Source organism: Lithobates pipiens, unplaced genomic scaffold (assembly GCF_037356315.1).
Source record: "Lithobates pipiens isolate NorthernLeopardFrog02 unplaced genomic scaffold, aLitPip1_a1.2 Scaffold_8, whole genome shotgun sequence".
NCBI classification, from domain to species: Eukaryota; Metazoa; Chordata; class Amphibia; order Anura; family Ranidae; genus Lithobates; species Lithobates pipiens.
The window spans coordinates 583,899,616-584,043,794 of NW_027507903.1; the positions used below are offsets into that span (position 1 = coordinate 583,899,616).

A 144,179-nucleotide genomic window follows, 5' to 3' on the forward strand; every position below is an offset into this window, starting at 1 on the left:
ATCCAAAAGGCCAGTCTACTGTCCTTCAGACTTTAGGGAGGTAGAGTGTGGCCAGTGGCAGGAGACAATGCACCATTGTTGGTGTCAGTGGGAGGAGTAGTGCTGCAAGGGATGGATAGAGGCAAGCATAGAGCTTCATCCAGCCCATGAACTGCAGTTTGGAGACCACTGCTCTAGAGCAGGGGTGACCAACCTTTTGAAGAGTGAGGGCCACTTAAGCAACTTGGTAACCGGTCACGGGCCACAATGAGTGGAGTGGGTGGATAGCATGTCCCTGTCCACTCTGCATTTGGAGAGGGAACACGGACGCAGCCCACTATACTTTTTAGCGGATCGTATTGGAGGTAGAACACAAGTCGGTTTATGTCTGCCACTACTTAGAGGTAAATGGAGGGTCCAATTGGTCGGACTGTCAGACTGACCGCGTGAAAGGGGTCCAAGGCTGCTTTTACACTCATGCGCTGCGGTTTACCTGCACCACCTCTTCAACACAGTGTACCTTTGGCTTTCCTGCAGTTTGCAGTAGACTTCTATTATTTGTATCTGGGCTACATTTAGGGTTGCCACCTCATCCCTTTAAACCCAAACACATATGAATTACACAGGTTCTGAGGAGAATTTAATGCACCAAGTGAGTTTAATTACCACCTTAATCAGTCACAGAACGCCCTTGTACACACGGTCGGACATTCCAAAGGACAATGTCCGATAGGACCGTGTTGTCGGATAATCCGACCGTGTGTGGGCTCCATTGGACTGTTTCCGTCGGAGTATCCGACGGACCAAGTTTTCCAGCTGGGCTATAAAATTTCCCGAAAACATGATCCGATCATGTGTAGAGAATTCCGATTGGACAGAGTGTCATGCATGCTCAGATCGTATTCCTAGACTAAAGCTATTGGCTACTAGCCTGAACGTAGTCCCGTCCTCACATTAAGTACGATCGGATTTTCTGACAACTTTGTCCGACTGTGTGTATGGAAAAGTTTCGGACACAATCCGTCGGACAAAATCTGACGGATTTGGTTGTCGGAATGTCCGACCGTGTGTACAAGGGCAACCTGTGTAATTAATAAGTGTTCGGGTTTAAAAGGGATGAGGCGGCAACCCTAGCTACATGGGGGATTTTATTCCCTTTCTTTCTGAAACCACCCGTCCATTGCAACACTGAAAATCAATGTGCTGCTTATGAGACGATTGTGTAAGCCCTTGTACACATGGTCGGAGATTTCGACAACCAAATCCGTCGGATTTTGTCCATCGGATCTTGTCTGAAACTGTTGCATACACACGGTCGGACTAAGTTGTCGAAAAATCCGATCATTCAGAACGTGATGACGTAATTTCGTTACGATGGGACTGCGTTCAGGCTAGTAGCCAATAGCTTTGATGTAGGAATTTGATCTGAGCATGCGTGGCACTTGGTCCGATCAAAATTCTCTACACATGATCGGAGTATGTCCGATCGAACCAGTTGGTCGGGAAATATTTCCAACATGTTGGAAAATTGGGTCCGACGGAATCAGTTCGATGCATACCACACACAGTCGGATTATCCGACGACACGGTCCGATAGGACACATTCCGACGGATTCTCTGACCGTGTGTACAAGGGCTAAGAGTGGTAAACCTTTCAGTAGATTAAAAAAGCCCATATAGTCATACCCTAAGGCCCATGACACACGAGAAATGATTACACAATAACCCAATCAATGGGAAATTACTCAATTGCTTCAATAGCACGGGACCCTCACTGGCAACAGAGATACTATAATTGTTCAGCCATCAAAGGCAGGTGTGTGTGTGTTCTAATTAGCAACCCTGTTGCTGGCAATTTGCCCCAAGTGACAGGATTGATAGTCTAACATGGGCCTTAGAGGCGGAGCTAGGAGACATCTCCATGCTGGAATTGGTAGACACAGCTGCAATGGGAAGCTCATTCTGTAGACATCCAGGGCTGTTCATCTCTTGTGCCCCATGTTCAGTATTTCCTTTTTGTACAATGTTTGCACAAATAAAGCACAGAGAGACAAATTAGAAATATATATATAGAAATATATTTGCAGTCAGTTCTGTAAAGTGAGGTGTTGCTCACATACACTATGCTGCGGTGAGGAGAGGGCATAGGAACATGCACAAAACAGAGCCAGGCAAGATCAAGATACAGTATGACATGTAGTCTGCAGAGCATTGCACCCATCCTGGTGGTTGTCATTGTCCTGATAGCCTCTCACCTGCCAGAGCATTATTGAACCAGCGCCCACCCTTCCCATTCCACACCTGCAACTTCCCTCCTGTGCCTTACTAGTAAGACTCCCGAATCTGCAGAGCATTCTTGCCCTGACAACTCTTCCATTCACTTATTCATTCCCCTTAATGGCCTGAAATGCTAAAACACAGAGGCAGCGACACTCTGCAGACCACTTGAAACAACGGCATTGCGATTCACTTTCCTGTAATAAAGCTGGCCAGTAGAATTTTGTATGAAAATTTGGAAATAATTGTTTGCCAGAGCATTTGGTCTTGCCATTACCGAGTCAACTAATTTAGTTCAAAAGACTTTACAAATGTCATCCGCCTACAGCTATGGAATTCCAGAGGTATTAAACAGGCTACTTTATAATAAGTAACATTTTTCCTAAGATAAACCACCTTCACAAAAGATAATTTGTTAAAGAAAAAATTGTCATCTCGATCCTTCAAACTTTCTCATCACCGCGGTCAAAAATAGTCATCCTTCTAACCATTAGAAAATCAAACATGCTTCGAAAACAAACATTTTTAATTTGAATTCTACTGGTGTATGGCCAGCTTTAAACACACATCAGTAAGGAAATAGTTTCAGTAAATCCAATAACCTGGTCATACTCATCAGTTTTGAATTTTTATTTTTGATTTAATCAATATTTTCAAACACATTTTAGATTTTTTCTTTCTATAATCTCAATTGCTTTGTGCTTCTGATTCCACCCAACTACAGATGGAATCATTTTGAAGACGTTTTTAGTGGGCCTCGTATTTTTTAATTCATACATCTTAAAAATGAAATTGCAAAAGAAGGGCTTTTACCATCCGACTTGCCCAATCATCTTCAATTAGAGCGAAGAAAAATCAATCGTGATTAATAACTTTCCATGCATGCATTGTGTTTTATAGGGTCGAACTGAACTGCGTATGGGACACATTAGGATGGTTCTTTGTGGTGCCAAGGAAGCTTATGATTGATGTGACCCATTAGGATCAGTTTCATTGTGGCAGCCAAAGTGGCCACATTAAATGTTTTTGTAACCAAGACTAAAGCTGGCCATACATGGATGGAATTTCGATCCAGGTATGGGCTCCCTGGTTGTACACAAGTTGATCCATCAATTGATTTGTGTACAACCAGCCCTTTGGGTTTTTTCCCCCAATGATTCGTCCCATCAGCTATAGCCGGCAACACTAATCATTGTGTTCTACTAGCAGGGAAGGCTCCTCGGTGGCAGAACACAATAGCACTGCGGAAGATGAATCCCCCATCAACACTGACTGTGTCGATGGGGGGAATTTAGCAATTTTTTTTCCTTCCATCCATGGTGAAAAAAATAAATAAGCGGAACAGGGAGTTTTTAGGCGACACTAGATAAACCACTAAAGTAAAAAAGCAAAAAACAAAACAAAAAAACCCCAAAACATAAAATTGTTATCATACATGAACATATTTAAAATTGACTATATATTAAACAATAATATAATAAAAGAAATATATATACATACATATGCAATCAAGTTTCATATCCTTAAATAGAATATTTATGGATATATGGCAATTGCTTTTTATCTGTTAACTTTCAGATGGATTATACATATAGCTGAACACTTTTATGTGATATTAAACACTTGCCCCGTCCTGACAAAGGGGGTCATACCATGAAATGTGTTGACAAGGGTTTTGATTACTAGTACCCTATGGTGGTAAACAATGTACAATGTCACTAGTATCTAATGATCTATCCAATTTAATGTTTATATATATATTTCTATTACAATTATATATAAACGCAACGGGAATTTCGGCAGCCGAAAATTATGTTTCTGCTGCTTCCGGCATTTTACCGATAAAGAAAAAGATGCCGATAAGTGCACCAAGAACGCACGCAATTTTGCCATGATTTTACTGTGCTTATGGTGTGTTTTTCATAGGTCAGGTGACTCGATGCAACATGGGTGCGTTATTGATGCATTTTCAATGCATTTCAACAGATGGATGTGTTTTTGCTGCGTTTTTCTTTTAACTGACCAAAAATTCAACAAGCAAGATTTTTAACACCACAATGGAAGCGCAATAGACCAGTGTAAAGACATACATAGAATTTAAAGGGATGCATTTTTCTTGAGCTTTACTTGCGCTAAAGGTGTCTATAATGGCCGCCAATAAATTCATATTCATTTAAATTCATAATATTAATTAAAAAGTTGAATACAATACAATTATATATAAAAATATATATTTTTCAAAAAAAAAAAAACTAATTTTCAGTTTCGGCCAAGTGCATCCTGAATTTTTGGTTTTGGCACTAAGATTTTTTTTTAGATTAATTAATACATTTTTTTAAATATGTATATGTCTGGTAAGATATTATTTTTTTCCTTTTGTAAACATTAAAAAATTATGTGATTTAGTGGATTCTTTAGTGTTCTCTAAAAACTCTCTATTCTTTTTTTGAACAGTATACAAGTATCTGGAAGGGCACCATGTAAGCGTCTACATTAAATTAGTCAATTTCCACTCCTGTGTAAATATTTGGATAAAGTCTGTATATCCATATGGTTTTATCGGCAAAAAAGTACCGTATTTTATTACCAATAAAAAAAAATTAAAAATATAAAGCTGTAGTAAAACATAGTAAGACAACTTAATGCATCCTTTTATTTTATTTTCCCATGTTCTACCCTGGCCAAAAATGAAAATCCCGTTGACTGTGGTCACTAAGATATATATATATATATATATATATATATATATATATATATAAAAAAATAGATTTGAATACGGTTCCCATCCCAGAGCATAACCCTCTCAGTTACGAAGCGGTTAAGACTCTACACTGCAGCACTGCCTACTGGGAAATGATACAGCTGAAAGGAGTGACCAAAGCGGCATGGTGTTTAGGGTGCAATGTTCTGTCTCACCTAACAGTGAGATGGAAAGAGCAATGCTCTGCAGATGTACACTTAAATGCTGAGCTGTGTTTTTTGGCAAAAAAAAAAAAAGAATGCAAGGCTCCGCAAATAGCTTATTCCCAGTCTCTTTTAATGTAGCGTCAGACATATGGGGAATGGGTTTTTATTTTGTTACTGCCAAAACAGCGGGCACAGTCTGGCACAGAATGGGCAGTTATACCCCCTTTTCTGCCAGGAAAGAAGAAAGGGGGTAGGAGGGAGATCATTCTCTGCCAGAACAGCAGGTTTGGGACATGCAGCATTCTAGGTGCCAGGAGGCATATTGGCACCTAGTGGTATCATTAATTTTTTCTTTTTTTTACTCTGCAAGAGCAAACATGGATAGTGGGTAGCATTAACCCCCCTTTGCCAGAGCAACTAGCACACGCTGGCATAAAGTGGACACCCTTCTCTGCCACGGGTAGCAGATAGACGGTGGCACAGGAGAGGGTGACATGGAGGTTATCTGGAAGACGGGCGGCTTTATTCGGAGTTGTAATACTGATGATCGTTGTCGTAGTGGCCATCCTCACCGAGCTGATAGATGTTGCTGTCCAGGCAGTACTTGGCATCATAGACTTGACGCGGGAGGCCGTACACTGTCATGCCTTGTTGAGATGCCCCCTTGTTTGTTCCCATTTGCAAGGGGATGGTTTGGGTGTCGCACTGGTCATTGCCAAGCTTCTGGTCGAAGATCTGACGTTTGGTGCCTGGAGCCGTCATGCCAGCCTACAGAGAAACAGCTCGGTTATTCTAGCCAGTCAGACATTTTGGTGGTATGAGACAATAATTGTCCAACCAAAAAACAACACCTTGCTGTGGTTCGAGGTACGAAGTTGCCAGCAGCCTGACAGGTTGTATTTTAATAACTAGTGGCTCATGCACAAAATGGCTGTTTACACTATAATTAGTTGACAAGTTTGAAGTAAAGGCAGAGGATAAACGATATCATCTACTTAAGCCAATCTTTCGTTAACCCACTCACCTGGGATGCCCCCTTGTTGGTGCCCATCTGTAGGCTGATAGTAGATGTGTCCACTGGCTGTTCATTGCCCAATTTGGGATCATACAGATGTCTACGGGTGCCATATGATGTCATCCCCTTTTGGCTGGCAAATTTGTTGGTTCCCATCTGTCAACAGACAAAAAAAGCATCAGCACACAGGAAATACATTTAAAGGGTAACTCCAATTTAGTGGAAAAAAAATATACTGAATAAAAAATACATACACACACACACACACACACACACACATATATATATATATATATATATATATATATATATTATGTATAATTTCTACAAAAGCCATGTTGTAGTTTATTGTTAATAAAAAATAAGTTTCCTTTTCAAACTGCAGCTGCTGTAATTTTCAGTAAAATTCAATGCAATATGGCAACCTGAAGGAAAAAAAAAAGAAAAAGGCAATTCGTAGGCTGTAGCTCCATGCATGTATAAAGAGAGCAAAGGACTAGGGCCAACAAAATGTGAAATAGCACAATAACAGCACCCAATGAAAAAAGGAAAGATGGGGGTGAATGACACATGGCAAACCAGGAGTTCAAAATCAGCAACCCTGCCTAAGCCTAGGTTCACACTGAAGGCCGGTTTGAAATCATGCAATTTCAGCTGAACTTGCGTGATTACAAACCTGGATTTCAGTCCGACTTCGGGAGAGATTTCAGAAACATCTGTGTGGGTTCCTGCACAGATGTCTATTGAAATTGCCGCCACCCACAGGCTCCGGGGAGGCCTGGGGGTCCCTAATATCTCTCAATACTACACAGCGGCCCAGATCGCTCCGTTGACCATGCTCCATGCAATCACGGATGTTCCTCTGTGGGTGCTCCTGGAGGTGCCTGGCTGTGACCCTTGTGCACTTCAGGCACTCCTTTGGCTCCCCAGAAATCTGCGCCCTCCCACCCTCAGCCCCATGCTTCTACATAGCCTGCAGGTGTGGGACTCAGTTCGCTTTTCCAGCAATCTGATGTCCCCCTTTCTACCCCTACTTCCCATCACTCATAACCCTCTTTCCCCCCCGGGTCTGGAGGAGCCCCAGGCATTTTCCTGGTGGTCCTCACATGGCTACCCACGAGTCCAAAATTTCCTTTCCTCGCGCCTATTCCCCTCCTGGGAGAGTATCCGGGAAACGAAAGGGGCGCCGGCTAGCGAACATTATCACTTTATCCAATTAAAGCACTGGATTGCAGTGTTGCGCCGCAGGTCCACCTACCCCTTCCAAAAAACTTTTTTTGAACACTCATGCCAACACGCCCCAGGGTCCCCAGGCCTTATTTCGGCCATTTATGCCTCCCTGAATAGCCGTTCGCCATCAGCACCCCTCTCTTATATGACTCAATGGGAAAAGGACCTTCAGACCCCAGTGGACCCAGAGGACTGGAGCAGGGCCTGGAAAACAATCACCAAATGCTCATTCAACACAAATACCCTGGAGGCTGCATATAAAGTAATGCTCCGATGGTATTGGGTACCTGCCCGCACAGCTCGGGCTTTCCCTGGGAGTACGGACAGGTGCTTCCGCAACTGTGGACAGCGAGGGGATGTTTTGCATACATGGTGGGCTTGCCCAAGGCTGGTGGGGTTCTGGTCGAGGATTTTTGGTTTGCTGCAGACACTTTTCCACCTAACCATCCGAAGGGACCCTAAGCTAGCCCTCCTACATTGCCCGGTACCTGGTTTGCGGGGCCCTCAACAGAAGTTGGCTACTTATCTATTTATAGCGGCCAAGCGGACCATTGCCCAAGCCTGGAAGTCCCGACGGGTAGATTTTCAAGGTGTTAAAACCCGCATGACTGCAATGTTACTGCAGGAACGTATGTCCAGTATTGTTCATGATTCTCATGCTAAATTTCAAAAAATCTGGGAGCCGTGGATCTCCTATGAGTTCCCCGCGCTCCAAGCTGCATGCCTGGGCTTGGTCTGACTCCTCTTGGCGAGGCATCCACACCCGAACGTTTCCCCCCCCCTTTTCTTCCCCTTCTTGTCTCTCTATCTTTTCTTCTTTTGTTCCCTATTTTTCTTCGCTTTTCTTTGTAATCTCTCCCATTGCTAACGAACTCTGCTGCCCCCTGTTGGAGGGGGTGGTGGAAGAAGGGCCTGCCCTCCGGACACGACGAGGGAACGAGTTGCCTGGTCTTGGAACCAGTCTCGATACCATCCCCTACGCATATTCCCTCCCTTATTTTTTTTCTGTTTATTATGCGTATAATGTGCTGGCTGGCCCTTTGGTTATACATTCATGCTTTGTAGCCCCTGCGAGGGCGCACAAGGAGCAGATTGTAGTCTCTTGTTTATTTCTGTTTGTTAAACTTTTCAATAAAAAAATATTGAAACAGAAATTGCCGCCAAAAGTAGTGCAGGATAGTGCAGTTGCCGACAATAACCGGTCATTTTGACATGTCGGGTAAGTTGCAGGCTGAAAAGAAAAACTACAAACATCTTACAACTGCAAAGTGTCAGGTAAGGGCGTCGATCTCAGTGGTGTGCCTGTAAAATCATTGAAAGTCTGGGTCAGCCAAGGCAAGCAATGCCATGTCTAGGCTAGAGGAGACCGGAAGTAACCCAGATACATGGCATCTCCAAGAAGCCCATGTGAAGTTGAAACTTTCCAGGATACGCTTGCTTGTAGCAATCTACTCCTCAGCTTCCATGATCTCAGTCACCTTTTTGGTCCAGTCCCCACAACTTGGGACCCTCAGGCTTTTCCAATGGATAGGTATGAGACTCTTGGCAGCATTTTGGGGTTGAGAGAGAGCACTGCGTTTTTAGTGGGAGAGTGGAATAGTGGGGACAAGGAGAAAGTGGGAGATCCACGCCAAGGATCTCCACTATACGGTCTCTGACTTCGGTCCAGAAAGGCTTTATGACAGGACATTCCCACCACATATGGAGGAACATACCTCTATGACTAAAACCTCTCCAACAAAGATTGCAAACCGACGGGTAAACCGGGGCTAATGTTGTGAGTACTCTATACACCATGTCGGTATATTATAATTATTCACTTGCATCCGTGAGTCTACTGAACTAGAGTGTGTTATTTGATACACATGTTGCAACTGCGCTTCAGAAAACTCCCGTTCCCATTCTATGATATAGATTGGTGTGGGGCTAGGGGCAGCCGAGTTAAGGAGCTTATACAGGGACGAGAGCATGTGTGAGACAGGGACCTTGGAGGCCCATAGTCATGAGGGTGGATCTAACACGAGCAGGGCTACCCTGCGTAGAAAAAAAATGACAGAGCTGATGGTACTTCCAAAAATCTAGAGGAAAGCCAACAAACCGAGACCTGATAGAATCTAGCAGGGCCAAAACATCATCCTCCGTAAAATTAACCAGGCTAAAATCACCAACTTTCACCCATGGCCAAGGTCTCTCCAGGGAGAAAGAACCGTTATCCTCCTATGGGTGCCAATGGTGAAACCAGGGAGGCCAGCATTAAGGACTTGTTCAATCTGGGACCTCTGCTACCCAAAGGTACCCAAGGCGCATAAGAAAGGTAAGGGCCCGCTATCGTTTTTTCAAGGGGGATCCAAAGTTTAGAGGAGGTGTGAAATCTCCAGTTAGACCCTGCCATTCTGAATCAGTATCCAAAGGATATGGTGAAACAAACAGCTATTTCTTCAGAGCAACAAAAGGTTGGAATCTGCTACACAGTCTGATAACCATATACGGTATGTGCAGCAGCAAAAGGGTGGGATTTAACGCCACATGCTACACATATACATCCATGGATGGCCAATGCTTCTGTGCTGAGAGTGCACTCCCAGCATAGAGACCAGGCTGTTAATCCTGTGATCCTTCAGAAATGTACATTGCTCATCCAGAGGAGATTAAAGAGTTACTCAACTTTTGTTGAGAAAAAACAAACTCTTTAAAGAGGAAGTAAACCCTTCCAAACAACTTGGACCTACAGGTAAGCCTAGATTAAGGCTTACCTGTAGGTCCAAGCAATATCTCCTAAACCTATATGGTTTAGGAGATATTTGCCCGAAAATGGGCACCGCTGTCTACGGCGCATGCGCCGTAGACAGCGGCGCGCAGGCGCACTAAATGCGGCAAATCCATGAATGGATTTGCCAAATTTGTCGACTCCCGTGCGCATGCGCGGGAGTGACGTCATCGCGGCTTCGCCGAGTGGCAGCGGCGGAGCTGCGAGACGCGACTCCCGTGCGCATGCGCGGGAGTGACGTCATCGCGGCTTTGCCGCTGTGATTCGTCGGAGCTGCGAGACGCCACCAGCAACATGGATGCGGCGGACTACAGGGATCAGCGGCGACTTCGCTGGCTCCTGTGTCAGGTAAGTGACACATAATGAGCTACTATGCGATGCATAGTAGTCCATTATGCTTTACCTTTGCAGGGAAAAAAAGAGGAAGTAAACCCATCAGGGTTTACTTCCTCTTTAAATGGTTTGTTACCATGTCTCAAAATCTTCCTTTCTCTTGCTGCTTTGTGATCTTATGTCATCTATTATATACTGTATATACAAAAACACAATATAATATTATGCTGTAAAGAATTCTTTATTATTGTGATGATAAAATCTTTTCTTCTAGATGTCTTCTTTTTTGCAGTCTAGACATATCACTTATATATGTCTAGACTGGAAAAAATAAATCAGACTTTGTAAGCATCACAACTTTATATACTATTAAAAATACAAATTTCTTTTTTTTTACATAAAAATTAAAACGCTGTATTGGGGTATACAAATAATATACATTTATATAGAAGTAACTGGTATAGTACCCAACCATACATAGAATCTGGGCCATCTGACTTTCTATTAGGATCTCACCCAACAATAAGCCCTAAGGCAGTCAATAGTCAATGATGGTCACAGCCTGGAAAGGGTAGGTCCAGAAAATGCAGCCCAACACCTTTCGCGCCAAATGCACTTCTTCAAGAGCTGTGCTTAAAATCATGAAAATGCAGAAAATGGGAATGACATGGGCAAGTAGAGGATGAAAGGGAGGAAAAACCATGGTCACACAATGTGCCCAGAGAGTGAGTGCGAGGACATATATGATTTCATAACAATTGATATATTAGTTCTGGTGGGACTATTTTGTCATTGACCAAGAATATTTAGACAGCAAAAAGTGGGTATATCTAAAAATGGTGATCTTTTCCAGTATGCCCAATTCTGTCAGTGACACAATGCCTAGGGGATCAGCAATCATGCAGGGTGTATCAAATGGTTGTAAACAAGTTGTGCATACAAGCTTCCCTTCCGGCTTGGTAAAGCATCAGGGGGAACATTTGTAAGCCCATGCTTCAAAAACCACCGACACGTTTCCCAGGGATTGCGTGGTGTCCACCACCTCTGTCTCTCCTGTTAGAGTCTCTACATCATGGGTCTCAAACTGGCGGCCCTCCAGCTGTTGCGGAACTACAAGTCCCATCATGCCTCTGTCTATGGGGAGTCATGCTTGTAACCCTCAGCCTTGCAATGCCTCATGGGAATTGTAGTTCTGTAACAGCTGGAGGGCCACAAGTTTGAGACCCCTGCTCTACATGATTCCCGGGACACATGGCAGCATTTTTTTGAAGTTTTTTTTTTCTACAGTTGCCCCAAAGAGCTATTTTGCCTTCCCCTGGGGTCTGTTGTCAGAGGAGGAACTTGATGAACATGCATCTTTTAAATTAAATTTTAACTTTATGTACTGTCCAACCGCTCATTTTTAATTCTTAAGCCTACGCTGGAAAATGAGCAAGAGCTCCACTTCTGTCAACACTTATAAATAATTTTCTTAGAATATAAAATGGAATATATGATTTGGTGGGTCAGTAGCATTCACATGAACAGTTTTTGTTTTCTTTAACATAGTTTTCTGATCCTGACAGTAGATCTGCCGTTTTTCCACTTTCCTTAACAACACTGTTCATTCTGGAGAAAAAAAGCAGCATGTGGACAGGGTGGTCTCACTTAGACTTGTACAGTAAATGGATTTTAGAACACAAATAAACGATAAACTCTTTAAGCAGAAGTGGAAAAGGGTACTTTAATCACCACAGTCCATTTCTTCCTTCTCCGATCGATTAGTATGGCCCCAATGAAGGAGGCATTTGGAAGCCTCAGAAAAGCTTTGGGTTGTGTCCCGCTTACATACAATATATTTTTATGTGTTGTATTGCACTGCACCGGGTTATTACTCTTCAGTATAATATTTAGTGAAGGTTTTTGGACCACTACAACTTGTTTACTTCTGTGATTGTGGTTTAGTGCTAGTTATCCCAGTCCTAGGTGGACCCTCCCTGCTTCCTCCATGTTCCCTCAGTCAGTGTTAGTACTTTGCAGAGACAGGGCTTAGGAACGTCATTGGCTCATACTTCAAAGGACTGCAAAAACATCTTCTACAGTGCCTTAAAAAAGTATTCATACCCCTTGAAATGTTCCACATTTTGTCATGTTACCACCAAATACATAAATGTATTTTATTGGAATTTTATTTAATAGACCAACACAAAGTGGCACATAATTGTGAGGTGGAAGGAAAATGATAAATGGTTTTCAAAAATTTTCACAAATAAATATGTGAAAAGTGTGGCGTACATTTATATTCAGCCCCTCTGAGTCAATACGTTGTAGGATCACCTTTCACTGCAATAACAGCTGCAAGTCTTTTTGGGGATGTCTCTACCAGCTTTGCACATCTAGAGAGGGACATGTTTGCCCATTCTTCTTTGCAATATAGCCCAAGCTCTGTCAGATTGGATGGAGAGCGTCTGTGAACAGCAATTTTCAAGTCTTGCCACAGATTCTTAATTGTATTTAGGTCTGGACTTTGGGCCTTTCTAACATATGAATATGCTTTGATCTAAACCATTCCATTGTAGCTCTGGTTCAGGGTCGTTGTCCTGCTGGAAGGTGGACCACCACCCCAGTCTCAAGTCTTTTTGCAGACTCTAAAGCCCCGTACACACGAGAGGACTTATGTCCGACAGACTTCCGAAGGAGTCCTGCCGGAGTTCTGCTGGAGTTCCGACAGAGTTCTGACGGACTTTTCGACTGAGCGGACTTGGCCACACACAATCACACCAAACTCAGACGGATTCGAACGTGATGACGTACGACTGGACTAGAATAAGGAAGTTCATAGCCAGTAGCCAAAAGCTGCCCTAGCGTCGGTTTTAGTCCGTCGGAATAGCATACACACGAGCGAATTTTTTTCGAAGGGACCGGGTCCGGCGGAGTTCCGGCGGAAAAATTTGAAGCATGTTCCATTTCTAAAGTCCGTCAGACTTTTGCGAATCAAAAGTCCGTTGCAGCCCAAACACGATCGAATAGTCTGACGGAATCAGTCCATCGGACTTTGGATGTTGAAAAGTCCGCTCGTGTGTACGCGGCATAACAGGTTTTCTTCTAAGATTGCCCTGTATTTGGCTCCATCCATCTTCGTATTAACTCTGACCTGCTTCCCTGTCCCTGCTGAAGATAATTGTCCCCACAACATGATAATGCCACCACCACCATGTGTTCAGGGTGATGTGCAGTGTTAGTTTTCTGCCACACATAGTGTTTTGCTTTTAGGCCAAAAAGTTCAATTTTGGTCTTATCTGACCAGAGCACCTTCTTCCACATTTTTGCTGTGTCCCCCACATGGCTTCTTGCAAACTTTAAACAAAACTTCTTATGGCTTTCTTTCAACAATGTCTTTCTTCTTGCCACTCTTCCATAAAGGTCAGATTTGTGGAGTGCACTACTAATATTTGTCCTGTGGACAGATTCTCCCACCTGAGATGTGGATCTCTGCAGCTCCTCCAGAGTTACCATGGGCCTCTCGGCTGCTTCTCTGATTAATGCTCTCCTTGCCCGGCCTGTCAGATTAGGTGGGCGGACATGTCTTGGTAGGTTTGCAGTTGTGCCATACTCTTTCCATTTTTGGATGATGGATTGAACAGTGCTCTGTGAGATGTTCAAAGCTTGGGATATTTGTTTATAACCTAACCCTGCTTTAATCTTCTCCACAACTTTATCCCTGACCTGTCTGGTGTATTCCTTGGCCTTCATGATCCTGTTTGTTTACTAAGGTTCTTTAACAACCCTCAGAGGGCTTCACAGAAGAGCTGTATTTATACTGAGATTAAATTACACACATGTGGACTCTACTAATTAGGTGACTTCTGGAGGCAATTAGTTCCACTAGATTTTAGTTGGGGGCATCAGAGTAAAGGGGGATGAATACAAATGCACGCCACACTTTTCAGATATTTATTTCTAAAAAAAATTTGAAAACCATTTATCATTTTCCTCCCACTTGACAATTTAAGTGGCACTTTGTGTTGGTCCATCACATAAAATCCCAATAAAATACATTTACACTTTTGGTTGTAACATGACAAAATGTGGAAAACGTTAAGGGTTGTGAATACTTTCTCAATGCACTGTATTCTGCATTTAGCTGAAGTAAAATTGCCATGTCTTATTGAAGAGTTAGGCTGCCTGTGGATGATGGCAAGTCACAAAGTGACCATACTGTCTGGATGGACTGGGTCTACGGAGGTATGTCATGAATAAAGCGGCATTTGTAACAGAACACATATATTATTATATGAGGAAATGAAGCTTTTGTTCAAACTCCCAACAATCCGTGGGACGTGCCATTCTTTTGTGACTTCTGCCCAAAGTAACTCCTTGTAGCCCCTTCATGCATATGGAGCTCCTGTCTAAGGGCCCTTTACACCAATACTTTTTTCCTGCGTTTTTACCTTGCAAGAAAAATGTTTCCATTTAACCACTTGAGCTCCAGAAGGTTTACCCCCCTTCATGACCAGGCCTTTTTTTGCGATACGGCACTGTGCTACTTTAACATTTGCGCAGTCATTTGACATTGTACCCAAATAAAATTGATGTCCCTTTTTCCCCACAAATAGAGCTTTCTTATAGTGGTATTTGCAGTTTTTACTTTTTGTGCTAGAAACAAAAAAAGTGCAACAATTTTGAAAAAATATATATATTTTTCACTTTCTGCTATAAAACATATCCAATAAAAAAAATTAAAAATCAGATTTCTTCATCAATTTAGGCCAATATGTATTCTGCTACATATTTTTGGTGAAAAAAAATAAAATAAAAATACCAATACGTGTATATTGATTGGTTTGCCCACAAATTATAGCATCTACAAACTATGGGATATTTTTATGGAATTGTTTATTTTATTTTTTAATAGTAATGGGAGCACTTATAGCGGGGCTGCAATATTGCGGCGGCCAACTAAGTGACACTTTTTGAGCACCAGAGACACCAATACAGTGATCAGTGCTAAAAAATTTGCACCTTCACTGTACTAATGACACTGGCAGGGAAGGGTTTAACATCAGAGGCGATCAAAGGTAATGTGTAAGATAAATGTGTCCCTAGGGGGTGCTTTCTAACCGCGTGGGAGGTGTTTGTACTGTGGGAAGACAAGAGATCTGTGTTACTGCTTAGCACGAAACACAGGATCTCTGTCTTCCCTTGTCACAGAACAGTGATCTGCCTCTGTTGGGAATGATCGGACAGGACCCGCTGATTAGCTCCCGCTGTGTCTGTACGCTGGTCAACAGCGGGATGCGTGTGCTCCCCAAACCCGGAAGAGGTGATCACATACAGGTACGTGATTTTGCCTGTAGGCACCACTGTCCCACAGTATATGTACGTGGGGTGGTCGGCAAGTGGTTACTATGGGGGACTCTTCACACCACTTTGCAACGGGGGATAGTGCATTTTGAAAAGTCCTGCATGCTACATCTTTGGTGCGGTTTTGAAAACCTCACAAAAAAACGCAGCTCCCCATTGAAATGAATGGAAAAAGTGGAAAAAATGCACCAAAAGCGTACCACGTTTTGCGGTTTTGGTGCGTTTTGGAGTCACATGTCCACTTTTCACCAGTGCAGACAACCAAAAAAATGCAAATACAGCAAAATTGTGGTTAAAAATGCATATGTGAAAGGGTAATCCCACTCTAAGCCCTTGTACACACGGTCGGACATTCCGACAACAAAATCCGAAACAAAGATTCCGAAACTTGTATTGCATACACACGGTCGGACAAAGTTGTCGGAAAATCCGATCGTTCGTAACATGATGACGTTATTTCGTTACGACGGGACTACGTTCAGGCTAGTAGCCAATAGCTTTGGTCTAGGAATTTGATCTTAGCATGCGTGGCACTTTGTCCAATCGGAAATTCTCTACAAACGATCGGACCGTGTTGGCAGAAAATGTTATAGCCCAGCTCTAAAACTTTGTCGGTCGGATATTCCGACGGAAACAGTCCGATGGAGCCCACACACGGTTGGATTATCCGACACCGTGGTCCGATCGGACATTTTCCATCGGAATATCCGACTGTGTGTACAAGGGCTAACATGTCGATACCTAAAATTCTAGAGATATCCTCATAACATGACAGGTCACCTTTAGTATGAAGGGATACCATCCTCACTTAACTTGCCTAAACTCAAAGCTAAATTTTTAGATTTCCAGTTGCTGATAAACCGTGGCATTGAAAGTGGACCATGAAATACTGTACAGCAGAAGTCTTCTATTTTCATGGGTCACCCCTTATTCTGTCGAGCACTGACTATGTGGACCTGCTTTTATTAATCACAAGCTTTAGGGAGGTGGGGAACCCTCTGTAATACTGCACTTATTATTTTATTTATATATATATATATATATATATATATATATATATATATATATATATATATATATATATATACATATTGTACATTTGCATCAGTCCCTGCCCTCAAGAAGCTTACTATCTAAGGTTTAATCTAAGGACATACTAGGGCCAATATAGACAGGAGCCAATTAAAGTAGAACTCTCGTCAGAAAATAATGTCGTGCTAGATGACTTCAGGTTGGACCCTTTTGCAGCTATAGCTATGGAAAACAAATAATAATAATAATAAGTGCCTTCACTGTTTAAAATCCAGTAATGCATGGAAATGGGAATACCAGACCACCCCATCCGTCTTCTGAAAAACTTGTATGCAAGTCAAGAAGCAACAGTTAGGGGGGCGTGGCTTGCTGTTACATGGAGTAGGACGCACTCTTCGTGAGCTCCGGCTACCCTACATCCGAACTACCATCCTACTGGACTAATTTTCCCCGCTATTGAGGCAAGTCTTTCCCCTCTTCTCGGGCGTTCCTCCTGTGCACATGTCGCCGCCGAAGAAATCTCAGAGCGCGGTCGCCAGGCTCGGAAAGTTCCGCGCGGATGCTCCGGACCATGCGGAGGAAGATGGCGCCGCTCCGAGCTCGGCCGTGGAGAGCTCCCCGCCTGATGACACGTCTCGCATCCTTGAGGCGGTTAACCTCTGCCGCACATCCCTTACCTCCAGGATAGAGGAGGTTAAAGTGGACATTTCCCTTATTCGCCAGGACTTACACAAATTGAGGGAGAGAGTGGGGGAGACGGAGCGCAGGATTGGGCTTGTGGAGGATGATATCCCCCCCTGCAAGTTTCTACTGAAAGGCTACAGCACCAACTAAATGCAGTTCTGTGTAAACAGGATGAACTTGAAAATAGAATGCGCCGCTGCAATCTCCGCTTCGTCGGGCTGCCTGAAAAGGTGGAGGGTTCTGACCCGTCTGCCTTCCTTGAACGCCTTTTGGTCACCAACTTTGGACGTGAGGCCTTCTCCACCACATTTGCGGTCGAGCGTGCCCACCGCCTGGCCTCGAGACCTCCACCTCCGGGCGCCCCGCCGCGCACTTTTATAGCAAAAATTTTGAATTACCGCGACCGGGACGCGGTTCTGCGCCTCACCCGTGAGAAAGGTAACATCCCCTACGAGGACAAGCGCATAGCGGTGTTCCCGGACTTCTCCGCTGAGGTTCAGAAGAAGAGGGCTAGGTTCACAGAGGCCAAGCGTCAGCTCCGCATCCATCACCTGGCTTACGCGATGATGTTCCCTGCTCGGCTCCGTGTTATCCGTGATGGCAAGACCCATTTCTTTGAGGACCCTGCTGCTGTGCTTTCCTGGCTTGAACATCCCCCGGATGATGTCCCTGCCTGACTTTGCTGGATCATTTGCTGGTTTGTGGCCATTCTGTTTCGTGTCTCTTTGCTGGGGGGACGATTGGGACGTGGACCGTGAGTAACTCTGACTTTCTGCAGCTTTCTATGAAGACTAATGCCTCCTGGTACATAGGGATACCTCATGCTGTTTTGTGGGCACCCCTGTTTTTTCCCACTTGCCGGGTGTTTTTTCTTTTTTGCCCCCTATTTTTTCTTTTTTCTTTGTGTTCTAATGTCCCACGGCCATGATTGTAGCCGGAGCTCTGGACACTGCTCTTGGTTGGGCTTTCCCTACGTTGAGGGCTCCTGCCCGCCGGTGCAGCATGACTGACTTTTGTTCGTCCCTGTTTCTGGTGGGGGATGCGCTTGGGCACATATGTTTTTGTGCTTGGCTGCTTTTCTTATTGTTTTTTGTGGCCGTGCGCACCCCCTACCAGGCTAAGTTGTGTTTCCCTGGCCGGCCTCAGCTTTCCAGCACTGTCTGGTCTGCTGTGCATCCTACCCACATTGCCGGACCAGCGAGGGTACTGTTTTGCTACATGTTAGCATGTTTAAATTGCATTTGTTGTTCTAACCTTACTGATTTTTCCATGTCTGTGCTTCTTTATTCATGTCTGCCGGTTGTTTTATTGTCTAATCATTTCTTCCAGGTAATGTCCATGCTGTTTATGGGATCCCTGCTCTTACGGGGGTGGGACTTCCCCTTTCCCCCCTCATTTTATATTTTATTATGTTTTATTTTCTTTTGTTTCGCTGGTGGTGGTGTATGCTATTGGCTCTCCCGCTTCCGCTATGTGACCCCTACTTGTCATGGCGACCCTTAAAGTTGTTACGTGGAATGTGCGGGGCCTGCGGGACAGACCCAAGAGGGTGGCGGTGTTGTCTCATCTCCGGCAAATGCACGCAGACATTATGGTGCTGGTTGAGACGCACATCACGGGTCATTTGCAGATGTCCCTTAAGAAACCGTGGATTGGGTGGATGTATCATGCCCCTTATACCAATAATTCCAGTGGGGTCGCTGTCCTGGTAGCTAAAACTGCCCAATTTCACTTGCATAGTTTGCGGTCGGACAGAAGGGGACGCTATATTTTCTTACATGTTACTGTGGGGGGCTTGGAGTTCCTGTTATTGGCATTTTACATACCCCCGCCCTTCCAGTTTGAGGCCCTCCAGGCAGGGATTGAATTTATGTTGCAACATCCCACCCTCCCGACTATGTGGTTGGGGGATTTTAACTCAGTGGTATCTCCCGCCATGGATAGGCTGCATGATCCCTCTATGCCTCCCCCCCCCTCCCTGACTAGATTTGGTAAGTTCCTTGCTGAGTTTGCCCTTACGGACACATGGAGGTTTAGGCACCCTTCCCTGCGTGCGTACTCCTGTTTCACGCCGGCTCGCGATGCTATGTCTCGGATTGACATGATCCTGGTTTCCTCTGCTTTGCTCCCATGTTTGCGGGATGCGGGGATTGGGACCAGGGTCCTGTCTGATCATTCTCCCTGTTGGGTTCAGCTCAGCCTGCCCTCCACCCCGGTATCTCGGCTGTGGAGGTTGAATCCCTTCTGGCTGACGGTCCTCCCTGACTTGGGGGCGATCCTGCGTGAATGGGACTACTTTTTTCGGACTAATGTGGGCACTGCTTCGTTTGGCCTGGTGTGGGAAGCTTTTAAACTGCACGCACGCGTGTTGATGTCAACTCATATTAATCGTTACAAACGCTCCTCGCGGCTCGCTCTACAACAGGCTGAGGGGGTGTTAGTTGAGTTGGAAAGGGAATTCCTAGCGCACCCCACTCCTTCTAACGCTGCTGGGTTGAAACTGCAGTCCAGACTCACTGATCACCTGCATATTGATAGGGCAGAGCGACAAGTGTTTTACTGCAAGCAAAGGGGCTATGAATATGGGGAGAGGGCTGGGAGGCTACTTGCCTATATGGCTCACATGGACCATAGCCCTCCGGTGGTGGTTCAGCTTCGGTCTGGGACTGGAGTCGCGCTGTCGGATCCAACGGAGGTGGCCCATGAATTCCGCCAGTTTTACGCGGATCTATACACCTCGGGGGCTACTGACTCCTTGGATGGACTGCGCGCTCTACTCCGGACTGTGGATTTCCCGGTCCTCACGGACTCCCAGGTGGAGCTCCTGGAGGCCCCAATAACTGAGGACTGTATTGCGGAGGCCATTGCCTGTTTACCACCGTCTAAGGCTCCCGGCTCCGATGGCCTTCCGCGGGAGTTTTACACTCAATTTCAGGAGGTCCTTCTTCCTAGGCTCCACTTGCTCTACACGCACATATTTGACTCCGGTGTACTTCCCAGGTCCATGAATGAAGCTTTGTTAGTGTTAATTCCTAAGCCAGGTAAAGACCCCCTTTGTCCTGAGTCCTATCGCCCCATATCACTTCTGCAGCTGGATATCAAAATCCTGGCTAAGATCCTTGCCCTTCGACTTAATAAGGTTATTCTACACCTCATACACACGGACCAGACAGGTTTCATGCCCGGACGGAACACAGCTTTTAACCTTAGGAGACTGTTCATGAACCTACAGGCCCCTCATGACAATGTCGGGTCCAGGGTGGTGGTTAGTTTGGATGCTGCTAAAGCATTTGATTCGGTGGAGTGGGGGTACCTGTGGGAGTGTCTCCATAGATTTGGATTTGGTCCTAGGTTCATACGGTGGGTTCAGCTTCTCTATCAGGCCCCCACTGCCCGTGTTCTGGTTAATGGCCGGATGTCCAGCCCTTTCTCCCTGTCGCGGGGTACGCGTCAGGGCTGCCCCATATCGCCCATGCTATATGCGTTGGCGGTGGAGCCCCTGGCTATTGCCCTTCGAGCGCACCCGGACGTCCGCGGCCTTCGTGCAGGCCAGTTGTCCGAGGTTGTAAGTCTCTATGCGGACGATATGCTGCTATACCTAGAGGACGCTGGCCCCTCGCTGACGGCGGCGCTAGAGGTGATTCGACGCTTTGGGGCGTTCTCTGGCTTACGCATAAATTGGTCCAAATCCCAAATTCTCCCCATAGATGTCTCCGTCCCCACGGAGATGCAGGCCCTACAGCCTCTTCTGTACATGGACCGGATCAAATATCTGGGGGTGTATTGCTCTCGCTCCCCGGCGGACTATGTTGGCCTTAATATCGCACCTATTTTTTCTCTATTGAAACAGAAGACCCAGGTGTGGTCCAGGCTCCCTCTTGGGGTTATGGGCCGCCTGGGTCTTATTAAAATGATTATCCTCCCTAAATTATTGTATCTGTTTTGGCATGCCCCGCTTCAGGTGCCATCTCACCTGTTCCGTGACATGGAATCGATCCTTAACTCGTTTGTTTGGGGCTCTTCCAGGCACAAATTGGCCTGGCAGACCCTCAAATGTCCGGTCCGCCTTGGGGGCGTTGCGCTGCCTGATTTGGAAACGTATTACCTGGCCTCCCAGCTTTCCCACTTTTATTATCTCAACACATACGATAAGATGCGGTACTTGTATCTGGTATGCACCACGGCGACGGACGTGATCGCGCATCCCTTCCAAATTGTTTTCTGTAAACACAAAAATGTCCGTCGCTCGGGGCCTGGCCGCGGCATGCTCACACACCACTGTCAGGTATGGCTGACGGCGATGTCCAGAACTGGGGCTCCCTCCTTACACGCGCATACGCCCCTTTGGGATAATCCTGAATTACCTGAGCTGTTGCAAGTCCCGGATTATAAGGTGTGGATATGCAGAGGTATAGTATTTCTATCCCAACTCCTTACTACTCGGGGCGTCAAGACGTTCCAGGCCCTTAAGGAGGAATTTGGCCTCCCTAATCACCTGTTTTTTCGATACCTGCAGGTACGTCACGCCCTGCAGACGCAATTTCGGACTGCTCCCCCTGCTCTTGCGGACCTCCCACTGGCAAAGTTGCTTTTTGGTGAGGATTCCCGAAAACTTATTTCTACCTTGTACATGTACTTACTCACTCCCCGGGCTACAACTCATGCGTATACTCTCAAAGCTAGGTGGGAGGCTGACATTGGGCGGGTGGAGGATGATCAGTGGGAGGAGATGCTGGCAGTGTCGACTGAGGTATCCCCTAAATTGTCTGACAGACTGACCCACCTTTATGTATTGCACCGTTCCTATTTGACTCCCAACCGCCTTGCCAAATATAAGCCTGACTTTGACCCTACATGCCCCAGGTGTGGCGACAGAAATAGCACGTTTTTCCACCTCATCTGGACCTGCCCCCCCGTTCACAGGTACTGGGCACAGATTGTACAATTTCTGCATGATCATATGGGTTCTCCTCTCACGCTCTGCCCACGCCAGTGTGTACTTGGACTCCTCCCCCTTCAGGAGGAAAGCAAATACTTACGTACCTTTTTACAGGAGACTCTTTTTGCTGCTAGGATGCAGATAGCGCAATTGTGGCTTAGGCCGGATCCTCCTACGTTCCAGCAGTGGAAGGTGGCTGTTAACCGCACTCTGCCCTTCAAAAAAATTATATACTCCAACAGAGGGTGCCCGCTAAAATTCAATAAAGTGTGGGATAGGTGGTTGGAGAGTGCAGACAGCTGCGAGGACTAGCCCTTTGGGATCATTCTGGTTGGTGTACTTGCTGCCTCTCCCCTGGGCATGCCTGGACGGTTTATTTGCAGTATCTCTATGTGTATTACTGATGGACATGGTAATGTGAATATTGTGCTCTTATTATGCTGTGTCAGATATGGAATGTATCCTTCTTTCTCTGTTGTTTGGTGCCTGTTGCACCGTTCTAGGTTTGACTACTCCTATGTAATCTTTTTTTGCATCTGCTCAATAAACCTTTTCTTGGTTAAAAAAAAAAGAAGCAACAGTTAGAACAGGACTGGGAACAACTGACTGGTTCAAAAATGAGAAAGGAGTGCAGCAAGGATGTATATGGTCACCCTACTTATATAACGTATATGCAGAGTACATCATGCGAAATGGCAGGATCAGCGAATCACAAGCCGGAATCAAAATCGCTGAGAGATATATCAACAACCTGAGATATGCAGACGATACCACACTAAGCCCTTGTACATGCGGCCGGAAATTCCGACGGAAAATGTCCGATCGGACCGTGTTGTCGGATAATCCGGCCGTGTGTGGGCTCTATCTGACTTTTTCCATCGGAATGTCCGACCAACAAAGTTTGAGAGCTGGATATAAAATTTTCAGACAACATGATCCGATTGGACTTTGTCCGATCGTTTTTGGAGAATTCCGATCGGACAAAGTGCCACGCATGCTCAGATCAAATTACGAGATCAAAGCTATTGGCTACTAGCCAGAACGTAGTCCCGCCGTAACAAACAAACGTCATCACGTTTTGAACGATCGGATTTTCCGACAACTTTGTCCAACTGTGTGTATGCAACACCAGTTTCGGACAAAGCCCGTCGTAAAAAATCAGACGGATTTTGTTGTCGGAATGTCCGACAGTGTGTACAAGGGCTAATGGCAAAAAGTGAAGAAGAACTAAAGAGTATCTTAATGAAGGTAAAAGATGAGAGTGCAAAAGCTTGCCTGAATTTGAACATTAATGCCGCGTACACACGACCGGACTTTCCGGCAGAAAAGGTCCAACAGAATCATTCCGTCGGATATTACGATCATGTGTGGGCTTCATCTGACTTTTTTCTTCAAAAATTCAGACGGATCTAGAAATAGAACATGTTTCAAATCTGTCCGACTGAATCAATTTCTATCGGGAAAACCATTCGTCTGTATGCTGGTCCGACGGACCAAATACGATGCAAGGGCAGCTATTGGCTACTGGCTCTTGAACTTCCTTTTCTAGTCCCGTCGTACGCCATCACATTCAAAATGAACGGACTTTGGTCCATTCATGTGTGGGCAAGTCCGTTCAGTCGGGATGACCGTCTGACCTTTTCTGCCGAAAAGTCCGGTCGTGTGTACGCGGCATTAGAGAAACTAATATCATGGCAACCAGTCCCATCATTCCTTGGCAAATAAAAGGAGAAAAAATGGAAACAGTGACAGATTTTATCTTCCTAGGCTCCAAGATCACGTCAAACAGAGACTGTAGCCATGAAATTAAGAGACACTTGCTTCTTGGGAGGAAAGCAATTGCAAACCTAGACAACATTAAAAAATCAGAAAAAAAGCTATGGTATTCCCAGTAGTAATCTATGGCTGAGAAAGTTGGACCATAAGGAAGGCTGAACACTGAAGAATTGATGCTTTTTGAACTATGGTGTTGGAGAAGACTCTTGAAAGTCACCTGGATGTCAAAAAGATCAAACCAGTCAATCTTGAAGGAAATCAACCCTGAATATTCACTGGAAGGACAGATCCTGAAGCTGAAACTCGCATACTTTGGCCACCTAATGTGAAGAGAGGATTCATTGGAAAAGACCCTGAAGCTGGGAAACATGGAAGGAAAAAGGAGAAGAGGACAGAAAACAAGATGGATAAATAGCATAATCGAAACAATGAACATGAAGTTAAGCAAGCTCCAGGAGGCAGGGGAGGACGGAAAAGCCTGGCACGCTATGGTCCATGAGGTCACGAAGAGTCGGACACAACTAAATGACTGAACAACAACAACAATGCACGGACTCATCCTGCTCTGAACATGCTCAGTTTCTCTCCATTCTCTGCACTGTACCGAAAATCAGAACCACTAGAGGCCGATCTGCTGACCACTTTAGAGATTTACTGTTGCTGTAGGTAGGGGGAAGAAAGCAACAGGAATGATACAGAAAGAGAGAAAAGAAAAGCAGTAGAGGGGTGACAGGGCAAATTCTGCTGCTAGGGAGATTATCTTTCTGTAGAGGAATATAATCCACAACTCCATACATGCTCTTAAATATCTTCGAATTTCAGCTACGACGGCCTTGCTCACAAGTGTTTTTTTTTTTTTTTAATTTTTTAATTTTTTATTTATATCAGGAAATGGGTCCACACAGACCAACAGATTACAAACTTTCCACATAGTTTACAGATAGCGAAACAATATCTGAAGTACAACATCAAAAATCCGTGGGCATTATCGCCAAGAAGATAAACAGCAGTATGTGGATTCGAGATTCCACTTCGTCCTGTGGTCCCACTTCCCAGTTTGCTCACAAGTGTTTATCTGTTTCATAGTTCATAGTTTCATAGTTTGTAAGGTTGAATAAAGACACCAGTCCATCCAGTTCAACCTGAGTGAGTGTCTACTATACACCTTATCCCTGTGCATTGCACACTCACATTGGTCCCTACCCTCAAGGTGCCCACAATCCAAGGTCCCCATTTATATACTAGGGCCAATTTTGGACAGAAGCCAATTAACCTACCCGCATGTCTTTGGATTGTGGGAGGAAACCGGAGTACCTGGAGGAAACCCACGCAGGCACAGGGAGAACATGCAAACTCCAGGCAGGTAGTGTCGTGGTTAGGATTTGAACCAGTGACCCTTCTTACTGCTAGGTGAGAGTGCTAACCACTACACCACTGTGCCGCCCAAGTGTTTATCTGTCTTCCTAAGATTCTCTCTCCTTACTCCCTAGTGTGCAGATCTGCGAACTTCAGCACTGTAAAGCTTCTGTCAGCCTTTCTCTCTAACTGAGCCAACTCATACAATCAAGGCTGGAAATGTACATATTTAAGAATGTGACATATAGTTTTTGAGACCAAGAAGATGGGGAGAAGTTCAAATAAGAAAGTGACTACACTGAGCTTCAATAAAATGGTGGCCTCCAGCAAGAAGAAACAGGAACAATGCTGGAGGCAATTTACAGCACAGACTCATCTTGGTAGCATAATTATTAATGTGGAATGCATGTTCTTTTGTTAAAGAATATTAAAGTATAACTAAAGGCAAAACTTTTTTGTTTTGTTTTGGATAGAGTGAGCAGGAATTAGAACCCCTGTCAATTTTTATTGCTGTCTGTGTCCCTGTAAAGGAGATTCACCCTCTCCATTTGTCCTGTTTACCATTATCATTGAAACATAAATGTAAAGAAAATCCTACATTTTGGGCTGTCCCCAGAAAGGTAATAGTGGGCAAATCTTCAATTGGGGACACTAGTTCTGGTGCCCTGGCAGTCCTCAAGAGATTTCCTTAATTTGTAGGGATTTCCTTCTACTTCCTGTTTGGCTATGGGATAGGAAAAGAGCCATCTTTAATTTTGATTTGGCACTGGGCAAACATTTTCTTGGCCCCCCCACCTCCATTCTGAGACATACAAAAAAAATATCAGACTGAAAATCAGTTTACTGCAGCAGATCACGCAGCGATTGCAATTGTTTGCCAGAGGTTACAGCCTATCCTTACCGCTCACTGGCTGGTTGCTAGAGGTTACAACACATTATTTCTGCTTGCCAATTGGTTGCTAGAGGTTACTGCACATTATTAGCGCTCACTAATTGGTTGCTATAGGTTAATTCACATCATTACCACTCACTGAGCAGTGGGGCAATCCCAAATAATTGAGCAAGTAAAGCGGCACATTAAATACACATATTACAGGAGAGGGTCAGAGAGTGCAGACATACTGCAGGAGATTACCAGAGACTGCAGACATACTGCACGAGATTACAAGACTGTGGACATACTGCATGAGATTACCAGACTGTGGACATACTGCATGAGATTACCCGGTGACAGCTTTGCAGAGTGCACAGAGGACACATGAGGCTGTATTCGCGCACTAGCTAGCAGAGAGGGGGCAGGGCTGGGAGCTCTACTGATGCTCTGACCCCACCCCATGTAGCCTGTATGCTTGGAACAGAGCGGCTGTAGTTAGAGCAGTGATCGAATGGGCATGTCAGTGGAGCTCCCGGCCCCCCCAGTATAGAGGGGGTGGGGCCGGGATGTCCACTGACGTGTCCACTCCGATCACTGCTCTAACTAACATGGGGCGGGGTCAGCGCGTCAGTGGAGCTCCCGGCCCCGCCCCCTCTCTGCTGGCTAGAACGGGAATACGTCTCTCGTGTCCTCTGTGTACTCTGCAAAGCCATCACCGGGGCCCCAATTCACGGGTAGCGTGGGCCCCCCTACAAAGATTGGGCCCAGGGCAGGTGCCCCATTTGTCCTGATTGTGCTGGATAGGAAGTGTCAGGAAATCACCAAAATTGGACACAGATAGCGAATATAAATCTGACACGGGTTATAGCCCTCTCTTGCTCTATCCAAAATGAAATCAAAATAAACATTTTGCCTATAGTTCTACTTTAATTGTTATTAATTTGTTATGGGTAGAGTTGCATTTTAACCTACCAGGATGTCTTTGGAGTTGTCCAAGACCATTAAAAGATGTTAATTTTCTTTGAAATCCTTTAAAAAAAAACAGCCAGTTCATTTCAGTCAGCACTCACCTGCAGTCCAATGATATTTCTTCCTTCCTTGAGTTTTTGAGGGTTGAATTTTCGCTCTTGTCGGTCGGCGTACTTCACCCCGAAGTCAACTTTGGATCCTCTTGACTTAGCCTGGAAAACAGGTATTACACGGCCATCAGGGTCTTGGTTTGGACAACAATCACTTATTGCAGTCAAGTTTTGTGCCTCTGATATACATATACATGTCTCCATTAACTGCCAACCTGCAGCAGTTGGAAAATGTGCATTAGTATAGAATGGGCTTGGTCAGGTGATCCCTGAAAGGCTGCTGCTTGAAATAAATGATGCGATCTCTTGCCAGTTGCCCGTTTATGTAAACCCAAATCTAATTTTCACTATGTTTGGCAACATACCTCACTGTGTACAGTTTTTTTGTGAATGTTTTTTTTTTTGTGTGTGTGTTTTTTGTGAGTCTGCAAAGGTTTCTTACCTGGAGATGCTGCCAGTAACAGCACTTCCTGCTGAAGGTTACCAACAGCTTTGTTAGCCTGCCATGCGTGCGCCCATATCGATCAGCAGCCCTAACAATGGAAACGCCTGTATATCCTGAAAATGCTAACTGCTTGGCTGCCATGATTTTAGTAATTTTCCAGCAGCAAACCTGCATAGCAGAACTTCTGACTTCACTTGCGATATTCTTTTCTCAGGTTATTGACTTAGAAAAGGTTGAAACCAGAGACATTTTTATGGCAGATCAACCATGGGAGTTTCCAAGGTTATCCTAATACAGACTTCATTTAAAGTGTATCCAAACCCAAGAACAAAAATACAATATAGCCCAGCCAGTAACACACCTTCTTCCCTAGGGTCTCTTACAGTACTGGATCTATGGAGGAGCAGTGTTGTCACCCTGAGACACTAATTCTGGGGGCAACCAGAGATTCCTTCATATTGGAGGGATTTCCTCTCACTTCATGTTTTGACTATGGGACAGGAAGTGGAGGGAAATCACCTCAATGGAACATAGATGGAAAAACCTGACAGGGGTTATAACCCTCCCTTATTCTATCCAAAATGAAAAAAAAAAAAAAGTTTATCCTTTACTTCTGCTTTAAAATAGTCATTGCAATAAGCTACCACTAGGTAGAGTATGAAGCCAACTTAACCACTTCCGTAATGCCAAACGCCGATATACATCCTTACTTTGAGGACGGTTATTGTAGTTATGACAGCAGCTAGCTGCCATAACCTCGGTATCCTCGTGTTCGGCTGGCGGTCCGCTACAAGATAAAAGTGGTCCCTTCGGCGGATTTACCGTGAGATCACTTTTATCGATGTAGGGAGAGGGCCCACCCACCTCCTGCCTTTACCCGAGCCGTCTGCCCTTACCAAAGCCGATATACGTCCTTACTTTGAGGACGGATATCGTAGTTATGGCAGCAGCTAGCTGTCATAACCCCAGTATCCTCGTGTTCGGCTGGCAGTCCGCTACAAGATAAAAGTGGTCTCGGCGGTGGATTTGCTGTGGGATCACTTTTATCGGCGTCGGGAGAGGGCCCCCCCCCCCACCTCCGGTCCTTTCTGTGACTGGGCATGGAGACGAGCGAGGGGAAGATGGTCCCCACCCTTCTCTATGACATTGCAGGATGGGCACGACCTCAAAACTTCACTTCCGCCCATAGCTCTTAAAAGGGCATTTTTTTTTATCATTTTTTTAAATTACACATTTATTTGTTTATTTATTTATTTTTATTGCATTTTAGTGTAAATATGAGGTCTGAGGTCTTTTTGACCCCAGATCTCATATTTAAGAGGTCCTGTCATGCTGTTTTTTCTATTACTTTTCTATTATTAAGGGATGTTTACATTCCTTGTAATAGGAATAAAAGTGGCACGATTTATTTCTTTATTTATTTTTAAAAACTGTGTAAAAATCAAAAATACAAGGTAAAATAAATAAGAAACATTTTTTTTTTTAAACACGTCCCGCCGAGCTCGTGTGCAGAAGCGAGCGCATACGTAAGTAGCGTCCGCATATGAAAACGTGTTCAAACCACACATGTGCATTATCGCCGCGATTGGTAGAGCGAGAGCAATAATTCTAGCCCTAGACCTCCTCTGTAACTTAAAAGATTCAACTTGTAGAATTTTTTAAACGTCGCCTATGGAGATTTTTAAGGGTAAAAATTTGTCGCCATTCCACGAGCGGACGCAATTTTGAAGTGTGACATGTTGGGTATTGATTTACTTGGTGTAACATTATCTTTCACAATATAAAAAAAATTGGGCTAACTTTAATGTTGTCTTATTTTTTAATTAAAAAAAGTGTATTTTTTCCAAAAAAAAGTTCGCTTGTAAGACCTCTGCGCAAATACGGTGCGACGGAAAGTGTTGCAACGACCGCCATTTTATTTCTAGGGTGTTAGAAAAAAAATGTATAATGTTTGGGAGTTCTAAGTAATTTTCTAGCAAAAAAATAATGTTTTTAACATTCTAAAAAAGAGGCTTGGTTAAAATAGTCATTGTGATAAGCTACCACTAGGTGGAGTATGAAGCCAATTTACAATAGTCATTGTGATTAGCCACCACTAGGTGGAGTATGAAGCCAACTGATTGTTAAATTTGTGGTCTACTAAACTAAACTGAGCTGTTGGTGACAATGACACTATTTTTATCTGTACCTTCACTGAAAGTTCTGTACCACTGTTTTCAAAGCTTATGACTGGTACACACAATCGGATGACAAAAATCGCTTTTGAAGCGATCGTCCAAATAATATGATCATTAGTACACAGCTTTCGAGAGTCATTCATGGCAGTTCATGCAAAAATATGCGAAGGGACAAGCACGAAAAATTCTCGGATAATAGCAGAGCGAACGATTTTTGTGTAATCAGTACAGTATTTGTTTGAAAAAAAATTTAAAATTGGAAGGCCAAGACCACGCATGCTCGTAAATGAAAGAATATGTTACATTACAATACAGTCCGAAGTTGTATTCTGTCGTACGAGATTATCAATATCTTCATTTTCGATAACCGACAATCATTTGTCCGATATTCTCATCGTGTGTATGAGGCTACATTTTTATGTTTTTTGCCATTTTGGATAGTGTAAGGGAGGGTTACAATCTGTCAGGTTTTTTTTTTTCCATCTGCGTCCCATTGGGGAGATTTCCCTTTACTACTTGAGAAGAAATCCCTCCAAAGCAAGGGGTATCCCTGGTTGCCACCAGAACTAATGTCCCCATTGAAAGATTTCTCCTCTATTCCTGTTCTGGTGACAACCCAAAATTTGGGATTTTCTTTTACTTAATAATAACAATCAACACAAAAAATAGAGGGGGCACAGACAGAAATAGCCCAACTAGTGTTCTAATCCCTCTCCACTCTATCCTCTAGTTATACTCTAAGTCGGTGGTCTCCAAACTATGGAGGTATGCGGTCCTCTGCTTGCCTTTATCCGGCACTTTAGGCCTATTCTTTCAATCAACATCAACAGTGAGGCACCATTCCTTGCACTGATACCAATGTTGGGCCTTTCATTCCTCCTACTGACACAGATGATGGGGCACTATTCCTCCCACTGACATCAAGGATGAGGCACTATTCCTCCCACTGACATCAAGGATGAGGCACTATTCCTCCCACTGACATCAAGGATGAGGCACTATTCCTCCCACTGACATCAAGGATGAGGCACTATTCCTCCCACTGACACCAATGATGGGGCACTGATCATTCCACCGATCACAATGATGGGGCACTATTCATTCCACTGGCACCAATAATGGGGCATTATTCCCACCATTGACATGATGGAATACTATTCCTACCACTGATACCATTAATGGAGCACACTTCATTTCACTGATCCCAATAATGGGGCACTATTAATTTCACTGATACCAATGATGGAGTACTATACCTTCCACTGATGCCAATTATGGGGCACTATTCCTCCCACTGGTACTAATGATGGGGCTCTATTTATTCCACTGATCAGAATGACAGGGCACTATTCATTCCACTGATTCCAATGACGGGGCCCTATTCCTTCCACTGGCACCAATGATGGGGCACTATTCATTCCACTGGAACCAATGATGGGGCACCATTCCTTCCACTGATACCAATGATGGGGCATTATTCATTCACTCGGATATTAATGATGGAGCACTATTCCTTCCACTGATACCAATGATAGGGCACTATCAATTTTACTGATACCAATGATGGGGTACTATTCCTCCGACTGGAACCAATGATTGGGCACTATTTATTCCACTGGCACCAATGATGGGGCACTATTCATTCCACTGACACCAATGATGTCCAGCTATAGTCCAACTGAACCTTCTGTATTTTTTAACTGTGGCATAGTCAGGCTGTATATACAGTGATAAATAGGCTTCTTTATTCATCTTTTTTTAACCCTTTAGTGCTGCAGCAAGGGTAACATACACCCTGTGCTGGCAGCACATTAGAGAGTTCAGCAGTCCAACATGCCCCCTTTACACTGACCAATCAAAAGCTCTGCTCAGGGAGTGTGAGAGTTTTTGATTGGAGCTGTGTGCAGGGAGCGAGTTGGAACACTGGAGAGCCAAACCTTTGTTTTGTGTGTGCGAACAGCAGCCTGACTGTCCTACGTGCTGCCAGAATGGGGTGTATATTAACCCATACTGCAGCACTAAACAGGTAAAAAGATTTATAGAACAGTGTCAAGCAGAACTGCACCACCTCTGGCTCTGGCCCTCTGCTGCCCACTCACCACTCTCACTTCTAAACACAGAAGCCTACCTTACCTCTCTCGGGGGCTCCCACAGATCTCTGTGAACAAGGGAGATGCAGAAGCCCCGGTTGCAGTGCGATCATGGGCAGGAGCTGGGGTGTCACATGGTAGGTAGCAACCCCTATGATCCCCATCTGTTGCCGTGTGGTCGGATGCTGACACCCCCACTGGATGAGAGGCAGAGCTACCTACAGTGTGTAGGGAGGTACAAGAGCCAAGCGGGTGGTTCACCCTTACACAGCAACAAAGGTGATACACTTGGAAGATGATGGAGATTTTAAGGGGAGGGAGATAAGGGCAGTAGTGGGAGATTATGTGCAGAGGTCAGAGCTGAGAGGGGTGGAAGTGAGATGTGGATAGGGGGATGCGAGGTAAAGAAGTATAGACAAGAGCTGAACTCTGCATTCTATGCATAGTGAACCCTCAATTCTGCATTCTATATTTAGCTCACTTCTTAACTCTGCACCATGTACAAAGCACACCCCTGAACTCTGTATGTAACATGCTCCTCAACTCTCCACTCTGTATGTAGCACACCCCTGAACTCTGCGTTCTCTGCATAGCACACCCCTGAACTCTGGACTCTGTGCGTAGCACACCCATGAGCACTGCACTCTTTATGTAGTGAACCCCTGAAATTTTCACTTTGTATGTAGAGCACCCCTGAACTCTGCATGTAGCACACCCCTGATCTCTGCTTACTTTATGTAGCACACCTCTAAACTCTGGATTCTATGTGCAGTTCACCCCTGAACTTTGCATGCTGTGTGTAGTGCACCCACTGAAATATGCACTCTGCACGTAGTGCTTCCCTGAACTTTGCATTCTGCGTGTAGCACACCCCTGAACTCTGCATTCTTTACATAGCACACCCTTAAACTCTGTAGTCTGAGTGTAGCACACCCCGGAACTCTGAAGTCTGTGTGTAGCGCACCCCTGAAATCTGCAGTCTGTGTGTAGCACACCCCTGAACTCTGCACTCTGTACATAGTGTACCCCTGAACGCTGGAGTCCCTTGAACTCTGCAGTCTGTGCGTAGCATGCCCCTGAACTCTGCATTGTATGTATAGCACACCCCTGAACTCTGTGCAAAGTGCACCTATGAACTTTGCATTCTGTCAATAGCATACTCCTAAACTATGCACTCCTGAAATTTGCACTTGTAGCGCACTTCTGAACCCTGCACTTTGTACATAGCACACTCCACTCTGCAGTCTGTGCATTTCTGAACCCTGCACACTGTACGTAGCGCACTCTTGAACCCTGCACTCTATACGTAACGCACTCCTAGTATTTAATCCTCACTAAATTTGGGGTTGTCAAACCTCATAGTCATCATAAACAACATATCACCATATTTGCAGCCATAACTGCATTGCAGTAATTACAGTCTCAGGAAGAGGCCTGGCAGCATCAAAGCCCATCAGAGACACTGCTGCACACATGCCAATAAATGCCTCACTAAGCACACTTGTGTGTGAAGCTGTAGGTTTTTCTACCCCCTAAGACAACTTTTCTTAACCTTTCTACATCCGAGTAGCCTTTAAAATATTTTCAGGGAACCCTGGATAAAATTAATTTATCAGTGGGAAGAATGGTATAATCAGATGGGAGGTCAATTAGCCACAGTTCAAGGAACCCCTAGCAATCTTTGGAGGAACCCTGGTTGAGGCTGGCTGCCCTAAAGGCTTGATACCCAAAAGTAATGAGCAGGAGTTAGAAACTTGTGCCCTTTTTCTGTATGGATTAAGCCAAAGATGCTTTTTGCATGTTTTTTTCTTTTTAAGTTAACCTGTACTGAGAAACAGAGACTTCACCATTGTTCTGATTTTATTTGCTTGTTTCAGGTTTAGGGACAGCCAGACAACTAGCATTTTCAGAGGGAGACGTCAGCAGTGGAAGCTTACATATTTCCCCCATTACAGCTCTCCTTTAATAGGTGTGGGCGTTATGTCATACAACACACTCCTGGTGAAGCATGTGGTAAAAGCTTGGCTGATCCTAGATGTCCCAAGGCCATTACTCAGAAGACACTTCTAAATGTCGGGCTCTTGTCTCAGCCTGTTCCTCTAGCCTGCCTTAAATAAGCATCTATTTAGGTATTGTGCTTAATTAAAAAATACTGTAATGTGATCTCACTGCTTTCCTGGAGGTCTGGAAATGACTAAATAGGAGCAAGTGAAAAAATGCAGGAGGACCCAAGGTGTCAGGGTTCCTCCACATGCAATGCCAGGGAATCATGTTTAGGAGACCATGGTGGTTTAGCAGTTCTATCTTCTGACAGCATGGACATTTTTTTATTTTTATTTTTTCGCCAGAGAAGATGCGGTGGCATCTATTACGTTGAAGCACTTACAAGGACTTACCACGCTAGCTAATGTCAATAATGTGGATTGGACTTGAGTGAGGTTCGTATTCTCGAACAGGTCATTTGCTTCAAATATATCGTGTTGTTTCACGCCATAATCTGTGATTGCCTTAATAAAGTTTCCAATGTTTTCCAGCTGCAAATAAAGCAAAGTTAGAATGATGCCAATATATGTCCCATAATCATAGATTATATAGCTAAAGAAATGCATTACCGGTGGACTTTTTATATATGCTAAAAGGAAGTGGTGTCTGTAAGCCAAAGTCTTTCAACTGAAACTTACCTAAAAGAAGAATTCCTTTTACATAATTACATTGGCCCAGCTTAGACCAGGGAAACTATGCTTATACCATACTTGTGGGATCCCTCTAGAAGCTGGAGATCACTGTTGTAGACACCACTACTACAGGGATTTCCATCATCTTCTGGAACCTGTGCCAGTCACCTGCCCTGCTGCATTGTGTGCACAGGCGGTCAGCCACTTGGCACAGGCACCATTCAGAGATCGCTTCGCATTTCAGGGGTAGATATGACATCACACTCTCCACCTAGTCCAATTATGGAGGAGATGAACATGGTAGAGAACAAGTAAGGGTGTACCAGTGTTTGTATTGTGCCAAACAGGGGTCTTTCTTTACAGAAAATGAGAAACAAAGAGTTATGGCAAAAAAAAGACCCAGTGGTCCATGCTTTTACCAAGATTTCCCAAACTCTTTAGCGGGGGGGCCTCTATTGCCACATATATGCATGCAGCCAGTAGCGTTGCTTTGTGCTGGGAGCATGCTCAGTTGCAGGCTACCAGCACTGTGACTACGCTGTCACTGACAGCTCCTGGTCAGTGTTTGCGATCCAAAGCTAGTAGGACAGGCTCCCAATCATGTGAGCACTGTGACAGCCAAAAACAGTGATCACATGATCAAGGTCAGGAAACACCTCCAGCATTAAGATCTCCTTACAATCCCTCACTGTTTTTGTCTATCATTGCTAGAGTCTGTTCCAAGCCTCCACTACTCTTTCGGTAAAATAGTAATTTGTTACGCTTGAGCTAATCTCCTGCTAGTTTGGGGTCATGTCTCTGTCTTCTTGAACTCAGCTTCATATTGAAAATACTGCCCTTCTGAACTTCATTCATACTATTAATATATGTAAAGGTTTCAGTCATGTACCCCCTGAGCTTATTACCTGATGCCAGTTCTGTGTAGACTCATTGATCTTCTTGACGGAGCCAGGCTGCAGCTTGTTAATTAATCTGTGGATAGAAGAGGGCTATTCTGGTTATACCGAACAAGTATTGTCAATAATCTATCCCATCCCCAACACTACCACCAAAGACCAAGGACTACTGTCCTCCTCAGCCACCACAAGCTGATCTCAAAGCAAGACAAAAGAACTAGAGAAGGGCTGCTCTTGTATTATTATCTAAAATCAAAAGCTATATGGCACGTTAGAGTAAAAATGTAGCAATGCCCATTTGACTTAATACCACCCTCTTCTGTCCACTCTGATAAGCGGTGATACCTGTGATGGCAAGTGTACAGATTTGAGGTGGCCTGACCAAGCAAAATTTTGACTAGCTTGATTGGCTTTTATTATGACCCAACCAAACTGTTGACCTGTTCAATGAATGGAAGAAGATGGCATTAATTCAGCTGGGCAATGCCACAATGGTTGTCTTGAATTTAGGTAAGCCTTACAGTAGACTAACTTTGTTAAACTAAATAAATTCCACAAAAGATGGACTTTGGCACCAGTCTAAAGTGGGCCTCTCTTGTGTCCCCGTCCAACCCTGTTAATCTAGATAAAGTCCATAGGAGATGGGCTTTGGTGCTAGCCTACAAGTGGCACATTAATGCTTAGGACCCCTAAAATGTATTGCCCTTCTCCTCAGGTCTTGGTAAACCTGAAGTTTGCTGTTTCGTAGATACTCACTCGCACAGTATGACTCCATCCTTCAGGGACTCCATGAATTTATTCCCAATATTCCTGCCGGTGGTCCTCTCTATCCATTCTTTCAGATCGGCCTCCCTCTGTGGGTCATATTTTGATGCCAACTGAAAGAAGACAAAAGAGCCTGTCAGTGTGATTCTGTAAACTTGTCCATTTATATAACATTATCCAGTTGTGAGTTCTCCAAGGGCGATGTTCTTTACAGCTGTCATACCAATCCTATTTAGGGGCATTATGGGGACAAATTACCCCATATCCTTTATAGGTGCTAGATCAGTGGTGATCAAATTATTAGATATACTGGGCCTAAATTGATCTCCCCAAAGGGATGCATTTTATCCAATCATTGGATATCAATCACAGCATATTCATTTTTCATGTTCTACATAATTGAGGGTGCGACAAAGCTGTATTCTTTGCTTACCTACCTTGTATCAAAAGATGCTCTTGTTTTCTATCCAAAACAGGGCCTAGATTTAGACCTTGGGGACTCGGAGCACTTCAGGTTGTGGTGACCCCTCATACACAGAAATGAAAGCCTAACTTCAGGGATTGGAGAAAACACCTGCCCAATGATCAGCCCTCTTCCTCAGGGTTCCAGGGGTACCTATTAAGTCTAGGGCTACATGCATAAAATGTAATACTTACCTTGTTCCTCACTCCAGCAGGGGCGCCAATGATGCAGCAATGCCTTAAAGGCACTCCTGGCAACACTCACCCAGAACCAGGAGCACAGGAGGGAGAAGAGAACAGCTGGAGTGAGGGGTAAGGTAAGCAATACTGTCCCTTCATCTCTCACTAGACTTAATAAGCATTTAACCCTTGCAGTTTGTCTAATTCCTGGAGTTGAGCTTTAAAATACGCATCAAAATTACTAAATTTACACATCAAAGTCAATTTATTGCATATCACTGGAACTTTCAAGTTATACATATAATGAAAGGTTACCTGAGCTATATACTATATCTGAAGTAAATATATGTATATATGTAAAAACATGCCAGAACAATGCCAAAAAGGTTTTTAGGTAAGACAAGTTACAAAGAACACGGCTATGCTGCTTTGTACTGAAGTTTGCATAGATAACAATGGCTGACTCCGAAATCTACACACCAGAATGCCACTCTTTTTAACAACCTCCACACAAAATGTTCTCGCTATATTATCAATGGCCAAAGAGTTGGTTTACTTCCTAAATTATAGTCACACATTTTAAAAATGTGTGACACAATGTCATTATGATGCGACAATGTGGTTCATTTGAGCCGTGTTAAAAATGATACAATATACCAGAGTAAAAGCTTTCATGGATGACTTCTGGAAAAATATTGTTCCCCAGGATACACTAACCATTTCCGGACCGCCTGCCGTTGTTATACGTCGGTGACACTAAATACAGTTGTTATGGCATAAGATAGCTGCCATAAACCCGGTATTTTAAAAATAATGGCGGGTGGTTTTCAGATAAAAGTGGTCTCTGCAGCAGATTCGCCGTCAAGGTCACTTTTATCGGGGGCAGGAGAGGGCCCCCTCTAGCCATCCCCCCCCCCCTCCTGCCGCGTCAGGTTTTTTTTTCCTGTGAGGCATGAAATCAAGTAAGCCCCCACTCGGCTCGATAGCATTGGATGATGCCCAGTGGTCTTAAAGGGGAAAAAATAATAATTGAAAGAAAAAAAATACCTTTTTTGCTTTTTTTGTTTATTGCATTTAAGTGTAAATGTGAGATCTGAGGGCTTTTGAACTCCAGATCTCATTAAAGAGGTCCTGCCATGCTTTTTTTTCTATTACAAGGGATGTTTACATTCCTTATAAAGGGAATAAAAGTGACCCAATTTTTTTTTAAAAGTGAACAGTGTAAAAATAAAAAATAAAAAGTAAAATAAAGAAAACAAATCAAATAATTTAAAGTGCCCCATCCCGCCGTGCTCGTGCACAGAAGCGAACGCATATGTAAGTCGTCCTCACATACGTAAATGGTGTTCAAACCACACATGTGAGGTATCACCGTGATATTAAAGCGAGAGCAATAATGCTAGCAAAAGACCTCCTCTGTAACTCACAACTGGTAACCTGTAGAAATGTGTCGCTATTCCACGCGCGGGTGGAATTTTGAAGCATGACATGTTGGGTATCCATTTACTCGGCGTAACATTATCTTAGACAATATAAAAAAATTGGGCTAACTTTACCATTTTCTTATTCTTTAATTCAAAAAATTTAATTTTTTCCCCAAAAATTGCATTTGTAAGACTGCTACCCACAGACGGTGTGACATAAAGTATTGGGGGTTCTAAGTCATTTTCTAGCAAAGTGCTGTATAACCAGCATGCACCACCCGTTCTCACGCATGCGCAGTAAGGACATCTAGAGGCGCAGGAAACTTCTCTGGTTGCCATCACAACGGGTGGCAGAAGTGCCCGCCCCATTATAATGGCAACCATGATAAGCCTTAAATCCACCTAAAACCGCATAACTTCCTGTCGGGTGATAACGATTTTTGCTCACAGTCCTGCCCACTGACTCCTGGGAAATGATAACTCCCATTTCCCAGGAGCACAGGGAAGGGAGGAAGTGATGCAGAGCACCGCAGAGCCGGAAGTGGCAGATTAGGAGCCACCACCTAGCAACAGGGCACTTCGGGTAAGTAAAAAAAAATTTTTCTCTCCAAATGTTTTTTAATATTAATAATGAATTAGGAAAATGTAAAAAAAAAAATTCAGGATGGAACTCCGCTTTAAGTGGTTTTAATGAAACTTCGTATTTTTTTTAGATTGTAAGCTCTAATGAGCAGGGCCCTCTGATTCCTCTTGTACCAAATTGTAATGTAACTGTAATGTCTGCCTTTATTTTGTTAAGCGCTGCGCAAACTGTTGACGCTATATAAAACCTGTATAATAATAATAATATTATTTTGGTTATTTAATAAATTTAAGCTATTTATTTGCATTTATTGATTGATTATTTATTATTTTAATTATTATATTTTTGTATAGAGGGGGCCATTTACCTTATTATAGATCTTATAAAATAGTATCCTTCTCATAGGTAAGAATGATTCCCCTTTGTTTGCATAATGGGTTTTTCCATAATATAATTCCAGGCTCAGTGCTGCCACACAGTGGTCATTTAGCTAACTGCAGACACATCATGTTCTCCCAGTCTGTCAGACAGCCCAGACACCTGCAGATATACACAGTGCTCAGGACTCAGTGTGAGAGTTTTGTAAAGTAACACTCATGTCAAGTGCTGTGAAAATAAACATAATGTCTGTTTTTTTAATAGCAAGTACATGAACTTTCACAGTTCACAATTTTTCCAAAAAAAATAAAAAATCTGAGCTGTCACACTATTTCAATAACATAAAAATCACATTCAGACTGAAAAGCATCTCATTGGCCGAAGCGGGGGCGGATGGGGGGGGTAGGAGGCTCAGGATGGAAGTGTTTTTGAGCCCCTGTAATACACACTGATTGAGCCAGTCCTCGGCTCTATCAGGGCCTCCCATGTTTATATAGCTGCTTCATTCTCAAGAGACTTCCATTTTCTAAAGCCTACAATTATTTTCCTATGGAGCCTTAAATGGAGAGTGTAGTAAGTCTATAGCAATAACAGAGTTTGAGTTATTCTCAATGCTTATCTGAATCAAGTTATAGTTGTAACATTCATTTTATACCGTTGATGTATCATATTTCTTATACCTCCCAACTTTTTGAGATGGGAATGAGGGACACCTATCAACAAAAGTATGCAGGCATAAGACACACCCCTTGTCACGCCCCCTTAAAGGAGAATTGTACAAAAAAAGTGTTTTTTTTTTTACCACTACTATTCCTTTATATTGGCTTTTGGATTTTACAAATGCAATTTAGAAATCAGATGAAAGGTTTAGCGCTTAGAAACACTTTTTGATAGAAAAGAATTGTATTTTGTACACAGCTATAGATATCAGATCAAAATGAGGGACAAATGAGAAGGAATGAGGGACAGAGGGACTTTGCTCCAAATCAGGGACAGTTGGGAGCTATGGATTTCTTATACACACAGAGATGCAGATTCTGGTCACTGTGTGTGTATTTGGTCATCCTTCCTGCTTAACAACTGCCGAGATCAAATTCCACCAACTGCATTGTTTTTAGTTAGTCACACTAGACTGGTTGACTTGCATTGAGATGGGTGAATTCTAAGGCTAGGTTTAGATGAGTGGCTACATGGCCCTGCCTCTGAAAAGCATTCTGGGTCTGGATTGCTTTTCAGAGGTGCTTGACAGGCAGTGAAAGGGCAATAAGATGCCTCCTCATTGCCTGCTTCAACACCATAAGGGCCCCTTTTAGATTTGTGGTTGAGGGGGGTGGCGTTAACAACATGCAGTTGAGCCACATTTTTAGCACCCTCCCTGAGCTGCAATAGACAGGGGTGTACAGGAGGCAGTAGACAGGGGTGTACAGGGGGCAGTAGACAGGGGTATACAGGGGGCAGTAGACAGGGGTGTACAGGGGGTGCAACAAATATCCCCACCCCCCCCCCCCTTCTCGTTTCATTAATGGATAGAACCAATACCAAACACGACCCATTCTTGTGAATGGGGACGTACTACAAACGCTAAGGAGCTGCTTATAATACTATAATACCCGTTCACACTATGGCATTATGGCAACATGACCCTTTGAGTTTTACCGCAACCCCTGGCATTGACAAGGTGGCACTGATGAGAAGGCACTGATGAGGTGGCACAGATAGGTGGCACTGATGGGCACTGATAGGTGGCACTGATGGGCACTGATAGGTGGCAGTGATGGGGACTGATAGGCAGCACTGATAGGTGGCACTGATGAGCACTGATAGGCAGCAATGATAGGTGGCACTGATGGACACTGATAGGCTGCACTGATAGGTGACACTGATGAGGAGGCACTGATTGGCAGCACTGGTGGGCACAGATTAGCAGCACTGGTGGGCACTGTTGGGACTGCACTGATAATCAGTGTAGAGTTCCCCTTCTCCTTTCCTCACGCTGTCAGCATGAGGAAAGGAATGCCAATAACCGGCTTCTGTTTACATCCGTGATCAGCTGTAATTGGACACAGCTGATCATGTGGTAAAGAGCCGCTGATTGGCTCTTAACCTCAATCTGATACCGGACACTGATTACAGAGCGCGCCACCCGGTTCCCTCAGCAGACACCAGGTGAGTGCGATCGCAGCACGCTGTCATATGACGCCATCCCAGAACTAGGAGACCCTAATGTAGCTATAGCGCAGTCGGCAAGTGGTTAATAAACATGCGTTGCGGTGCAAGCCATGCCCTTTGATGCCTCTGAATGGGAAGGTGTGTTGAGATGCCATTTAGAATAAATTGCCCACAGTGCACACAAGGCCTTTAATGCACATTGCAGCAATTCTTAGTGCAAGGGGCCCTAACATGCGTTGATAATATTGTTTACATTAAAGTGCACCTGATACCGCGTACACATGACCGGACTTTCCGGCAGACTAGGTCCGATGGAATCATTCCATCGGGTAGTCTGATCGTGTGTGGGATAGTCCGATCGTTTTTCTTTAAAAAATTCAGACGGACCTAGAAATAGAACATGTTTCAAATCTGTCCAACGGACTCAATTCCTATTGGGAAAACCGTTCGTCTGTATGCTGGTCTGACCAACCAAATAGGACGCAAGGGAAGCTATTGGCTACTGGCTATTGAACTTCCTTTTCTAGTCCCGTTGTATGTCATCACGTTCAAAACTAACAGATTTTCAAACGGACTTTAGTCCGTTCGTGTGTGGGCAAGTCTGTTCCTTTGGATGTCCATTGTAACTCCGTCAAAAGTCCGTCGGGAAGACCCCCCCCCGAGATCACTTAGACTATACAACGTAACTTTGGAGTAAGTCATAAAAGGAGAAAAAAAAAGACAACTATGCACACAACCATGAGCCATTTAGGGGCAAGCAGCCTAGTCCAGGAAGTAGATGATAGCGACCATGGATGATGCCTGAACAAAGATGGTGCTGGCTTTCTGGAGAGAAAAGAAAATGAAGGCATTGTTGGGGTAACACTGTGGCCTCAACATAAAAGAAAAACTAATACTCCTGTGCTTGAGACGTTGCTGTGCGGCTGGTTGAAAACATATGTTTCCACTGGTTCAGCAACCACGTTGGCTGTGCTACCACTCCCAACAGGTCAGGGAAACACCAATAGAACTGTAAAAAGAAAAGGAGCAGAGGGCGCACCAGCCTAGCACATTACCCTTGCAACAATTTATTATGAAAATATGTATAACATATACTCACAAACAAATACATTAGTCACACAAAATATATATATAGTGCACCAGATGCTCAACCCGGCATGATCTGCTTTCAAGTACCAATTGGGGAATGAAGGGTCCAAAAAAAACGAATGCATTTCGAGGGATTTCCCCTCTTCCTCAGCTCTGGGGAAGCGGGGACATCCCTCTTCCTCAGAGCTGACTCTGACCCCTTTAAGTGTATGGGGCTCTGCTGAAACCGGCCTGCGACTGCGTTGTGGTGGGTCAGCCTCCTCACTCCTGATTGCTTTTCAACAAGGGCTGCGCACCGCATGACAAGCCTAGAGAGATTTCCCCCCAACATCACACTGACAACCGCTTCACCAGACAGGAAGTAAGGGAAAATCGGCAATGGGGACCTCAACTCTTCCTCTTGACTCATTCCTGATCTCTTTGCATTGCCTGAACAGCAACGTCCTAGCAACAAGGCAGGGGAAGATGATGTCATCTCTGGGAGTTTTTCAACCAAGCTTCATGAGGTACGTACATGACCTAAACCTATAGCAAAGGCATCCTCCAACTTTGGTCAGAGCTGCACAGTTTGTCTTTACCTACAGACTGCCTTTACCTGCACAGGCAGTTTTTTGGTAAAGGTGAACTAACCCTTTAAAGTGGTTGTAAACCTCAGACATGAAATATGAACAAAGCATATCCATCTAAAGTGCGTGCTTGTCTCAGTCCAGAGCACTACATGTCATTTCTGTCCCCTGCCTCGTTTCTGTGCTATCAGCATGATTCTGATGCACCCTCTAGTGTGTGCTAGAAGTTAGTGCAGGGTATTTTAGGATTTAGATTAGGAAAAATATAGTTTGGCTCAGAGCTAAGTCTGGGCCATGAAATCTGGGACAGGGTTCAGTAAAGTTCAGGGGTGGATGACTCATCCTGGTAGCCCTCTGGTGCCTCCCTGTGGTCCAGAAGATTGGAGAATCTTCTAGAATTAGTGGGTGGAGGTTAGGAGGAGCTTGAATATTCATGGAGCCTCAGCCAATCCCCAGAGGTACGCTGGCAGAAGGCTGAGACCACTCCATAAATAGATATGAGCCATGCAAGCAGGGGCAGTCCGGTGGAAGATGGAGATACAGTGTTAACAGTGTTAATTTAGGATGTTGGTGGCCCTCGGGGTGCCCCCTAGTCTGTGGGGGGGGGGGGGGGGCTGTCTTGCCTTGGGCCGGGGCTTGGGTGCTGGAAGGATCCTGCCATAACACAAGGGAGGAAGACAGAGGACAGTGTGAGTAGATCAGTACAGCTTGGGACTAACAAGGGGGGGGGGGGCACTGCTATATATAGCCACTCTCCCTGAAGACAGTGGTGTGCTTAAAGTGGTTGTAAAGCCTCAAGGTTTTTCACCTTAATGCATTCTATGCATTAAGGTGAAAAAACCTTCTTTGCTGCAGCTCCCCCCAGAGCCCCCCTTTTCTTACTTGAGCTCATCCGATCCAGCGATGTGCACAAGCGCAATTGCTCCAGCCGCTGTCACTTTTCTCATTGGACAGATTGATAGCAGCTGTCAATCAAATCCTGTGACATGGGAGCATTGGGTGGGGTTGAGTCCTGCTGTCTGTATCAAAGGACAGGTGCCCCCAAGGCAAACAGCTTAACATGAGGACACTCGATGAAGGGGAGGAGCCAGGAGTGCCGACGGGGCACCCCAGAAGAGGAGGATTGGGGCTGGTGTGTGCAAAACCCCTGCACAGAGCAGGTACGTATATCATGTTTGTTATCTTTATTTAAAAATAAAGTGTACCTTTACAATCACTTTAAGTTTTCATCTTTACTTGAGAGATCTCCAGAGAGAGTAAGCCGGGTGGGCTGGTGAAGAGTCCGGGTTTGGGAAGATACAGCCGGGAGGGCTGGTGAAGAGTCCGGGTTGGTGAAGAGTCAGCCGGGTGGGCTAGTGGGTCAGGCAGGTGGGCTGGTGAAGGGTCAGGCAGGTGGGCTGGTGAAGAGTCAGCTGGGTGGGCTGGCGAAGAGTCCTGGCTGGTGAACATTCAGCTGGGTGAGCTGGTGAAGGGTCCTGGCTGGTGAAGAGTCAGGTGGACTGGTGAAGAGTCAGCGAGGTGGGCTGGTGAAAAGCCCTGGCTGGTGAAGAGTCAGCCGGGTGGGCTGGTGAGGGGTCAGCCAGGTGGACTGGGGAAGAGTCAGCCGGGTGGACTAGTGAATCAGCCGGGGTGGGCTGGTGAAGAGTCCGGGCTGGTGAAGAGTCAACCGATTGGGCTTGATAAGAGTCAGCTAGGTGGGCTGGTGAAGGGTCAGCCGGGTGGGCTGGTGAAGAGTCCGGGCTGGTGAAGGGTCAGCCAGGTGGGCTGGTGAATAGTCAGACCGTGGGCTGGTGAAGAGTCAGCCGGGAGGGCCGGTGAAGGGTCCTGGCTGGGGAAGAGTCAGCCGGGTGAGCTGGTGAGGGGTCAGCCAAGTGGACTAGTGAAGATTCAGCCGGGTGGGCTGGTGAAGGGTCAGCCGGGTGGGCTGGTGAAGAGTCCGGGCTGGTGAAGAGTCAACCGATTGGGCTTGTGAAGAATCAGCTAGGTGGGCTGGTGAAGGGTCAGCCGGGTGTGCTGGTGAAGGGTCGGCCAGGTGGGCTGGTGAAGGGACAGACCGGTGGGCTGGTGAAGAGTCAGCCGGGTGGGCTGGTGAAGAGTCGGCTGAGTGGGCTGGTGAAGAGTCAGCCGGGTGGAATGGTGAAGAGTTAATCTGGAGGGTTAGTGAAAGGGACAGCTGCACCTAGGTGAGTTGGCAGTGCCTGAAGTGGTGGTGCTGGGATCAGTGGCCATAGAGGAGAAGTTACCAGCTGTCTCGCTAGATTTTTGCTATACAACAAAGGACTACGAGTTGCTACCTGTAAAGGGCTATTGCTAAAATCTGATTGGCAGCCTGTCAGATTATTCTGCAGTGATTCAGCTGGAGCCAGCAAGTGTGTGTGCAGGTGGAAAGTAAAGGAGACTGTATATAGCTGAATATAGGAAGTTATGCTGAAAGTTTTGCTGAAGTCAAATGGGCATCCCATAACATCCTGTCCCTATCCTATAACACCTAATAAATAACAAAAACGAAGTCACGGACTGTTCTCTGACTCTGGGTGTTTATGAAGATTCGTTGTGCCTGGCTGTGCAGGAGTGGGGGATCCAAGTTCATCAGCAGTCGCTGCGGGGGTGTGCCACAAGTTACTCCTGACAAGTTTTCCTGCCATCAAGAGAAAAAAGGTGACAGGGGAGGGAGCTCTGGCACACAGCCTGTGATTGACAGCATCAGCTCTGTTCCTCTGTTTTGTGTGAAGGGGGTGTGTCCCTTCCCCTCCAATCAGTTCTCACTGATCTCTGCAGAGTGCAACTCCAGCTCCCTGCCCCCTGCTTTCTAAAAACTCAAACAAGCTGTATAAATTCTGGACTTGGAATGGCTGTAGCGGAGACGGCTGTAGATAAACAGGTACAACTTATGTAGGAGGATCTATTTCATCTCTGTGTATCACCTGAGACCAGTCACTTCACTGGGTATATGAAGAGGGTTTACAACCACTTTAATGTATATGTAAGCGGTAGGGCGTTTAATGCACCAAAACTTGCGTTGTCATGTGATTGGCAGATCATGTAACTCTCTCTCCCAGAACACCAATGTCACATGACATCCCTCTGACCACAGATTAGGTGCCATGCCAGGCGGATGTGGAAGGGGAGGAATGTATGGAGCACTAATGAGGAACGTGTGGGTGGGCGAATTCCAACCCTCAGGGGTATAATTCTGGCGTCTGGGAGGTTTATATAAAGAACAATGACCCCGTAAATCTTAGCGTGAACCAAGTATGCAGCTATGCGAGAGACGAACGTGCCAACATTCACCGCATGCCAGGCTGGTCGGGGGGGGGGCGGTCTCGGGGTTGGCAAATACTGTGTAGCCCTTCCATGACTGAGTCTTACAATGGGCATTCATGTCAGGCCTCATGCAGGCCTGGGTGTTTAGAGAGGGTGCCCTACCACCGGCAGCCCGTAAAAGTTTATGAGAGGCTGACAGCTGCTGCGGCTGGACGGTGCAATGGAGGCACTTACCTTTACGGCAGTCTGCGCCCAGGGACAAATGCGTGAAATATAGACTGATTGCGTGCCAAGCATTCACCCCTGGCCGCATACTGCCCTAAACATAAGTACTGCTCAGGCCACTGTGCGGCTCAGGTAGCTGCCAGCCCCCACTTTAATTCCTTGCATGTTCTCGCATGCGGTGTGTATGGCAAGCAATTCATTTCAGTGAGTTGCCCTATGCAAAAGAAACGTACAAAAGAAGTCCCTGGTCCTTTTTCAAAAGGGTGCGCCACACCGGACTGCATGGAATTAATGGCGCCGCCACGGATCTACGCGCACGCACAATTTTGTGCATGTGAACATAGCCTAAATAAATTGTGGTGGTGAAAAAAATTACTTTCTAACTAATGTATTTGGCCACTTTAAAGCTGGATACACATTATACTTTTGTTGTTCAATTTCTTTTAAATGTACCTTTCAGCTATGTAGTGGAAGGGTCTGCCTGATTGCATACAATTTGATAGTGTTTAGGTTTGACCTCATATTAAATGGTTTTGTTAAATCTAAAGGAAAGTTGTACAAGAAAACTGTATAAAAGTTGTATAGTGTATAGCCGGCTTAACGGTTTGTGCGCATCAAGATTGCATGCTTTTCTGACACACACAGAAACACACTGGCCTTTAGCAGATGTGTGGCACTCCCATACATCTGCTAACGTGCACATTTTTTGAACGCGCCAAAATGCATGGTTGAGGTTTGGTGCGGCTCGATTTTGCAAAACGGTCAGGGGCTTCTTTCGTGCGTTTCCCATGCGTTGGCCAGTCTATTGAAATGAATAGACTGCTCTACAGACCGTGCATAGAAATGGGCGTGTGTGCTCTGTCCCACCTGCAGGGTATGGACGGAGCCTTAGGTCCCATTTGCATTTGTGTGGCACGTTAATGCGTTTACGACACATTAAGGCCATTCCATTGAAATCAATGGCCTTCCAATGTACAAAAACAATTATTACACAGGATTTATATGGCGGCAACAGTTTGCACAGCGCTTATCAGGTGAATCATTAAATTTTTGCCGCATCCTGCTATGGTGCATTGCCACTCATCTGTGTTGAAGAGTCAGTTGGGTGGGCTGGTGAAGAGTCAGCCAGGTGGGCTGGTGAAGAGTCTGGGCTGGTAAAGTGTCAGCTGGGTGGGCTGGTTAAGGGTCAGTCGGGTGGGCTGGTGAAGATTCAGCCGGGTGGGCTGGTGAAGGGTCAGCTGGGTGGGCTGGTGAAGAGTCTGGGCTGGTGAAGAGTCAGCCGGGTGGGCTGGTGAAGAGTCTGGGCTGGTGAAGAGTCAGCCGGGTGGGCTGGTTAAGGGTCAGCCGGGTGGGCTGCTGAAGAGTCTGGGCTGGTTAAGGGTCAGCTGGGTGGGCTGGTGAAGATTCAGCCAGGTGGGCTGGTGAAGATTCAGTCGAGTGGGCTGGTGAAGAGTCAGCCAGTTGGGCTGGTGAAGAGTCAGCCGATTGGGCTGGTGAAGGGTCAGCCGGGTGGGCTGGTGCAGAGTCAGCCGGGTGAGCTGGTGAAGAGTCCTGGCTGGTGAAGAGTCAGCTGGGGTGTCTGGTGCAAGCATCATATCCTGTGTGCAGCGTGGAGCAACAGGAAGGTGAGCAGAGCAACTAGCAGAGGGTACACGTGGTATGCAATATGGGAACGCTATAGGGGAAGGTAGGCAGGAACTGGAGAGAGAGGACTGAGCGGCGGAGGATCAGCAGAGCTGGAGGACTGGAGCAGGAGAAAGTAGCAATGTCACAAGTGGTGTGCAGAGAGAGGAGGATCAGCAAACCAGAGGATCCGCAGAGCTGGGGGTTACTACTGAGTGGGGATCAGCAGCTCTGGTGATTACTACTTAATGGTGGATCAGCAGTGGTTGTGGTTACTACTGAGTGGTGGATCAGCAGAACTGGTGCTTCCTACTGAGTGGGGGATCTGCAGAGCTGGTGGTTACTACTGAGTTGGGGGATCACCAGCCCTGGTGGTTACTATGGAATGGTGGATCAGCAGCACTCGTGGTTACTACTGAGTGGTGGATTAGCAGAACTGGTGGTTACTATTGAGTGGGGGAACAGCAGGACTGGGGGTTACTACTGAGTGGGGGATTAGCAGCACTGGTGGTTACTACTGAGTGGTGGATCAGCAGAACTGGGAATTAGTATTGAAATATGGGACTGCCTTTCTCTTTTCGGCTGAGATAAGGAGGCTGATTTACTAAAGGAGTTGAGAATCTTCAGGGTACTTTAAGATACTACGCATTTCTTATCAACTCCTAGGTGGATCAGCAGTGCTCGTGGTTACTATTGAGTGGTGGATCAGCAGAACTGGGGGTTACTACTGAGTGGGGTATCAGCAGAACTGAGGTCTACTACTGAGCAGGGTATCAGCAGAACTGGGGTTTACTACTGAGTGGGGGATCAGGAGAACTGGGGGTTACTACTGAGTGGGGGATCAGCAGAACTGGGGGTTACTACTGAGTGGGGGATCAGCAGAACTGGGGGTTACTACTGAGTGGGGGATCAGCAGAACTAGGGGTTACTACTGAGTGGGGGATTAGCAGAACTGGGGGTTACTACTGAGTGGGCGATCAGCAGAACTGGGGGTTAGTATTGAAATATGGGACTGCCTTTTTCTTTTTGGCTGAGATAAGGAGGCTGATTTACTAAAGGAGTTGAGAATCTTCGGGGTACTTCAAGATACTATGCATTTCTTATCACCTCCTAGTTGGATCAGCAGTGCTCATGGTTACTATTGAGTGGTGGATCAGCAGAACTTGGGGTTACTATTGAGTGGGGGAACAGCAGGACTGGGGGTTACTACTGAGTGGGGTATCAGCAGAACTCGGGTTTACTACTGAGTGGGGGATCAGCAGAACTGGGAGTTACTACTGAGAGGGGGATCAGCAGAACTGGGGGTTACTACTGAGTGGGGGATCAGCAGAACTGGAGGTTACTACTGAATGGGGTATCAGCAGAACTGGGGTTTACTACTGAGTGGGGCAATCAACAGAACTGGGGGTTACTACTGAGTGGGGGATCAGCAGAGGTGGGGGTACTACTGAGCAGGGGTTCTGCTGAATGAGGGTATTACTAAGCTGAGGATCTGCTGAATGTGAATATCAATGTGCTGGGGATCTGCCGAACGAGGATACTAATAAGCTAGGGATCTGTTGAACAGGGTTACTAATGAGATGGGAATCTGCTGAGTGGGGGGTACTACTGAGCTAGGGTTCTAATGGGCCCCTTTAAAACTTGAAAAATTGGAAATCAGCACACATACACCAGGGCATTAGCCAACCTAAAGTTTCACTGAAGCATCATTGAAACACCACCGAAGAGTCACTTGAGCACCACAGAAGTATCCAAAACACAACAAAAAATAATGTTGAAGCGGTAGGTGCTTTAATGTGTGTTAAAGTTGATGCAAGTATAAATGAACCATAATGTGTAACTTATCATTTCTGTGTATGAATTCTTTCTAGTCCATATATTTGGTGGTGCTGTACGGTGCACTGTTGCCTACATACTTTGAGCTCAGGGGTGTCCATCTTTCTTGGAAAGTCTGGAGGTATGTGACATAGAATGGGAAGTCTTATGCCCCATACACACAGTCGGATTTTACGATGGAAAAAATGCGCTCGGATCATGTTGTCGGAAAATCCGATTGTGTTTGGGCTCCATCTGACTTTTTCCGTTGCATTTTCTGACTCACAAAGTTTGAGAGCTGGATCTAAAATCTGATCATTTAAATTCCGATCGTGTGTAGACAATTCCGACGGACAAAGTGCCACGCATGCTCAGAATAAATTGCGAGGCTAAAGCTATTGGCTACTGGTCTCTTTATAGTCCCGTCGTACGTGTTGTACGTCACCGCGTTCTGAGCGATTGGATTTTCTGACAACTTTGTGTGACCATGTGTATGCAAGACAAGTTTGGGCCAAAATCCATCGGAAAAAATCTGACCGATTTTGTTGTCGGAATGTCCGACCGTGTGTATGGGGCATTAGAAGAGTTTACAAAGTGGAAGCAGAGAGCATCAGGAATAAAAGAAGAGATTAGAGGAGCATATACCTGAAATGAATAAGAAAAACAGTAACACATAACATTATATAAGTAATAGAGAGACCCAGCAGAGCAGACATGGTGTAGGGGAAGCTCAGGAACAGACAGGAATGGATGACCACGCAGTGACACCAGACGCATTCCCCTCTCCTCTGCCAACCCAAACAATGAAAGATCTGGAATTGACCAAACTAGGACGAGAAAAGGGACAAGTGGTCACACCGATCCAAAACCAACACAGCGCCCCTCCCCCCGCACTCTGACCGTCGAGGATCATTATGATATGATGAGAACAGGTGTCTGTCATTGTCATGGGAATCAACACATAGCAAAGTCCCCAAATTTCAGCATGTACGCTCCCGCCCCGGGGAAAGCAAAGCTCACATTGTGCCCATGCCAAAAGCTTTTCTTAAAGAGACCATGCCAGTTCCCCATTCGTAAAGCTCATTTACAAAGTTAATATAGTGACAGCCCCTCCTGATCAATGGTGGGGCGAGGTTTCTCGTGCATAAGAAGAAAAGGCTGATATGTGATCCATAAGCCCTCCATGAGCTGTGAAGTACCTTTCAGGTGCTGCCTACTTTGGGCTTTCCTCCGGCTCATGCACCCCAGACAGCAGCCTTTTCTGCCTGCCCCTTGACCCCGGCTCTGCTCTCCTGATAGCCCACCAAGGTATTCTCATCCATATGCACTCCTTCATCCCCAACCTGAGCTATTATGGAGTGTTGGTTCCGAGTACACAGAAGCATGTGACCACCTCCATGTGACAGTTTTTGGGGCAGAGCACCCATTTGCTAGTAAGGATGGGTTTGGGTTCAGTCAAACTTGGAAGAAGGATGTTAGTGCTGGCCCAATCACAAGGCTGCAGCCGACTGGGCCAGTACTGAGAGCATTCTTCTGGGTATGGACCAAAACCAAGCTCATCCCCAGCTGCTAGGCCCTAACAGGGTCTAGGCGGCGGATGGTCCTCTACCTGTGTAAGCTCCAATGCCATCCAACACCAAAGCTTATTCAAGGTGGATCAGTACGTATACCTTGTTGGCGGGTCTAACAGGAGACATTCGCCATCTGCTCACAGTGGGCAGGTGAGAAGGTCACTTTAATTGCTTATACTCATCTTCCCTTCGCTCACCTACAGCATCATATGCCTGCTGGTACTTCCAGGTATTGGGAAATATGGGGACCGCCTTTCTCTTTTCGGCTGAGATAAGGAGGCTAATTTACTAAAGGAGTTGAGAATTTTCGGGGTACTTCAAGATACTATGCATTTCTTATCACCTCCCAGGAGACACCTTTGCCTGAGGGTTGTACCAAACCCATGTACTGGATCAGGATCACCTACTATCTTATTGTACAATCACCTTTAGGTCTACCAGCAACTATGCAGTGCAAGGGCCTGCCTAATTGGACACCAACTAGATGGAATATTTAGGTAGGTTCATATTAGTTTAGAGAATCTAAATGTGATTTAACACATATTTTCACAATCCAACTGTAATGTGTTTTAATCCAATCATCTTTACACTTAAAGCGGTTGTAAACCTCAGACATGAAATATGAACAAAGCACTTCCTTCTATAGAGTATACTTGTCTCAATCCAAAGCACTATATGTCATTTCTGTCCGCTGCCCAATACCTCTATCTGCATGAATTACTTCTGACAAGTTTTCCTGGCACTGAGAGATAAAAAGGTGACAGGGGAGGGAGCTACAGTACACAGCATATGATTGACAGCCTCAGCTCTGTACCTGTGTGCTGTGTGAAGGGGGGGGGGGGGGGGGTTTATATTGCCTATAGATTTCATAGAAAGCAAATTCATTTTTTGCAAGATCATATTGTCAAAAATAAATAAATAAATAAAAAGCTTAGTTTGACCCAGAAAATAATTGCTTTGTTAACCTAAATAATGACAACTTATTGTCAAATAAAAAGGCTCATAGTGGAAATGTACAAGAAGAGCAAAAGTGGTAAAAAGTCTGCAGTAAAGAAAAGTCTGCAGAAGTGGTAAAAAGTCTGCAGTAAATTTCACTTTGAGTCCACTATACTTCTACTTTGGCTACATTAAAGTAGAATTTATTACAGCGCTCCTTAAAGTAAGATCTTAAATATGGAAGTTGCCATTGCTGGACTGTCATCCTCATCCTTGCCTCTTTGTTCTTTGTCACACTTATATGAATGTTTTGTGTTTTGGATTTAAATTGTATGAATAATTAAACTGCAATACAGAATTATTATTATTATTATTATTATAATATTATTATATTAATTGTTCTGTAGTAGCCTGCCATACAAAACAATAATTCTGTATTGCAGTTTAATTATTATTCATACCATTTCAATACAAAATAGAAAACAATCAATGGCGGCTGGTGTTCTATTTTTTTGGGGGTCGGGTGGTTTGTATAAAATAAATATGGGTTGCCATTTCTTGGTTGGGATTCTCATTCTTGCTTCGTAGTGTTCCTCCTTTGACTAGCATGCAGTCGTTTCCTATTGCATTGGCAGCATGCATTGAACCATTAGGTTGTGATTTGATGCATGTGGTCCTAACATGTGCTGTACTGTGGGAGGCAGGTGCAGCGTCATGTTTATCCTCAGGGCTTCGGTGGTAGGTAGTATTACAAAGGTGATGACTGCTTGCTGTGCCGGCTATAACGCAAACCCGTCACCTTGTCTAATAAATTTTATAACAATGGCAGCTCTGCACAGCAACTCCAGGTAGGTTTCTTGGCTCCTGTCAATCCTGGACCTCCGTCTTGCCTTGCAGCTCTTATTACACACGACAGCCTGAGAACAATGCAAATTAGCAGTTCTGTGATTATCATTTGGGTTACCCTTTTCAGCCCATAATTTCCAAAAATGGATGAGATTTGCTTGTTTCATCACGGAAAAAAAACAGCTTCCAGTGGCGGTGTTGATGCCAAGGGACAAAACAGGGCTTATAAGGTTCTACAAAGTACAGCCAGGATGTTTAAAGTATGCACAGTGATTTCTATGGAATTACATTGTTAAGTTTCTCTGATTAGCGGTGTACAAAGCCCCCCAGGACTAGTCTACCCACAGGGGAAGCTAATGAAAAGCTATTTCTAACATTTAAATTGGTTAGGGTATGGTAGGAGAGAAGGAACCAAACAGACCTCCTAATATAGAAGGCCTTTACATGTCATAATTCCCGAAACAGCATGAAAAAAACAAAAGAAATGTATTTCCTAAGTCAGGATAATGGTCAAAGGCACGCACACCCTTTTTAGACCAGCATCGCTAAAACTATGGGCCATTTAATTTTCCTTGGGCTACCAGTGTGGTCTGTAGAGCCACAAATTGAAAGCATATCTAAAGCCCAAGCTATTTTCTTTGGTTGTGGATTGCATAGGCAAGGGTCAGCACCATTCTTTTACTTTCAATCCTGGTCACAATGGCTACCAGGAGAAAAGATGAGAGTAAATCAGCCTATCGGTAATGCTTTAATTATACCAGTAGAATTTTTTACTCAATTTTTTTCCCCTTAGTGGCCATTTTGACAAAGATTGAAAGTAAGGGGAATCCTAAATTTATAGTTGTCATCAGAACAGAAATACAGAGGAAATCTTTGTCCTGAGACATGTCTTTTGGTGGCAACTGTCCAAGAAGGCATTTCTCTCACTTTGAAGGGACTTCCTATTATTTAATTTTGTTTCTACAGGACAGTAAACTAGCTATAAATCAGTAGAATTTTGTTCAGGCAGGGGAACCCTCTCCAGAGGGTCATCACTACAGATTTTCTGCCAGGAACAAGGGAACCCTGTTCAGATGGTCATCACTGAGGATATTCCGCAAGGAACAGGGGAACCTTCTTCAGAGGGTCATTACTGAGGATAATTCACTAGGAACAGGGGGCACTCTCTTTAGAGGGTCATCACTGGGGACATACCATTGGGAGCAAGGAAGCCTCACCAGAGGGTCATCATTGAGGATATTCTACTAGCAAAGGGGAAACTTTCTTCAGAGGGACATCAATGAGGCTATGCTGCTAGAAACTTGGAAACTATCTTCAGAGAGTCATCGCTAATGATATACCACTAGGAACAGGTGAACCCTCTCCAGAAGGTCATCACTAAGGATATACTGCTAGGAATGAGGGAAGCCTCTCCAGAGAGTCATCACTGAGGATACACCACTAGGAATGGGGCAACCAATTTTAAAGAAGGCATCCCTGAGGATATACTACTAGGAACAGGGGAACCCTATTCAGAGGATCATCATGAGTATAATCACTAGGAACAGGGCGAACTATCTTCTGAGGGTTGTCACTGAGGATATTCTACTAGGAACATGGGAAGCCTCTTCAATGGGTCATCACTGATGATATTCTGCTAGGAACACGGGAACCCCCTTCAGAGGGTCATTACTGAGGGTATTCTACTACAAACAAGGAAACACTCTTCAGAGGGTCATAACTAAGGTTATACCACTAGGAATGGGGGAACCCTTTCCAGAGGGTCATCACTGAGGATATACCACTAGGTTGGGGGGGGGGGGGGCCCTTTAGAGGGTTATCACTGAGGATTTTTCACTAGGAACAGTTGAACCATCTTCAGAGGGTCATCACTGAGGACATACAATAAGGAACAGGGAAACCCTCTCTAGATATTCATCACTGAGGATACTTCACTAGGAACAGGGCAACCTTCTCCACAGCATCATCACTAATGACAAGCCACTGGGAACAGGGAAAGCCTCTCCAGAGGGTCATCACTGAGGATATACTGTTAGAAAGAAGGTAACCCTCCCAGAGGGTCATCACAAAGTATATACAGCTAGGAATTAGGGAACGCTCTTCAGAGGGTCATCACTGAGCATATATCACTGTGAACATGGGGACCCTCTTCAGAGGGTCATCACTGAGGACATACCATTAGGAACAGGAGAACCCCCTTCAGACAGTAATCACTGAGAATAATTCACTAGAAACAGGGGGAACCCTCTCCAGAGGGTCAGCATTGAAGACATACTACACCACTGGTAACAGGGGAAGCCTCTCCAGAGGATCATTACTGAAGATCCTGCTTGGAACAGAGGAGCTCTCCTTGGAGGGTCATCTCTGAGGATATTATACTAGCAAAAGGGAAAACTCTTCAGAGGGTCATCAACAAGGATATACTGCTAGAAACTTGGGAACCATATTCAGAGAGTCATCACTAAGCATATAACACTAGGAACAGGTGAAATCTCTCCAGAAGGTCATCACCAAGGGTATACTGCTAGTAACATGGGAAGCCTTTCCAGAAGGTTATCACTGAGCTTTTACCACTAGGAACAGGGAAACCTTCTTCAGAAGGCCACCACTGAGCATACACCACTAAGAACTCCCCTGTTCAGAGGGTTATCACTGAGTATAATCTCTAGGAAAAGGGGGGACTATCCCCTGAGGGTCATCACTGAGGACAGACCACTGGGAGCAGGGAAAGCCTCTTCAGAAGATCATCACTGAGGATATTCTGCTAGGAACATGAAACCCCCTTCAGAGGGTCATCACTGAAGGTATTCTGCTACGAACAGGGGAAATCTCTTCAGGGGTCATCACTAAGGTTATACTGCTAGGAATGGGGGAACTCTTTCTAGAGGGTCATCACTGAGAATATACCACTAGGAATGTGGGAATCCCCTTCAGAGGGACATCACTGAGGATATTTTGCTAGGAACGGGTGAACCATCTTCAGAGGGTGATCACTGAGGATATACCATTAGGAGCTGGCAAAATGGAAATCTCTTCAAAGGGTCATCAATGAGGATATACTGCTAGAAACTTGGAAACAATTTTCAGAGGGTTATCACTAAGGATATAACACTGGGAAGAGGCGAACCCTCTCCAGAAGGTCAATCCTAAGGATATACCACTAGGAATCAGGGAAGCCTAACCAGAGGGTCATCACTGAGAATATATAGGAATGGGGGAACCTTCTTCAGAAGGCCACCACTGAGGATATACCACTAGGAACAGGGGAACCTCGTTTAGAGGGGCATCACTGAGTATAATCTCTAGGAACAGGGGAAACGATCCCCTGAGGATATACAACTAGAATGGGGGGGCCCCAGTCAGAGGGTCATCACTGAGGATATACTGGTAGGAACAGATGAACCATCTTCACAGGATCATCACTGAGGACATACCACTAAGAACAGGGAAAGCCTCTGCAGAGGGTCATCACTGAGGATATACTGCTAGAAAGAGGGTAACCCTCTCCAGAGGGCCATCACTAAGGCTATACTGCTAGGAACAGGGGAACTTTTTTCAGAAGGTCATCACTGAGGATATACTACTAGAAACAGGGGAAACTTTTTCAGAAGGTCATCACTGAGGATATACTACTAGAAACAGGGGAACCCTCTCAAGAGGGTTATCCCAGAGGATATACCACTAAGAACTGGAGAACCCTCCCCAGGGGGTTATCATTGAGGGTATACTGCTAGGAACAGGGTAACTCTCTAACTCTCTCCTGAGGATTATCACTCAGGATATTCTGCTAGGTATGGGGGGGAACCCTCTTCAGAAGGTCGTCACTAAGTATATGCCATTAGGAACTGAGGAAGCCTCTTCAGAAAGTCATCACTGATGACATACCACTAGGAACAGATGAGCCCTCCATAGAGAGTCATCACTGAGGATCTACCATTAGGTATAAACTTGTGTTAACAGGAACATTTCTCTCTGGTAAAAGTATTGTTGACCCCCCTCCTCAGCCCTGCCCCTAAATCATTTGATCAATTATTATTTTTTTTATATAAGGAACAGGTACCTTTTTTGACAGGTACCCTCTCCCACTTCCTTAATGCTTTCCTAGGTGAAAATGGCATCTGCTTAGTCCCATCTGTAGCTATCTGGGACACATCACAGGACCATTACACCGCATATTCTCAGACATGCGCAGCGGGGAGCTGACTCCAAAATCCAAGATGGTGGCCTGGGGGACCTACAGAGATGAGAAGAACTGGTTGCAAGAAGACAGTACTGGATTCCTTGTACTGGTAAGTACATTTTTAAAAGGCAGCAACTACAGTACTTCTGAAGTCCCTCTTTAAAGAGGAACTCTGCCCTTACTATCAAGAATAAAAAAATGTAATCCTAAAACTTTTCCCTGTTCAAAAGAAATAACAAAAACATACTAACTCGTCCATGGGGTCCAGGGTTGGTTGCTTGCAGGGAAAATTTAATTTTTACTGCTCCTTTCTGGTGCCATCATCTTGATTTGAGATCTAGTGCATGCGCAGACATGCTGCAGAGATCTTTGCTAGATTTATGAGACATGGTAGCCTGTCTGCACATGTGTAGGACCCCCATGCTGTGGGCCCTGACAGTAAACTTGCAGAAACCATGCACCATTTATGTGCATGCAAGAGATCCTGCAAGTTGCCTCCTGGGATGCGTGATGTAGAAATCCCAGGAGGCAGTTTGTGGGGGCCACACATAGACAGGGGGGAGGAGGCAGGAGAGAGGAACCTTAGAAAAAGTATGAAGATGCACTTTAAGGGCTTGTTTAGACATACTTTGACATTTGTGATACCACGGACGGATGCCCATTACGTGCCTATTGCAGCCGTTTTTGATGCTTTTGCATCACGTTAAATAACATTTTCCAGACATTTCCTCTGCATAGGTTTTCTATTGTATGAATTCTTATACCATCATCTTGGGTAGAAAGGCTTTCTAAACGCATCTATAAATGCCATAAGGTCATTTGTTTTATGATTGCAGCACATTTTTGTCTGGCTTTTTTTGTTTATAGAGCAAAAAACAAAACCGCAAAGGTTATCAAATACCACCGAAAGAAAGCTCTATTTGTGGGAGGAAAAGGACGTCAATTTTACTTGGATACAGCGTCGCATGACCGAGCAATTGTCAGTTAAAGTAACGCAGTGCTGTATCACAAAAAATGGCCTGGTCATGAAGGGGGGTACATTTTCCGGAGTTGAAGTGGTTAAACATGTTTCAGCCTGTTCATGTAAGGAAGCCCCTTCAATGAGATGACCTATGCATATCTGTCATGCAAAAGAAGCTCAGGCACCTTTCTGGGCGACCAGCTTCACGTGATTTTCTCATGTACGTTTTGCCACGATTGATGTGCATTTTTGACCCGCAACAATCGCAGCAAATTCACGCTTTGTTTGGTGGTGCCCTTAAGAATGAATTGCACCCAAGTTTCCCTGTTGCGTGTTTTGCAGAAATTTCAGTGCAATTTGGAATTGCGGGCAGACTCGTGCTCATTCTGCTCTTGATTCCAAATTGTTAGCTGGGAATGGGGCCTAAGTGTGCAGCGACTAGAGTGAGACTCCCCTACTGCACCAGGAGAAAGAAAATTTAAATGCAAAGCACCAAACAAATAAAAATAAATACGCTGTGTGAAAGCATTGTTGTCCTCCCTGAAAACCACAATGTCAGTTTTGGGTGGATCGGCATACGGACATCTCCATGATCTATACACTGAAACAGACAAGGGTTAAGCTTGTGGCTATTGCTGCATCACTTCTAACGTAAGTGACATTTATTATATCATGGCGCTTTCAATGCAAATCATCAAGAAAAATTTATTTTAAAAATCCAGTGGGTTAAAGTGTTGTTATCTGCCATAAACCCCAATGTCAGTTTTGGGTGAAGCGGCGTGCGGATGCCTCTATGATTTATACACTGAAACAGACAACGGTTAAGCTTGCGGCCATTGCAGCGTTACTTCTAATGTACGCAACATTTATTATCATGCCGCTTTCAATGCAAATCACCAAGAAAGATTTTTTTTTTTAATCCAATTGGTAAAAGCATTGTTATCTGCCATAAATCACAATGTCAGTTTTGGGTGGAGCGGCGTGAGGATGCCTCTATGATTTATACATTGAAACAGACAAGGGTTAAGCTTGCGGCTATTGCTGCGTCACTTCTAACGTACGCAACATTTATTATCATGCCGCTTTTTTTAATCCAATGGGTAAAAGAGTTTTTATCTGCCATAAACCACAATGTCAGTTTTGGGTGGAACGCCGGGCGGACGCCTCTAAGATTTATACACTGAAACAGACAACGGTTAAGCTTGCGGCCATTGCGGCGTTACTTGTAACGTACGCAACATTTATTATCATGCCGCTTTCAATGCAAATCACTAAGGAAGATTTTAATTTTTTTTTAAATCCAATGGGTAAAAGCGCTGTTATCCATCATAAACCGCAATGTCAGTTTTGGGTGGAGCGGCGTGCGGACACCTCTATGATTTATACACTGTAACAGACAAGGGTTAAGTTTGCGGCCATTGCTGCGTCAGTTCTAACGTACGCAACATTTATCATGCCGCTTTCAATTTTCCCAAAAATAGCTAAAAGGTCAAATATTTCCTCATCCAAGTTGTTATTTCTCTCCGCTGCGCATCCAGAAAGCTCCGCCATCCAGCCAGTAAATTACATAAAAAAAAATAAAAATCAGCTTCCCTGCGAGCGCAGACTGAGAATTTCTGATTCAGGAATGTTCTGCTGCAGGATTGCCATTAATTGCCAAGGTTCTAATTAGTGATGCGGGCAGGCTGTATGAATGGGGAGGAGGAGGGGGTGCTGGATGTGAGTGAAGAACGATGGGGAAGGAGGGGGGGACCCTTCACACCTGGGTCTGTCCCCCCTGTATACAGCCAACTTCACCAATAGCCTTATATAGTAGAGGCATTCCATGGGAGAGCGCAGGCAGCCTTATATGGTGCTCGCTCGCTTCCAGGGACGATTATGTTCTTTGTAAAGAAGCCCCGCAGCTCCCGGCTGGCTGGGACACGCGAGGGGTTAACCGAAGTCAGCCCGCCGCTTGTGCTCCCAGACTGCTAAATATGTCATTTATACCGAGGGCTGCTCTCCATCAGGATGTCGTACGAGGTGATTGGCGTAGGGGACGGCAGTGGGGGCTGTGCATCTGCGGAGGGAGGGAGACCCCCCCATGTGCTTGGTCTGATCCCCCGATCCCGCCATCCATACAAGGCCAACATACTTGATACGTATGTAACAGTTCAGGCGTATACGACTTTCTGCGATTCTATAGATGCCACGACTTGAAAGCCCTTTTCCGTAAAAAAAAAAGTTGGCAATTTTAATTTTTTCATAGACGGTAGCCAGGTCTTTCCTGAACCCTCCCGGGTTCGGGACCGGCATGCAGAACACGTGTCTAGCCAATCTCTACACACTAACAAGATCTTTTTTTATTTGAACAAAAAGAACAAGATCAATTTAGGCAGGAGCCAATTACAGGAGAGCTAATGGTGGTCATACACGCTTTGATAAATGATCGATTTATTTTCCAATCGATCTTCTCGGATAGGAATATTCAATCTATATTCGACAACCCATCCGATCGATATGTCACACACAGAGAAGTGGATCTCAATCAATAGTTAGGATACGATCAATACTTACTATTTCAAATTGTCAATCACATCTCTGTTTCCACCATGTAATCTCATAGTGTGATTGATCAAAATACAATCGTATTCCTGACTAAAGTAACTCAGTGCTGCCAATTGTTGGAAAACAATCAATAATAATCTGCCCTGGACAATCTAATCATCTTTCTGAGTGTAGTTAATCTAAATCTAGTCTAATGGTAGCCATGGGAAGATTTCCTTTTTATTCCTATTCCAATGACAACTCAAAATGTGGGATTTTCTTTTACTTTTCCCTCCTATGGGGGGCGCTAGTTCTGGTGCAGCCAGGGACTCCATACACTGTGTGATTCAATTAAAATGATCAAATCCACAAACAATCGACCCCTTTTGATTGATTTAGCCCCCGTTCACACCGAATCCGACTTTGAAATTGCGCGACTTTACTTGAAATTGCACGACTTCAAAGCCGCATGTCAGTGCGACCTCAGGGGCAACTTGGCTGACATCTGTGTGACTTCATGAACAGATGTCAATGCAAGTCGTACCTGAAATCGCCAAAATACAGTGCAGGAACATCTTTTTTCAAATCGGTGCTGCACCACAAAGTCGGCGTCGCACCGACAATAGGGAGCGACTTCTCATGCGATTTGGACCTGTCGCTTGACAAGCCAAACCGATGTGAACGGGGCCTTAGACTCAGTTTCGATTAGATTTGATCAAACTGAGATGATTTGCCAGGGTAAAAATATATCAGTTATATTTCGATGGATCAGATTATGAGACAAGAGGATGGAAACAGAAATGCGATTGATAATTTAAGATTTTAAATTACAATCATATTTTAACTAGCAATCCAATGGGTTGTCAACAATATTCCTATAAAAAGAGATTGTTCGGAAAATAAATTGATCATTTATCAAAGCATATATGGTCATCATAAATCGATTGGAAGAGGAGTTATAACTAATGGCTGTTGGATTGTTTGCAGATTTGATCATCTTGATTGAATTGCACATTGATTGACTGATAAAACTGAAGCATGTGGCCACTATTAAGGCAAACGTTTTATTTCATTTTGGATAGGGTAAGAGAGGTTTATAAATCTTGTCAGTATTTATTTTGCCATCTGTGTCCCATTGAGGAGATTCCCCTTCACTTCCTGTCCCATAGCCAAACCAGGATGTGAGGGGAAATCCCTCCATAGTGAGGGAGTCCCTGGTTGTCTCCAGAACTAGTGTCCCCCATTGGAAGATGTACCAGTAAAAACTCAAAATGTGTGATTTTCTTTTACTTTTCCGTCCTATTTGGAACACTAGTTCTGGTGTAACCAGGGACTCCATCCACTTTGGAGGGATTTTCCCTCAGTTCCTGTTTGGCTATGGGTCAGAAAATGAAGGGGAATCTCACCAATGGGACATAGATGGCAAAAAAGTAGGAGAGGATGAAAGTCTGGCTCCTCCAGAACTACTCAACCTCCCACCTTCTGCCGCAATGATGGCGCTATAAGGTGGAGCTCTGGTGTAAAGAGGGGACTATGTGATTGGAGGCCTATGTGATGAGAAGACTAGGTGATTGTAAAGGGAGGACTTTGACCTATATAGGGATTCTGACATGATGGGGAACCTCTGACCTGGTGGAGGACCTCTGATGTGATAGGAAGACTTATGTGATGGGGGGAACCTCTGACGTCATAGGGTGATCTCTAATGTGATGATGGAACCTCTGATGTGATGGGGGAACTTGTGACATGATGGGGGAATCTCCGACATGATGCAGGGCCTCTGATGTGATGGCGGAACCTCTGACATGATGGGGAGACCACTGATGTGATAAGAAGAGCTCTGATGTGATGGGGAAACCTCTGACATGAGGGGGAGACCACTGATGTGATAAGAAGAGCTCTGATGTGATGGGGGAATCTCTGACATGATGGGGAGACCACTGATGTGATAAGAAGAGCTCTGATGTGATGGCGGAACCTCTGACATGATGGGGAGACCACTGATGTGATAAGAAGAGCTGTGATGTGATGGGGGAACCTCTGACATGAGGGGGAGACCACTGATGTGATAAGAAGAGCTCTGATGTGATGGGGGAATCTCTGACATGACCTGGGGCCTCTGTTCTGCTGAGGGAACCTCTGACATGATGGGGAGACCACTGATGTGATAGGAAGAATGTGGTGGTGGGCCTCTGATGTGGTGGGGGAAACTCTGACATGATGGTGAAACCACTGATGTGATAGGAAGAGCTTTGATGTGGTGGTGGGCCTCTGATATGATGGAGAAACCTCTGACATGATGGGGAGACCACTGATATGATAGGAAGTGCTCTGATGTGGTGGTGGGCCTCTGATGTAATGGGGGAACCTCTGACATGATGGGGAGACCACTAATGGGATAGTAAGAGCTCTGATGTGATAGGCGAACTTCTAAAAGGAAAGTGTCTGATGTGATGGGTGGGCTCTAATCTTCTGTGGTGGTGGTGGGCTTCTGATGTGAAGTTAATTTAACTAAAGTAGTTGTAAACCCTTACATAAACCTAGTGAAGGGGTATACACAGATATTAAACAAATCCTCCTACATAAGTTGTACCTGTTTATCTGGTGTCTTCTCTCCTCTACATCCGTTCAAAGTACAGTCTGTGTCACCTTATCATGGGTGCGACAGACTCACATATGTCCTATATCTCTATTTCGCTATGTGACTTCATGTCACATAGCCCCCCCTGTTTGTGTCTCCCTGTAGTGGAAGGGACAGACCCCATGTCACATAGCTCCCCCTGGGTGGGGTCACCCCTTGGTAGGAGGAAAAGACTCCATATTACTTATCTTGCTGTTTGAGCCACCGTTCTGTAGAGGAGTCTAATGTGTCCCTTCTGCCTAGTGGCTTACTCTATGAGGCCAGCATCAGTAAACATTTGCCAAGCAGATTGTGGGTCATTTTTTTATATGGGGTATTTTTGTACACTGGTGCTGGGAATTATGTGTTGGACGGTCTCCAGCTCAGATCCTGCTTTCACTTGAAAGTTTGCCTTTTATTTTTTATAGCAGTACACAATAAGGGCTGATTTACATCTATGTTTTCTGTGAGCACACACATTACTGTGCACAGCAACCACAATACATGCTTTGACGCGTTGCGGTGGCATTCATTTTGAATAGCATCCCAACACATTAAGGTAATGCACATGCGCTGCAACAGCAATGCCCCATAGTGCATTGTGGCAAAAAAAATTGTGACATATCTGATTTTTTGGGGCATTTTGGTGAATCGGTTTCAATGGACTGTCTGAATCTCTTTAGTCCACCTAAATAAAAAGGTAAGACCCCTACTCTCATGCATTACCTGTACTCCGTTTAGCCATAACATTATGACGCTGACAGGTAAATTGAATTGATTACCTCTTTACAATGACATCCAAAAGTGGGTGGGTTATTTTAGGCAGCAAGTGAACATGTTGTCCCTGAAATTGATGCTTTGAAAGCAGAAAAAATGGGCAAAAATAAGGCTTTGAGCAACTCAAGCTCTTGTGGGAAGTTCCTGGTGTGCAGTAATCAGGACCTACCAAAAGTGGTTCAAGGAAGGAACACTGGGCAAATTAGAGATAGAGTCATGGACGGCCAAGGCTCAATAATGCACAAGGGAAGCAAAGACTGACCTTTGTACGCCAATCCAATATAAGAGCTACTATAGCTCAAATTTCTGAAACAATTAATGCTGGTTCTGATAGAAATGTGTCAGAACACACAGTGGTTGAATGACGCTCATTGTTTGTTGCATATGGGTCTGTGTAGCCGAAGACCGGTCAGGGTGCCTATGTTGACTATTGTTGATATGATATTCACGGCCAAAAGCACCTACAATGGGCACGTGAGCATCAGAACTGGACCACGGAGCAATGGAAGAAGGTGGCCTGGTCTAATGAATTCAAGAATGGTTTGAAGAACACAAAAATTAGTTTAAAGCTTTGACTTAGCCTTCAAGTTCCTAATTTTCTCAAGCCAATCCAGCAACTGTGGGATGTGCTGGAAAAACAAGTCCAATCCATGGAGGCCCCACTTTGCAGCTTACAGGACCTAAAGAATCTGACACTGATGGTTTGGTGCCAAATACCACAGCATACCTTCCGAGGTCTAGTGAAATCCATACCTCGATGGGTCATGTGGAGTGGTGATAAAGTTATGGCTTACGGTGTATAACGAGTGGAACCCACGTGAGCAAAAATAAGGGAACCCCATTGGCAACTTGCTTTTCAGGAACAATTTCTGGGCTTGTTGCATCTGCGAAGGTTCTTGTTGATCCAGATCATGATATAGGTACCTTCTAATTGTTACATCCAATGGCTTGCAAAGGCAGCTTCCTGATTTCTCACCTGCCATGTTTCTTTTATCTCCACCTGTAAGCTAGAAACTCAAGCAAAGCTCAGATCATATCTTCTTTCGCCATTCCATTCTAAAGTTGTCCAAGTCCTAAATTCTCAAGTAGGGTACTTGAAAACCAATGTGCTCATTTAATATATTCAGACAAAGCAAGTAAGTTTGTACCATTGCCTTGTTCCTGTTGTCCCCAAGGTATTCTGTAGAGGTTAACCATATCCCCAAAATTCTTGTAGAGCTACCGACCCACGATCCCCCCATCTTCTGAAGGAATGAGCAAGGAGCAAACTCACCCAGAAGGATTCCAGCCATGTATTTTTTTTCATAGCCATATAAATACAATCTGTCTGTCTCTCCTCGCTCTTCTTTGTTTTCTTCTGCTTTAAATGTTCATCTGCCAGACATTGAAGTTTATAAGGAATTTCTGGAAATAGTGATACTGAAATCTCTGAACATATAAATGGTGTAAGAAGAGGAATTTACGAGATATTTTTGCTTTGTTTTTTACAATGGTGCACTTATTTCCATAGCCCAATCATTAAAACAGATTGGCGTATTTTATTCCTGCTGACAGTTAGATCTGAGACACTGATAAAAGTGCAGTCCCAGGTTTGCAGTAATAGGATTACAATAAGAATTATGGGAAAGCCTGCAGAGGCAGCAACAATGAGACTTGCTACACATACCACCCAATGAGCATAGATGGAAATTTTCCCTACAACCTGCCTAAAAGATTTGAAATAATTATGACATGAATTTAACCCCTAGATAACACGTGCGTCACTTCCAGAGTATTGAAATCAATGTAGCACAAATGAGGTGCTTGTAATAAAAGGGTCAAGCTCATGATAGCATGCAATAAAAATATATATATTTTTTTTTTTAGGATCACTTGTATATGAAGTTGAAAAACCTCTAAGCCCTTGTACACAGGGTCGGAGATTCCGACGGAATGTGTCCTATCGGACCGTTTTGTCGGATATTCCGACTGTGTGTGGTCTGCATCGGACTGTTTCCATCGGAATATACGACGGACCAACTTTTCCAACTTGCCGGTAAGATTTTCCGACAAAATGCTCCGATCGGACATACTCCGATCATGTGTAGCCTACTCCGACCGACAAAGTGCCACGCATGCTCAGATCAAATTCCTAGACCAAAGCTATTGGCTACTAGCCTGAACGTAGTCCCGTCGTAATGAAATAACGTCATCACGTTATGTACAATCGGATTTTCCGACAACTTTGTCCGACCGTGTGTATGCAACATCACTTCCGGACCTCTTCCGGAATTAATCTGTCGGAATTACTCAGACAGATTTGGTTGTCGGAATCTCCGACCGTGTGTACGAGGGCTAAGGGTAGACCAGCATTAACAATTTTAGAAAAAGTAAGAATACGTTGATGTAGATTAAGGCATGTTGCCTATATAAACTATATATATATATATATATATATATATATATATATATATATATATATATATATATATATATATATATATATATAATTATTTTATTATTATTTATATTATTGTCATAAATATTATAATATATATTTTTTAAATGATTTTGTATATATATATACATATATATATATATACATATATACATATACATATACATATATATATATATATATATATATATATATATATATATATATATATATATATATATATATATATATATACATACACACACAGGGCCTTGAAAGAGCAATTATACCCCTTCCAATTTTGTACATTTTGTCATGTTACAACCAACAATGTAAATGTATTTTATTGGGGTTTTATGTGATAGACCAACACGTAATTGGCATAAGTGCCACATAATTGTGAATTGAAAGCAAAATGGTTTTCATTTTTTTTTTTTTTTTTTTTACAAATAAATATCTAAAAAGTGTGGTATGCATTTGTATTAAGCACCCTTTACTCTGATACCCCTAACTAAAATCTATTGCCTTCAGAAGTCACCTAATTAGTAAACAGTCCACCTGTGTGTAGTTTTACCTCAGTATAAATACAGCTGTTCTGTGAAGCCCTGATAGGTTTGTTAGAGAACATTAGTGAACAAACAGCATCATGAAGGCCAAGAAACATACAAGACAGGTCAAGGATAAAGTTGTAGAGAAGTTGAAAGCAGGGTTAGGTTATAAAAAAAAAATCCCAATCTTTGAACATCTCACAGAGCACTGTTCAATCCATTATCCAAAAATGGAAAGAGTAGGGCACAATTACAAACCTACCAAGACATGGCCGTCCACCTAAACTGACAGGCCAGGCAAAGAGAACATTAATTAGAGGAGCAGCCAATATGTCCATGGTAATTCTGGAGGAGCTGTAGAGATCCACAGCTCAGGTGGGAGAATCTGTCCACAGGACAATTATTAGTCGTGGTCGGATGAGACCAAAATTAAACTTTTTGGCCTAAAAGCAAAATGCTATGTGTGGCGGAAAACTAACACTGCGCATCACCCTGAACACACCATCCCCACCGTGAAACATGGTGGTGGCAGCATCATGTTGTGGGGATGCTTTTCCTCAGCTAGGCAGAGACAGGGAAGCTGGTCAGAGTTGATGGAAAGATTGATGGAGCCAAATGCTGGGCAATCTTAGAAGAAAACCTGTTAGAGTCTGCAAAAGACTTGGGGCGGAGGTTCACCTTCCAGCAGGACAATGACCTTAAACACGCAGCCAGAGCTACAATAGAATGGTTTAGATCAAAGCATATTTATGTGTAAGCCCACGTACACACGGTCGGAGATTTTGGCAACCAAATCCGATGGATTGTGTCTGAAACTGTTGCATACACACGGTCAGACTAAGTTGTCGAAAAATCCGATCTTTCAGAACGTGATGACGTAATTTCGTTACGATGGGACTACATTCAGGCTAGTAGCCAAAAGCTTTGATGTAGGAATTTGATCTGAGCATGCGTGGCACTTGGTCCGATCAAAATTCTCTACAAATGATTGGATTACGTCCGACCGACCCAGTTGGTCGGGAAATATTTCCAACATGTTGGAAAATTGGGTCCGACGGAGATTCGGATGGAATCAGTCCGATGCATACGACACACACAGTCGGATTATCTGACGACACGGTCCGATAAGATGCATTCCGACAGATTCTCAGACCGTGTGTACGTGGCATTAGAATGGCCCAGTCAAAGTCCAGACCTAAATCCAATTGAGAATCTGTGTCAAGACTTGAAAATTGCTGTTCACAGATGCTCTCCATCCAATCTGACAGAGCTTGAACTATTTTGCAAAGAAGAATGGGCACAAATGTCACTCTCGAGATGTGCAAAGCTGGTAGAGACATCCCCAAAAAGACTTGCAGCTGTAATTACAGCAAAAGGCGGTTCTACAAAGTATTGTCTCAGGGGGGGCTGAATACAAATGCACCACACACTTTTAAGATATTTATTTGTAAAAAAAAAAAGTGAAAACCATTTATCATTTTCCTTCCACTTCACAATTATGTGCCACTTTGTGTTGGTCTATCACATAAAATCCCAATAAAATACATTTACGTTTTTGATTGTAACATGACAAACTGGAAAATGTGAAGGGGTATGAATACTTTTTCAAGGCACTGTATATATATATATATATATATATATATATATATATATATATACACACACTAGTATTATAATATATATATTTATATTCTTTTTGTATTCTTTTTTAAGGGTCCTTAAGGGTATACAGTATAGTTTTGCCATGGGATTTTGGTATATTGAGCATTATAATTGTATATACTTGGGTGTACTTTTTTATTCATATAAACAGTGAGATGTAGATAATTATTCAACAACAATTATTCAACAACAGACTACTAAAACTGAAAATTTGGGGGCCCAAAAAATGATCCTGGGACAGACATAAAAAAAGAACGATGTCAGAAAATGATTTATAAAATGGAAAAAAAATTTCATGGAGTAAACCTGATTAAAAAGCTCAAACATAATACAATGTTTTGCTCCTTCACACCTGTGCCTAGCATTATGAATCAATGTGTATGCAGTACTGTATATGAATACTGCGCAGTGTAAGGCGTTACTGGCATGAAGGGTCCTGATGGTTACCAGGTTCTCCTTCAGACTTTCCCTATTATCTTCATATGGGCACAAACTGGAAATCAGGACAACATGTACATTTGTCAAGAGGATATCCATCTTGCCTGTGTCCATAACAGTGAAAGTAGGGAATGGTGGGGAGAGGGAACCGCTATGAGAAAGCTTCTAATGATGACTCCAATAGAAATACATTATAACTTTCACTTTGTTTGTTTTTGCTACCCTTTATGAAATAACTACCCATTTGTCTTATTATCACTGTACAAACATAAATGCCCTATTGCTATTTAAGTTGGTTTGATTTTTTCCTAAAGTTATTGGATTTACAGTGTTTTTTTCAGTGTAGTCAGTATAACTTGTAGCTCATTTGTCTCATTTTTTTTCCATTTTTTGTATTACAAAGCATGTATTTAAACTGCCTGTGTCTGCACACACAAGCTATATATTATGCAGTTTAAAAGAAGTCCCCAAGCTTTCCTCAGCTGGTAATGTGGCCTTGGGTCCTTAAATCCCAACTCTGAGCAAAATAAAAAGCTTTTCCATGCAGTATGAGTTAACTGCTGGGTTTTGTCTAGGGGATTGGAGAATAGATATATTGTATACTTACCTAGCCCTCCGATCCTCCCTGCATAAGAAACCCCCCCCCCCCCGGTCTAGCGGCCTTGTGTGGTGGACTGGTCCTGATGTCATCACGCCCATAGACCTGCTCTGGACATCAGGACACCAGGAACAGTCCACCAATGGATCATGGGGGAGCGCCGTTTGTAGGTGGGCCAGAGGATCGGGTGAGAATAAGCTTTCTCCAATACCCTAGACAAAAAACGAGCCATAGAGTGGGGTTGGCCATACTCCAATACAATTATATTAGAATATGTAAATTTTTTTGATTTTCTAATGGTAAGTGGGATCAAATCAGTAATCATTTTTGACAACAGTGACAAAAAAATTCCCAGGAGGAGTGAAAATGTTGCACAATTCTTACCCGAATAAACAATATTCTAACTAAATGTGACTTTTGTTAGGGGAATGCACATGTGCTAGGAAAATAAATAAAATTAAACCTGTATAATATTTATGGGATTCCCTTTAAGCGGCAGATGAGGATAACATTTTAAGGACTTTCAAACAAAATTTGTTGAGTGTATGGCAAGTTAAATGCTCTGACAAAAGATTTTACAGAATTTTGAACAAAAGTTCAATGAACTTCTACTGGCATATCGCCATCTTTAGCCCTTGTACACACGGTCGGAGAATCCGTCGGAATGTGTCCTGTCGGACCGTTTTGTCGGATAATCCGACTGTGTGTGGTATGCATCGGACTGATTCTGTCAGAATATCCGTCTAACCCAATTTTCCAACTTGTTGGAAATATTTTCCGACAAACTGGTCCGATCGGACATACTCCAATCATGTGTAGAGAATTCCGATCGGACAAAGTGCCACGCATGCTCAGATCAAATTCCTACACCAAAGCTATTGGCTACTAGCCTGAACGTAGTCCCGTCGTAACGAAATAACGTCATCACGTTCTGAATGATCGGATTTTCCGACAACTTGGTCCGACCGTGTGTATGCAACAGTTTCGGACACAATCCGTCGGACAAAATCCGTCGGACAAAATCCAACGGATTTGGTTGGCAGAATGTCCGACCGTGTGTACAAGGGCTCAGAATGGAGGACTCCTTGTGCCTACATGTATCCAAAAATGACCTCCGATAGTGAGCAGAGCTGGCATTGATACACTCAGCTTAGCCCCTCCCATTTACATTTTCCTACTGGTTAATAAATACAATGGGTCAATAGGGAAGTATTGGGGTGAAGGCAACAGGCCAGCAAAAAAAACAATTCTCCATGATCTCAGGTATTTATTGCCAGATGCATCCTGAAGATAGAGCAAATCTTTAAAAATGGTTAATAGACGTCCTGGGTACAGGTGTCCCCATTCGAAGATTTACCCTTTCCTTGTTCTAGGGATAACTCTAAAAAATTGGATTTCCCTTTCTTTATCTCTGACAATGGTCACCACTAGATATTGTTGGATGAATCTCCCCAATGGGGACTCCAAGAAAAACGCGAGAGAGGGCTTACCCTTCTGCTCTCTATCCAAAACTAAAAAGCATGTTTTACCTGGAGATACAGGAAATATTTTACTTTTTAGGCCGCGTACACACGCGCGGACTGTTCGCTCAACTTTGTCCGTCAAACAGTTTCAGCAAACAGTCCGCTCAAAATTAGCATGGACGGACTTGCCCACACACGACGAACGAACAGTTTGCTGAAACCGTGCGCGATGACGTGAACGGCACGTACGACGGGACGGAAAATACAACGTCCTATACACTGCATTACAACTTTCGGCATGTAAATCCTTTCTGAGCATGCGCGGAACTTAGTTTGACGAACAAGCTTACACACGAGGGGACTGTTCGCTGAAACCAAGTTTCAGCGGACAGTTTTTCGGAAATTCCGAAAAACCTTGTTCAGCAAACTGTTCGCTGAAACTGTCCGCTGAAAGCCCACACACGAGCGGACTGTCCGCCGAAACACTGTTCAGCGGACAAAGTTGGGCGAACAGTCCCCGCGTGTGTACGCGGCCTTAATCTTTTTATCCTTGTACAATTCAGGGTTTATTGGAAATGAATTGTTATAAAAAACACCCCAAATGTATCAGGTGGTTATCTTCAAATAACATGATCACTAGCTGTATGTGTTCATCACATACACACTTGCATACTTGTTTATGAGCAGCCTTCAGCACATGACAGCACGCATGAGCAGGTACATGTGCAAGCCTGCTGACACCTTTATCTTTCAAAATTACTATACCTGTAGCTTAAAATAAAACATTGATGTAACCCTGTAGTCTGTTCCTCCAGGGGTGAAAGCTCATCCTACTATTCTGGTACAGGGTACCTAGATTCCTTCATATACGCAATCAATTTATAGTTGCCAATTGACGCCAAAATAGTTCATCCTCAAAATTACATAAAATTGCTTCTCCGCTGTCTCAAACCACATGAAGGTTACAACAATACCAGTTCTTTCCACAGCAGATGAGCTCTATATGCACGGTTTCATCACATTTCTGTTATAAGGACATAATAGTTCAGGATTTAAGCGGCTCTAGTTCGGTTGTTTCTAAATACGGCAAATGTGCAGAAGTTATGACTGATTTATTGCTGTTGGAAAGTCTTCTGTGACGTAAACTGAAATTTCTCAGCTTCTTCATGTAGTAACTACCCACCAGTCTCACAATCACAAGTGCTAAATTGCTGATTTTAATGTAATGTATTTAAAAGGGTCACTCCTAACTCTTCCTTAGCCCCGTCTGCTAGAAGAGGCATGGTAAAAAGAAAACAGCAAAAGAACATAGGACTACAGAAGACCAAGCCAATGCATGACACATGAAAGGACATAGGGCTAAAGTAGACCAAGACACACAAGACAAGTGAAGGAACGTAGGACTAAGGTACACCAAGACAATACAAGACATGTGGAAGAACAGAGGACTAAAGTAGACCAAGACAATACAAGACACGTGAAAGAACATAGGACTAAAGTACACCAAGACAATAAAAGACATGTGGAAGAACATAGGACTAAAGTACCACAAGACAATACAAGACACGTGAAAGAAAATAGGACTAAAGTACATCAAGACAATACAAAACACATGGAAACGCATAGGACTAATGTACACCAAGACAATATAACACATGTGGAAGAATACAGGACTAAAGTATGCCAAGACAATACCAGAGGCTTTGAATGTCATAGGGCTAAAGTATGCCAAGGCAATGCAAGACCTGCAGAAGCACACAAGACTAAAAGTATGGAAAAACAATACAAAACACTTAGAAGGACACAGAACTAAAGTATAACTAAAGACAATATAAGACACATACAAGAATATAGAACTAAAGCAGGCCAAGACAATACAAGACAAGAGGGAGAACATAGGACTAAAGTAGATCAAGACAATACAAGACACTTAAAAGGACATAGCACTAAAGTAGACCAAGACAATACAAGACCCTTCGAAGGACATAGGACTAAAGTAGGCCAAGACAATGCAAGACATGAAGAAGAACATAGGACTAAAATAGGCCAAGGCAATACAAGAATGTGGAAGGACATAGGACTAAAATAGGCCAAGACAATACAGGACATGTGGAAGGACATAGGACTAAAGTAGGCCAAGACATTACAATAAACATGGAAGAACATAGTGCTATAGTACATCAAAACCATACAGGACACCTGGAAAGATGTCAATACCAACAAAAAGTCTGAAAAAGTCTGTAAAGTTAAGACTGGCTCCAACATCATTTCAGTTCAGGAATCTCCCTATTGGTCAGTAAAATACCCATTACATTAAAGGACGAATAAGTAGGCAGGAAATGAGGGGACGGACCAGGCTTATCTTTTACTGGAAAAGTTGACATTTGCATGTCAAGCTAAAAGTAGACCCCAGGAGAAGACTTATACTAATTGGAATAAATCCCAGTTAGCTCAGGAGCTCAGAATTTCCAAGAAAAAGCCAACCAGGAAATGTCTAGGCTTGCCTACTAGACCTACAATATTTAATAACTCCCATTAGGAGCAGGAACTACAATGTACATGTGTTGATTTTGTACATTAAGCCAAATATAAGACTTTCTTCAGTTCCAATTATATGCGTAAAGCAATTCAGTTACTGAAATAAAAAAAACAACATGTTCATAGAATCTTCACTCTTTTGAAGAGCAAAGTCGCCCAAAAATCTTCACATCTGACTTTTCTGAGTGTGTTGGATGCATGTGTACTCCTTGCATGCTCTGTAGTTCCTCCAGCCAGACCCATTTTCACGACTGGCAGGTGGAAGGAACCACAGAGCACAGAGGGGGGCAAAGGCATGTGGCCACCCAGAAGCGTCATATGTGAAGATTCTTTGGGTGACTTTACTCTGCAACAAGGCAAAGAATCCACTAAAGGGATTTTCTTTTACAGGGGCTTTTGGTTTTTCATTTTTACTTTAGTAACAGAGTTACTTTAAAGCTGATTTTTGAAGGCAGGCACCAAGCAAAAACACTTCAGTTATGTATTTATTTTTAAGAAAGCTTAACTCCAGTCAAAACCATTTTAGTTTTATATAGTGGAACATCTGTCACTTTCCCCATCAGTGAGATCGCCCTGCAGTTTCTGTATCCAACAGGTAAGAGTAATTCCCACCTTTGACAGTTGTCATTGGAACTTGTGTCCCCATTGGAAGACTTTCCCTTTACTCCTGTTGTGGTGACAATTGTAACATTTAGAAACTTCCCTCACAACAAAAAAATCAATGTCTGTGTTCCTAGAGGGGCAATGGCACCAATAAAAACCTAACAGGCATCAAAACTAGAAGAAAAGCTGTGACAGTGACAGTTAATGGAGCCTAAGGGCCATGTCACTCTAAGGCCCCCTTCACCGCTTTCAGCATGTTTAACGTATGATTTTTTTCTTGCATTGAGTTGTGTTAAACAAGCCCATTCCTTTTAGATGGTCTTTCAACACCCAAAGGACAATCAATTGCTCCATCCACGCTAAACAGGATGGATAGAGGAATCTCTACCAACTATTGTATTCAGGCTACCAAGGCAGCCTAAATACTGAACAGTGACTGAATCTGAGAGGATGGAGTCAATGTTCAGCTCTGTGAATTTTTTAACTGACTTTTGTTGAGCTGAGTGCTGCTTGCAGGGCCACGTGAGGCTCGCATTTTGGCCATTTCAGTAAGAATCAGATAACATTTACACTAGCTTTAAGCGTCTATCAATATGGTCTTATCATGTCTAGCTATTCAAGAAGCCCACCCTACAATACTTTACAAAATTTATAGTGCACATTGCTGACATCAGTGCCTTTAATATAGACTGACCAATTCTCAACAAAGTCTACAAAATATCAGGTGTCTGCTTCAGTGAGCACTTCACAATAATATTAATATGAAGATATAGAAGCATCAGAATAATGACACCTGCAATACCTGCAGACAGACCAATGTAGCTGCAAGGAAGGGTCTGACAAAATGCCATCAAATGATACAACATTTAAAGTTGTCAATTGCCCGACTGTTAGCCCTTGTACACACAGTCGGACATTCCGATGAAAAATGTCCCATCGGACCGTGTTGTCAGATAATCTGACAGTGTGTGGGCTCCATCAGACTGTTTCCGTCGCAATATCCGACGGACCAAGTTTGAGAGCTTGGCTATAAAACTTTCTGACAACATGATCCGATCGAACTTTGTCCGATCATGTGTAGAGAATTCCGATCGGACAAAGTGCCACACATGCTCAGATCAAATTCCTAGACCAAAGCTATTGGCTACTAGCCTGAACGTAGTCCCGTCGTAACGAAATAACGTCATCACGCTCTGAACGATCGGATTTTCCGACAACTCTGTCCGACCATGTGTATGCAACACAAGTTTCGGACAAAATCCGTCAGACAAAATCCGACGGATTTTGTTGTCGGAATGTCCGACCGTGTGTACAAGGGCTTACAGCTGGTTCCCGATATGCCCAATCCAAAGAATTGCCATTAGTCCTCATATGTACTAAATTTGCAGGTGGTGAAGTCTTTTCATCTTTTTATGTTGAGTGATACAGCTGCCAAATGAGATTCAAAATGTACCGATACCCAAATATGTGTTTCATTTTGGATAGAGAAGGGAATGGTTAAAATCTCTTATTTTTCTCACTTTTTGCATCCCATATTACTGAGATTTTCCTTCACTACCTTTCTCAAAGATGAAACAAGAAGTGGGTGGAAATGTCTACAACCTGTCAAGAGGTTCTAACTCTTCCCCACTCTAAAACAAAAAGGTGGACTTTGGAAAAAGTGGACTCTCCACGAGTAGTGACGTTTTTTAATTTGTTTTAGATAAGTAGCAAAGGGTTAAAACATGTGTCAGCTAGTGTCCCATTGGAGGGGTTTCTCTTTACTTCTCCTGAAATATCACAGGAAAGGGTGTGCCCATTGTAAGGTTTCCCTTGCTACCTATTTTATTTTATTGTATGGATGTTATAATGTTTTGTGTTTAAGGCATTGTTTTCTGTGTGGGAGTGGCATCAGAATTTTGATGCATGCTTTTACAATAAAGGCTTTCTATCCATCATATTGTGCCTCAGGGACAATGGTCACTGTGCCTCAGGGACAAATGGTGTGGGTGAATTCCCAAAGCAGGGACACAGACCATTATAAAAACCTTACAGAGGGTCTACCTCTTCCCTCTTCTATCCAAAACTAAAAAAAATCTAAAAAAAAAGTCAGTTATGGCTTTAAATGTACTTTAAAGATGAATTCTAGATCTAGTTATATTTAGATAGATACATTGATTCAGTTTGGACTCTATAAGACCTAGCTGGACCAATGTAACTGTGTTGGACCTAATCAACTCAATTGGACTAAGCTGGATCAATGTAACTATGTTGGACCTGTTGGACTCTATTGGAACAAGCTGGACCAAGGTAACTATGTTGGACCTGTTGGACATTATTTGACAAAGCTTGACCCATGTAACTATGTTGGACCTGTTGGACTTTATTAAATCAAGCTGGAACAATGTAAATATGTTGGACTATGTTCTACCAAGAGGTACCAATGTAACTATGTTGGACCTGTTGTACTATATTGGACCAAAACTGGACCAATGTAACTATGTTGAACCTTTTGGACTATATTGGACCAAGCTAGGCTATTGTAACTATATTGGACCTGTTGAACTCTATTGGACGAAGCTGGACCAATGTAACTATGCTAAACCTGATGGACTATGTTCAACCAAGATGGACCAATGTAACTATGTTGGACTATATTGGACCAATCTGGACCTATGTAACAATTTTGGACCTGTTGCCCTTTATTGGACCATGCTTGACCAATGTAACAATGTTAAATCTGTTGGATTCTATTGGATCAAGCTGGGCCAATGTACCTATATTGGACCTGTTGGCCTCCGTTGGACCAAGCTGGACCAATGTACCTATGTTGGACTATATGGGACCAAGCTGGATCAATGTAACTATGTTGGACCTGTTGGCCTCTATTGGACCAAGCTCGACCAATGTAACTTTATTAGATCTGTTGGACTCAATTGGACCAAGCTGGACCAATGTATGTATGTTGGACCTGTTGGATTCTATTGGGCCAAGCTGGACCAAAGTTACTATGTTGAACCTGTTAGATTATATTGGACCAAGCTGGACCAATGTAACTATGTTGGACCTGTTGGACCGAGCTGGACCAATGTAATAGTAAAAATATCCATACCTGGAAATCTTTTGTAAATAATCATTACTATTAGTCATCAATATTGCTCATGGGCTCATTTCACATTTCCTTGTTTTATAATATCATATGTAAAAAAATGTGGAGAAAGGTTTAACTAAGGACTGCTGTCTTCTCTCTCCAACATTGGCAGACCAATCGCACAGTAGTCAATCCATCTGTGGCCAAATGTGAACAAATCTGCTGCTCCTCACTAACAGCTGCTTTATTTATAGCCACGTATTCTGTCAACAAAAGGTTCATAGCGTGGTCGTAGAATTACCCAGTGCTGCCAATTCATGTTTTAGAAGCACGGAACACTGGGAGGCCACCTGCCATGTGTTGGCTGCATGCGAGCGTCTATTCCATACACACAATAATGACAACCTTGAGTAGGCTCAGATTATAGCGGCCATCAGATGAGGAAGATTTCTTAGTGTGATAAGCCAGCCATAGATGTCTGCCAGTGCTCACCAGATCCGAGAAAGATCTTTTTTACGGATGTCCTTTCAAATTAAAGCTCTATCAATTAACAGAGGCAAACGCTTCTTTTGAAAAACCAAACATTCTCAAAATACACAAGACGGGGACAATAATACTGCTATGCTTCAAACATCCAACAAAAAACGATGCCGCAAATTGGTCGCTACTTCTGCCTGCTATACATCGCTCCAATTTTGGCCAATTCTTGTTGAATAGAAATTCGATCCATGGGTGGCCCTATTGGACCTATTTAGAAACTTCGACTGAAAAAAAAAAGGAAGGAGCCGGATATCACCGGGTTTGACACAAGTCAATTTAGAAATCCACTGAGCATTATCGGCCGAACAGTGACAGCATCCTATCAGATGCAGAAGTCATGAGCAGGGGAGATTCCTTTGTCCACACTGTTTATCATGGTGAGTGCAATCTATGTATGTGTGGTCATCATTAGAGTGCATCAGATCAGTTGAAGGCAGATTGTCATCACATCTAATCAGATAAGGGCTCCTAGTTATTACATCAAGCCGGCCATAGACGGATCGAAATTCCTGCTGAACCGATACACCAATTGGCAAACTGGCCATACTGAAGTCGACCTATCGATCAACTTCAGGACAACCAGCATGTCATTTTTTTTTACATGATCACTGCCACCAGCTATGGTCTCCATCAGTGGTTATTATATATGTATTAGAGTGTCAGCTCCTCAGATCAGTTAAGGGCTCCTACTTATTGTATTAGAGTCTTGGCTCCTCTGATTAGAAAAGGGAACCCAGTTATTGTATAACTGACAGAAATTTGTCTATTTCATCAGAGACCAGCTGACTTTTGATCAGTGTGTGTGTCCATTCACACTGGGCAGAAGTCAATCATTTGAATGAGTTCTGTCGCAGGGACATCTTGGAAATATTTCCTCAACCAGTGACTGCAGCCAATCAGCCTCTTGCATATGGGTACCCATCAGAATCCCCCTTACATCAGGATCCCATTTAGAGCACCCCCTTACATCAGCATCCCCATCAGAGCACCCCCTTACATGGGAATTCCCATCAGAATCCCCCTTACATCAGAGTCCCCATCAGAGCCCCCCTAGATCAGGGTTCCCATCAGAACCCCCCCTTAAATCAGGGTTCCTATCAGAGCCCCCCTACATAAGCATCCCTATAAAAGCCCCCATTACACCAGAGTCCCCATCAGAGCACCTCTTACGTCAGGGTTGTCCTCAGAGCCCCTCTTACATCAGGATCCCCATCAGACCGCTCCTTCAGGGTTCCCCTCAGAGACCCCCTTACATCAGAATCCCCATCAGAGCCCCCTTTACATCAAGGCTCTCATCAGAGCCCCCTTACATCAGAGTCCCCATCAGAGCTCCTCTTATATTGGGGTGTCCCTCAGAGCCCCCCTTACATCAAGATCTCCATCAGAGCCCTCTTTACATTAAGTTTCCCCTCATAGCCCCCTTTACATCGGGATGCCCATCAGAGCCCCCCTTACATCCGGATCCCTATCAGACCGCCCCCCTTCAGGGTTCCCCTCAGAGCCCCCCTTACACCAGGATCTCCATCAGAGCCCCCTTTAAATTAAGTTTCCCCTTATAGCCCCCCCTTATATCAGGATTCCTATCAGAGCCCCCATAACATCAGGGTTCCCATCAGAGCCCCCCTTGCGTCAAAGTCCCCCCATTACATGGGGAAGAGAATTGAAGCAGAGGCCATTGGCAGGTTCTGCTGACCTTAATCCTCAATCAATCTGTGAACTTTATGTCGCTGACCCTAGCTGTGGGCGGATAAAATCATGTAGCAGGCCTGATGTGGCCCATGGGCCAAAGTTTGGACACCCCTGTTCTATGGTTTCAGTTGGTGTTTTCTTAAAAAAAAAAAAAACAATAGGACATACATGCATTTCCTACGCTAGATAATACATCACAACATGCTGCAGTGCAATGCTAGGCCAACGCCTGTCAAATGTTCTCTGAAGAGTAATCCCAACGTGGATCATTCTTCAGTGACCAAAGTGAGAGAAGTGAGAACAAACCCTTAGTGGACTGAAAACATTATTCTGGGCTATCTATGGCTCCAGTATGTTAAGCTGACCACACACCAGTAGATTTTTGAATGAACGCTAGAACAAACATCCTCAGTACTTTCGACGACTTGACGAATGTCATTGAAACTGTGCTTTTAGCATTTGATTTTGGAGAACATGGACCTCTAGCGTTCCCTGCATTCATCAATTATCAGTTGTATGTAGATTATTATTTTTATACCGTATTTCGTCGCTGGATCAGACAGACCAAAAAGCCCCTTGTCACTCTATAGACCAATAAGAAACAAGCAAGAATATTTACACTGTCAACCATTCTGACTATAGATCCACAAACTCTTCAGGATGGAATATTAAAGACCATCTCCGGGAAAACTAACAGTCCTCCTGAGCCCACGTTGCAAGGGTTAAATGCTTGTTTTTTTTTTTGTCCAGAGGACAGGAAATGCCCTTTTACCTACCTGGCCCCCCCTCTCCCCGGAGATGGCACACCCTGCTCTCCGACAGTGGATTGTTCCTTGGCATCCTCAAGCCCGGTGCAGAGCTGTGGTCCCTGCATTGGTCTTGATGATGTAAGAAGACCTTTAGACCACCAGAATATGGAGGAGAAGAGACTGCAGGGACAACTATAGATCCTGGTCCCCCTAGAGCTGAAAGAGCCATTAATCTTGTAGTGTGGCTACAGGACTTTTTACTTTTCCTAAGTTCAGCTTTAAGCGTAAGCTCTTTGGACAATGCATAGACATAAAACTATATGTGTCAGTGTCCTCAGACCAGACATACATAAAGCAGCAGTTCAGAGAGTCATAGCAGAGTATTAATAAAGTGCTGGCTCTTCAGAGTGGAGATATATAGAATACTGTACTAATAAAGCGTTAGCTCTTTGGGCTGGACTGATAAAGAGCAAGTATATCATGAAATCCTTTTTTTATTTTTTTTATTTTTTAGAATAGATACACATAGATAAGGTATTTATGAAATATAAGGTCTATGGGCTAGAGGAAAATCCAAATATATACTAACAAATTGTCACAAGTTCATACCAGGGGATACAGACCGGTGTAGCTCGTCGGCTCTTCATACCGGGGAATATGGACCAGTGTAGTAATAGAGTGTCAGCTCTTCATAACGGGGAATTTGGACCAGTATAGTAATAGAGTGTCAGCTGTTCATACCGGGGAATATGGACCAGTGTAGTAATAGAGTGTCAGCTCTTCATAACGGGGAATATGGACCAGTATAGTAATAGAGTGTCAGCTGTTCATACCGGGGAATATGGACCAGTGTAGTAATAGAGTATCAGCTCTTCATACCGGGGAATATGGACCAGTGCAGTAATAGAGTGTCAGCTCTTCATACTAGGGAATATGGACCAGTGTGAAAACAGTGTCGGGGAAAAAAGAACAGTGTAGTTACAAAATGTCAGCTCTTACCAGAGGATATAGAACAGTCTAGTAATAATGAGTGTCAGCTCTTCATACCGGGGGGTATATAGAGCAGTCTAGGAATAGAGTGCCAGCTCTTTATACTGTGGGGGGGGGGGGGGGGTGTAGAGCAGTGTAGTAATAGAGTGTCAGCTCTTCGTACCAGGGAGTATGGAGCCGTGTAGTAAGAGAGTGTCAGCTCTATATACTGGGGTATATAGAGCAGTCTAATATTAGTGTCAGCTCTTCATACCAGGGAGTATGGAGCCGTGCAGTAACAGAGTATCAGCTCTTCATACTGAGGTATATAAAACAGAACAGTAATAGAGTGTCAACTCTTCATACCAGGAAATATAAAGCAACGTGGTAAAAAAAGTATCATCTTTTCATACCAAGGGATAGAGACTAGCATAATAATAGAGTGTGAGCTCTTCATACTAAGGGGATAAAGAACAGTGTAGTAATGGAATCTCAGCTCTTAATACCAGGGAGAGAGGCAAGTGTTTTAACAGAGTGTCAGCTCTTTATAACACACTGGGGTATATAGACTATTATAGTATCAAAGTGTCAAACATTCCAGGGAATATAAAGCGGTATTGTAACAAAGTGTCAGCTCTTCACACCAGGGATTATAAGCCAGTATCAGCTTTCTATAGCATACTGCTGCGATATGGACGAGTACCACAGCAGTACCGAAAGGTCAGACACTCCAGGGGATAGAGTGTCAGCTCTTCACACAAGGGAATAGATCATTATAATACCAAAGCAGGTGCTCTCAATACCAGGGTAAATAGACTAATGTAGTACCAGAATTTCAGCACTTTAGACTACTCAGATAATGATTCATGTATAAAGTGTCAGATTTTTGGTCTTTTAATAACAGACAAGTATACTATTAAACTCTTTGGTCAAAGAAAAAAATATACTATACTCACTACTCTATACTTTTACTAAAAATAAACTACTTAAGTGTGACTTTAGATTACATAGATACTAATCACTATAAAAACAAAAGCTCAGCTGTCAGAACTAACAGACAAGTAAAGTATCAGCTCTTTGGTCAAGTGTTAAAACTGCTAAAGTAATGAAATGTCAGCTCTTTGGGCTAGACAGGCATGGATACATAAATAGTCGGTTCTTCAGCCCATGCAGAAATTGACCGGTGACCTTTTTAAAGTGTCAGCTCCTTGGGCCAGTCATAGAACACCCCCTCCTCTGAGCGCAGCTCACCTTGCTCTTGACCTCGGCGCTGAGTCCATAGGCTGGGCCCCTGTTGAAGTGAGCTGACATGGCTGACAGTTCAATCTCTTCACCTCTCTCCGTCAGAAGATGCTCTCAAAACTTTTCCTGCAAGTTTTTAAATGTCTGATATTTTGGGTGATGTGTGTCTGCAAGGAGCGCCGAGGATTGGTCCAAGACCCGGCCAATGGTGGAGAAGCATTCCCTGTGATGTCAACATGTTGGTATTAAAAAAAAAATGAAATATATATATATTTATATAGTCAGAGATATCAGGAGTGTGTCAGACTTTCCAACTTTGGATTTTTTTGGAGTGATGATGGCAGAGGGAGGAGGAGAATGAGGAGGAGGAGGAGGAGGAGGGGAGAAACGAGGAGAATAGTCAGGAGATCAAGAATGATAGAGGCTGAAAAATTAATCTGAGCAAGAGTGGGCCACAAAGGGTTAATATTAGGGAGGGGACTCAGATAGTGCGTGAAATACGGAGCAGCAAAGCCAACAATCAGGAAATGAAAGAGTAACAATCATTAGATGACACAAGAAGCATAGGAATCCAGGATAGGGCAGAGCTGGATATATAGAGGAAAGGGGGTAGAGTACAGACGGGCAATAAAATATGATATAGGCTCAAAGTAAACCAGTCAGACGATAGAGTGTAAGCTTCTTGAAGCATTTAAATTCATATCTACAAACAGATACAAGAGATCAATTATCACTTTTCATCCTCTGCCCTCTGTGTGTATATAGGCCTGGACTTATAAGGAGAGTATATGTCTGGAATTCCCTCCGTGTCTATATTATATACATCGTGATTTATTTAACTTCACTGGAGTGGGAGAGATCTTTGAAGAAATTTGAAATGCTTAATAGCTTATTATAGTAACTCAGCTTCAAAATTCCATTTTAGTGCAATGTACCAAGTCTTCAGTGTTCTAATATCTTATTACAGTGACCCAGCTCCTGAGTGTCTTATCACCCCAATAATATCTTATTACAGTAACCCAGCTCCTGAGTGTCTTATCACCCCAATAATATCTTATTACAGTCACCCAGCTCCTGAGTGTCTTATTACCCCTGTAATATCTTATTACAGTAACCCAGCTCCTGAGTGTCTTATCACCCCAATAATATCTTATTACAGTCACCCAGCTCCTGAGTGTCTTATTACCCCTGTAATATCTTATTACAGTAACCCAGCTCCTGAGTGTCTTATCACCCCAATAATATCTTATGACAGTACCCCAGCTCCTGAGTGTCTTATTACCCCTGTAATATCTTATTACAGTAACCCAGCTCCTGAGAGTCTTATTACCCCTGTAATATCTTATTACAGTAACCCAGCTCCTGAGTGTCTTATTACCCCAAAATTATCTTATTACAGTAAACCAGCTCCTGGGTGTCTTATTACCCCTGTAATATCTTATTACAGTAAACCAGCTCCTGAGTGTCTTATTACCCCAAAAATATCTTATTACAATAAACCAGCTCCTGAGTGTCTTTTTACCCCTGTAATATCTTATTACAGTAACCCAGCTCCCAAGTGTCTTATTACCCCTATAGTATCTTATTACAGTAAACCAGTTCCTGAGTGTCCTATGACCCCTGTAATATCTTATTACAGTAACCCAGCTCCTGAGTGTCTTATTACCCCTGTAATATCTTATTACAGTAACCCAGCTCCCAAGTGTCTTATTACAGTAACCCAACACCCGAGTGTCTTATTACCCTATAATATCTTATTACAGTAAACCAGTTCCTGAGTGTTCTATGACCCATGTAATATCTTATTACAGTAACCCAGCTCCTGGGTGTCTTTTTACCCCTGTAATATCTGTGTATGCAACGAGTCGAACGCATATTCGACTCGAACACCGGCTGTTCGCCCGTTCGGCTAAGCCAGAACTTTGTGGGCCGTTCGAGTCATATTCGTGTGGCGCTCACGGCCCACAATGCACTGCGCCATCGCAGTGCATTGCTGGCTGATGATTGGCCAAGCATGCACTGTGACCCACATGCTTGGCTAATCACAGCACCAGCAGCGAGGAGAGTCATAATTGGCCACAGGCAGGATGCCAGTGGCCAATTATAGCTCAGGGGGTTTAGTACACGCCCCACACTATATAAGGCCGCCTGCGCGGCAGCCTTGTGTAGTGTGTTGCAGTGTTCAGAGAGATAGGATAGGCAGGGACAGTGTCCTCTTTTCTTGTGATTGAACTTAGCGCAGTTAGAGTTGATGTATTGTGCCTCCTGCACAGTATACACCCGAAGCTACCCCAATTGCTGGTGTTGTTCTGTTCCTATACCACAGGCATCTGCAGCAGTTACAGTGGGTGTATTGTGCCTCCTGCACCGTATACACCTGAAGCTACCCCAATTGCTGGCTTTGTTCTGTTTCGATACCACAAGCATCTGCAGCAGTTGCAGTGGGTGTATTGGGCCTCCTGCACCATATACACCTGAAGCTACCCCCAATTGCTGGTGTTCCATTTCTATACCACAGTCAGCTGAAGCAGTTACAGTCGGTGTATTGTGCCACCTGCACAGTATACACCTGAAGCTACCCCCAATTGCTGGTGGTGTTCCATTTTTATACCACAGGCATGTGGAGCAGTTGTAGTCGGTGTATTGGGCCTCCTGCACAGTATACACCTGAAGCTACCCCAATTGCTAGTGTTCTTCCATTTCTATACCACAGGCATCTGGAGCAGTTACAGTCTGTGTATTGTGCCACCTGCACAGTATACACCTGAATCTACCCTCAGTTGCTGGTGTTGTTCCGTTTCTATCCCACAGGCATCTGAAGCAGTTACAGTCGGTGTATTGTGCCTCCTGCACAGTATACACCTGAATCTACCCCCAATTGCTGGTGTTGTTCCGTTTCTATACCACAGGCATCTGGAGCAGTTACAGTCGGTGTATTGGGCCTCCTGCACAGTATACACCTGAAGCTACCCCCAATTGCTGGTGTCCTTATCTCCCTACAGGCCATTAGTATGTCTGGAAGTCCAACAAGGAGAGGCAGACATTCACGAGCCAATAAAAAAGGGCAAGCAGGCTCTGTGTCTATATGCAACAGTGCTGGTCGTGGATGCGGTGCATCGTCATCAGCACATGGCCATGGGACACGCTTGTCCTTATTTTCGGCAGCTGGACGCGTTGAGCCGCAACATGCTGAAGACTTGATAGAGTGGATGACCTAGCCCTCCTCATCCTCCTCATCCTCCTCATCCTCTCTCACCCAGGCTCAGGGTACTGGCAAAGCAGCTGCCAACGCGTCCTTTTCTCTCGTCTCAGTGTCATCAGTCACTCCTTCCCTAGACCCACCATGTCCTCCTGAGGAGTCCCCCGAACTGTTTGAGCACAGTGTTGGGTACATGCTCCAGGAAGGCTCTGATGATCATACCCAGCTAGAGGAAGGCAGTAGTGTGAACCCAGAGAGAGGTGATACTCAAGAAGGACAGCAATCTGGCAGTCATGTTCCACCAGCTGCAGCATACTGCCAGGTTTGCTCCAGTGATGAAGAGGGAGGAGATGATGAGGTCACTGACTCCACGTGGGTGCCTGATAGGAGAGAGGAGGAGGATGAGGCACATCTCCAACGAGGCAGGATGCTCTCCGGGGGCCAGCTTAAGGGCAGCACACCGACTGAATCACACAGCAGAGCTCCGCCTGTGCAGGGCGCTGCCCTTGAGCGTTATTCCAAAAGTTCTTTGGTGTGGGCCTTTTTTGAGACGGGTGCATCAGATCGCACCACTGCTATTTGCAACATATGTCTCAAGCATATCTCGCTTGGCCAAAACATCAGCCGCTTGGGCACCACATGCTTGGCCAGACATATAGTGACCTGCCATGCAGCTTGTTAGCAACCGTACCTTAAAGACCCACACCAAAGAACAAAGCGGACCTTCCCTTGCTCCTCATCAGCTGGGATCTCCAACCCAACTATACCTTCAGTCCTCTCTGAAACCTGCACTGAGAGCAATGAAGGTGTAAAATTAGGTGTGTCCCAGCCAAGTACTTGCGGGCACTCTGCTAGCGGTACACCGATGTCTGATTGTACCAGGCAATATTCCCTGCCCCAGCTGCTGGACCGTCGAAAGAAGTTCACTCCCAGCCATCCACATGTCAAGCGGTTGAATGCTAGCTTGGATAATTTGCTAGCGCTTCAACTGCTGCCTTTTCAATTGGTAGACTCGGCCCCCTTCCATGAGTTTGTGCAATGTGCGGTTCCTCAGTGGCAGGTTTCCAAACGCCACTTTTTCTCACTGAAGGCGATTTCGGCTCTCTACCGGCATGTGGAAGGCAATGTCCATGCCTCGTGGGACATGGCGGTAAGGTGCATATTAACGCTGACTCATGGTCCTGCAGGCATGGACAGGGACGTTACCTATCTTTCATGGCGCATTGGGTCACTCTTCTTTCAGCTGGGAAGGATGCAGGACAAGGTGCAGTAGTGTTGGAGGTTGTTCCGCCAGCACGCCTCCAAAATGCTACTACTGGTTGTTACACACCTCTCTCCTCCACCCCCTCCTCTTCTTTTTCCTCCGTGGCCTCTTCCTGTGCTTTGTCCTCGGAACCAGCGGTGCTCCGTAGGCGTTCAAAGGGCTAAGCAAGTACGCAGGCAAGAAGATGCCATGCCGTGCTTGTGCTGGTGTACTTGGGGGACAGGAGCCACACTGGGGCAGATATTTTGTCAGCTCCGCAGGGGCCGGCTGAGAGGTGGTTGACGCCACGCCAGCTTAAGCCAGGAATGGTGGTTTGCAACAATGGCACCAACCTCATCTTCGCCCTCCGACAGGGACAACTGACCCATGTGCCCTGTGTGGCTCATGTCCTTAACTTGGTGGTGCAGTTCTTGGGCAGGTACCCGGGCTTATAGGATGTCCTGAGGCAGGCCAGGAAAGTCTGTGATCATTTCCACCGGTCATATAATGCCAGTGCTCGGCTGGCTGAGCTCCAAAAGGAATTGAACCTGCCCAAGTACTGCCTTATCTGTGACATGCCCACCAGGTGGAACTCTACGTCGGCCATACTGCAGCGGCTGCACATGCAGCAGAGGGCCATCAAAGAGTACCTGTGCGACTACTGCACCAGGACAGGGTCAGGGGAGCTCGTTTTTTTTTCACCACGCCAGTGGAGCATGATCAGGGATGCATGCACTGTCCTGTCATCATTTGAGGAGGCCACAAAGATGGTGAGCAGTGACAGTGCATGCATCAGTGACACTGTACCTCTTGTCCACCTGTTGGAGCATACGCTGCATGGAATAATGAACAGGGCACTTGAGGCAGAACAGAGGCAGGAAGAGGAAGACTTCCTTGCCTCTCAAGGCCCCCTTTATCCAGACAGTGTTCCTGCTGTCCTGCCGATCACACAGGAAGAGGAGGAGGATTGTGTCAGCATAGAGGTGAAGCCTTGCACTCAGCATCAGCAGCAGCAGTCTTTTAGGGATGATTTACAGTCCAAAGAAACCCGTGGACTTGAACGTGGCTGGGAGGAGGTGGCTGTGGATCATGTCGTCCTTAGTGACCCAGAGGACTTTGGACTGAATACTTCAGCTAACCTACGCTGCATGGCCTCCCTGATCCTGCAAAGCATGCGGAAGGATCCTCGTATTCTTCGGATCAAGGAGAGGGATCATTACTCACTGGCAACTCTCCTTGATCCACGGTACAAAGGTAATGTTGCTGACCTTATCTTGCTGTCGCAGAGGGAGCAGAGGATGAGACATCTCCGGGAGGCCTTGCAGAAAGGTCTGTTCAACGCGTTCCCAGAGATTGGGAGGTTACAAACTCCTGGTCCTGGACAACGTGTTGCTGAGGCTTCGGTCAGTCACAGAAGGAGTGGTGGAGAAGGTGGCCGTCTGACCAATGCATTCAGACAATTTTTTAGTCCGCATCCCCAAGGTATGATCGGTTCCAGCAACCATCACCAGCGTCTGATTTACATGGTGCAGTAATACCTAGGGGCAAGGTTAGACTTGGACACCTTTCCCACTGAAAATTCCCTGGGTTACTGGGTCTTGTAGATGGATCACTGGCCAGAGCTTGCACAGTATGCAATTGAGCTACTGGCCTGTCCTGCATCCAGGGTTCTTTCAGAATGCACATTCAGTGCTGCTGGAGGCTTTGTAACCGATCACAGGGTGCGCCGGTCGGTTGATCAACTGACCTTCATAAAGATGAATCAGTCTTGGATCACCACCAGCTACCAAGCACCTGAAGCTGATGTAACCGAATATTTTTTTTTTGAAATGCCACATCCCTTCAAGACTGCCTATGCTGATGCTGAGTGACTATCCTGTTATGTTGACTGACTATCCTCTTCCTCCTCAATGATCCTGCTGATAGCTTGGATGAACATTTTTGGTTCTGTGCGCCTCCACCAGTGGCTAAGGCCCAATTTTTCAGCCGCATGTAATTACAATTTTTGATGCAATGCTTTGCAGCAGGGCTCATTCCTGCACTCCAACTAGAGTATCTGGGAGAGTTTGAAGTGTCGTGGCACCAGTGCCTTTGGCCCAATTTTTCAGCCCCTGTTTAACAGGGGCATGTAATTACAATTTTTGATGCAATGCTTTGCAGCAGGGCTCATTCCTGCACTCCAACTAGAGTATCTGGGAGAGGCTAGCAAGCAGTTTTAAATGACTTTTTTTCCGTTAAATGTCATTTTGTGCAGGGACTGTTGTAAACATGGGAAACGCGTGCCACTTCACAGGCATATTATAGACACCCCCAGGCACAATATTTAAAGGAATATTTCACCTTTTTTTTTCACTTTAAGCGTCATTAAAATGAGTGCTCCCGAAAAAAGGACGTTTTTAAAAAAAAAATTTTGCATTGATCCATGTCCCCTGGGGCAGGAGCCGGGTCCCCAAACCCTTTTTAGGACAATAACTTTAAAATTAGCAGATTTTGATTTCGAACGTTCGAGCCCCATAGACTTTAATGGGGTTCTAAAGTTCGTACAAATTTTTGGTCCGTTCGAAGGTTCTGGTGCGAGCTAAACCAGGGGGTGTTCGGCTCGTCCCTACTCCTGAGTGTCTTATTGCCGTTGCAATTTCCTATTACAGTAACCCAGTTCCCAAGTGTCTTATTACAGTAACCCAACTCCTGAGTATTTTATTACTTCTGTAATATCTTATTACAGTAACCAAGCCCCTGGGTGTCTTATTACCCATGTAATATCTTATTACAGTAATCCAGTTCCTGAGTGTTTTATGACCCATGTAATATCTCATCACAGTAACCCAGCTCCTGAGTGTCTTATTACAGTAACCCAAGTCCCGGGTGTCTTATTACCCCTGTAATATCCCATTACAGTAACCCAGCTCCTAAGTGTTTTATTACCCCGTAATATCTTATTACAGTAACCCAGCTGCTGAGTGTCTTATTACCCTTTTAATATCTTATTACAGTAACCCAGCTCCTGAGTGTCTTATTAGCTCTGTAATATCGTATTACAGTAACCAAGCCCCAGAGTGTCTTATTACACCTGTAATATCTTATTACAGTAACCCAGTTCCTGAGTGTCTTATGACCCCTGTAATATCTTCTTACTGTAACAAGGCTCCTGAGTGTCTTATAACCCCTGTAATATTGTATTACAGTAAGCCAGGTCCCCAGTGTCTTATTACAGTAACCCAAATCCCAGGTGTCTTATTACCCCTGTAATATCTCAGTAGCCCAGCTCCTGAGTGTTTTATTACCCCCATAATATCTTATTACAGTAACCCAGCTCCTGAGTGTCTTATTACCCCTGTAATATCTTATTACAGTAACCCAGCTCCGGAGTGTCTTATTACCCTTGTAATATCTTATTACAGTAACCCAGCTCCGGAGTGTCTTATTACCCTTGTAATATCTTATTATAATAACCCAGTTCCCGATTCTTATTACAGTAACTCAACACCTGGGTGCCTTATAACCCCTGTAATATCTTATTACAGTAACCCAGATCCTGAGTGTCTTATTACCGCTGTAATATCTTATTACAGTAACCCAACTCCCAAGTGTCTTATTTCAGTAACCCAACTCCCGGGTGTCTTATTACCCCTGTAATATCTCATTACAGTAACCCAGCTCCTGAGTGTCTTATTACCCTTGTAATATCTTATTACAGTAACCAAGCCCCTGAGTGTCTTATTACCCCTGTAATATCATAGTAACCCAGCTCCTGAGGGTTTTATTACCCAGTAACCCAGCTGCTTAGTGTTTATTAGGGATGGACCCCTGTTCGGTTCGGACCAGAACTTTTGAACACCGCAAAAGTTTGGACCCGAATAATGAACCCCATTAAAGTCAATGTAACCCGAACGTCAAATATCAAAAGTGCCCATTTTGAAGGCTTAAATGCAAATAATTTGGCATACAATGGCTGCACTGGGGGACATGTGTCAATAAAACAAAAGTTTGTGAAAAACGTAATTTATACATTAGTAGTGTTTTTTTGATTTTAAAGTGAAAGCCTAAAAAACTAAAAATTCCTTACAACATAGTGCGGGGGGGGGGGGGGGGGGTTAGGGCGCTGGGGTGTCCCCTTAGTCTAACTGTAAAGTGGCAGATCTGTACCATGTCTAGAATCTGCTGCAGCAATAATTGAAATTATAAAGCCCAAAAAAATGAAATTTTTCCTTCAAGCTGCCTTAATTTTGCTTAGCAACAGCTGAGTGTGATGGGGCCACAATGTGGTGCCCTGGGAACAAGATTAGAGATTTGTTGGATACATTCTGGTGTCACTTTGACTTTGGATAGAGGCAAACAGGTGCATAAAAATTGGTCTTTGGGTGTCGGTGGTGCCTTCCCACTGTAACCTTATAGAGGTACCCTTGATGTAAGCAAGAATTTGCCTTGCTGTAAAAAAACTGCAATGATATGCACCTGTCAGACAGGTTCAGAAAAATTGGTCTTTGGGTGTTAATTGTGCCCATGAAACCTATACCAAAAACATTCTTCCAGATGAAATGATTGAACATCCTCAAAGCTAGGCAGCCTTGAAGTCCTGCAGAGATTCCTCATTCCAAAAAGACTTAATCAGTGACATCAGCATCAGGGGCTTCATAGCTGGTAAATAATCCAGGACTGATTCATTTTTCTAAAAGTCAAATGGTCCACAGAGTCTGTGGGCAGACACGTTCTATGATCAGTAACAAAACCTCCTGCAGCACTGAATGCCCGTTCTGAAAGCGCACTGGATGCAGGGCAGCCCAACAACTCAATAGCATACTGGGCAAGTTCTGGCCAGTGCTCTATTCTCACGACTCAATAAGCCAATGGATCATCAGCTGGAAAGCTCTCCATCTCTGTTTTGGCCTCAAGGTAATCGTCCACCATGTGATGCAGACGATGACGATGGGATGTGGAAGCTGACAGCCCTGGGTGGTGAGGACTAAAAAAATTCCGAAATGCCTCACTTAGGTGGATGCCTTCTCCAACGCTCCTCTCTCGACCAACGGAAGACCCAAAACGACATTTTCCACCACACTGTAGTCAGGAAAGATGTTCAATAAAATCCTCTTTGATGTATCCTCAAGAGATTTTATCCTCTGCACTCTCTGTGGGGACGGGATGAGTTCAGAGACCTTGCCCTTACAACGATGGTCAAGGAGGGTTGCCAACCAGTAATCATCCCTCTCCTTTATGCCACATATTCTTGGGTCCTTTCGTAGGCTTTGAAGCATGAGGTTGCCCATGTGCCTCAAATTTGCAGAGGCTTGAGAAGCAGACTCCTCGGGGTCACTGAGGATGACAGCATCAGGAACTTCCTCCTCCCAGCCACGTACTACTCCCAAGGGTCCTGGGGTTGGAAAGCCATCAAACGCAGCCACTGTGCCCATCAAACGCAACCACTGTACCATAAACCACAGCTACGGTGCCCATCAAACACAGCCGCTGTGCCCATCAAATGCACGGGGGGCTGTTTGTAGGGGGGGGGGCATACAACATTTTGCTATGGGGCCCTGTGATTTCTAGTTAAGCCCCTGAACCCAGCTCCTGAGTGTCTTATTACCCCTGTAATAGCGCCGCTTTACTGTCATTTTAGCGGCGGTATTCAGTCACTAGCTGGATGGTTTTAACCCCCGCTAGCAGGGTTAAAAGGGCCGCTGTAGTGGCGCTTTGCAGACGGTATAGCTGTGCTGCCCCATTGAACACACCGCTCCTTCACCACTCCAAAGATGCTGCTAGCAGGACTTTTTTTACCGTCCTGCCAGCACACCGCGCCAGTGTGAAAGCCCTCCGGCTTTCACATTGGAGTGAAAGGAGCTGCTTATTTTAGGCGCTATACAGGCGCTATTTTTAGCGCTGTAGCGCCTGAAAAACTCCTCAGTGTGAAAGGGACCTTAGAGATTGGGGATATGCTACAAGAGTCTGCCAACGATCACTGCCATTACAGCCTCTTTACAAATGGATGTCACCCCACTGACTGCTAGGGTCTGCAAAGGCCGCAGGTTGAACAACAAGGCTATAGTCAGTTGGTTGATTTATTGTGTCCAGACTATAGGCATTAAAGTATAAACATATTTTAAACAAGTGGTAAAAGAACTTTAAAATAACCATCACTGACATCTGTAGCTGCAGGCATTGAGAAGTAATTCCTTAGAAGGCTTGCAGGCTGCCAAGTCCATTCTGCTACGGGAAAGGAAGGGAGTGGAGCTGTAATGAAGAAAATTTGTGGAATTCAGTAGTTTAACAAGCAACTGGGCAGGACTGACACCAAATCTAGAATTTTTTGTCATAAAAAGGTGTGGTGTCATTTCACAACAGAACTTAAAGCGGGAGTAAACCCGCTGATGTGTTTTTTTTTATTTAAATTTTTTTTATTTCTGACCTGCAAGGGAAAAGTCATAATGAGCTAGTATGTACCGCATACTAGCTCATTATGAAATACTTACCTTAGAACGAGGCCCCGACATCTGGCCCGATCCATGCCGAGGGAGCTGACATGTTCCCTCGGCGTGTCTTCTGGGTATCACGGCTCCGGCGCTGTGAGTGGCTGGAGCCGCGATATCGTCACGCTGAGTGTGCATGAGTGCATGCTGAGTGTGTTATTACCCCTGTACCCCAGTCAAGTTCCTCTACCCCAAACTCATCCATCCATCCATGTCTTAATGGACCATGCTTTGTGCACTGGTGCTCAGCCATGTTGGAACAGGAAGGGGTCTTTCCCAAACTGTTCCCACAAAGTTGGGAGCATGAAATTGTCCAAAATATCTTGGTATGCTGATGCCTTAAAGGGGTTGTAAACTCTCATGTTTTTTCACCTTAATGCATCCTATGCATTAAGCTGAAAAAAAGTCTGACACTGATCAGCCCCCCGTTTTTACTCACCCGAGCCCTTCGTTCCCTCGGCGGAGATGCGCTCTTCCTCTCTGCCCGGGGTTCTTGGCTCTTGATTGGATAGATTGATAGCAGCGCAGCCATTGGCTCCCGCTGCCGTCAATCAAATCCAATGATGCAGGCACAGGGGGGCGGGGCCAAGTCCAGCATTCTGTGTCTATGCACGCAAATGCTAGACTCGGGACCGTGACCGCAAGGTAACCCCCAGGGAGAGCACTTCTGCCAGGGGGTTTACGGATGCAAGGAGGAGCTACCAGCGTCGCCGGGGGGCCCCAGAAGATGAGGTTCGGGGCCACTCTGTGCAAAACAAACTGCACAGTGGAGGTAAGTATGATATGCTTGTTGTTTTAAAAAAAATAATTTTTGTAAAATTATTGTAAACCTATGTTGTGTTTTGTTTTGTTTTTTTAGTTATTTTTTCGTTATTTTTTAACTGCTTCCCGACCAGCACACACAGATATACATCAGCAGAAGGGCACGTACAGGCAGATTAACTCTAAGCCCCTGTACACACGGTCGGAGATTTCCACAACCAAATCCGTCGGATTTTGTCCGTCAGATTTAGTCTGACGGATTGTGTCCGAAACTGTTGCATACACACGGTCGGACTAAGTTGTCGAAAAATCCGATCATTCAGAACGTGATGACGTAATTTCGTTATGATGGGACTAGATTCAGGCTAGTAGCCAATAGCTTTGATGTAGGAATTTGATCTGAGCATGCGTGGCACTTGGTCCGATCAAAATTCTCTACACATGATCGGATTACGTCCGACCGGCCCAGTTGGTCGGGAAATATTTCCAACATGTTGGAAAATTGGGTCCGACGGAGATTCAGACGGAATCAGTCCGATGCATACCACACACAGTCGGATTATCTGACGACACTGTCCGATAAGACGCATTCCGACGGATTCTCCGACCATGTGTACGCGGCATAAGAGGCGGCTTGCGGGCAGCAAAAAATGCTCTGGTCAGCAAGGGGGTAAATTCTTTCAGGGCTGAAGTGGTTAAATTACAAACACTTTAGGAGTTTCCTTCACTGGAACTAAGGGGCCAAGTCCAAACACTGAAATCCCTCATCCACCAAATGATTTGGACCAGTGCACAAATCAAGGTCCATAAAGACATAGATTAGTGAGTTTGGGGTGGAGGAACATGACTGGCCTGCACAGAGTTCTGATTTCAACCACAATGGAATACCTTTGGAATGAATTAGAGCGAAGACTGCGAGCCGGGCTTTCTGGTCCAACATCAGTGCCTGACCTCACAAATGCGCTTCTGGAAGAAGAGACACACTCCTAAACCTTGTGGACAGTCTTCCCAGAAGAGTTGAAGCTGTTATAGCTGCAAAGGGTGGGCCAGCTCAATATTGAATCCTACAGACTAATGCCCTGTACACACAATAGGATTTTCCGATGGAAAATTTGCGATAGGACCTTGTTGTCACACAAAATTTGAGATCCGGGTCTAAAATTTCCCGACAACGAAATCCGTTGTCGGAAATTCCGATCGTGTATACACAATTCCGACGCACAAAGTGCCACGCATGCTTGGAATCAAGCAGAAGAGCAGCACTGGCTATTGAACTTCATTCTTCTCAGCTCGTTGTACGTGTTGTACGTCACCGCGTTCTTGAGGTTCGGAATTTCCGGCCAACTTTGTGTGACCGTGTGTATGGAAGACCAGTTTAGGCCAACATCCTTTGGAAAAAATCCCATGGATTTTGTTGTCAGAAAATCCTATCATGTGTACATGGCATTAGACTGGGATGCCAATAAAGTTAATTTGAATGTAAAGGCGGGTGTCCCAATACTTTTGGTAATATTATGTGTATGTATATATATTTCAGGAAAATCCAATTGCTTCAATCTTTTTAACCACCTCAGTACAGTGCAGTTACACCCCCTTCCTGACCAGACCAATTTTCAGCTTTCAGCGCTCTCACACTTTGAATGACAATTACTCAGTCATCCAACACAGTATCCATGTGAAACTTGCGTCCTTTTTTCCACACAAATAGAGCTTTCTTTTAGTGGTATTTAATCACTAGTGGGTTTTTTATTTTTTGTGCTATAAATAAAATAAAACGTAAATTTTGTGAAAAAAATGCCTTTTTCTTCGTTTCTGTCATACATTTTTGCTAATTAGTAATTTTTCTTCATAAATTTTGGCCAAAATTTATACTGCTACATATCTTTGGTAAAAATAACCCACATTAGTATATATTATTTGGTCTTTGTGAAAGTTATAGAGTCTACAATCTATGGTGCCAATCACTGAAAATTCATCACTTCTGATCAGGCCTTCAGTACATCAGGTGTATCTCATTTCTTGAGACTCTAGCTAGTCAGGAAAGTACAAATACCCCCCAAATGACCCCTTTTTACAAAGTAGACATCCCAAGGTATTAAGTAAGTAGCATAGTGAGTTTTTTTAAGTTGTCATTTTTTCCCACAATTCTTTGCAAAATGAAGATTTTTTATTTTTTTTTATTTTTTTTTACTAAATTGTCATATTATCAGGTTATTTCTCACACACAGCATATGTATACAACAAATTACCCCCCAAAATACATTCTGCTACTCTTCCCGAGTACGGCGATACCACATGTGTGAGACTTTTACACAGCCTGGCCACATACAGAGCACCAACATTGATGTAGTACCTTCAGACGTTCTACGAGCAAAAATGACGCATCTCATTTCTCAACCACCTATTACAATTTTGAAGGCCCTGGAGTACCAGGACAATGGAATTTCCCATAAAATCCCCCCATTTTGGAAAGCAAACACCCCAACGTATAATCTGTGAGGCATAATGAGTCTTTTGAATGGTTAATTTTTTTCCAGAAGTTTTTGGAATATGTGGAAAAAAATTAAAACGCATTTTTTTTTACACAAAATTGTCAATTTATAAGATATTTCTAACACATAGCATGTATATAGCAAAAATTACACCCCAAAATACATTCTGCTACTCTTCCCGAGTATGGCGATACCACATGCGTGAGACTTTTACACAGCCTGGCCACATACAGAGCACTAACATTGATGTAGTACCTTCAGACGTTCTATGAGCAAAAATGACGCATCTCATTTCTCAACCACCAATTACACTTTTGAAGGCCCTAGAGTACCAGCACAATGGAATTTCCCATAAAATTACCCCATTTTGGAAAGCAAACACCCCAACGTATAATCTGTGAGGCATAATGAGTCTTTTGAACGGTTCATTTTTTTCCAGAAGTTTTTGGAATATGTGGAAAAAAATTAAAACGCATTTTTTTTTTACACAAAATTGTCAATTTATAAGATATTTCCAACACATAACATGTATATAGCAAAAATTACACCCCAAAATACATTCTGCTACTCCTCCCGAGTATGGCAATACCACATGTGTAGGACTTTTACACAGCCTGGCCACATAGATGGGCCAAACATTGAAGTAGTACGTTCAGGCGTTCTAGGAGCATAAATGACACATCTTATTTCATTCCTACCCATCACACTTTTGAAGGTCCTGGACCACCAGGACAGTGAAATTACCCACAAAATGACCCCATTTTGGAAAGTAAACACCCCAACGTATATTCTATGAGACATGGGCTGCAAATAGGTACTCGGGTACTCTGATGGGCTGGAGATAGGTACTCAGGTGGACTGTGACAGGTACTCGGGTACTCAGATGGACTGGAACAGGTACTCGGGTACTCTGGTTGCCTGGTGACAGGTACTCGGGTACTCTGATGGCCTGGTGACAGGTACTCGGGTACTCTGATGGCCTGGTGACAGGTACTCGGGTACTCTGATGGCCTGGTGACAGGTACTCGGGTACTCTGATGGCCTGGTGACAGGTACTCGGGTACTCTGATGGCCTGGTGACAGGTACTCGGGTACTCTGATGGCCTGGTGACAGGTACTCGGGTACTCTGATCGCCTGGTGACAAGTACTCAGGTACTCTGATGGCCTGGTGACAAGTACTCAGGTACTCTGATGGCCTGGTGACAGGTACTCTGATGGTTTGGTGACTGGTATTTGGGTACTCTGAAGGGCGGTGACAGGTACTCAGATGAACTGTGACAGGTACTCGGGTACTCAGATGAACTGTGACAGGTACTCGGGTACTCAGATGGGCTGTGACAGGTACTCGGTACTCTAATGGACTGTGACAGGTACTCGGTACTCTAATGGACTGTGACAGGTACTCGGTACTCTAATGGACTGTGACAGGTACTCGGTACTCTAATGGACTGTGACAGGTACTCGGGTACCCTGATGGGCCGTGACAGGTACTCGGGTATCCTGATGGGCCGTGACAGGTACTCGGGTACCCTGATGGGCCGTGACAGGTACTCGGGTACTCTGATGTGCCGTGACAGGTACTCGGGTACTCTGATGTGCCGTGACAGGTACTCGGGTTCTCTGATGTGCCGTGACAGGTACTCAGATGTGCCGTGACAGGTACTCGGGTACTCAGATGAACTGTGACAGGTACTCGGGTACTCAGATGGGCTGGGACAGGTACTCGGGTACTCTGATGTGCCGTGACAGGTACTCGGGTACTCTGATGTGCCGTGACAGGTACTTGGGTACTCAGATGAACTGTGACAGGTACTCGGGTACTCAGATGGGCTGGGACAGGTACTCGGGTACTCTGATGGGCTGGGACAGGTACTCGGGTACTCTGATGGGCTGGGACAGGTACTCGGGTACTCTGATGGGCTGGGACAGGTACTCGGGTACTCTGATGGACTGGGACAGGTACTCAAATACTCTGATGGACTGTGACAGGTACTCTGATGGACTGTGATTGACAGGTACTATGAGGGGTGGTGACAGGTCCTCTTTATTGGGGGGGGGCAATCAGTATGTTTGGTGTACACTGTATGCGGTAACGAGATGTTACCGCAATCTCCTCCTCACACACGATCGGTGTGTGAGGAGGAGAACCCGGTAACATCCCGTTACCGCGGTTTGTTTACATTTGAGTGATCGGCTGTGAAAGGATCACAGCCGATCACGTGGGTAAACAGCCAGCCAATGGCTGTTTACCAGTGTCGGTGACGAGCAGTGTTCCCGGGGAACACGCCGCCACCGACGTGCACGCGCAGCGCGCTCGCGATCGCGCGCATGCGCCGTGCACGTAGGGGGTGTGACCATCTGTGATCGGCCGTGACTTCATCACGGCCGATCACGTGGTAAACAGCCATAACGAATGGCTGTTCACCCCCCTCCGTGACACGCCGCCACCGAAGAAACAGGGATGCGCGCGCACGATCGCGCACATCCCTGTTTAAACGGGAGGCCGTCATATGACGGCCTCCCGCCACAATAGCTGCACCGCCTGGCCGTCATTTGACGGCCGGCGGTCAGCAACTAGTTAATAAAACCAATTAAATAAAATATATGTATCCAAATTTGCTACTAAATTAAAGCAATGTCCGTACTGAAAACATACAATATATAATGCAGCCTTTCTCAACCTTTTCAACACAGAGGAACCCTTGAAATAGTTCTCTGGTCTTGGGGAACCCCTGCTAAAAATGTGAAATCTACAACTCATGATACATTAGTGTGATGGTCAGTGGGAAGAATGATCCTTACACTTGTGGTCATTGAGAAGAATTACCTCCTTACAGATAGCTAAAAAAGATTGATGGTGTCGGTGGGAACGTATCTGAGAGGCAGAAATTGCCCAATGCTGAAGGAACCCCTAGAAACCTCTGGAGGAACCCTAGGTTTCCACGGAACCCTGGTTGAGAATCACTGATATAATGCATTAGGGCTAGACTACAAAACTGAGACATCACCAAAAACTATAAAAAGAATGTTCTGTAACTCACGGGGATTTCGTGTAGATAAAGTCCCCGGAGATCAAGGAGTTAAGAGCAAAGTTGGCATCTCCTTTTTTTAAATCTGGCCCATGGAATCCCACGCATACTCCATGCAGATAATGTCCCTCAGCAGAAATGATCCCCAGACTTCATCATTGTCAAAATTTGAATGCGAAATACTGAGCTACACAGCTCCCCATGTAGAAAGGAACACGGAAGGGGTTAAAGAAGATTTAATTCATGTACAGCTTTACTAGTTTGGAGATTAAAGGATAATAAAAATTATCAATGCCCTGCGGACATAGTTCTACTATTTTATCTCTCAATACTTTTCCTTCTGTCCTTACAAGGACTCTCTGGTAGGGACTGCGTCACTTTGAGAAGATTCGGTGACAGAGTCTGATAGATTACTAAGAGACTGTATGAGCCCACCTCCCCAATTCATTAATGACACTCCATACGTAAGTCATAGTCCTCATCTCACTTGGCCAGGTGTCAGAAATGTATATAGATTTTGCTGGATTAGGAGCCAGATATGCTCAGCTGTAGGATTGCTTTTTATCAGCACTTCAGGGGTTAAAATTAGGGATTAAGGTTTTGGAGGATTAGATATTATGTTCATTATTAATGTTAAATGTTAAGGGTTAATTTTCATGGTTAGATTATTGGTTTATAGCTGACCTCTAGCCTTCCCTTCAGACTTGCACAGTTGTATGGACTCCTCAACTGTACTGAAATAGCTTGCTCTGATTTTACTGCACACTGTGAGTCTCTCCCAGTGTGCATTAGAAGCCGGAGCCTGCTTCATTTCAAGGCTGGATTATGTTAAGCATCATCTAGCTCTTTTCAGGGTGTATTCAATTTAAATCAAGTTGATTTAAATTACTAATAAAAATGCTTAATTTATATCAACTCGATTTAAATCATCATTTTTAAAGAGCAGCTGTCATCTCTGTCCTGCAGTGGCTCCTCCTCTGACCCGCCGTTGACTCACGGACAATCCCATTCACTTAAATGGGAAGGCTGGTGATGCGGCAGTGACACAACAAGGTGAGGGATGTGGTGGCAGCAGGTGAGTGGATGCCCGCTAACAGGCGCTGCCATGATGGATCTGAAATGACGGGTGCTCTTTACATATACGGACTCCTTCTTGCTGGCAGTTAGAATCTTTAATATTTACAAACAAAATGAAAGCTTCCTATTTAGAATAATAAGCTGCCAGTTAGGGCCGGGTTCACACTGCGGGCGATGCGAGGCGACACGACTCGCCTCACCTCGATCTGACAAGTCGCCCCCGTTCTGTACAATGGAACCGTTCTGAGAGGAGCGACTCGAGTCGCTCCGACTCAGAAAAAAGGTTCCTGTACTACTTTCGGGCGACCTCGGGGCAACTTGCATTGACTTCTATACAGAAGTCATCTGCAAGTTGCCGCTGAGGTCGCGGCAGGTCGCGGCGAGGCAAGTCGGTGTCACCTCGCATCGCCTGCAGTGTGAACCGGCCCTTAGTAAAACAGCAATATCCGAACCCGATCCAGTAATACCATTTGTAGTGTACATAGAGTTGAAAAACAATGTGATAAAGGAATATTCCTGAACTTTGTTTTATATCATGGTTACTGTTGTAGCACTGACCCCCCGAAGGAGCTGCTGATTTGAATTGGGTCTGCACTCTACTGAGAAACCCCCCTTCTTAATGACTCTGTCCCCTTGGCACAGCTGTGGTGCAATAATAATATTACAGTACAGTGTCAACAGTATAATGTACCTGTGTCTATCCCTCAGGATCCTCTGGCTCCACCTGGTGGGGAAAGACAGTAAACCCCACACTTGTACTCTTAAACAGGAATACTTTTACTGAAAATATAGTAAATAGGTGGTGACAGAGTTTCCTCGTAGAACATCAGCACAACATGAGTCAACAAGCAAATACAATAAACAACATGCAAGTATGTTACTATCTAGACCTGGGAGCTCCCCTTATTTAAAGTCTACGTGAGGCCTCACTTAAAGTATCTCCTCCTTTATCTTCTTTCTTCGCTAGTTTAAATAGTTCCTCAAATAATTGTAATCCAAGGGGGTAAGTAGAGAAAGTTAACTTATAACACTCCAAGTATAACTCCAGAAACTTGTAATCACACTTAGGTACTAAAGTGAAACAGGCCTCAAGCCTATTAAGTGTCAGTTGCTCAATTACGCTTCCGTGGAACAACAGGTTCCAGCAAGGCCTATTAGTAAGTCTAAGTACGTGTAATAGATTAAACAGTGGGCTGCAACCTGCTCACCAATCGGATCAGAGTTCTGAGTGATGGCTTGAGTCCAACAACTGTAGCTTGCTTCCACTGACTAGGCCAGATGCTCCGTGTCACTCCACCGACTGGATCCGGCTCTCCGCTGCTCCAACAAGCGTCTCCGATCCCTGTCGATCTGATCACCAGCTCTTGGCTCCGTCAAGTCACCAAGCAAACAGTCCGGTTTGCACTCCGCGGTGACTATCTACCGATGCATCCAAGAACCTTACACACAGTTCCACACAGGCAGGCAACGTGGTTCCAAGAGACCAAATATGGCCGCTTCAGTCCTTTTTACACCCTACCCAGCATGCACTGCATATCAATGTGTTCAGGTCACACAGACTCCTGGGTAGATGAGGTCAAATGACCAAAGTAAACACAGTCACTTCCTGTTATCTTTCCAACACCATGAAAAAGGAAAATAGCTAAAGTCCATTTCTAATTCTGGTCACTAGATGGCATCCAATACTAGTGAATAACATTGTCCATAGATTTACATTGTACTTCACATTAATTGCATTAATACACAATTATATCCCTGCTACACTGTGAAAGTGTGTGAATGCATCAATGCAGTGCATTTTATCTCAGCTTGCAGAGTTTGGATTAATTGAATGAGTTTACCCAGGGCCGTCTTTAATACTGATTGGGCCCAGGGCAAACATTTTCTTGGGACCCCCCCTCCATTCTGAGACATAAAAAAATAGCAGGTAGACTCCAAATCAGTTTACTGCAGCAGATCACGCATTGATTGCAACTGGTTGCCAGAGGTTACCTATCCTTACTGCTCACTGGCTGGTTGCTGGAGGTTACAACACATAATTTCTGCTTGCCGATTGGTTGCTAGAGGTTACTGCACATTATTAACACTCACTGATTGGTTGCTAGGGGTCACAGCACATCATTGCCACTTACTGATTGGTTGCTATAGATTACAGCAGATCCCTACTGTTCCCTGATTAGGTTCTACAGGTTAATGCACATCATTAGCACTCACTGAACAGAGGAGCAATCCCAAATAATTGTGCAAGTAAAGCGGCACATTAATACACATATTACAGGAGAGGGTCAGAGAGTGCAGACGTACTACAGGAGAGGATCAGAGACTGCAAACGTACTGCAGGGGAGCATCCGAAACTGCAAACATACTGCAGGAGAGGGTCAGAGAATACGGACATACTGCAGGAGATAAATCAGAGACTGCGGACATGCTACAGGAGGCAATCAGAGACTGCGGACATGCTACAGGAGACAATCAGAGACTGCGGACATGCTACAGGAGACAATCACAGACTGTGGACATGCTACAGGAGACAATCAGACTGCGGACATGCTACAGGAGACAACCAGAGACTGCGGACATGCTACAGGAGACAATCACAGACTGTGGACATGCTACAGGAGACAATCAGACTGCGGACATGCTACAGGAGACAACCAGAGACTGCGGACATGCTACAGGAGACAATCACAGACTGCGGACATGCTACAGGAGACAGACTGCGGAAAAGCTACAGGAGACAATCAGACTGCGGACATGCTACAGGAGACAATCAGAGACTGCAGACATGCTAAAGGAAACAATCAGAGACTGTGGAAATACTACAGGAGACAATCCTAGACTGCAGACATTATACAGGAGATGTTCAGAGAACTTTCAGCAATGCACAGCTTTACAGTGAATAACACAGCTCAGGGTTTCTGCAGGCATTTTATGGGTGTTATGGGTATTTTAAGGATGTACCTGGCCAGCCGAGCTCACTACATATATTCAGAGGTCCATGGGCAGGGCTTCCACTCTCTGCTTTCAATTGCTCCTCCGTGAGCATACAGGCTGCTAGGGTGGGGTTAGAGCGTCAGTGGAGCTCTGGGCCCTGCCCCCCTCTGGCTAGCTTGGGAATACAGCCTCCCGTATCCTCTGTGCACTCTGCAAAGTCGTCATCAGGGCCCCAATTCGTGGGTAGCGCAGGCCCCCCAACAAAGATTGGGCCCAGGGCAGGTGCCCCGATTGCCATGTGCTAAAGATGGCCCTGAGTTTACCAAAAATGTAAATATTGCAGAATATATAGCCTCATGCTACATAGCTAAGCTCCGTTTTATGCTGAATAAACAAAATTTATGAATGTGTCCTAAATAGAAAACTATCTTTAGATATAATTTTTACTCCAAAAGCATTTTATTAAGATAAATTTGATAAAAATAAAAAAATAAAATCGATTTAAATAAAAAAGAAAAAACAAATTTAAATCAAACAAATCAGATTTTTTTTAAATGTATTTTTAAAAATCATTGATTTTTCTCCACCCTGGCTCTTTTCTCCCTGGCCTGTCCTTTACCTGTCATTTTATTCATTGGATTTTAGTTCTTCCAAACATGGAGGCTCAGACTGACATCTACCCATCAACATGAAGGGAAGGGGTATAAGGCACTAGATCTTTAGTGATTTTTTTAGGCTCTATTCACACTTGTATGACTCCAAAGTTGCACCGACTTTGAAATGCAACTTTGACGCACCTTTGGATGGGTGCAACTTGGATACGATTTTGGCTTTGACCAGTGATAATGGACAACTGTTGCACACAAGTTGCATTGTATGCCATTTAGGGGCAACTTCCATGCAACTTTTGAGGGTTAACATTGACGTTTATGGCCCTCAAGTTGCATGAAAGCCGGACCAAAGTAGTAAATAAACTACTCTGAAGTCGCTGCAACTTTAAGTCGCGCATGTATGTTTACCATTTATTAGAGCGGACAGTACCATTTATTAGAGCAGACGGCCGGCTTTCTTGTGATAACAACCGATGTGGCTATGCAGCCACTCGGCTGTTATTCCAAGCAGCGGGAGGGGACGCTCCCCGCCCTCCCGCCACCTTCCACGACTCGCCAGGGCTCTTCCGTTCCACTGGGAGGCCTGAGCTGGAGACCCAATTGAAGTCAGAATCGACTTTCCTTGGGTCTCAGATCTAGTAACCTGGAGGCAATGTCATGACATCACTTCTGGTTTACTGAAGACTTAAAGGCGGCTAATTTTTTAAAGATTACAGAATTTAAAACGGCCAAACTTGGCGTTTTGAATGCTTTTAAGTGCAAAGGAGGGATTTAGGAAATTATAGACCCAGAACCCTCCATAAAGAGTACCTGTCACTGCCTATTACTGTCACAGGGGATGTTTGCATTCCTTGTGACAGCAATAAAAGTGATCAGATTTTTTTTTTAAAGGGACAATGTAAAAAAAATTAATAAAAACAATAAAAAAAAAATAAAAAAAAATTAAAGCACCCCATCCCTTCGTGCTCGCACGCAGAAGCGAACACATACGTAAGTCGCGCCCATAAATGTAAACTACACATGTGAGGTATTGCTGCAATCGTTGGAGTGAGAGCAATAATTCTAGTGCAAGACCTCCTCTGTAACTCTAAACAGGTAACCTGTAGAAATTTTTAAAGCGTTGCTTTCTTTTATTTATTTATTTTTTTACCATTTCTATTATTTTTTTGCCTGTAGAGATTTTTAAGTACCGTAGTTTGTCGCCATTCAACGAGTGTGCGCAATTTTAAAGCATGACATGTTGGGTATCAATTTACTCGGCGTAATATTATCTTTCACATTATCCAAAAAAATTGGCTAACTTTACTGTCTTGTTTTTATTCATGAAAGTGTATTTATTTTAAAAAAATTGCATTCGAAAGACTACTGCGCAAATACATAAAATATTGCAACGATTGCCATTTTATTCTCTAGGGTCTCTGCGTAAAACTAAGTAATTTTCTAGCAAAAAATATGGATTTTAACTTGTAAGCAACAAATGTCAGAAAAAGGCTTAGGCATGAAAGGGTTAAATAAGGACCAGTGTTGCCAACCTCCAGCAACATTTTTTATTGACAAAACTAGAAAAATGTACTGACAGACATTTTTTTACTGACATCCTGGTAAATGACAGAACTCCTGTTATTAACTAAGACAACTGATATTTAACCACTTAAGCCCCAGACCATTTTGCAGCTAAAGGACCAAGCCCCTTTTTGCGATTCAGCACTGCTTCACTTTAACTGACAATTGCGCGGTCGTGTGACGTGACTCCCAAACAAAATTGGCGTCCTTTTTTTCCCACAAATAGAGTTTTCTTTTGGTGGTATTTGATCACCTCTGCGGTTTTTATTTCTTGCATATACAAAAATAGAGCGACAATTTTGAAAAGAATGCAATATTTTTTACTTATTGCTATAATAAATATCACCCAAAATATATAAAAAAAAATTTTTCCTCAGTTTAGGCCAATATGTAGAAGAATACGTATTTTTGGTAAAAAAAAATCGCAATAAGCGTTTATTGATTGGTTTGCACAGAAGTTATAGCATCTACAAAATAGGGGATAGTTTTATGGCATTTTTATTAATAATTTTTTTTTTTACTACTAATGGCGGCGATCATTTTTATTGTGACTGTGACATTATGGCGGACACGTCGTACATATTTGACACATTTTTGGGACCATTGGCATTAATACAGAGATCAGTGCGATTAAAAATGAACTGATTACTGTAAAAATGTCACTGACAATGAAGGGGTTAACCACTAGGGGGCAGTGTAGGGGTTAAATGGGAGTGTGTGTTTTTTTTTTACTGTAGGGGGCGTGGCTTAGCATGTGACATCACTGATCTTCTTTCCCTATAACAGGGAACAGACAATCAGTGACAGCCTCAGTCAGGCCCGGACTGGGACAAAAAATAGGCCCGGGCATTTTAGACCGAGCAGCCCGGGGGGGGGGGGGGGGGGTGGGGGTTCACAGCATCGGCGCTTCGTGGGGGCGGTTGATGATGGGATGTGGGGTTTCAGCACCTTGCACCTCTGGACCCCTTTACATTACACGGTGCCCTGCACCTATGGAGCCCTTTACAAGCACCCTGAACCTCTGGGCCCGTTTACATTACACAGCACCCTGAACCTCCAGTTCTGGACCCCCTGCATGTTACACAGACCCCCCTACAGTGCAGATGCCCTCTCTACAGTGCGGACCCCCTCCCTACAATACAGAACCCCCTCTCACTACAGAACCCCCCTACATTACAGACCCTCCTACAATACAGACCCCCCTACAATACAGAACCCCTCTACATTACACAACCCCCCTACATTACAGACCCCCCTACACTACAGAACACCCCCTACACTACAGAACGCCCCTACACTACAGAACTCCCCTACAATACAGAACCCCCTACATTACAGACCCCCCTACAATACAGAACCCCCCTACATTACAGACCCTCCACACTACAGAACTCCCCCTACATTACAGACCCCCCTATACTACAGAACCCCCCTACACTACAGAACCCCCTACACTACAGAACCCCCTACAATACAGAACCCCCTACAATACAGACCGGATCCACTCATGGGGACTCACAGGAGGGGACCCATACTCTGGGATATGCTGCATTGCATTATATAACGATTTGGCCCATCTGCTCCGCCTCAACTTCAAATTCCACTTCCACTTCATCCTCAACTTCCACCTCAATTTCAACTTCCACCTCAACTTCCACTTTCATTTCTACTTCCATGTTCACCTTCCACTTCTTCCTCAACAGAACCCCCCTACACTACAGAACCCCTCTACATTACAGACCCCCCTACACTACAGACCCCCTACACTACAGAACCCCCCCTACACTACAGAACCCCCCCTACACTACAGAACCCCCCCTACATTACAGAACCCCCCTACACTACAGAACCCCCCTACACTACAGAACCCCCCTTACATTACAGAACCCCCCCTACACTACAGAACCCCCCTTACATTACAGAACCCCCCCTACACTACAAACCCCCCTACACTACAGAACCCCCCCTACACTACAGAACCCCCTACACTACAGACCCCCCTACACTACAGAACCCCCCTACATTCCAGAACCCCCCTACATTCCAGAACCCCCCTACATTACAGACCCCCCTACACTACAGAACCCCCCTACACTACAGAACCCCCCTACATTACAGACCCCCCTACACTACAGAACCCCCCCTACACTACAGAACCCCCCTACATTACAGACCCCCCTACACTACAGAACCCCCCCTCACTACAGAACCCCCCTCACTACAGACCCCCCTACACTACAGAACCCCCCCTCACTACAGACCCCCCTACACTACAGAACCCCCTACACTACAGAACCCCCCCCTCACTACAGACCCCCCTACACTACAGAACCCCCCTACACTACAGAACCCCCCTACATGACAGAACCCCCCCTACATGACAGAACCCCCCCTACATTACAGACCCCCCTACACTACAGAACCCCCCTACACTACAGAACCCCCCTACATTACAGACCCCCCTACACTACAGAACCCCCCCCTACACTACAGAACCCCCCTACATTACAGACCCCCCTACACTACAGAACCCCCCCTCACTACAGACCCCCCTACACTACAGAACCCCCCTCACTACAGACCCCCCTACACTACAGAACCCCCTACACTACAGAACCCCCCCTCACTACAGACCCCCCTACACTACAGAACCCCCCTACACTACAGAACCCCCCCTACATGACAGAACCCCCCCTACATGACAGAACCCCCCCTACACTACAGAACCCCCCTACATTACAGACCCCCCTACAATACAGAACCCCCCCCTACACTACAGAACCCCCTACACTACAGAACCCCCCCTCACTACAGACCCCCCTACACTACAGAACCCCCCCTCACTACAGACCCCCCTACACTACAGAACCCCCCTACATTACAGACCCCCCTACCCTACAGAACCCCCCCCCAAATGACAGGACCCCCCTACACTACAGAACCCCCCTACACTACAGAACCCCCCCTACATTACAGAACCCCCTACACTACAGAACCCCCCCCCCTACATTACAGACCTCCCTATACTACAGAACACCCCCTACATTACCGAACCCCCCTACATTTCAGAACCCCCCCCTACATTACAGACCTCCCCTTCAGAGTTCAGACCCATAATGTACCTGAGTCTCATGTCCTGTCCTGAGATCAGCACAGGACTGCATGTCGAGTCCCCTCCTCCTGTGTAGACAAAGGAGGAGGGGTAGGGGGAGGCGGCTTCAGTCTGCTCGGCTGTGAGAGACAGCCGAACAGACTGATCAGATCTGCTTCTAGCGTGCTAGAGAGAAGGGGAATCGTTGCGGGTTCCGCCGCCCCCCCCCCCCCCCCCTGCCTACGTGTGTCACTCGAGTGCGGCTCCGCTCTCAAAGAGCATGTCACTGGCGGCCTGCCCCACTTATTACACCGCTGGCGGAACACCAGCGGCCGGCGTTAGAACCCGCGGCCGACTGCATGTCCCAGACATGCAGCCCAGCGGCCCCCGGCCCACCGGGAAAATGCCCGGTCTGCCCTATGACCAGTCCGGGCCTGGCCTCAGTAGGAAGCATGAGGAGAGGTTTGTTTACACTTACTTCTCTTCATTCTTCAGCTCTGTGACCCGATTGCGGGACACCGGCGGCGTTCGTGTCCGCGGGTCCCGCGGCCAAGGTCAAGGAGCTCAGGATCGGGTTGGGAGTGCGCCGGCGGCACATACGTGAGCGACCCACGGCTGGGCTCTTAAAGGGCAACGTACCTGTACGTGCTTGTGCCCAGCCGTGCCATTCTACCAATGTATATTGGCGTGAGGCGGTCCTTAAGTGGTTAAACAGTATAAGCACAATATAGAAACACTGGTAATACCCATAACAAGTAATTTGCTTGATTTACACTTAAAGAGGAAGTAAACCCTGATGAGTTTACTTCCTCTTTGATTCCCTGCAAAGGTAAAGCATAATGGACTACTATGCATCGCATAGTAGTCCATTATGTGTCACTTACCTGACACAGGAGCCAACGAAGTCACCGCTATCCCCTGTAGTCCGGCGCATCCATCTTCTCGGTGGGTCTCGCTGCTCCGCCGCTGTCATTCGGCGAAGCCGCGATGACGTCACTCCCATGCATGCGCACGGGAGCTGCCACTCGCGGCATATCGCCGTTGACAGCGGTGCGCTCAATGCTCCTGCGAGCCGCTGTCTACGGCGCATGCGCCGTAGACAGCAGTGCCTGTCTTTCGGCAAATATCTCCTAAACCGTGTAGGTTTAGGAGATATTTCTTGGACCTACAGGTACGCCTTAATCTAGGCTTACCTGTAGGTCAAAGTTGGTTGTAAGGGTTTACAACCACTTTAAAAAGGTCAACACAGCATGACAAATTATCAGCCCCTGATATTTAAAGAGAGTTGTAAAATTCACTGATTTTTACAAAGTGTTTGTAAATTTACTGACGGTTGGCAACCTTGATAAGAAGGTCCAGTCTTGGGGAAATAAAATAATTAAAGTCAGCAGTGACAAATACTCTAGCTGCTGATCTTTAATATAAGGAAACATACCTGTTCAGGGATCCCGTGATGCTGGCACCCCGAGCCGATCCCACAGTCAGCTTCAGGTGCAGGTGCCAGCATTATAAGTAAGGGAAGGCTCCGCAGCTGGTTTCCTACTGCGCATGCGGCAGTTGCACTGCACTTTTTGAATGCTTGTGAACAAACGGAGCTTCCCCTTCTGGGTGGAGCTCTGCTTTAATGTTAAAGCCTTGTCCAAAAGCAGACCCCACACAATGGCTAGTATTAACCTTACTAGTCTGAAAATCCTCTTCTGCACATTCTCTGATTTTGTTTCAGATTTTTTAAACAAACAAGTGGAGAGGAGGAGGACGTGTCAATGTGAAGGCTATTAGAGGAGTTGAAAAGGCAGAAGGTTTTTTTATCTTAATGCATCAATGCATTAAGATAAAAAGCCTTCTGTGTGCAGCAGCCTACTCAGCACCCCCTAATTACTTACCTGAGCCTCATCTCTCTCCAGAGATGTCCACGCATGTCTAAGCAATCCGGGACACTCCTCCTGATTGGCTGAGACACAGCAGCGGTGCCATTGGTTCCTGCGGCTGTCAATCAAAGTCAGTCAACCAATCAAAGGAGAGAGGGGGCAGGGCCACATCAGGGCTCTGTCTGAATGGACACACAGAGCTGTGACTTGGCTCCAGTGCCCCCAAAGGAAGCTGCTAACTGTGGGGGCACCGAAGAGGGAACCAAGAAGAGAAGGATCAGGGCTGCTCTGTGCAAAACCAACTGCACAGAGCAGGTATGTATAACATGTTTGTTTGTTTTTTGTTTTTTTTACAAGTCTTTACAATCGCTTTAAAAAGAAGGATGTACTGAGAGGTGCAATAAAATGGCAAAAATTTTCTCTGTGCAACCTCTATGTGCATATACTAGCTTTTTAAAGCCCAGTGAGTCACATTGGAGCTTTTAGACATGTGCAATTAGTTTTGGTCTTAATATAAATTGGTTATTTGGATGTATCTGAATCTCTGAATGAAACAGTAGCAAATTTTGTTGAAATTAGTTCAATTTTGCATATTCATTTTCTAACGAATTCTACATATTCAGAATGATTAGAATTTGGATCGGTCAAAAAATTATTTGAAATTATTCGAATTCTGTGTGAAGAATAGTTGGTTGTTAAGGAGCAGGCCGGGGAGCTGGCTGCCGTGTCCTTAACAACCGATGACTCATCAGCTGTCAGCGAACTTCCCCACTGACAGATGAAATGTAAACAAAAGAATGCTGGCAATGAAAAATTCTTAACAAAACACAGCGCAGGTCCCCCCCATCCATACCACGCTTCCCGGCCCTCTCCAGCTATTCTTTACACAGAATTCAAATTAGTTGACCATTTTTCAACCAATCAGAATTCAAAATTTGAAAAATTTATAAACAAAGCTAAACTAAACAATTCTAAAATGAATCAACCAAAAATGTATTAACAAATCTACCTGAAACTAAGCAAATTTTTCTGTTCTGCACATGTCTTGGAGATTTACATATAGTTGCATAGTAAGGCAAAAAAGACACAAGTCCAGCTAGTTCAACCAACAGGACAATAAAATAAATAGAAAACTTCCATACACACTATCTTATATCCACAGCTGATCCAGAGGAAGGTAAAGAAAAACCTATAAAGCATTTGGTAAAGTGAGGAAAAAATCCTTCCTGAAGCCCTGAAGACAATCAGATAAACCCTAGATCAACGATCTCTGGTGTTATCACCCTATTAAATGTTAGTATCCAGTTATATTTTGTGTATTTATAAATGCAACCAGCTGTTTGTACCTGGATTGTAATGCTCCGTACACACGATCGGAAATTCCGCCAGCAAAAGTCTGATGCGAGCTTTTGGTCGGAAGTTCCGAACGTGTGTATGCTCCATCGGACTTTTGCTGGCGGAATTCCCGCCAGCAAAAGATTGAGAGCAGGTTCTCAATTTTCCGATCTTCTGTACCAATTCCGACACGCAAAATTCCTACGCATGCTCGGAAACAATTCGATGCATGCTCTGAGGCATTGAACTTCATTTTCTCGGCTCGTCGTAGTGTACGTCACCGCGTTCTTGACAGTCGAAAGTTCAGAGAACTTTTGTGTGACCGTGTATGCAAGCCAAGCTTGAGCGGAATTCCGTCAGAAAAACCATCCAAGATTTTTCCGATGGAAATTACGTTTGTTTGTACGGGGCATAAAACTTCAGACCAAATAAAGTGGGCTGTTGATTTGATTTTGGTGATTCACACCTTCTAGGATGGAGGGGTGTAAGGAAGGGCATGCTGCTTTCTCTTGATATAAGGAAAGTGTTTGATAGCATGTCTTGGGACTACCTCTTTAGAATTTAGCATAGGTGAAACTTTGGCCCTTTAATTTTTGACCTTTTTGCAGGCCCTCTACAGCAATCCTTCTATGCATATTAGATTAAAAGGTTATCGCTCTGATCCAATTTCCATCCGATCGTGTACCAGGTGAGGTGCCCCCTTTCACCTATCCTTTTCATTATTGCCATTGAAACTCTGGCTGTGGCGATTAGGGCTCACCCAGACATCTTGGGTAAATTTAGCGGGGGCAAGCGGGAAGTGCAAGCCCCCGTTTCCTATTGATCTTTTAATGTGGATCCTATTTAAGACATGTCCATCAATTTTGAGACCTTTGCTCTCATGGCCTTTAAGTTTGGGACTTGCCTTTCGAGGTACGTTACGCCTGACCCCACACACCCCAGTGGTCACCCTATTTATTAACCCTGCCTTACACCCTGGCTTATGTTTTCAGGACTTTCAGTGGTGGGTTAATAAAGGTATATATAGAATAGGTCACTTTCTTGATCATAAGGGAAATTGGCCCACTTCCTACTCTTTACAGCAGTTGAAGATGCCTCCTTCTGAAAATTTTCACTTGCAACAGATCCTGCCTTTTTTGCACTTGTTTCAGAAAGCTACAGCTGACATTACTAGGCATACAGCTTATGAATCAAGATTTATTCATGGAGAGGCCCAGAAGGGTGTAACTCGATGCTGTACAAATTGTTTGTTCACCCGACTGGAAAATTGCCCTACATGCTAGCCTGGGAACGGGACTTGGGGGAGGAACTTCACCTGTCTGATTGGTGGCATTGGTCTCCTTGGACGCATAAGAGTATTATGAATACCACCTTGGTGGAGGCAGAATACAAGGTACTTTCCAGGTGGTACCTGGTGCCGGACCTCTCTATAATGTACTAGGGAATCTCTCCTTTGTTCTGTAGGGTGAGATTTACTCGATGACTATGGTGAATATAGTGAAAAACTCCAGAGTGGCTCTACTTAATGACCCTGTCTCTAAAAATTTCCAAACACACTCAGACCCTCATCCAATTTATGTTTCTTGCACCAAAAATCTCTATAGCGACCACCTGGAAGAAATCGGTAGTAGACCTAGCTGTTATGAAATGCAAGCTGACGTGGATCATGTTTAATGAAAAGCTGGTCGGCATATTGAAAGATAGATCTTCTAATGCCGCGTACACACGAGCGGATTGTATGGCGTACTTAGTCCGTCATACAATCCGACGGACAATCTGTCGTAGTTTCCACTGAACGGACTTGACCACACACGGATACACAAACAGTCCGTCGAAAGCTTGCGCGATGACGTGTACAGCACGTACGACGGGACTAGAAATAGGAAGTCCAAGACATAGCAAAGCACCCTTCCGCCGTGTAAATCCTTTCTGGGCATGCGCCATTCTTAGTCCGTCGAACTAGCATACTGACGACCGTATTGTCCGCTGAAACCAAAGTACGACGGACAGATTTTTGGAAAATCCGAAATTCTTAGTACTCCGGACTGCACGCTGAAAAAGTCCGCTGAAGCCCACACACGAGCGGATTGTCCGCTGAAATGTGTTTCAACGGACTAAGTACGTCAAACAGTTCGACCGTGTGTACGCGGCATAAGTTTGACCGCTTTGGAACCTCCAACCACCAGTTAATTGAAGTTTCTGGAAAGGAGAATGGGCATTCGGACTGACTTTATGGTCCTTGGAAAATGTAATAAATATTTTTAAAGAAAAATGCGTCCAGCTCTTTAAAAAAAAAAAAAAATGATAACGCACTTCCCGGCAAAGGTCGCTGAGTTGTGTCCCAGTTTGTCTTCCCGCTAGTGTAGCACAGCCAGGCAAACAGCAGCTTTCACTCTTCTGGCTCAAGAAACAGGCTTGGTGTTGCCTTTTTAAAAGTTTATTGGTGATCAACGTGGATGGGGATTAGGGAGATGTGGAATACTCCAGAACACTGAACAAGAAATGTGAAAACACTATCCCCTTAGCAAGGGTTAGCAGCAGTAACAGTCACAAGGATCCTATTCTCTCTCTGGGTTGTACCCAGTATCCCCAGGGCTTGGATGTTCTGTTCAGACCCCAGCAGGCAGACTCCTCTGTAGAGTTTCCAGGGAAGATACTTTGTGACATCCCTTTTTTGGCTCTCAAGGACTTGTAGAAATAGACCCCAAGCTGAACACAACTGGGACATTGATGAGCAGGTTGGATCCTCAGCAAGATGGCCAGGAATGGTGGCCGATCTCTTGGCTGGGAGCCTCTCCTCCAGGGCAAAGAACCCTGCTCACTCATGGCACACCTCCCCAGGAATTTGGTTGAGTAAGTTACATAAATATTCAGGCTGCTCACCTGACTCTCCCACCCACTATGTTCTGGAAAGCTTCAGAAAACAGAGGGAAGCAGTCTGACTTGCAGCTTGCAGAGCCCAGAGAAGCCTAAATCAATCATATACAGCTCTGCCGATTACAGGAGATCCAAATCTAAATTTGCCTAACCAAACCTAGCAGCCTAACATAGATGCTGCTACACAATCTACTTAGTTGGCAAGAACTAGTTGGCGATTGAGTCTATTTCACATTTACACATTTTAGGCGACATCTAGTGATGGACAATAGCTTTTCTAGCCAGAAATAGGAGTTGCATTGCTCTATGCACACTACAAACCCCATTGTCCATCAGGGGTGAGAAAGAGAGGGTGTCTACATACAGTGGGACCATGAATGTAGCCATCCTCTGAGACCAGGGCCAGACTGGGAATAAAAACCAGCCCTGGAAAAAAGTCATACCAGCCCTACAGCATTATTATACCAGCCCAACAGCATAACGTCATTATTTTCTTGTTCATGAAAGGGAAAACCATACATTTTAAAGCACATTTGATGAAGAGAGTATTATATATAGATATGAACTCATATAGGGCTATATATATATATATATATATATATATATATATATATATATATATTCAATATTCAAATTCCAGTTACTAATATAAGGAGGAAACCCTTTATATCAGTGCCCCCTTACATTATTGTATTCACTCCCACCTTACATCAGTGCCCCCCCCCCTCCGACTGGCCTGGAGGCGCTGTCACTGACCTATTCTCAGGTGTACTGTGCAGGGCTCAGTCAGTCGGCTCCAGCTTGGTGGCTCTAGTTTTATCCTATAGTCTACTGTCCACAGTCCACACAAGTGTGACTTCTCCCATGACCCCCATCCCAGCGGTGCTCCCACTCTTGACTCCTCTCCAGACTCCCTCAGAGACTGCAGACATGATACATGAGATGGCCAGAGACTGCAGACTTGATGCAAGAGCCCCACCAGTACCCATCAAATGCAGCCTCCCTGTCCCCATCAATGCAGCCTCCCTGTCCCAATTAATGCAGCCTCACTGTGCCCACCAGGCAGGGTCTGTTCTCGTTTTGGATGGGGATGGTGCTACTTCCAGAGGATCTGTTTACTGTGAGATGGAGTGGTCCCTGGCCACCTGCACCTTCAGCCGTCCTCATTTTCCGGCTCCAGTCATCCTGTCCTCTGGTCCTGGGGAAGTGTAGAGCACTGGGTGGGAGCTGGAGAGAAGGGGAAGCAGAGAGTACTGGCGGGGTTGGAGAACACATGGGTGGAGGCAAAGAGCAGGGGGGAGCGGGGAGCTTTGGGGGGGGGGGACTTGAGAGCACTGGGGGGGCCAAAAAAGAACAGGGGTGGAGAGCATGGTAGGCTGAGAGCACTGGGGGGGGCTAAAAGTGTGGGGTGGTGAAGAGCACTGGGGGGGGCAGAAAAACAGTGGTGGAGAGCACAGGGGCTGGAGAGTACTGGGGGGGTACAAAGAGCAGGGGGGAGTGGAGAGCAATGTGGGGAGCTTGAGAGCACCAGTGGGGGCCAGAAAGAACAGGGGTGGAAAGCATGGGGGACTGGAGAGCACTATGGGGGGTGGAGAGCACTGGTAGGGTTGGAGAGCACATGGGTGGGGGCAAAATGCAGGGGGGAGTGGAGAGTACAGGGGTGGAGAGTGCTGGGGGGGCAAAAACAGGGGTGGAGAGCACAGGGGGTAGAGAGCACTGAGGAGGCTGGAGAGCACCAGGGGGCCAGAAAGAACAAGAGTGGGGAGAATGGGGGGCTGGAGAGCACTGGGTGGGGGCTGGAGAGTGATGTGGAGAGATGGAGAGCACTGGGGGGAGAGAAAGAACAGGGGGGAGAGCACTGGGGGGAGTGGAGAGCACTGGGGGGGAAGAACAGTGGGGAGAGCACTGGGGGGGGAAATAACAGGAGGGAGAGCACTGGGGGGGAGAACGGGGGGAGCACCGGGGGGGGAGAGCACTGGGATGAGAGAATGGGGGGGTGAGCACTGGGGGGAAAGGAGAGCACTGGGGGGAAGAGCACTGGGGGGAAATAACAGGGGGGAGAGCACAGGGGGGAGCACTGGGGTGAGAGAACGGGGGGAGAGCACTGGGGGGGGGGAAGCACTGTGGTGGGAAAACAGGGGGGAGAGCACGGGGGAACAGGGGGGGAACTGGGGGGGAAAAGGGGAGGAGAGCACTGGGGAGAGTGGCTAGAGAGGGACGGGGAAAGCTGGAGAGGGGGGCAAGAAGAACAGGGGAGGAGAGCACTGGGGGGGGGCATGGAGCACAAGGTGCACTGGGGACAGTAAAATAAGTTGGATAGGAGAATTGGCAGGGGGGCCCCCTGCAGCACCCCCCCCCCCGTCGATCCTCCTATCCAGGCACTGTGGCACACAGGGCGGACTGTATGGGCAGCATCTCATCCTATGGATCACAGCGCTGGATGGCTCTGTGTTTGCCGGCTGCTCTGTAACACAGTCCCGCCCCCCTCGTGCGATAGGTGGAACGTTGATTCTATCTACTATCACACAAACTGGTCTGGAGGGGAGGGACTGTGTTACAGAGCAGCCGCCGAACAGAGAGCCAGCCAGCTCCGTGTGAACCGCAGGAGAGAGCGGAGGATGCAGCCGCAACTAAAAGCGGCACCAGGGCAGGCGGCCTACCGGGAAATTTCCCGGTATCCCGGTAGGCCAGGCCGGCCCTGTCTGAGACCAATTAAAATAACAACACCAAAAAAAAAAAAAGTAATTTGGAGATTTTGAGGAGACTGAGAGGAGGAGGCCGAGAGCAAAGGAAGGGACTTTTTGAATTAAGAATTCATACTTGAATAGTATTTTATTTTATTTTTTACCTAGAGTTTAGTGTCACTTTAAGAATGCCTGGGGCCCATTGTATTTGACTTGTAGAAAGGGTAAACGCTGCCAGCTAAAAGTCACTCTTTCACTTTCCTGCACAATATATTCAGCACGCTTAGAATGTCATTGTGTACACAGTGCTGTTCATAATCTATTTATACATCGCTATAACTCATAATTAGTCATGGCTTTTCTGACCTATGAATTTACAACTATAAGCAGACAGAAATGACAGGAAGCTGAACTAGGCTTACTGGGTTTTACTCATTGCCCATACAGAGGGATGACATCCAATGGTGTCTGGCGAATACAGACTGCTGAGGATCCATAATACAGCCATAAAATAAGGATTTAGAGTATCTCACAAAAGTGAGTACACCCCTCACATTTTTGTAAATATTTTATTATATCTTTTCATGTGACAACACTGAAGAAATTACACTCTGCTACAATATAAAGTAGTGATTGTACAGCTTGTACAGTGTAAACTTGTTGTCCCCTCAAAATAACTCAACACAGAAATTAATGACCACAAAAGTGGGTACACCCCTAAGTGAAAATGTCCAAATTTGGCTCAATTAGCCATTTTCCCTCCCCGGTGTCATGTGACTTGTTAGTGTTACAAGGTCTCAGGTCTCTCTCATACTGGTCACTGGAAGTTCAACATGGCAAAAGGGGGAGGGTTATGCCTATATATCAAGAATAATGTACAAGTGAATGTGAGAGATGACATCACTAAGGGAGCTAGGGAGGAGGTGGAAACCTTATGGGTAGAGCTTCAAAGGGATGAAGCTAAGGGGAAAATAATATTGGGAGTATGCTATAGGCCCCCTAACCTGAGGAAGGAAGGGGAGACAGATCTCCTATTAGTGATGGACGAACGTTTCGCCCGGCGGTCGTTTCGCGGCGAATTTCCGACATTCGCGGTCCGCACGTTCGAACGCCTTTTTCCGTCGTTCGCCGCGGCGGACTTACGTGTTTAATGTATACAAGAACTTTAACCTTTGGTGACACGTTTATCATGTGATACAGGACAGCCAATTGAGACATGACAGCACATGGACACTTGGACATTCCCCCTAACCTATAAATACACCCGATCCGGTGGCCATTTTACATTCTTTCTTCTGTTACGATAGGGACAGGTTCCTGTGTGGAGTAGGGAGAGATAAACCACTAGCTATTTGGTACACAAAAGTTCTTTTCAGGACTGGTATAGGTGTTAGGTGTTGATAGGTTTGCTGTGCTGCTGATTCTTGCAGCAGCCTGAGTGTCTTTTGTTAGTTTAGAGAAAGGGAAAGGACGGTGTATGCTACAGGGACAGCCAGATTAGTCTTTCATCATCATCATCATCATCATCATCATTAGCTGTTACTATCAAGGTCCACAAAAGAGCTGTTCCAGTAACCACTAATCGTTCTCTTTTTTTGCCAATTTGTATAGGGACAGGAAGGAAGCAGTGTTGTCAGGCAGTGAGGGTAATTTTAAAGACTTGCTGTTATTATTAGTTCCACAAAGGTTCTTTTCAGGACTGGTATCAGTGGTACAGTAATAGGCTTGTACATGTATAATATTCTTTCTTCCAAATATAGAAAGGATATTATACTTGACTGCTGCCCTTCTGCTGCAGTCTGCTAAACATTCACAACTCACTTGTTCCACAAAAGTTCTTATAAGGACTGGTAACTTGGTATAGGGTGCTACGGTACATAGGCTTGAGTGCGGTACAGTCTGCTGTTCTGTAAGGACCGCTATCGGTCCACAATAGATAGGGTTGACGTGCACCACTGCTGACCGCTGCCCTATACTGCAGCAGTCCTTCAGCGGTATAGGGACTGACGTACAGTCTGCTAATCACTAACACACAACCTGCTTGTTCCACAAAAGTTCTTATAAGGACTGGTAACTTGGTATAGGGTGCTATGGTACATAGGCTTGAGTGCGGTACAGTCTGCTGTTCTGTAAGGACCGCTATCGGTCCACAATAGATAGGGTTGACGTGCACCACTGCTGACCGCTGCCCTATACTGCAGCAGTCCTTCAGCGGTATAGGGACTGACGTACAGTCTGCTAAACACTAATACACAACCTGCTTGGTCCACAAAAGTTCTTATAAGGACTGGTAACTTGGTATAGGGTGCTACGGTACATAGGCTTGAGTGCGGTACAGTCTGCTGTTCTGTAAGGACCGCTATCGGTCCACAATAGATAGGGTTGACGTGCACCACTGCTGACCGCTGCCCTATACTGCAGCAGTCCTTCAGCGGTATAGGGACTGACGTACAGTCTGCTAAACACTAATACACAACCTGCTTGGTCCACAAAAGTTCTTATAAGGACTGGTAACTTGGTATAGGGTGCTACGGTACATAGGCTTGAGTGCGGTACAGTCTGCTGTTCTGTAAGGACCGCTATAGGTCCACAATAGATAGGGTTGACGTGCACCACTGCTGACCGCTGCCCTATACTGCAGCAGTCCTTCAGCGGTATAGGGACTGACGTACAGTCTGCTAAACACTAATACACAACCTGCTTGGTCCACAAAAGTTCTTATAAGGACTGGTAACTTGGTATAGGGTGCTACGGTACATAGGCTTGAGTGCGGTACAGTCTGCTGTTCTGTAAGGACCGCTATAGGTCCACAATAGATAGGGTTGACGTGCACCACTGCTGACCGCTCACCTATACTGCAGCAGTCCTTCAGCGGTATAGGGACTGACGTACAGTCTGCTAATCACTAACACACAACCTGCTTGTTCCACAAAAGTTCTTATAAGGACTGGTAACTTGGTATAGGGTGCTACGGTACATAGGCTTGAGTGCGGTACAGTCTGCTGTTCTGTAAGGACCGCTATCGGTCCACAATAGATAGGGTTGACGTGCACCACTGCTGACCGCTGCCCTATACTGCAGCAGTCCTTCAGCGGTATAGGGACTGACGTACAGTCTGCTAAACACTAATACACAACCTGCTTGGTCCACAAAAGTTCTTATAAGGACTGGTAACTTGGTATAGGGTGCTACGGTACATAGGCTTGAGTGCGGTACAGTCTGCTGTTCTGTAAGGACCGCTATCGGTCCACAATAGATAGGGTTGACGTGCACCACTGCTGACTGCTGCCCTATACTGCAGCAGTCCTTCATCGGTATAGGGACTAAGAGTTTTGTCACAGGGTCATTTAAAAAATGACAGGCAGAGGAAGAGGCAGGCCCTTCCGCAGGGGTGGTAGGGGTAGGGCAGGAGCAACAGGCTTGAGCCAAAGTGGGAAGTTGCAGAAGGTGCGTTCAATTACTTTAAAGGATGCACCAGACTTGGTTGAGTGGCTCGCTCAGCCTTACTCTTCTGCACCCTCCTCATCCTCTCGATCTGCACCCTCTTCTTCACTCTCTGCTATGTGCACCCCCAAAGACACTACCACCAACAACACGACCACCACCACCACCACCACATACCTTCCGCTTGAGTCACTGGAATTATTTTCCGATCCATATCAAGAGGACATTTCTGATGCGCAGCCACTCTTGGTATTGGATCAGGAAGAGGAGGTAGCAACAAGCGCTACTCAGCAGTCTGACGACAGTACCCAGATCAGCCCAAGGAGGAGGTTGGTCCCCGGTGTTGCTGCCTACTCCGAGATCTCTACTTATAGCGGTGGGGAAGGTGACGTTGATGATGACGTGTCTAGTGATGTCACGTGGGTGCCCACAAGAGAGGAAGAGGAGGGGAGTTCAGAGGGAGATATGGACCAGCAGATAGGGAGGAGAAGCAGCAATGACTTACATTGCACAGCAGGGACAAAGCAGACTGCAAATGTATCAGGAGCGAGTCATCGACCATGTACGGTCACATCTGGCGCTCCCAGGACACCGGCACATGGCTCCGCAGTGTGGGCTTTTTTTAACGTGTCCGCTGCTGACAATAGCGTTGCCATCTGCAATCTTTGCAGTCAACGCGTTAGTCGCGGTAAGCCCAATACTCACCTAGGGACGACCGCCTTAAGAAGGCACATGAGCAGCCATCACCGAGCCCAGTGGGAGCAACGGAACACACAAAGCCACACTGCAGGCTCTCACCGTCCAGCCTCGTCTTCTACTTCTCCTTCTCCTCTCTCCTCACAATTGTCCTCCACTCCACCTTCCATCACGCCAAGCTCACATTTTTCTGCAAAAAGGCAGGCTTCCGTGGGCCTAATGTTTGAGCGTAAAAAAATGATGACGCCGGATAACCCTCTTGCCCAACGGTTGGCGGCTGGCTTGTCAGAACTCATAGCCCGCCAACTACTGCCATATAAACTGGTGGACTCGGAGGCCTTTCGCAAATTTGTGGCCATTGGAACACCACAATGGAAGGTCCCAGGAAGGAAGTATTTCTCAGAGAAGGGCATCCCAGAGCTATATGGCCATGTTCAGCGGCAAGTGAATGTATCTCTGGCACACAGTGTCGGTGCCAAGATACATCTGACCACAGACACGTGGTCTAGCAAACACGGGCAGGGAAGGTATATCAGTTTTACTGCCCACTGGGTGAACCTTCTGACGGCCGTCAAGCATGTAACCCGTGGCACCCGTGTAGATTTGGTTTTACCGCCACGGATTGCATGCAGGCCTGACTCTTCTTCTCCTCCTCCTACTCCATCCTCCTCCCTCTCCTCCTCAGCTGCCTCCTCCTTTTCCGCTGCTAGCGTCTCTTCCGCTGCACCGCCCAAGCTCCCCAGAACCTATTCCACATGCCAGGTGAGACGTTGCCATGCCGTGCTGCGTCTGTTGTGCCTGGAAGCAAAGAGCCACACTGGCCCGGCACTCCTTTCAGCTTTGCGTTCACAGGCAGATGAGTGGCTAACACCGCTCAATTTGACAGTTGGTAAAGTGGTGTGTGACAACGGTGCCAATCTGCTTAGCGCATTGAAACAGGGCAAAATCACGCACGTGCCGTGCATGGCACACGTCTTAAACTTGGTCGTGCAGCGATTCCTTGTCAAATACCCTGGGGTCCAGGACATCTTGCGGCAGGCAAGGAAAATCTCGGCCCATTTCAGAAGATCTTACACGGCCATGGCTCGCCTTGCTGACATTCAGCGGCGACACCATCTGCCGGTCAGACGTCTTATTTGCGATTGCCCGACGCGATGGAACTCAACCTTCTATATGCTTGATAGGCTGCTCCAGCAGAAACGTGCAGTTAACGTCTACCTGTATGAACTCTGCGAAAGAAACGGTTCTGGGGAGCTGGGTTTTTTTTCACCGCGCCAGTGGCTGCTCATGCGCGACACATGCAGACTTCTGCGGCCATTTGAGGAGATCACCAAACTGGTCAGTCGCAGCCATGGCGCCATCAGTGACATGGTACCTTATGCCTTCTTTCTGGAGCGTGCATTGCGTCGTGTCATTGATCAGGCTGTGGAGGAGCAGGAGCGGGAAGATGAGGAAGTCGCAATGCTGGATGAATTCCCAGGGGGGGCTACTCTATCTGAGACAAGTCAACAACAGGAGTCTGATGAGGAGTCAGAGGAGGATGGTGCCGGGGCGGATGAGCAGGAGCAAGAAGAGCATGCTTTAAACCTTTCTGGGATCCCTGTTGTGCGAGGATGGGGAGAGGAGAATGAAGAGGACGACATTATCCTGGATGATGAGCAGGAGCCAGGCCACCACACCGCTTCCACTTTAGTGCAAATGGGGGCCTTCATGCTCCAGTGTTTTAATAGGGACCCCCGTATAAAAAGCATGAGGGTCAAGGACCAGTACTGGGTGGCAACGTACTTAGACCCCCGGTACAAACACAAAATGGCGGAAATGTTACCGCCGTCGCAGAGGGCTGTCAGAATGCAGCACTTCCAGGCCTTGCTTCGAGAAATGCTGCATTCTGCTTTTGCGTGCGCTGGCAGAGGAGCAATTCCCACTCCCAGAGAAGGATTTGCGGGTACCAATCCAACAGCGCCTGCAAGAAGAGGCCGGTTTGAAGATGTGTTGGTGACTTCGGATATGAGGTCATTCTTTCAGCCGACCCATCGACAGGTGTCATCCGGATCCAGCATCAGGGAACGCCTAGACCGTCAGGTGTCCGACTACATTGGGTTAACGGCCGATGTGGACGCTCTGAGGAGTGATGAACCCCTAGACTACTGGGTGGGCAGGCTTGACCTCTGGCCAGAGCTTGCCCAATTTGCAATCGAACTGTTGGCTTGCCCCTCATCCAGTGTCCTGTCCGAAAGGACGTTCAGCGCAGCAGGGGGGATTGTGACCGATAAGCGTACTCGCCTAGCTCACGACAGTGTTAACTACCTCACATTTCTAAAAATGAATGAGGCATGGATCTCGGAGGAATTCAACACATGTGACCAGTAGACCATGTATATGTCTATAAACTATTTTTTTAATCAAGCACACAGACCTTCTTAATTCATTTGGCTCACTTCCTTGACCCAAAAAAGCACACCGTACTATATGCCCCTACCCTCCTCTTTGAAGAGGTTGAGCGGTGTCATATTTCTACTGGGGCTGCTTATGATATCCCTGTGCTGTGCTGACTTCCTCCTGGGGGTTCTTATTATGAAGGGATCACACTATCCCTGTGCTGTGCTGACTTCCTCCTGGGGGTTCTTATTATGAGGGGATCACACCATCCCTGTGCTGTGCTGACTTCCTCCTGGGGCTGCTTACGGTGCTGCTGTCAGTGCTGTATGTCACGGTGCTGCTGTCAGCGCTGTATGTCACGGTGCTGCTGTCAGCGCTGTATGTCACGGTGCTGCTGTCAGCGCTGTATGTCACGGTGCTGCTGTCAGCGCTGTATGTCACTGTGCTGCTGTCAGCGCTGTATGTCACGGTGCTGCTGTCAGCGCTGTATGTCACGGTGCTGCTGTCAGCGCTGTATGTCACGGTGCTGCTGTCAGCGCTGTATGTCACGGTGCTGCTGTCAGCGCTGTATGTCACGGTGCTGCTGTCAGCGCTGTATGTCACGGTGCTGCTGTCAGTGCTCTGTATTACGGTGCTGCTGTCAGATGCCTCTATCACGGTGCATGTGTCATTCCGGTATGTCACGCTGCTGGTGATCATCTCCTGCACCCTCTTCTTTGCCTACCCTGGTCCCTGACCTTCCCTCTCCTCCATTGCCTTCATTAGCTCCATAGTCCTGAATTGTTAGAACAATTTCCCAAATAAAATAAAAATGCTTGTAGTTATCGATCCCAAATTCACCTCATACATGTATTATGTCATTGTCCAGATGGTGGGACTACGTTTTACCCCCTAATAATTACCACGTGGCCGCAAATTCGACATGAAGGTTTGCAAAGTTCGCCTCCCATTGAAGTCAATGGGGCCCGCGGCGAACGTTCGGTTTCGCGAACGTTTGGGTCCGTTCGCATTTCGCTTTCGCGAAACGTCCCGTCGGAAGTTCGTCCATCACTATCTCCTATCACAATTTGGATTAGCAGCAAGGATGGGAAGTGTTATCATAATCGGGGATTTTAATTATCCAGACATAAACTGGGCGGAGGGAACCGCTCATTCATCTAAGGCTCGCCAGTTCCTAAATGTCTCGCAGGACAATTTTATGGGTCAGATGGTAGATTTAGAAATAAAGCGTTACTGGATCTTCTGATTACCAACAATACAGACCTGATCACGGATGTGGAAATATGGGGAAATATGGGGCAATTTAGGTAACAGCGATCACAGGTCAATTGGCTTCCGTATAAATCATACAAATAGGAAACATAAGGGGAGTACAAAGACACTGAATTTCAAAAGAGCCAACTTCCCTAAACTACAAACCTTACTAGAAGGCATAAATTAGAATAAAATCTTAGGAACAAAGAACATGGAGAAGAGATAGGTTTGCTTTAGGAGCATATTAAATAAGGGCATTAGCCAATGCATCCCATTGGGTAATAAATTTAAAAGAGTGAACAAAAGTCCTGGATGGTTTAACTCCAATGTAAAAATGCAAATAAAAGCAAAGGAGAAGGCCTTCAAAAAATACAAGGTTGAGGGATCATCATCAGTATTCAGACTTTATAAAGAATGCAATAAGAATAAGATAGAACATGAAAGACACACAGCGGAGGAGAGCAAAAAAAAATCCCAAGAAATTCTTTAAGTATGTAAACAGTAAAAAACTGAGGACAAACCATATTGGTCCCATAAAGAATGAGGAAGGACATCTGGTTACAAAGGATGGGGAGATGGCGAAGGTATTACATTTATTCTTCTCCTCTGTCTTCACAAGGGAATCGGGGGGCTTCAGTAACCAAAACTGCATTGTTTATCCTCATGACACATCACAGGAAGCCCCTCCATGGTTAACTGAGGACAGAATTAAAATTAGACTTGGGAAACTTAACATTAATAAATCACCGGGAGCAGATGGTTTGCACTCGAGGGTACTTGGGGATCTCAGTCAAGTAATTGCCACACAATTGTTCCTAATTTTTACTGACAGTCTACTGACTGAAATGGTACCAGATGATTGGAGAAAAGCCAATGTAGCACCAATTTTTTAAAAAGGGCCCAAATTACATCCCTGGGAATTACAGACGTATCTTATGTAAACTCTTGGAGGGGATAAGGGACTATATACAAGATTTTAGTAATGAGAACGGTATCATTAGCAGTAATCAGCATGGATTCATGAAGAATCGTTCTTGCCAAACCAATACACTAACCTTCTATGAGGAGGTGAGTTGCCAGCTAGATAAAGGAAGGCCCCTAGACATGGTGTATCTGTATTTTGCAAAAGCATTTGACACAGTCCCCATAAATGTTTATGTACAAAGTAAGGACCGTTGGCATGGACCATAGGGTGAGTACATGGATTGAAACCTGGCTACAAGGGTGAGTTCAGAGGGTGGTGATAAATGGGGAGTACTTGGAATGGTCAGGGGTGGGTAGTGGGGTCCCCCAGGGTTCTGTGCTGGGGCCAATCCTATTTAATTTGTTCATAAACGACCTGGAGGATGGGATAAACTGTTCAATCTCTGTATGTGCGGACAATACTAAGCTAAGCAGGGCAATAACTTCTCCGCAGGATATTGAAACCTTGCAAAAAGATCTGAACAAATTAATGGGGTGGGCAACTACATGGCAAATGAGGTTCAATGTAGAAAAATGTAAAATAATGCATTTGGGTGGCACAAATATGAATGCAATCTATACACTGGGGGGAGAACCTCTGGGGGAATCTAGTATGGAAATGGACCTGGGGGTCCTAGTAGATGATAGGCTCAGCAATGGCATGCAATGCCAAGCTGCTACTAACAAAGCAAACAGAATATTGACATGCATTAAAAAGGGGATCAACTCCACAGATAAAATGATAAGTCTCCCGCTCTACAAGACTCTGGTCTGGCCGCACCTGGAGTATGCTGTCCATTTCTGGGCACCAGTCCTCAGGAAGGATGCACTGGAAATGGAGCGAGTACAAAGATGGGTGTAGCTCCGACTCCTGAAGAGCACTCGCTATATGTTTTGAAAGTTAATGTTTCACCTGAACTGCAGTTTGGTTTGGGTACAATTGTTCTAAATTTTGACCTCAGCATCAGTCTGACTGGACTATAGGATGTTCAGCCTGGCCATAGGGGGCACTGTCTCTTCTGGCAGGTATGGAACCACAGTCTGGTTGGGTGCTTTAAGGTTATTTTCTTTCGCAGCCCGCCCGGTGGGAGTGTCACTCTTGCTGTGCTTTCTGGGAGAGGGTACTTAAGATGCAGATGTCACGTGGTTTGGGGTTCCGGTCCAGAAGTGTGTTCTAACTCCATGGTCCTGGTCCTCCTGACCAGCCCCCAGGAAGGCTATGGCCTGGGGTGCGGATCCACACGACTTATTGTCTCGGGGCTGGCTAGCCCAAGGCAAGGAAATGAAAGAAGCATTCCGAGGTGGTCTGGTGCCATCTCCAGTAGTTGAAGAGGCCCAGTAACTTCGTAGCTATCCAGGGGAGGACTCTTCAGAAGAAGGCCACGTACGGGTTGGCTTCTTAGCAAGAGCCTGGTGGGGCTGAAGTACCTAAGTGAATCCAGTCTCGTGGGTATCGCCAAACTGGCTGAAAGATCCAGGTATCACACGAGTGTTCTACAAGTTTTAGTTTCCTGCATGTTCTACAACAATGTCTGTGGCAGAGACTTGTTCCTGAGTTAAGCACCTTGTTGGCTGCTAGGCCTTGTGAGAGAGGGACTGTCCAACTTGAGTTATCATCCAGCTGTGAATGGCTATTCTCTGGATTTAGTCAAAGTAAGCAAGTCCTTTATTATTGACTTTGACACTAAAAGTACCTGAACTTTATTCCTAACCCTCTGATCCTATTTTAAGAGACTGTTCGTTCACTACGGTTTTTTGCAAATAAAAATCCCTTTATGCTGATCTGTCGTCAGTCTCTAAGGTTACTGGGCCATCTACCAAGGGACACCCCTAGACACAAATCAAGGAGGAGAAGGTAACGGTAAGCCCAAATAAAAGCAGCAGCTCCTTCGGGGGTTAGTGCTACAAGGGCAACAAAGCTAATAAAGGGTCTGGAGGATATTAGTTATGAGGAAAGATTGCGAGCACTGAACTTATTCTCTCTGAAGAAGAAACACTTGAGAGGGGATTTTATTTCAATATACAAATACCATACTGGTGACCCCACAATAGGGATAAAACTTTTTCGCAAAAGGGAGTTTAACAAGACTCATGGCCACTCATTAAAATTAGAAGAAAAGAGGTTTAACCTTAAACTACATAGAGGGTTCTTTACTGTAAGAGCAACAAGGATGTGGAATTCCCTCCCACAGGCAGTGGTTTCAGCGGGGGGCATTGATAGTTTCAAGAAACTAGTAGATAAGCATCTGAACGACCGCAACATACAGGGATATACAATGTAATAGTGACATATAATCACGCACATAGATTGGACTTGATGGACTTGTGTCTTTTTTCAACCTCACCTACTATGTAACTATGTAAGACCCTGAAACTGCGGTGCAGCATGGTGACCAAGACCATACAGATGTTTAACAGGACAGGTTCCACTCAGAACAGGCCTCGCCATGGTCGATCAAAGAAGTTGAGTGCACATGCTCAGCGTCATATCCAGAGGTTGTCTTTGGGAAATAGACTATGAGTGCTGCCAGCATTGCTGCAGAGGTTGAAGGGGTGGGGGGGATCAGCCTGTCAGTGCTCAGACCATACGCCGTACACTGAATCAAATTGGTCTGCATGGCTGTCGTCCCAGAAGGAAGCCTCTTCTAAAGATGATGCACAAGAAAGCCGTAAATAGTTTGCTGAAGACAAGCAGACTAGGGACATGGATTACTGGAACCATGTCCTGTGGTCTGATAGGACCAAGATAAACTTATTTGGTTCAGATGGTGTCAAGCGTGTATGGCGGCAACCAGGTGAGGAGTACAAAGACAAGTGTGCCTTGCTTACAGTCAAGCATGGTGGTGGGGGTGTCATGGTCTGGGGCTGCACGAGTGCTGCTGGCACTAGGGAGCTACAGTTCTTTGAGGGAACCATGAATACCAACATGTAGACCCTTTTCACACTTTGCAGGTGCTAAAGTGCTTAAAATAGCACCTGCAAAGCGCCCTGAAAGAGCAGCTCCTGTCTCTCTCATAGGAAAGGCTTTCACTCTGGAGCGGTGCGCTGTCAGGACTCTAAAAAAAGTCCTGCTAGGAGCATCTTTGGAGCGGTGTGTATACCGCTCCTCCACCACTCCGGCCCATTGAAATCAATGGGCAGCGCGGCTATCCCGCTGGCAAAGCACTGCTGGAGCATCGCTTTGCGGGTTGTTTTAACCCTTTCTCGGCCGTTAGTGGGGGTAAAAGTGCCCCGCTAGTGGCCGAATAGCGCTGCAAAATTGACGGTAAAGCGCCGACGCACCCACCGCCCCAGTGTGAAAGGGGCTATACTGTGAAATACTGAAGCAGAGTATGATCCCCTCCCTTCGGAGACTGGGCCGCAGGGAAGTATTTCAACATGATAACGACCCCAAACACATCTCCAAGATGACCACTGCCTTGCTAAAGAAGCTGAGGTTAAAGGTGATGGACTGGCCAAGCATGTCTCCAGACCTAAACCCTATTGAGCATCTGTGGGGCATCCTCTAAATATCCACCAGCTTCATAATGTCATCATGGAGTGGCAACCTGTGAAGCTCTGGTGAACTTCATGCCCAAGAGGGTTAAGGCAGTGCTGGAAAATAATGGTGGCCACACAAAATATTGGTACTTTGGGCCCAATTTGGACATTTTCACGTAGACGTGCACTCATTTTGTTGCCATCAGTTTAGACATTAATGGCTGTGTGTTGTGTTATTTTTAGGGGACAGCAAATTTACACTGTTATACAAGCTGTACACCCACTACTTTACATTGTAGCAAAGTGTAATTTCTTCAGTTTTGTCACATGTTGGGGGAGGGGGGGGGGGCTGCAGTGTTCCCTTATTGTTGGGCTACAGACTGGCAGTTGCACCCCACACTGGAACACTAAGCATTCCAGCACTGGGTATTGTTTGATTAGGTTTTACAAGTAGGTACTGTAGTGTGGATCATTGTGCCCATAAGACAGAGCAGCAGTAGACTTGCTGACAGTAAGGGTGCCCACTGGGCCTCCTAGCTCCCCCACTGCACTTATTTCTTCCCACTGACAACAATGTTAGAGCATCTTTTTCCTCCTTCTGACCAATAATACCAGAGTGTTCTTATTTCTACTGACCACTAAACAAGGCCAGTATGTGCGGGGAGCAGGATTTGGGGGCAGGAGTGAGTTGTTGTGATTGAATTTTTATTTTGACTGTGTGTGTGGCCAAAGCTTGTGTAGCGCTGGTACTCCTGAAGAGTACACGCTATGTTTGTAAATTTAGTTTTTCCCTAAGATTATAGTTGGGTCTTGGGGTTAATTTCACTAAATTGTGATTCTGGCATCAGTTTGGCTGGACTGTACTATGTTCTGCCTGGTCATAGGTGTGGGTATCACCTTTGACAGGCATTGGAACGCAGTCTGGTTGGACGCATTGGGTGCCAATCTCTCTCTCTGAGCCAATCAGTGGGTGCATTGTCTCGCTGTGTATTCCGGGAGAGGGTACTTAAGGTGCTGAAGTCACGTGGTTCTGGGTTCCGGTCTAGAAGTATGCTCTGACTCCATGGTCCTGGTTCTCCTGACCAGCCCCCAGAGGCCCTCATGGCCTGGGGTGCGGATCCATCCGTTTCCGAGTCTCGGGACTGGCTAGTCTGAGGCGCAGTAACTGGAAGGAGGATTAAAAGGTCGTCCGGTGCTGTCTTGGGTTTGGAGATGCCCAGCAACTCAAAACGCAACCAGGGGAGGACTCTTCAGAAGAGGCCCATGCACGAGACTGGCTGCTCGGTAAGAGCTGGAAGCTGAGCTGTAAGGACACCAAGTAAATCCGCATACTTATGGTATCGCCGGACCGGCTGCAAGATACTCGTACTGTAAGAAAGTTCATAATTTCATCCATCGGTTACAACTAAGTTCCTGTGAGAGACTATGTGTTCATCTAAAGTTTTACAAACCAAGTCTGTGGCAGAGACTTTGCTAAGTTTGAATCACTTGTCGGCTGCTAAATCCATGAACCAGGATTTATCCGACAGTTGAAATATCCAGTTGCGGGTGGCTATTCCTGTGATCATATAGAGATAGACATTTCAAGTGTCAGCAGTTTTCCAAATGAGTATCTGAGCTTTCCTACCCACACTCTCTATTCCCAACTGAGAAACTGTGGTTTGTTCAACGTTTTATGCAAATAAAAATTCCTCAAAAGGGATTCAAGTGTCAGTCTCTGCAGTTATTGGGCCATCAACCACGGGAACCCCTAGACAAGAACTATGAGGTGGAGAAGGTAAACGGTAAGCCCAGCAAAACCAGCCGCTCCTTGGGGAGTCAGTGCTACACTTGTCTTGCTGTTTTAACCACTTGCCGCCCGCCCATAGGCAAATGACGGCAGCAAAGTGGTTTCAAAATCCTGACTGGATGTCATAGGACGTCCTCCGGGGGCGCGCATTGCGGCGATCATTGTTGCGGGGTGTCAGTCTGACACCCCACAACTACGATCTCGGTAAAGAGTCTCAGACGGAGACTCTTTACCACGTGATCAGCCGTGTCCAATCACGGCTGATCACAGTGTAAATAGGAAGAGACGGTGATCGGCTTTTCCTCACTCGCGTCTGTCAGACTCAAGTAGAGGAGAACCGATCGGCTGCTCCTCTGACAGGGGGGGTCTGTGCTGATCGATTATCAGAGCAGCCCCCTGAGGATGCCCACACTGGACCACCAGGGACGCCACCAGACCACCAGGGATGCCCAGCACCAGGTATGCCACCCTAGACCACCAGGGATGCCAGTCAGTGCCCACAATGGATGTCAATCAGTGCCCACAATGGATGCCAATCAGTGCCCACAATGGGCATCACTGATTGGCATGCATTATTGTTTGGCACTGATTGGCATCCATCAGTACAATACAATACCGCCTATCAGTGCCCATCCGTGCCACCTATCAGTGCCCATCCATGCTGCCTATCAGTGCCCATCCATGCTGCCTATCAGTGCTATCCATGCCCATCTGTGCCGCCTATCCATGCCCATCTGTGCCGCCTATCCATGCCCATTCGTGCTGCCTATCCATGCCAATCCGTGCCAGCTATCAGTCCCAATTTGTGCCACCTATCAGTGTCAGCATTTTATTGCACATTGATTTAAAGTTAGCCTTTTTTAAGTATTTGAGGTGTGACAATTTAATTCTCAGAATGGTCTGTAAAAACAATGTTTGTGGAGGAGCATTGTCGTGGTGAAGAGTTCCGGTCCTTTCCTCCAAACAGATTCCCATAACCTTTTTCAGAATTTCCATGTAACTTTCTTTCTTGTTAAAAAAAAAATATTTTTGAATAACATTGTTGGTCAACCATTGTACCATGTTCTATAAATTCATAGTGAACTATCCCGTTGCGATAAAAAAAACAAAAAACACACCAGCATGAGTGTACAATGGTCCACTCTGCCCACATTTGCATCCGTCCTTTTAGTTATTGGCTGTCCACTTATTGTGTCATCGCGGTCATTTTCCTGTCCCTCTTTAAGCCTCCTATGCCGTTCACAAACACTTTTTTCTTCATAGAAATGTTCGCCGTAAGCCTGTTGTAATAGAGCTAAAGTTTCACTCTCACTTTTACCAATTTTCGCACAAAATTTGATGTTAAAAAAGACTGCTCCAGATTTCTTTCACTCGTTTTCCACCAACATTGAAACGCACGCGTGCTATTTCTTCTACTACTCTGTAAAGACTGAACCAAATGGTCTGCGACCCAGGCGAGTGTTAAGCCCCATACACACTATCAGATTTTCTGCTGATTTTTGTCTTCAGATTTACCAAAACCATGTAGTGCAAGGGCCCGCCTGATTGCATACAAATTGAAACTCCTCAGGTTTGACCTCATTATATGGTTTTGGTAAATCTGAAGGAAAAAAATCAGCAGAAAATCTGATAGTGTGTATGGGACTTAAGTGAGAATACGTCAGAACCTGCTCAAATGGCTGTGTGACTCACCATCATAGTGCTATGTCACGAGCATTCCAGGAATTAAATTGTCACTCCGTACATTATGGCACTTTAATCCAAACTTAGAACATCAATGCTTCACGTTAAATGATTCTAAAGGTTTGTTTTTTTTTAAATAACAAACATGTCACACTTACCTGCTCTGTGCAATAGCTTTGCACAGAGCAGCCCCACTACTCTTCTTCTCAGGTCCCCCCGCCGGTGCTCCTGGCTCCTCCCCCTTGACCAGTGTCTCCAATAGCAAGCTGCTTGCTATAAGGGCACTGAGGCATATTCGCTCCGGGACCCACTCTATGCATCCATAAGACATATAGTTGTTGATTTACTAAAGCTTAGAGTGCAAAATCTAATGCAGCTCTGCACAGAAACAAATCAGCTTCCAGGTTTTATTGTCCAAGCTTAATTGAACAACCTGAAGTTAGAAGCTGATTAGCTACCATGCACAGCTGCACCAGATTTTACAGATTTTACACTCTCCAGTTTTAGTAAATCAACCCCACAGAGCCAGGGCCGGTGCTACCACTAGGCAAACTAGGCAGCCGCCTAGGGCGCACTGCTACCTAGGGGCGCCCGGCTGCTGGTTTCCCTCCGCGTTTGCATGCTATGCAGGCTGAAGCATGTAACTAACTCAGTCTGACCAGTAGTGCAATTAGAGGTGCAGCACAGCACTGGAGCCGGCGCTAGAGGAAGCAGAACCAATGCTTCCTGTATAGAGGCCTCTTCTGTCACATGGGCAGGGGTGGAGTCAGGGGTGGAGCCAATGGGGGCGGCAAAATTAGGTTTCGCCTAGGGTGTCAAAAATCCTTGCACCAGCCCTGCACAAAGCCATGGCTCAGCCCCGCACCATGCTCTCTCCTCATTGGCTCCCTGGGTTGTGATTGACAGCAGTGGGAGCCAATGGCTCCCGCTGCTACGTTTCAGCCAATAAGGGGAAAGAGACCGGGGCCAGGCGAGGCTCCTGTGCACATGGTTGGATCAAGAGGGTGCTGAGGTGAGTATTAGGGGGGATGTAGGGGGAGCAGCACATAGAAGGTTTTTTTTTTTTATCTTATTGCGCAGAACGCATGAAGGAAAAAAACTTTCAGCATTTACAGCCACTTTAAAAAAATGAATTTTATGTGTTTGTAGGTACCAACATCAATTATAAGTGTGAATGAAACTAAGACAAAAAAACAATTACTAAAACACACTTCTGATAAGAGAAATAGTTGAGTCGCCCACAGCAACCAAATTCTATTATTTTTCTGAAGGAATTTAAAAAATGAAAATAAAACATTTAACGACTACTATGGACAATGTCAATGATGGTTGAATTCAGAAGTGTGGGACGGATTAAATTAAAACCTAAAAGCAATTGAAATACTTTTAGTAGTTAAAAGGTACATTTGAATATACAAATCTATAAATCAGATCCAGGAGATTGTGGATGAAAGAGAAGCAGAGGGATTTGGATCCAAACACTGGAGAGTTAGAAGCTACAGTAGCTAACAACAATTTATCTAAATTAAGGAGAGAGGTAGTTAAAAACAAAATTAAATGTCATGTATTTCAACTGTAGTAATTGCCAAAAAGAGTTGTTATTCTGTGCAGCCAGTCTTGTGATTTACAATGCCAAACCCCTGATACTCTTTAAAGCCAGATAGATGATGCCCCTATTCCCTCTTTGATCTTTACGGCCCTTTGTGTCCCTTCTTTACCTTTATTTCTTAGATCAGTGTTTCTCAACCTTTTAACCTTTTTTCAGTCAAGGCAACCTTTAAAATTATGCACCCCATTCTAAAATGTAAAAAACGTAAGGAATGGTTTTACATAACGCTACACATGTAGGACATTCAACATTAGAGGTGACTTTTTCTTCCAAAGCAAATACACCTTTGCCCGCCGGTACTGACTAGCATTCCAATGGTCCAATTGTGGGCCAGTTTGTGGGATTATTTTGTGGAACCTAATATGGCATCCCACTGTTGCAGGGGGATGTGATAGTTGAGCAATGGTGTGCCAGGTTCTTCCATGGAAGGGTAGTGAGTGGGAGAGAGGAAAGGTTGTTTTATAGTATATTGCAAAATCTGGAAGCCCCCTGCCGCTTCGGATCTTGGGTTTGGTGAGAGTTTTAATCCCTACCCTCGGAAGCCCTTGCCCAAAATGAACCTAATGGTTTCAGAGAGTGTTGGAAGTATTCAAGGGGTAATTGGATAGAAAAGTTTAAAACTGATATAGCAGAGGAGGTACCACATTTATTTTTATGCACATTTCTTCTGTCCAGTCTTGTGATGACGGTGGTTCAAATCCTCCCTTTTTTTTTTCCTCTAGCCCTGGGTGGTCCTTATTGTTGTAGCATCGTCCCCATAGGGCTTGCTGATTGTTGACTTCTTATGCCCCGTACACACAAGTGGAAAAAACTTGGATGGTTTTTCTGATGGAATTCTGCTCAAGCTTGGCTTGCCTACACACGGTCACACAAAAGTTCTCTGAACTTTCAGCTGTCAAGAACGCGGTGATGTACGACGAGCCGAGAAAATGAAGTTCAATGCTTCCGTGCATGCGTCTAATTGTTTCTGAGCATGCGTAGGAATTTTGCGCATCGGAATTTGTACAGACGGTCGGAATTTCCGATCAGAGCTTTTTCCGATCGAAAAATAGGGAACATGCTCTCAATCTTTTGCTGGCTGAAATTCTGCCAGCAAAAGTCAGATGGAGCATACACATGGTCGGAATTTCTGACCAAAAGCTCACATTCTACGTTTTCTGGCAGAATTTCTGATCGTGTGTATGGGGCTTTAGGCCTCTCTCTGGATACCAGCATCTGGGTGCTAAGGGTTCCCACTTGGTTGCTAAGGATTCTTGCTTGTCCCACCATTCTCCCATTGCTCATTACTCAATGACCAGTCCAGGGTATTTGTGTTTTTTTGTATTTTATTTTGGAACTTGGATGGGAGAAGAGATTAATGGGATTCTCCAACTGGAACAATTCACAATGAATAAGGACAACTCTCACTTGACCTCCCTGGATTACTTGCAGAAACAGTCACTCTGCTTTAACCATACAGTCACATGTATATGGGAAATAAGTCTTCTTGCTCTCACTAGCAGCAGGCTTGATGCACTACATTATCTTCAGGATACTCTATAGCATCCCCTTTACTGACACCTGTCCGCTGACTCTTCTAGCTGAAGGGGGCGGCCCTCACTTGACAGGCCCCAAAGACATAGATCTATACTCACAGTAGGCAGAATCAAATCCTTCCTGATGTCTGCCTTCCAGTCAGCTCTGCAGAAGCCCCGGGTTCAGCTTCTCTCTCTTTAGGACCCTGGGTCAGCCACCCAGAGCCGCACAACCTCCTCCGCGGAGGATGATGGCAGCCGCCCCCTCCCATCTGGACTCTGTTCCCCAGCTCAACTAACTCTGAGCACATGTACTCTGGCTTCATTTACAGTATCCGAACATGCAATGCAGCAATTTTCCCCTGTCAATTGTCAGGACTGTGCACTCACTTGTCAGGTCCCTTCTCACTGTCCAATATGCCTCCCTATTGGACCAGTGGGGGACAGTAAGAACAAGCTGAGCTGCAAACTGAGCAGACCTAACCAATAGATCCTGCTCCCTGGTAGGCAGAAAGCACTCTAGGTTTTACCTGACCATCTTCCTGGTAAGCAGAAAGATCAAAAAAAATACTCTCTTCTAGCACCTACCTAGGAGGGTGCCACATCATTGATTGGAATGCACTCATGTAGTAATGTGTGAGGGGAATTTTGTGCAACAGTACTGTGATCCCAGGCCGGCATGATGGTGCACCCCAAGGAGGTGTGTCTTTGATACCCCTGGCCCAGAGATGTGGGTTGAACGATTTGTTATTTAACCCAGAACGCCAAGGGCATGAGGATGACGAAAGACTGGACAGCTCCAGAAAGGGGATGAGTATTGCATGTAGTACCATCTGGTGGCCTCTCTAAGCCGTCTAGCAGGACATTGCACCTTGACCACAGACACTTGCTCATTCCATTCTGGAGAATGACAGTGACCGTGCAGAGAGGAGAGCAGAAGAAAGACTTGAATTGGCTGTAGCCTGGGAGGAAGTCTACCCATAGCGACTAAGCAGGAGGATTAGGATTGGCTGCTAAGGCCAAAGAGCAGAACTGCCCACCACTTGGTTTCAGTTGCAGTGAGCCTGGGAAGAAGGTTTGGAGTGAGGAGTGTGCTTGAAGGTGCTCTTGCTGCTAGGCCAGAGCTGCCAGGTGTCCAGGGAGAGGCACTGAGCCACCAGAGCCCAGGAGGAGACTGGGCAGAGAGAACTGATATGAACAGTGCTAGGCTTAATGTGCTAGGAGCCCAACGTAGAGCAGATTGAGATGTGGCGAGAGAGAGGTGCACATGTGGCTGTTGTGCCTGGGCTGGGCTTCGGGAAGGTCAGTAGGACTGTGAGCTGGACTGCTGTGCTAAGAACCAAGCTGCAGTGAGGTAATGTGTTCTGAGTAGGGATGAGCTTCGTGTTCGAGTCGAACGTATGTTCGACTCGAACATTGGCTGTTCGGCCGTTCGGCGAATTCCGAACTATTGGGCCGTTCGCGTCAAAATTCGAGTGACTCGCGCGCGGACCACAATGCACTGCGGTGGCGCAGTGCATTGCTGCCCCATGATTGGCCAAGCATGCACTGTGACCCCGCATGCTTGGCCAATCGCAGCGCCGGCAGCGAGGAGAGTCATGATTGGCCACAGGCATCCTGCCTGTGGCCAATCATAGCTCAGGCTGTGTAGTGCACGCCCCACACTATATAAGGCCGCCTTTGAGGCGGCTTCGTGTAGTGTGTTACTTAGCATCTGAAGCAGTGGGTGTTCTGTGTACCTTCAACACAGTACACACCAATCGTTTTTGGCTGATTTCCTATCTTGCTGCTGTGTAGTGGTTGTTGTCTGTGCCCTGACTGCAGTATACACCACTATATTCACCTCACCTATATAGCTAGTGATCTAGCTTTAACCACTTAACAACTGCCCATTGCCGATTAACGGCTTCAGGGGGGTTGTTTAACTCTGAGAGGCCGTTAATTAATGGCCTCCCAGAATTCTGCTCTCGCGTGCCCCGAGGTGTGCGCACTCGAGAGCATCCGTGACCGCCGGGTCGCATCACGGATCACGGTAAACGGCCGCTCATAGCGGCCGTTTACCACGTGATTGCTCCGTCAAATGACGGAGTGATCACTTGGAAACAAACCGGCGTCATGTTATGACGCCTGTTCCTCCCTCCCCTCTCTGTACCGATCGGTACAGCGGAGGGGAAAGAGATCGGTGTCAGCAGCGATGTGGGCTGCATCTGCAGTGCCCACATCGCTGCTCACCGAATTTAACCCCTCAATTCCCTGCCAATACTCTGCAATACCAGTGCATACTCTGCAGTACCCTGCCATTACTCTGCAGTACCCCGCCATTACTCTGCAGTGCAGTACCATGCCATTACTCTGCAGTGCAGTACCCTGCCATTACTCTGCAGTACCCCCCATTACTCTGCAGTACCCCCAATACTCTGCAGTACCCTGCCATTACTCTGTAGTACCCCCCAATACTCTGCAGTACCCTGCTATTACTCTGTAGTACCCCGCCAATACCCCGCCAATACTCTGTAATACCCTGCCATAAATTGCCATACCCAGCCATACTCAGAGATACCCAGCCATACTCGGTGATACCCTGAAATACCCAGCCATAGACGCCCCCCACCCCTCACCGCCCTCCGGTGCTTCTACCAACTCGCCAGTACGATCAAAGCCAGAATCTTTTTTTTATTTTTTATTTCAGGCTTCCCAGCCTAGAGGTGAGATGTGGGGTCATATTGACCCCCCAGATTTCACTGTAAAGAGGACCTGTCACCCCATATTCCTATTACAAGGGATGTTTACATTTCTTGTAATAGGAATAAAAGTGATCAAAAATATATTTTTGGGGAAAAAAATGTCAAACTAACATAAATAAAGTAAAATGAACAATAAAAAAATAAAATTAAAATTAAAGCGCCCATGTCCCCATGTGCTCGCATGTGCCACACATGTGAGGTATCGCCGGGAATGTTAGAGCGAGAGCAATAATTCTAGTCCTAGACCTCCTCTGCAACTCAAAACATGTAACCAGTAAAAAAAAAATTAAAGCGCCGCCTATGGGGATTTTTTAAGTAGCGACGTTTGGCGCCATTCCACGGGCATGTGCAATTTTGAAGAGTGACATGTTTGATATCTATTTACTCAGCATAACTTCATCTTTCACTTTATGCAAACATTGGGCTAACAAGTGGTTAATAATAGAGCTTGCAGTCAGTAGTGTTAGGAGATAGTGCGTGCTGTCTGCGTGCTCTGTACCCAGTACATACCGCTATAATATAGGGCAGGCCCCTACTTTCAAACATCCAACTTACAAACATCTCCTACTTGCAAACGCAAGGAGACAGCAGCAAGTGAGATGAAAAAAGATGGACGACAAAACAAATTATACAGGGGTGATAACCCTTCCCTATGTTTTCCAAAAAGCTTAAAGATAGTTTTTTTGACTGGAGCTACACTTTAAAAATGTACCGGTTGAAAATGACAAACAGATTCAACTTAACACAACAAACCTACACAGTCCCTGTCTTGTTTGCACCGCCTGTATACTGCTGTTCTGAGTATATAGGGCCTGGGGGCCACACGCATTTCCTTTTTTTAATATGGGTACGGGGTTCCCCTTAATATGCGTACAAGACCCAAATAGGCTGGAAATGGGCAGGGAGGGCTACCCATGCCATGTTTCTCAATGATTTTCAACCATATTGCAGGAACCAGATATAACATTAAAACCGCAAGCAGTTTTAAATGTGTTAAAGTGTTATTTCCGTTTAATGTCATTTTGTGCAGGGACTGTTCTAAACACGGGAAACACGTGGCACTTCACAGGCATACTACAGACACCCCCCAGGCACCATATTTAAAGGAATATTTCACTTTTTTTTTTTCACTTTAATCGTCATTAAAATCAGTGCTCCCGCCAAAACGGCAGTTTTTAAAACTTTTTTTTGCAGTGACCCATGTCCCCTGAGGCAGGAGGCAGGTCCCCAAACCCTTTTTAGGACACTATCTTGCATATTAGCCGTTAAAATTAGCACTTTCCAATTCGAACGTTCGAGTCCCATAGACTTCAATGGGGTTCTAACGTTCGTACCGAACGCGGGGGTCGTTCGCAAGTTCTGGTGCGAACCGAACCGGGGGTGTTCGGCTCATCCCTAGTTCTGAGCTGCTGTATAGTCTTCATCCAATCAGAAATACTGGGGCCTATTATTCAATACCCATCCATCCTGACCAAAGGAGCAGCCATTGGAGAACAGACTGCTCTTGTGAGGACATCCCCAGAGCGTCAGTGTGATGACAGTCACAGGCCTATTGGCCATCACTGTATTTTTAATTGGCCGCTGTTTGCTATGAGAGTTAGAAGGCCGCAATGCTGGCAGGGCTGGAGCGAATCCTCCAATAGCCAGTGGCCTAGGTAGAGCCTGATATTGGACAGGCCATTCTCCGAAGAGTGACTTGTCCGCTTTGCTGTTATTTTGACATTGCTGATGCTAGTATTGATTATTGCCCTGATGCTGATTGTATTGTATTTGTCTAACTCAAACTTCCCTTTCAGGTTTTTTTTTATTCCTGATGTAGCACCCTGATGTTAGAGTTGCTATTACACTTATTTGCCAAATGATAGTTGCCTTGCTGCACTTCTCTCTTCTGCCACTTGATGGTCGGGTGTCCGGTGGCATTAGATAAGACAAAGGCATTGCAAGGAAAGATTAAGAATGAATGGGGTATCTCAGCCAATAGGCAGGGATTTTCTTGGGTCCCTTGGCCTGCTGGGAGAACCTATCTATTTTGGTGTAGTCAGGTGATTGGGGTTCTGTGCCACCTGGACGGCTGTCTGGCTGGATGTTATTGTCCCGGGCTGCTGGGCCAGAAACCTAAGGATTCCTTTTTTTAGATATTCTGTAATTTTTTTTATCATATATAGGGATTTAACTAAATTAATCTCGGGATACAACAATTTAGCAATTAAACATTCTCGGCGATAACTTGCTTACACAAATGAACCATTCATGGTGACAAACAACATTCCACATTCCACAATATCACAGTAGTCCAATTGTGGAGTAACTTAGTTCCTTATCATTCCCTCATCTCTTAGATAACTTTTTCATTTTTATTTTCTAAATGGAAATTGTACATGCTGTATGAACTAACCTCAAATGTATTTCACATTTAATGGTGCTTTACTGGCTCAGAAGCGTGCAGGTGAAGAGGCTCACTTGTAGCCTGCTGGTGTCTCATCCAGCAATCCTGGCCCACTGCAGCCTTCCACTCACTGCACTCCTTATAAGTCCCTCTCCGGGAATCTCTGGGTTTTCACTCTTAAATAAATCTGGTAGCAATGCAGAGAGCAGGAGCCTGAGCGAGTGAGCCTGGCAGAGAGCCGGAGGGAGGGAGAAAATCACAGAGGAAGATAAATTCCTGTCTTTAAACCGACTTTTATAAACAGATGAATATGCCACTGCTTTAGTCTTTATATGGAGCGGAGGGTCGCTGAGCCAGAATCTGACATACAATCCTCTTCTTCGAGACATACGCTTCACACCTCTGAACCTGGAGAGCTGACATTCTAGAGTACACAAAGAAACGTGCTGTACTGCACTGAAATAACATGATGACGATGTATTACATTAACTCAGCTCCTGTCTAATTACCCATTATAACTGTATTACATTAATAACCTAGGTCCCCATTGTCCTATTACATCTGTAATATCTTATCACAGTAACCCAGCTCCTGAGTGTCTTATTACCCCTGTAATATCTTATTACAGTCACCCGGCTCCTGAGTGTCTTATTACCCCCATGTAATATCTTATTACAGTAACCCAGCTTCCAAGTGTCTTATTACCCCTGTAATATCATATTACAATAACCCAACTTTTGAGTGTCTTATTGCCATTGTATTATCTTATTACAGTAACGTAGCTCGTCCATGTCTTAATTTCTAATAACATCTTAGTATAATAAACCAGCTCCAGTAGGGTATTATTATCCCTGTAATATCTTATTACAGTAACCCAGCTCCTGAGTGTCTTTTTACCCCTGTAATATCTTATTACAGTAACCCAACTCCTGAGTGTCTTATTGCAGTTACCCAGCTCACCCGTGTCTTATTTCCCCTGTAATATCTTATTACAGTAACCCAGCTCTTCTGTGTCTTATTTTCTAATAACATCTTAGTACAATAAACCAGCTCCTGTAGGGTATTATTACCCCTGTAATATCTTATTAAAGTAACCCAGCTCCTGAGTGTCTTATTACCCCTGTAATATCTTATTACAGTAACCCAGCTCCTGAGTGTCTTATTACCCCTGTAATATCTTATTACAGGAACCCAGCTCGTCCGTGTCTTATTTCCTAATAACATCTTAGTACAATAAACCAGCTCCAGTAGGGTCTTATTACCCCTAAAATATCTTATTATAATAACCCAGATCCTGAGTGTCTTATTACCCCTGTAATATCTTATTATAATAACCCAGATCCTGAGTGTCTTATCACCCCTGTGCTACCTTATTACAGTAACCCAGCTCAGCGTGTCTTATTTCCTAATAACATTTTAGTACAATAAACCAGCTCCAGTAAGGCCTTATTATCCAGGTTTATAGTACATTATAATTGCAGTAAATGATTGCTCTGTGGAATGAGTTAATGACTGAGTTCCGGAATTTTTAGGAAAGTGATTTTTTCTTTCTGTACATATTTAGTGAACAATGTATGTTTGTCAGCTGTATGCTGTGTTACGTTCCCCAGGGCATGGAATCTTATTGAATTAGGATGTGCCCCAACCTG

General features: G+C 45.1%; 1 protein-coding gene across 1 annotated transcript; it reads right to left on the reverse strand.

The window, feature by feature from the left end:
- Positions 1 to 2,034: 2,034 nt before the first annotated feature.
- Positions 2,035 to 83,526, reverse strand: CNN1 (calponin 1). Its single transcript, XM_077470336.1, has 7 exons — positions 83,369 to 83,526; positions 36,631 to 36,752; positions 35,884 to 35,950; positions 34,700 to 34,837; positions 27,583 to 27,693; positions 6,188 to 6,334; positions 2,035 to 5,931 (listed from the first exon to the last, which is right to left on the reverse strand). Exons 1-7 carry the CDS (start codon positions 83,426 to 83,428, stop codon positions 5,686 to 5,688), a joined length of 891 nt encoding a protein of 296 aa, XP_077326462.1. The 5' UTR covers positions 83,429 to 83,526; the 3' UTR covers positions 2,035 to 5,685.
- Between the last annotated feature and the right edge of the window lie 60,653 nt (positions 83,527 to 144,179).

Excerpts from the sequence above, each read along its gene's own strand:
- CNN1 (XM_077470336.1), bottom strand. The coding sequence starts at position 83,428 with ATGTCAGCTCACTTCAACAGGGGCCCAGCCTATGGACTCAGCGCCGAG. Across the intron at positions 36,753-83,368 it reads GCGCCGAGGTCAAGAGCAAG|TTGGCATCAAAATATGACCC; the intron begins GTGAGCTGCGCT and ends GTCTTCTTTCAG. Across the intron at positions 6,335-27,582 it reads GAAATATCATTGGACTGCAG|ATGGGAACCAACAAATTTGC; the intron begins GTGAGTGCTGAC and ends GTCTGTTGACAG.